The sequence below is a fragment of the Camelus bactrianus genome, chromosome 11 (assembly GCF_048773025.1).
Source record: "Camelus bactrianus isolate YW-2024 breed Bactrian camel chromosome 11, ASM4877302v1, whole genome shotgun sequence".
Taxonomy (NCBI): domain Eukaryota; kingdom Metazoa; phylum Chordata; class Mammalia; order Artiodactyla; family Camelidae; genus Camelus; species Camelus bactrianus.
The window spans coordinates 11544401-11666350 of record NC_133549.1 but is presented as its reverse complement, the minus strand read 5'-3'; the positions used below and the strand labels follow the sequence as shown (position 1 = coordinate 11666350).

The 121950-nt window shown below is 52.4% G+C and overlaps 1 protein-coding gene, 18 non-coding genes and 1 pseudogene across 19 annotated transcripts; 1 reads left to right on the top strand and 19 right to left on the bottom strand.

Moving 5' to 3' along the window:
- Positions 1-583: 583 nt before the first annotated feature.
- LOC141579287 (5S ribosomal RNA) lies at positions 584-702 on the bottom strand. Its single transcript, XR_012510443.1, has one exon. It is a non-coding gene; the product is annotated as a 5S ribosomal RNA (ribosomal RNA).
- Positions 703-2893: 2191 nt separating this feature from the next.
- On the bottom strand, positions 2894-3012 carry LOC141579286 (5S ribosomal RNA). Its single transcript, XR_012510442.1, has one exon. It is a non-coding gene; the product is annotated as a 5S ribosomal RNA (ribosomal RNA).
- Positions 3013-5198: 2186 nt separating this feature from the next.
- Positions 5199-5317, bottom strand: LOC141579285 (5S ribosomal RNA). The gene has a single exon (XR_012510441.1). It is a non-coding gene; the product is annotated as a 5S ribosomal RNA (ribosomal RNA).
- Positions 5318-7499: 2182 nt separating this feature from the next.
- On the bottom strand, positions 7500-7618 carry LOC141579283 (5S ribosomal RNA). The gene has a single exon (XR_012510439.1). It is a non-coding gene; the product is annotated as a 5S ribosomal RNA (ribosomal RNA).
- A 2198-nt stretch (positions 7619-9816) lies between these two features.
- Positions 9817-9935, bottom strand: LOC141579282 (5S ribosomal RNA). The gene has a single exon (XR_012510438.1). It is a non-coding gene; the product is annotated as a 5S ribosomal RNA (ribosomal RNA).
- Positions 9936-12133: 2198 nt separating this feature from the next.
- Positions 12134-12252, bottom strand: LOC141579281 (5S ribosomal RNA). The gene has a single exon (XR_012510437.1). It is a non-coding gene; the product is annotated as a 5S ribosomal RNA (ribosomal RNA).
- Positions 12253-14438: 2186 nt separating this feature from the next.
- LOC141579280 (5S ribosomal RNA) lies at positions 14439-14557 on the bottom strand. Its single transcript, XR_012510436.1, has one exon. It is a non-coding gene; the product is annotated as a 5S ribosomal RNA (ribosomal RNA).
- A 2182-nt stretch (positions 14558-16739) lies between these two features.
- LOC141579279 (5S ribosomal RNA) lies at positions 16740-16858 on the bottom strand. The gene has a single exon (XR_012510435.1). It is a non-coding gene; the product is annotated as a 5S ribosomal RNA (ribosomal RNA).
- A 2185-nt stretch (positions 16859-19043) lies between these two features.
- Positions 19044-19162, bottom strand: LOC141579278 (5S ribosomal RNA). The gene has a single exon (XR_012510434.1). It is a non-coding gene; the product is annotated as a 5S ribosomal RNA (ribosomal RNA).
- A 2194-nt stretch (positions 19163-21356) lies between these two features.
- LOC141579276 (5S ribosomal RNA) lies at positions 21357-21475 on the bottom strand. Its single transcript, XR_012510432.1, has one exon. It is a non-coding gene; the product is annotated as a 5S ribosomal RNA (ribosomal RNA).
- Positions 21476-23656: 2181 nt separating this feature from the next.
- Positions 23657-23775, bottom strand: LOC141579273 (5S ribosomal RNA). Its single transcript, XR_012510429.1, has one exon. It is a non-coding gene; the product is annotated as a 5S ribosomal RNA (ribosomal RNA).
- Positions 23776-25966: 2191 nt separating this feature from the next.
- Positions 25967-26085, bottom strand: LOC141579270 (5S ribosomal RNA). Its single transcript, XR_012510427.1, has one exon. It is a non-coding gene; the product is annotated as a 5S ribosomal RNA (ribosomal RNA).
- A 2181-nt stretch (positions 26086-28266) lies between these two features.
- Positions 28267-28385, bottom strand: LOC141579269 (5S ribosomal RNA). Its single transcript, XR_012510426.1, has one exon. It is a non-coding gene; the product is annotated as a 5S ribosomal RNA (ribosomal RNA).
- Positions 28386-30577: 2192 nt separating this feature from the next.
- On the bottom strand, positions 30578-30696 carry LOC141579303 (5S ribosomal RNA). The gene has a single exon (XR_012510457.1). It is a non-coding gene; the product is annotated as a 5S ribosomal RNA (ribosomal RNA).
- Positions 30697-32893: 2197 nt separating this feature from the next.
- Positions 32894-33012, bottom strand: LOC141579299 (5S ribosomal RNA). Its single transcript, XR_012510454.1, has one exon. It is a non-coding gene; the product is annotated as a 5S ribosomal RNA (ribosomal RNA).
- Positions 33013-35194: 2182 nt separating this feature from the next.
- Positions 35195-35313, bottom strand: LOC141579295 (5S ribosomal RNA). Its single transcript, XR_012510451.1, has one exon. It is a non-coding gene; the product is annotated as a 5S ribosomal RNA (ribosomal RNA).
- A 2197-nt stretch (positions 35314-37510) lies between these two features.
- LOC141579284 (5S ribosomal RNA) lies at positions 37511-37629 on the bottom strand. The gene has a single exon (XR_012510440.1). It is a non-coding gene; the product is annotated as a 5S ribosomal RNA (ribosomal RNA).
- A 2172-nt stretch (positions 37630-39801) lies between these two features.
- On the bottom strand, positions 39802-39920 carry LOC141579268 (5S ribosomal RNA). Its single transcript, XR_012510425.1, has one exon. It is a non-coding gene; the product is annotated as a 5S ribosomal RNA (ribosomal RNA).
- Positions 39921-55325: 15405 nt separating this feature from the next.
- LOC141579235 (uncharacterized) lies at positions 55326-60899 on the bottom strand (annotated as a pseudogene).
- Positions 60900-99643: 38744 nt separating this feature from the next.
- On the top strand, positions 99644-112559 carry LOC105075134 (disintegrin and metalloproteinase domain-containing protein 21-like). The gene is made up of 3 exons (XM_074374454.1): positions 99644-100061; positions 100551-101849; positions 112525-112559. Exons 1-3 carry the CDS (start codon positions 99644-99646, stop codon positions 112557-112559), a joined length of 1752 nt encoding a protein of 583 aa, XP_074230555.1.
- The last annotated feature ends 9391 nt before the right edge of the window (positions 112560-121950 follow it).

Sequence of the window (121950 nt, the reverse complement as noted above, 5' to 3'; positions counted from 1 at the left end):
GCCAACGCACGAAGTGGCTCTGGCGGGGCCCAGGTTCCAAGGGACACGGAGGGGCGACCGGTGGGCGTGGCCCTGCCGGGCGAAGGACGGGAACGTCCTTTCCTTCCCTGGGGAGAGCAGGCCAAGGCTGGTGGAGAGAAGGCGGTCTCGGCGGGCGGGCGCTGGCGTCGACTTGGGGCGGGCAGCCGGCGGCTGGGCGCCGTTGGACGTCGAGAGGGCTCGCGGGCCGCGGGCGGCAGGAGGACGAGGACGAGGACGGACCGAGGGAGCCCAGGCCTGCGGCGGAGTCGCGGTCGGGCCGTCGCCCCTCCCGCCTCACAGTCCCCCCAGGGGAGGGCCGGGGGGCTGTGGGGGCTGTGGGGGGCCGGGGCTGCGAGGTCCAAGGGGCAGGGAAGCCGCTGCCTGTGCGCCCGCCTGCCTGCCTGCCGCGCGGTCGGGGCAGGCCGTGGGCTGCGCGGGCGTGGCGTGGGGGTGGGGGGGAGGGTCAGGAGGTGCTCGGGCCTGCGGGGAGCCGCCTTGGGGACAGGGGCGGCGGCTAAAGGAGAGGGAGGCAGGAGGCCAAAAAAAAAAAAAAAAAAAAAAAAGCCTACAGCACCCGGTATTCCCAGGCGGTCTCCCATCCAAGTACTAACCAGGCCCGACCCTGCTTAGCTTCCGAGATCAGACGAGATCGGGCGCGTTCAGGGTGGTATGGCCGTAGACAGCGGCAGGAGCCGCGCGGCGCCTCAAGAGCCCGCGCTGCGCCTTCCCTGCCGCCGCCTCGGCCGGCCCGGGCCGGGCCGAGCCGAGCCGAGCCGAGCCAAGCCAAGCCAAGCCAAGCCACCGCGCCCTGCACTCAGCGCACACAGCGCAGAGCGCAGAGCGCACCGCGCGCCTGCCGCCCGCCTCCCAGCGCCTCCCGCCCACCCCGGGACTCTCCAGGCCCGTCCCAGCTCGGATCCACGCATCAGGCTCGCTGGCAGGGGCAAGTGGCCCCGGAGGCGTCCGGACCCGGGCCTCCGGGCCTCCGGGCCTCCGGGCCGCCGGCCGGCCGGCCCTTGAGCCCCACCCACCCACCTCCGGGCCTAGGCGTAGCCCAGCGCGGACCTTGGCCGCCCCTCCTGCCTCCACCAACTTGCCCAAACCCACCCAGTACCTCCGTCGCGGCGGGAGGGAAGGCATCAGCCCGGGCCCGACGCCCCACCCCGCCCCACCCTTCACCCCACACCGGGCCGGTGGGCGTTAGCGGGCCTCCCTGCCCAGCCCCCGTGGCGAAAGAAGACAGCCCCTTGCAGAGAGGGCTGAGAAAGACGGGACGGACCGAAGGACGGACGATCGGACGGACAGGAGCGCGCGCCGGCCCACGCAGACGCGCACGCACGCACGCACACGCGCACACACACACACACACACACACAGACACACACACACACACACACACACACACACACACACACACAGACACACACACACACACTGAAAACACACATCTAGACACACACCCCTCCACCCCCACCCCCAACCCAGACAAACGGAGGGGAAGAGAGGGAGCATAAGCCAGCTGCTCCAGGAGAGCCAGAGTGAGAGCAAACGTGAGAGGCTATGGTGAGAGGGAGAAAGAGAGGAAGGAGACACAGTGGTGGAGAGACAGGCGGCGCCGGGGGTGCGTTCTGGGAGGGGGTGGGGGGTGAGGGGGTGACAGAGGCAGAGGCAGAGGCAGAGACAGAGACAGAGAAAGAGACCAGAGACAGACTGACAGAGAGACAAGAGTTTGACAGAGAGAGGGAGAGAGGGAGACGGAGGGGGCAACGCTGGACCCAGAAGCAGACAGACACACCCGGGACAGATGCTCTTGTCACAGACCTTGCCGAGCCGCAGATGAGCCTCTGCTGAAGACGGAGCTTCCCCTAGGCAGGGTGGTGGTGCTTGGGCGGCACCCCGGGCAGGAGGCAGGTAGGTGCCTTGGGGCTGGCAGTCCCCCGCGGGGCCCCAGGACTCCCAGACGACGTCTCAGGAGTCCCGTTCTGCGCGCTGCTCGGGTTCCTTCCCCGGGAGCCGCGGGCCGGGGGCCCGGCACAGACAGACGAGACGGTCCCGCCGGCGGTGGGTGTGCGCAGGTCAGCGTGTCGGCGGCAGTGTGCGTGTCCCGGTGGGTGGGTTTTCGTGTCGTCGTCCTGCTTTCCGTCGTCTCTCTGTCTCTCTGGCCGTCGGTTCCGACTCCGGGCCTCTCTGGGCCGGGCGCGCCCGGACTTGCTTGAGTGCGCCTGGGTGGCTGTTGCTGGAGAGCAGCGGCGACGGGCGTGTGCCGAGGGGGGCGTCGTGGAACTGGAGGGCCAACGCACGAAGTGGCTCTGGCGGGGCCCAGGTTCCAAGGGACACGGAGGGGCGACCGGTGGGCGTGGCCCTGCCGGGCGAAGGACGGGAACGTCCTTTCCTTCCCTGGGGAGAGCAGGCCAAGGCTGGTGGAGAGAAGGCGGTCTCGGCGGGCGGGCGCTGGCGTCGACTTGGGGCGGGCAGCCGGCGGCTGGGCGCCGTTGGACGTCGAGAGGGCTCGCGGGCCGCGGGCGGCAGGAGGACGAGGACGAGGACGGACCGAGGGAGCCCAGGCCTGCGGCGGAGTCGCGGTCGGGCCGTCGCCCCTCCCGCCTCACAGTCCCCCCAGGGGAGGGCCGGGGGGCTGTGGGGGCTGTGGGGGGCCGGGGCTGCGAGGTCCAAGGGGCAGGGAAGCCGCTGCCTGTGCGCCCGCCTGCCTGCCTGCCGCGCGGTCGGGGCAGGCCGTGGGCTGCGCGGGCGTGGCGTGGGGGTGGGGGGGAGGGTCAGGAGGTGCTCGGGCCTGCGGGGAGCCGCCTTGGGGACAGGGGCGGCGTCTAAAGGAGAGGGAGGCAGGAGGCCAAAAAAAAAAAAAAAAAAAAAAAGCCTACAGCACCCGGTATTCCCAGGCGGTCTCCCATCCAAGTACTAACCAGGCCCGACCCTGCTTAGCTTCCGAGATCAGACGAGATCGGGCGCGTTCAGGGTGGTATGGCCGTAGACAGCGGCAGGAGCCGCGCGGCGCCTCAAGAGCCCGCGCTGCGCCTTCCCTGCCGCCGCCTCGGCCGGCCCGGGCCGGGCCGAGCCGAGCCGAGCCGAGCCAAGCCAAGCCAAGCCAAGCCACCGCGCCCTGCACTCAGCGCACACAGCGCAGAGCGCAGAGCGCACCGCGCGCCTGCCGCCCGCCTCCCAGCGCCTCCCGCCCACCCCGGGACTCTCCAGGCCCGTCCCAGCTCGGATCCACGCATCAGGCTCGCTGGCAGGGGCAAGTGGCCCCGGAGGCGTCCGGACCCGGGCCTCCGGGCCTCCGGGCCGCCGGCCGGCCGGCCCTTGAGCCCCACCCACCCACCTCCGGGCCTAGGCGTAGCCCAGCGCGGACCTTGGCCGCCCCTCCTGCCTCCACCAACTTGCCCAAACCCACCCAGTACCTCCGTCGCGGCGGGAGGGAAGGCATCAGCCCGGGCCCGACGCCCCACCCCGCCCCACCCTTCACCCCACACCGGGCCGGTGGGCGTTAGCGGGCCTCCCTGCCCAGCCCCCGTGGCGAAAGAAGACAGCCCCTTGCAGAGAGGGCTGAGAAAGACGGGACGGACCGAAGGACGGACGATCGGACGGACAGGAGCGCGCGCCGGCCCACGCAGACGCGCACGCACGCACGCACACGCGCACACACACACACACACACACACACAGACACACACACACACACACACACACACACACACACACACACAGACACACACACACACACTGAAAACACACATCTAGACACACACCCCTCCACCCCCACCCCCAACCCAGACAAACGGAGGGGAAGAGAGGGAGCATAAGCCAGCTGCTCCAGGAGAGCCAGAGTGAGAGCAAACGTGAGAGGCTATGGTGAGAGGGAGAAAGAGAGGAAGGAGACACAGTGGTGGAGAGACAGGCGGCGCCGGGGGTGCGTTCTGGGAGGGGGTGGGGGGTGAGGGGGTGACAGAGGCAGAGGCAGAGGCAGAGACAGAGACAGAGAAAGAGACCAGAGACAGACTGACAGAGAGACAAGAGTTTGACAGAGAGAGGGAGAGAGGGAGACGGAGGGGGCAACGCTGGACCCAGAAGCAGACAGACACACCCGGGACAGATGCTCTTGTCACAGACCTTGCCGAGCCGCAGATGAGCCTCTGCTGAAGACGGAGCTTCCCCTAGGCAGGGTGGTGGTGCTTGGGCGGCACCCCGGGCAGGAGGCAGGTAGGTGCCTTGGGGCTGGCAGTCCCCCGCGGGGCCCCAGGACTCCCAGACGACGTCTCAGGAGTCCCGTTCTGCGCGCTGCTCGGGTTCCTTCCCCGGGAGCCGCGGGCCGGGGGCCCGGCACAGACAGACGAGACGGTCCCGCCGGCGGTGGGTGTGCGCAGGTCAGCGTGTCGGCGGCAGTGTGCGTGTCCCGGTGGGTGGGTTTTCGTGTCGTCGTCCTGCTTTCCGTCGTCTCTCTGTCTCTCTGGCCGTCGGTTCCGACTCCGGGCCTCTCTGGGCCGGGCGCGCCCGGACTTGCTTGAGTGCGCCTGGGTGGCTGTTGCTGGAGAGCAGCGGCGACGGGCGTGTGCCGAGGGGGGCGTCGTGGAACTGGAGGGCCAACGCACGAAGTGGCTCTGGCGGGGCCCAGGTTCCAAGGGACACGGAGGGGCGACCGGTGGGCGTGGCCCTGCCGGGCGAAGGACGGGAACGTCCTTTCCTTCCCTGGGGAGAGCAGGCCAAGGCTGGTGGAGAGAAGGCGGTCTCGGCGGGCGGGCGCTGGCGTCGACTTGGGGCGGGCAGCCGGCGGCTGGGCGCCGTTGGACGTCGAGAGGGCTCGCGGGCCGCGGGCGGCAGGAGGACGAGGACGAGGACGGACCGAGGGAGCCCAGGCCTGCGGCGGAGTCGCGGTCGGGCCGTCGCCCCTCCCGCCTCACAGTCCCCCCAGGGGAGGGCCGGGGGGCTGTGGGGGCTGTGGGGGGCCGGGGCTGCGAGGTCCAAGGGGCAGGGAAGCCGCTGCCTGTGCGCCCGCCTGCCTGCCTGCCGCGCGGTCGGGGCAGGCCGTGGGCTGCGCGGGCGTGGCGTGGGGGTGGGGGGGAGGGTCAGGAGGTGCTCGGGCCTGCGGGGAGCCGCCTTGGGGACAGGGGCGGCGGCTAAAGGAGAGGGAGGCAGGAGGCCAAAAAAAAAAAAAAAAAAAAAAAAGCCTACAGCACCCGGTATTCCCAGGCGGTCTCCCATCCAAGTACTAACCAGGCCCGACCCTGCTTAGCTTCCGAGATCAGACGAGATCGGGCGCGTTCAGGGTGGTATGGCCGTAGACAGCGGCAGGAGCCGCGCGGCGCCTCAAGAGCCCGCGCTGCGCCTTCCCTGCCGCCGCCTCGGCCGGCCCGGGCCGGGCCGAGCCGAGCCGAGCCGAGCCAAGCCAAGCCAAGCCAAGCCACCGCGCCCTGCACTCAGCGCACACAGCGCAGAGCGCAGAGCGCACCGCGCGCCTGCCGCCCGCCTCCCAGCGCCTCCCGCCCACCCCGGGACTCTCCAGGCCCGTCCCAGCTCGGATCCACGCATCAGGCTCGCTGGCAGGGGCAAGTGGCCCCGGAGGCGTCCGGACCCGGGCCTCCGGGCCTCCGGGCCGCCGGCCGGCCGGCCCTTGAGCCCCACCCACCCACCTCCGGGCCTAGGCGTAGCCCAGCGCGGACCTTGGCCGCCCCTCCTGCCTCCACCAACTTGCCCAAACCCACCCAGTACCTCCGTCGCGGCGGGAGGGAAGGCATCAGCCCGGGCCCGACGCCCCACCCCGCCCCACCCTTCACCCCACACCGGGCCGGTGGGCGTTAGCGGGCCTCCCTGCCCAGCCCCCGTGGCGAAAGAAGACAGCCCCTTGCAGAGAGGGCTGAGAAAGACGGGACGGACCGAAGGACGGACGATCGGACGGACAGGAGCGCGCGCCGGCCCACGCAGACGCGCACGCACGCACGCACACGCGCACACACACACACACACACACACACAGACACACACACACACACACACACACACACACACACACAGACACACACACACACACTGAAAACACACATCTAGACACACACCCCTCCACCCCCACCCCCAACCCAGACAAACGGAGGGGAAGAGAGGGAGCATAAGCCAGCTGCTCCAGGAGAGCCAGAGTGAGAGCAAACGTGAGAGGCTATGGTGAGAGGGAGAAAGAGAGGAAGGAGACACAGTGGTGGAGAGACAGGCGGCGCCGGGGGTGCGTTCTGGGAGGGGGTGGGGGGTGAGGGGGTGACAGAGGCAGAGGCAGAGGCAGAGACAGAGACAGAGAAAGAGACCAGAGACAGACTGACAGAGAGACAAGAGTTTGACAGAGAGAGGGAGAGAGGGAGACGGAGGGGGCAACGCTGGACCCAGAAGCAGACAGACACACCCGGGACAGATGCTCTTGTCACAGACCTTGCCGAGCCGCAGATGAGCCTCTGCTGAAGACGGAGCTTCCCCTAGGCAGGGTGGTGGTGCTTGGGCGGCACCCCGGGCAGGAGGCAGGTAGGTGCCTTGGGGCTGGCAGTCCCCCGCGGGGCCCCAGGACTCCCAGACGACGTCTCAGGAGTCCCGTTCTGCGCGCTGCTCGGGTTCCTTCCCCGGGAGCCGCGGGCCGGGGGCCCGGCACAGACAGACGAGACGGTCCCGCCGGCGGTGGGTGTGCGCAGGTCAGCGTGTCGGCGGCAGTGTGCGTGTCCCGGTGGGTGGGTTTTCGTGTCGTCGTCCTGCTTTCCGTCGTCTCTCTGTCTCTCTGGCCGTCGGTTCCGACTCCGGGCCTCTCTGGGCCGGGCGCGCCCGGACTTGCTTGAGTGCGCCTGGGTGGCTGTTGCTGGAGAGCAGCGGCGACGGGCGTGTGCCGAGGGGGGCGTCGTGGAACTGGAGGGCCAACGCACGAAGTGGCTCTGGCGGGGCCCAGGTTCCAAGGGACACGGAGGGGCGACCGGTGGGCGTGGCCCTGCCGGGCGAAGGACGGGAACGTCCTTTCCTTCCCTGGGGAGAGCAGGCCAAGGCTGGTGGAGAGAAGGCGGTCTCGGCGGGCGGGCGCTGGCGTCGACTTGGGGCGGGCAGCCGGCGGCTGGGCGCCGTTGGACGTCGAGAGGGCTCGCGGGCCGCGGGCGGCAGGAGGACGAGGACGAGGACGGACCGAGGGAGCCCAGGCCTGCGGCGGAGTCGCGGTCGGGCCGTCGCCCCTCCCGCCTCACAGTCCCCCCAGGGGAGGGCCGGGGGGCTGTGGGGGCTGTGGGGGGCCGGGGCTGCGAGGTCCAAGGGGCAGGGAAGCCGCTGCCTGTGCGCCCGCCTGCCTGCCTGCCGCGCGGTCGGGGCAGGCCGTGGGCTGCGCGGGCGTGGCGTGGGGGTGGGGGGGAGGGTCAGGAGGTGCTCGGGCCTGCGGGGAGCCGCCTTGGGGACAGGGGCGGCGGCTAAAGGAGAGGGAGGCAGGAGGCCAAAAAAAAAAAAAAAAAAAAAAAAGCCTACAGCACCCGGTATTCCCAGGCGGTCTCCCATCCAAGTACTAACCAGGCCCGACCCTGCTTAGCTTCCGAGATCAGACGAGATCGGGCGCGTTCAGGGTGGTATGGCCGTAGACAGCGGCAGGAGCCGCGCGGCGCCTCAAGAGCCCGCGCTGCGCCTTCCCTGCCGCCGCCTCGGCCGGCCCGGGCCGGGCCGAGCCGAGCCGAGCCGAGCCAAGCCAAGCCAAGCCAAGCCACCGCGCCCTGCACTCAGCGCACACAGCGCAGAGCGCAGAGCGCACCGCGCGCCTGCCGCCCGCCTCCCAGCGCCTCCCGCCCACCCCGGGACTCTCCAGGCCCGTCCCAGCTCGGATCCACGCATCAGGCTCGCTGGCAGGGGCAAGTGGCCCCGGAGGCGTCCGGACCCGGGCCTCCGGGCCTCCGGGCCTCCGGGCCGCCGGCCGGCCGGCCCTTGAGCCCCACCCACCCACCTCCGGGCCTAGGCGTAGCCCAGCGCGGACCTTGGCCGCCCCTCCTGCCTCCACCAACTTGCCCAAACCCACCCAGTACCTCCGTCGCGGCGGGAGGGAAGGCATCAGCCCGGGCCCGACGCCCCACCCCGCCCCACCCTTCACCCCACACCGGGCCGGTGGGCGTTAGCGGGCCTCCCTGCCCAGCCCCCGTGGCGAAAGAAGACAGCCCCTTGCAGAGAGGGCTGAGAAAGACGGGACGGACCGAAGGACGGACGATCGGACGGACAGGAGCGCGCGCCGGCCCACGCAGACGCGCACGCACGCACGCACACGCGCACACACACACACACACACACACAGACACACACACACACACACACACACACACACACACACACACACACACAGACACACACACACACACTGAAAACACACATCTAGACACACACCCCTCCACCCCCACCCCCAACCCAGACAAACGGAGGGGAAGAGAGGGAGCATAAGCCAGCTGCTCCAGGAGAGCCAGAGTGAGAGCAAACGTGAGAGGCTATGGTGAGAGGGAGAAAGAGAGGAAGGAGACACAGTGGTGGAGAGACAGGCGGCGCCGGGGGTGCGTTCTGGGAGGGGGTGGGGGGTGAGGGGGTGACAGAGGCAGAGGCAGAGGCAGAGACAGAGACAGAGAAAGAGACCAGAGACAGACTGACAGAGAGACAAGAGTTTGACAGAGAGAGGGAGAGAGGGAGACGGAGGGGGCAACGCTGGACCCAGAAGCAGACAGACACACCCGGGACAGATGCTCTTGTCACAGACCTTGCCGAGCCGCAGATGAGCCTCTGCTGAAGACGGAGCTTCCCCTAGGCAGGGTGGTGGTGCTTGGGCGGCACCCCGGGCAGGAGGCAGGTAGGTGCCTTGGGGCTGGCAGTCCCCCGCGGGGCCCCAGGACTCCCAGACGACGTCTCAGGAGTCCCGTTCTGCGCGCTGCTCGGGTTCCTTCCCCGGGAGCCGCGGGCCGGGGGCCCGGCACAGACAGACGAGACGGTCCCGCCGGCGGTGGGTGTGCGCAGGTCAGCGTGTCGGCGGCAGTGTGCGTGTCCCGGTGGGTGGGTTTTCGTGTCGTCGTCCTGCTTTCCGTCGTCTCTCTGTCTCTCTGGCCGTCGGTTCCGACTCCGGGCCTCTCTGGGCCGGGCGCGCCCGGACTTGCTTGAGTGCGCCTGGGTGGCTGTTGCTGGAGAGCAGCGGCGACGGGCGTGTGCCGAGGGGGGCGTCGTGGAACTGGAGGGCCAACGCACGAAGTGGCTCTGGCGGGGCCCAGGTTCCAAGGGACACGGAGGGGCGACCGGTGGGCGTGGCCCTGCCGGGCGAAGGACGGGAACGTCCTTTCCTTCCCTGGGGAGAGCAGGCCAAGGCTGGTGGAGAGAAGGCGGTCTCGGCGGGCGGGCGCTGGCGTCGACTTGGGGCGGGCAGCCGGCGGCTGGGCGCCGTTGGACGTCGAGAGGGCTCGCGGGCCGCGGGCGGCAGGAGGACGAGGACGAGGACGGACCGAGGGAGCCCAGGCCTGCGGCGGAGTCGCGGTCGGGCCGTCGCCCCTCCCGCCTCACAGTCCCCCCAGGGGAGGGCCGGGGGGCTGTGGGGGCTGTGGGGGGCCGGGGCTGCGAGGTCCAAGGGGCAGGGAAGCCGCTGCCTGTGCGCCCGCCTGCCTGCCTGCCGCGCGGTCGGGGCAGGCCGTGGGCTGCGCGGGCGTGGCGTGGGGGTGGGGGGGAGGGTCAGGAGGTGCTCGGGCCTGCGGGGAGCCGCCTTGGGGACAGGGGCGGCGGCTAAAGGAGAGGGAGGCAGGAGGCCAAAAAAAAAAAAAAAAAAAAAAAAGCCTACAGCACCCGGTATTCCCAGGCGGTCTCCCATCCAAGTACTAACCAGGCCCGACCCTGCTTAGCTTCCGAGATCAGACGAGATCGGGCGCGTTCAGGGTGGTATGGCCGTAGACAGCGGCAGGAGCCGCGCGGCGCCTCAAGAGCCCGCGCTGCGCCTTCCCTGCCGCCGCCTCGGCCGGCCCGGGCCGGGCCGAGCCGAGCCGAGCCGAGCCAAGCCAAGCCAAGCCAAGCCACCGCGCCCTGCACTCAGCGCACACAGCGCAGAGCGCAGAGCGCACCGCGCGCCTGCCGCCCGCCTCCCAGCGCCTCCCGCCCACCCCGGGACTCTCCAGGCCCGTCCCAGCTCGGATCCACGCATCAGGCTCGCTGGCAGGGGCAAGTGGCCCCGGAGGCGTCCGGACCCGGGCCTCCGGGCCTCCGGGCCTCCGGGCCGCCGGCCGGCCGGCCCTTGAGCCCCACCCACCCACCTCCGGGCCTAGGCGTAGCCCAGCGCGGACCTTGGCCGCCCCTCCTGCCTCCACCAACTTGCCCAAACCCACCCAGTACCTCCGTCGCGGCGGGAGGGAAGGCATCAGCCCGGGCCCGACGCCCCACCCCGCCCCACCCTTCACCCCACACCGGGCCGGTGGGCGTTAGCGGGCCTCCCTGCCCAGCCCCCGTGGCGAAAGAAGACAGCCCCTTGCAGAGAGGGCTGAGAAAGACGGGACGGACCGAAGGACGGACGATCGGACGGACAGGAGCGCGCGCCGGCCCACGCAGACGCGCACGCACGCACGCACACGCGCACACACACACACACACACACACAGACACACACACACACACACACACACACACACACACACACACACACACAGACACACACACACACACTGAAAACACACATCTAGACACACACCCCTCCACCCCCACCCCCAACCCAGACAAACGGAGGGGAAGAGAGGGAGCATAAGCCAGCTGCTCCAGGAGAGCCAGAGTGAGAGCAAACGTGAGAGGCTATGGTGAGAGGGAGAAAGAGAGGAAGGAGACACAGTGGTGGAGAGACAGGCGGCGCCGGGGGTGCGTTCTGGGAGGGGGTGGGGGGTGAGGGGGTGACAGAGGCAGAGGCAGAGGCAGAGACAGAGACAGAGAAAGAGACCAGAGACAGACTGACAGAGAGACAAGAGTTTGACAGAGAGAGGGAGAGAGGGAGACGGAGGGGGCAACGCTGGACCCAGAAGCAGACAGACACACCCGGGACAGATGCTCTTGTCACAGACCTTGCCGAGCCGCAGATGAGCCTCTGCTGAAGACGGAGCTTCCCCTAGGCAGGGTGGTGGTGCTTGGGCGGCACCCCGGGCAGGAGGCAGGTAGGTGCCTTGGGGCTGGCAGTCCCCCGCGGGGCCCCAGGACTCCCAGACGACGTCTCAGGAGTCCCGTTCTGCGCGCTGCTCGGGTTCCTTCCCCGGGAGCCGCGGGCCGGGGGCCCGGCACAGACAGACGAGACGGTCCCGCCGGCGGTGGGTGTGCGCAGGTCAGCGTGTCGGCGGCAGTGTGCGTGTCCCGGTGGGTGGGTTTTCGTGTCGTCGTCCTGCTTTCCGTCGTCTCTCTGTCTCTCTGGCCGTCGGTTCCGACTCCGGGCCTCTCTGGGCCGGGCGCGCCCGGACTTGCTTGAGTGCGCCTGGGTGGCTGTTGCTGGAGAGCAGCGGCGACGGGCGTGTGCCGAGGGGGGCGTCGTGGAACTGGAGGGCCAACGCACGAAGTGGCTCTGGCGGGGCCCAGGTTCCAAGGGACACGGAGGGGCGACCGGTGGGCGTGGCCCTGCCGGGCGAAGGACGGGAACGTCCTTTCCTTCCCTGGGGAGAGCAGGCCAAGGCTGGTGGAGAGAAGGCGGTCTCGGCGGGCGGGCGCTGGCGTCGACTTGGGGCGGGCAGCCGGCGGCTGGGCGCCGTTGGACGTCGAGAGGGCTCGCGGGCCGCGGGCGGCAGGAGGACGAGGACGAGGACGGACCGAGGGAGCCCAGGCCTGCGGCGGAGTCGCGGTCGGGCCGTCGCCCCTCCCGCCTCACAGTCCCCCCAGGGGAGGGCCGGGGGGCTGTGGGGGCTGTGGGGGGCCGGGGCTGCGAGGTCCAAGGGGCAGGGAAGCCGCTGCCTGTGCGCCCGCCTGCCTGCCTGCCGCGCGGTCGGGGCAGGCCGTGGGCTGCGCGGGCGTGGCGTGGGGGTGGGGGGGAGGGTCAGGAGGTGCTCGGGCCTGCGGGGAGCCGCCTTGGGGACAGGGGCGGCGTCTAAAGGAGAGGGAGGCAGGAGGCCAAAAAAAAAAAAAAAAAAAAAAAAGCCTACAGCACCCGGTATTCCCAGGCGGTCTCCCATCCAAGTACTAACCAGGCCCGACCCTGCTTAGCTTCCGAGATCAGACGAGATCGGGCGCGTTCAGGGTGGTATGGCCGTAGACAGCGGCAGGAGCCGCGCGGCGCCTCAAGAGCCCGCGCTGCGCCTTCCCTGCCGCCGCCTCGGCCGGCCCGGGCCGGGCCGAGCCGAGCCGAGCCGAGCCAAGCCAAGCCAAGCCAAGCCACCGCGCCCTGCACTCAGCGCACACAGCGCAGAGCGCAGAGCGCACCGCGCGCCTGCCGCCCGCCTCCCAGCGCCTCCCGCCCACCCCGGGACTCTCCAGGCCCGTCCCAGCTCGGATCCACGCATCAGGCTCGCTGGCAGGGGCAAGTGGCCCCGGAGGCGTCCGGACCCGGGCCTCCGGGCCTCCGGGCCGCCGGCCGGCCGGCCCTTGAGCCCCACCCACCCACCTCCGGGCCTAGGCGTAGCCCAGCGCGGACCTTGGCCGCCCCTCCTGCCTCCACCAACTTGCCCAAACCCACCCAGTACCTCCGTCGCGGCGGGAGGGAAGGCATCAGCCCGGGCCCGACGCCCCACCCCGCCCCACCCTTCACCCCACACCGGGCCGGTGGGCGTTAGCGGGCCTCCCTGCCCAGCCCCCGTGGCGAAAGAAGACAGCCCCTTGCAGAGAGGGCTGAGAAAGACGGGACGGACCGAAGGACGGACGATCGGACGGACAGGAGCGCGCGCCGGCCCACGCAGACGCGCACGCACGCACGCACACGCGCACACACACACACACACACACACACAGACACACACACACACACACACACACACACACACACACACACAGACACACACACACACACTGAAAACACACATCTAGACACACACCCCTCCACCCCCACCCCCAACCCAGACAAACGGAGGGGAAGAGAGGGAGCATAAGCCAGCTGCTCCAGGAGAGCCAGAGTGAGAGCAAACGTGAGAGGCTATGGTGAGAGGGAGAAAGAGAGGAAGGAGACACAGTGGTGGAGAGACAGGCGGCGCCGGGGGTGCGTTCTGGGAGGGGGTGGGGGGTGAGGGGGTGACAGAGGCAGAGGCAGAGGCAGAGACAGAGACAGAGAAAGAGACCAGAGACAGACTGACAGAGAGACAAGAGTTTGACAGAGAGAGGGAGAGAGGGAGACGGAGGGGGCAACGCTGGACCCAGAAGCAGACAGACACACCCGGGACAGATGCTCTTGTCACAGACCTTGCCGAGCCGCAGATGAGCCTCTGCTGAAGACGGAGCTTCCCCTAGGCAGGGTGGTGGTGCTTGGGCGGCACCCCGGGCAGGAGGCAGGTAGGTGCCTTGGGGCTGGCAGTCCCCCGCGGGGCCCCAGGACTCCCAGACGACGTCTCAGGAGTCCCGTTCTGCGCGCTGCTCGGGTTCCTTCCCCGGGAGCCGCGGGCCGGGGGCCCGGCACAGACAGACGAGACGGTCCCGCCGGCGGTGGGTGTGCGCAGGTCAGCGTGTCGGCGGCAGTGTGCGTGTCCCGGTGGGTGGGTTTTCGTGTCGTCGTCCTGCTTTCCGTCGTCTCTCTGTCTCTCTGGCCGTCGGTTCCGACTCCGGGCCTCTCTGGGCCGGGCGCGCCCGGACTTGCTTGAGTGCGCCTGGGTGGCTGTTGCTGGAGAGCAGCGGCGACGGGCGTGTGCCGAGGGGGGCGTCGTGGAACTGGAGGGCCAACGCACGAAGTGGCTCTGGCGGGGCCCAGGTTCCAAGGGACACGGAGGGGCGACCGGTGGGCGTGGCCCTGCCGGGCGAAGGACGGGAACGTCCTTTCCTTCCCTGGGGAGAGCAGGCCAAGGCTGGTGGAGAGAAGGCGGTCTCGGCGGGCGGGCGCTGGCGTCGACTTGGGGCGGGCAGCCGGCGGCTGGGCGCCGTTGGACGTCGAGAGGGCTCGCGGGCCGCGGGCGGCAGGAGGACGAGGACGAGGACGGACCGAGGGAGCCCAGGCCTGCGGCGGAGTCGCGGTCGGGCCGTCGCCCCTCCCGCCTCACAGTCCCCCCAGGGGAGGGCCGGGGGGCTGTGGGGGCTGTGGGGGGCCGGGGCTGCGAGGTCCAAGGGGCAGGGAAGCCGCTGCCTGTGCGCCCGCCTGCCTGCCTGCCGCGCGGTCGGGGCAGGCCGTGGGCTGCGCGGGCGTGGCGTGGGGGTGGGGGGGAGGGTCAGGAGGTGCTCGGGCCTGCGGGGAGCCGCCTTGGGGACAGGGGCGGCGGCTAAAGGAGAGGGAGGCAGGAGGCCAAAAAAAAAAAAAAAAAAAAAAAAGCCTACAGCACCCGGTATTCCCAGGCGGTCTCCCATCCAAGTACTAACCAGGCCCGACCCTGCTTAGCTTCCGAGATCAGACGAGATCGGGCGCGTTCAGGGTGGTATGGCCGTAGACAGCGGCAGGAGCCGCGCGGCGCCTCAAGAGCCCGCGCTGCGCCTTCCCTGCCGCCGCCTCGGCCGGCCCGGGCCGGGCCGAGCCGAGCCGAGCCGAGCCAAGCCAAGCCAAGCCAAGCCACCGCGCCCTGCACTCAGCGCACACAGCGCAGAGCGCAGAGCGCACCGCGCGCCTGCCGCCCGCCTCCCAGCGCCTCCCGCCCACCCCGGGACTCTCCAGGCCCGTCCCAGCTCGGATCCACGCATCAGGCTCGCTGGCAGGGGCAAGTGGCCCCGGAGGCGTCCGGACCCGGGCCTCCGGGCCTCCGGGCCGCCGGCCGGCCGGCCCTTGAGCCCCACCCACCCACCTCCGGGCCTAGGCGTAGCCCAGCGCGGACCTTGGCCGCCCCTCCTGCCTCCACCAACTTGCCCAAACCCACCCAGTACCTCCGTCGCGGCGGGAGGGAAGGCATCAGCCCGGGCCCGACGCCCCACCCCGCCCCACCCTTCACCCCACACCGGGCCGGTGGGCGTTAGCGGGCCTCCCTGCCCAGCCCCCGTGGCGAAAGAAGACAGCCCCTTGCAGAGAGGGCTGAGAAAGACGGGACGGACCGAAGGACGGACGATCGGACGGACAGGAGCGCGCGCCGGCCCACGCAGACGCGCACGCACGCACGCACACGCGCACACACACACACACACACACACACAGACACACACACACACACACACACACACACACACACACAGACACACACACACACACTGAAAACACACATCTAGACACACACCCCTCCACCCCCACCCCCAACCCAGACAAACGGAGGGGAAGAGAGGGAGCATAAGCCAGCTGCTCCAGGAGAGCCAGAGTGAGAGCAAACGTGAGAGGCTATGGTGAGAGGGAGAAAGAGAGGAAGGAGACACAGTGGTGGAGAGACAGGCGGCGCCGGGGGTGCGTTCTGGGAGGGGGTGGGGGGTGAGGGGGTGACAGAGGCAGAGGCAGAGGCAGAGACAGAGACAGAGAAAGAGACCAGAGACAGACTGACAGAGAGACAAGAGTTTGACAGAGAGAGGGAGAGAGGGAGACGGAGGGGGCAACGCTGGACCCAGAAGCAGACAGACACACCCGGGACAGATGCTCTTGTCACAGACCTTGCCGAGCCGCAGATGAGCCTCTGCTGAAGACGGAGCTTCCCCTAGGCAGGGTGGTGGTGCTTGGGCGGCACCCCGGGCAGGAGGCAGGTAGGTGCCTTGGGGCTGGCAGTCCCCCGCGGGGCCCCAGGACTCCCAGACGACGTCTCAGGAGTCCCGTTCTGCGCGCTGCTCGGGTTCCTTCCCCGGGAGCCGCGGGCCGGGGGCCCGGCACAGACAGACGAGACGGTCCCGCCGGCGGTGGGTGTGCGCAGGTCAGCGTGTCGGCGGCAGTGTGCGTGTCCCGGTGGGTGGGTTTTCGTGTCGTCGTCCTGCTTTCCGTCGTCTCTCTGTCTCTCTGGCCGTCGGTTCCGACTCCGGGCCTCTCTGGGCCGGGCGCGCCCGGACTTGCTTGAGTGCGCCTGGCTGGCTGTTGCTGGAGAGCAGCGGCGACGGGCGTGTGCCGAGGGGGGCGTCGTGGAACTGGAGGGCCAACGCACGAAGTGGCTCTGGCGGGGCCCAGGTTCCAAGGGACACGGAGGGGCGACCGGTGGGCGTGGCCCTGCCGGGCGAAGGACGGGAACGTCCTTTCCTTCCCTGGGGAGAGCAGGCCAAGGCTGGTGGAGAGAAGGCGGTCTCGGCGGGCGGGCGCTGGCGTCGACTTGGGGCGGGCAGCCGGCGGCTGGGCGCCGTTGGACGTCGAGAGGGCTCGCGGGCCGCGGGCGGCAGGAGGACGAGGACGAGGACGGACCGAGGGAGCCCAGGCCTGCGGCGGAGTCGCGGTCGGGCCGTCGCCCCTCCCGCCTCACAGTCCCCCCAGGGGAGGGCCGGGGGGCTGTGGGGGCTGTGGGGGGCCGGGGCTGCGAGGTCCAAGGGGCAGGGAAGCCGCTGCCTGTGCGCCCGCCTGCCTGCCTGCCGCGCGGTCGGGGCAGGCCGTGGGCTGCGCGGGCGTGGCGTGGGGGTGGGGGGGAGGGTCAGGAGGTGCTCGGGCCTGCGGGGAGCCGCCTTGGGGACAGGGGCGGCGGCTAAAGGAGAGGGAGGCAGGAGGCCAAAAAAAAAAAAAAAAAAAAAAAAGCCTACAGCACCCGGTATTCCCAGGCGGTCTCCCATCCAAGTACTAACCAGGCCCGACCCTGCTTAGCTTCCGAGATCAGACGAGATCGGGCGCGTTCAGGGTGGTATGGCCGTAGACAGCGGCAGGAGCCGCGCGGCGCCTCAAGAGCCCGCGCTGCGCCTTCCCTGCCGCCGCCTCGGCCGGCCCGGGCCGGGCCGAGCCGAGCCGAGCCGAGCCAAGCCAAGCCAAGCCAAGCCACCGCGCCCTGCACTCAGCGCACACAGCGCAGAGCGCAGAGCGCACCGCGCGCCTGCCGCCCGCCTCCCAGCGCCTCCCGCCCACCCCGGGACTCTCCAGGCCCGTCCCAGCTCGGATCCACGCATCAGGCTCGCTGGCAGGGGCAAGTGGCCCCGGAGGCGTCCGGACCCGGGCCTCCGGGCCTCCGGGCCGCCGGCCGGCCGGCCCTTGAGCCCCACCCACCCACCTCCGGGCCTAGGCGTAGCCCAGCGCGGACCTTGGCCGCCCCTCCTGCCTCCACCAACTTGCCCAAACCCACCCAGTACCTCCGTCGCGGCGGGAGGGAAGGCATCAGCCCGGGCCCGACGCCCCACCCCGCCCCACCCTTCACCCCACACCGGGCCGGTGGGCGTTAGCGGGCCTCCCTGCCCAGCCCCCGTGGCGAAAGAAGACAGCCCCTTGCAGAGAGGGCTGAGAAAGACGGGACGGACCGAAGGACGGACGATCGGACGGACAGGAGCGCGCGCCGGCCCACGCAGACGCGCACGCACGCACGCACACGCGCACACACACACACACACACACACACAGACACACACACACACACACACACACACACACACACACACACAGACACACACACACACACTGAAAACACACATCTAGACACACACCCCTCCACCCCCACCCCCAACCCAGACAAACGGAGGGGAAGAGAGGGAGCATAAGCCAGCTGCTCCAGGAGAGCCAGAGTGAGAGCAAACGTGAGAGGCTATGGTGAGAGGGAGAAAGAGAGGAAGGAGACACAGTGGTGGAGAGACAGGCGGCGCCGGGGGTGCGTTCTGGGAGGGGGTGGGGGGTGAGGGGGTGACAGAGGCAGAGGCAGAGGCAGAGACAGAGACAGAGAAAGAGACCAGAGACAGACTGACAGAGAGACAAGAGTTTGACAGAGAGAGGGAGAGAGGGAGACGGAGGGGGCAACGCTGGACCCAGAAGCAGACAGACACACCCGGGACAGATGCTCTTGTCACAGACCTTGCCGAGCCGCAGATGAGCCTCTGCTGAAGACGGAGCTTCCCCTAGGCAGGGTGGTGGTGCTTGGGCGGCACCCCGGGCAGGAGGCAGGTAGGTGCCTTGGGGCTGGCAGTCCCCCGCGGGGCCCCAGGACTCCCAGACGACGTCTCAGGAGTCCCGTTCTGCGCGCTGCTCGGGTTCCTTCCCCGGGAGCCGCGGGCCGGGGGCCCGGCACAGACAGACGAGACGGTCCCGCCGGCGGTGGGTGTGCGCAGGTCAGCGTGTCGGCGGCAGTGTGCGTGTCCCGGTGGGTGGGTTTTCGTGTCGTCGTCCTGCTTTCCGTCGTCTCTCTGTCTCTCTGGCCGTCGGTTCCGACTCCGGGCCTCTCTGGGCCGGGCGCGCCCGGACTTGCTTGAGTGCGCCTGGCTGGCTGTTGCTGGAGAGCAGCGGCGACGGGCGTGTGCCGAGGGGGGCGTCGTGGAACTGGAGGGCCAACGCACGAAGTGGCTCTGGCGGGGCCCAGGTTCCAAGGGACACGGAGGGGCGACCGGTGGGCGTGGCCCTGCCGGGCGAAGGACGGGAACGTCCTTTCCTTCCCTGGGGAGAGCAGGCCAAGGCTGGTGGAGAGAAGGCGGTCTCGGCGGGCGGGCGCTGGCGTCGACTTGGGGCGGGCAGCCGGCGGCTGGGCGCCGTTGGACGTCGAGAGGGCTCGCGGGCCGCGGGCGGCAGGAGGACGAGGACGAGGACGGACCGAGGGAGCCCAGGCCTGCGGCGGAGTCGCGGTCGGGCCGTCGCCCCTCCCGCCTCACAGTCCCCCCAGGGGAGGGCCGGGGGGCTGTGGGGGCTGTGGGGGGCCGGGGCTGCGAGGTCCAAGGGGCAGGGAAGCCGCTGCCTGTGCGCCCGCCTGCCTGCCTGCCGCGCGGTCGGGGCAGGCCGTGGGCTGCGCGGGCGTGGCGTGGGGGTGGGGGGGAGGGTCAGGAGGTGCTCGGGCCTGCGGGGAGCCGCCTTGGGGACAGGGGCGGCGGCTAAAGGAGAGGGAGGCAGGAGGCCAAAAAAAAAAAAAAAAAAAAAAAGCCTACAGCACCCGGTATTCCCAGGCGGTCTCCCATCCAAGTACTAACCAGGCCCGACCCTGCTTAGCTTCCGAGATCAGACGAGATCGGGCGCGTTCAGGGTGGTATGGCCGTAGACAGCGGCAGGAGCCGCGCGGCGCCTCAAGAGCCCGCGCTGCGCCTTCCCTGCCGCCGCCTCGGCCGGCCCGGGCCGGGCCGAGCCGAGCCGAGCCGAGCCAAGCCAAGCCAAGCCAAGCCACCGCGCCCTGCACTCAGCGCACACAGCGCAGAGCGCAGAGCGCACCGCGCGCCTGCCGCCCGCCTCCCAGCGCCTCCCGCCCACCCCGGGACTCTCCAGGCCCGTCCCAGCTCGGATCCACGCATCAGGCTCGCTGGCAGGGGCAAGTGGCCCCGGAGGCGTCCGGACCCGGGCCTCCGGGCCTCCGGGCCTCCGGGCCGCCGGCCGGCCGGCCCTTGAGCCCCACCCACCCACCTCCGGGCCTAGGCGTAGCCCAGCGCGGACCTTGGCCGCCCCTCCTGCCTCCACCAACTTGCCCAAACCCACCCAGTACCTCCGTCGCGGCGGGAGGGAAGGCATCAGCCCGGGCCCGACGCCCCACCCCGCCCCACCCTTCACCCCACACCGGGCCGGTGGGCGTTAGCGGGCCTCCCTGCCCAGCCCCCGTGGCGAAAGAAGACAGCCCCTTGCAGAGAGGGCTGAGAAAGACGGGACGGACCGAAGGACGGACGATCGGACGGACAGGAGCGCGCGCCGGCCCACGCAGACGCGCACGCACGCACGCACACGCGCACACACACACACACACACACACACAGACACACACACACACACACACACACACACACACACACACACAGACACACACACACACACTGAAAACACACATCTAGACACACACCCCTCCACCCCCACCCCCAACCCAGACAAACGGAGGGGAAGAGAGGGAGCATAAGCCAGCTGCTCCAGGAGAGCCAGAGTGAGAGCAAACGTGAGAGGCTATGGTGAGAGGGAGAAAGAGAGGAAGGAGACACAGTGGTGGAGAGACAGGCGGCGCCGGGGGTGCGTTCTGGGAGGGGGTGGGGGGTGAGGGGGTGACAGAGGCAGAGGCAGAGGCAGAGACAGAGACAGAGAAAGAGACCAGAGACAGACTGACAGAGAGACAAGAGTTTGACAGAGAGAGGGAGAGAGGGAGACGGAGGGGGCAACGCTGGACCCAGAAGCAGACAGACACACCCGGGACAGATGCTCTTGTCACAGACCTTGCCGAGCCGCAGATGAGCCTCTGCTGAAGACGGAGCTTCCCCTAGGCAGGGTGGTGGTGCTTGGGCGGCACCCCGGGCAGGAGGCAGGTAGGTGCCTTGGGGCTGGCAGTCCCCCGCGGGGCCCCAGGACTCCCAGACGACGTCTCAGGAGTCCCGTTCTGCGCGCTGCTCGGGTTCCTTCCCCGGGAGCCGCGGGCCGGGGGCCCGGCACAGACAGACGAGACGGTCCCGCCGGCGGTGGGTGTGCGCAGGTCAGCGTGTCGGCGGCAGTGTGCGTGTCCCGGTGGGTGGGTTTTCGTGTCGTCGTCCTGCTTTCCGTCGTCTCTCTGTCTCTCTGGCCGTCGGTTCCGACTCCGGGCCTCTCTGGGCCGGGCGCGCCCGGACTTGCTTGAGTGCGCCTGGGTGGCTGTTGCTGGAGAGCAGCGGCGACGGGCGTGTGCCGAGGGGGGCGTCGTGGAACTGGAGGGCCAACGCACGAAGTGGCTCTGGCGGGGCCCAGGTTCCAAGGGACACGGAGGGGCGACCGGTGGGCGTGGCCCTGCCGGGCGAAGGACGGGAACGTCCTTTCCTTCCCTGGGGAGAGCAGGCCAAGGCTGGTGGAGAGAAGGCGGTCTCGGCGGGCGGGCGCTGGCGTCGACTTGGGGCGGGCAGCCGGCGGCTGGGCGCCGTTGGACGTCGAGAGGGCTCGCGGGCCGCGGGCGGCAGGAGGACGAGGACGAGGACGGACCGAGGGAGCCCAGGCCTGCGGCGGAGTCGCGGTCGGGCCGTCGCCCCTCCCGCCTCACAGTCCCCCCAGGGGAGGGCCGGGGGGCTGTGGGGGCTGTGGGGGGCCGGGGCTGCGAGGTCCAAGGGGCAGGGAAGCCGCTGCCTGTGCGCCCGCCTGCCTGCCTGCCGCGCGGTCGGGGCAGGCCGTGGGCTGCGCGGGCGTGGCGTGGGGGTGGGGGGGAGGGTCAGGAGGTGCTCGGGCCTGCGGGGAGCCGCCTTGGGGACAGGGGCGGCGGCTAAAGGAGAGGGAGGCAGGAGGCCAAAAAAAAAAAAAAAAAAAAAAAAGCCTACAGCACCCGGTATTCCCAGGCGGTCTCCCATCCAAGTACTAACCAGGCCCGACCCTGCTTAGCTTCCGAGATCAGACGAGATCGGGCGCGTTCAGGGTGGTATGGCCGTAGACAGCGGCAGGAGCCGCGCGGCGCCTCAAGAGCCCGCGCTGCGCCTTCCCTGCCGCCGCCTCGGCCGGCCCGGGCCGGGCCGAGCCGAGCCGAGCCGAGCCAAGCCAAGCCAAGCCAAGCCACCGCGCCCTGCACTCAGCGCACACAGCGCAGAGCGCAGAGCGCACCGCGCGCCTGCCGCCCGCCTCCCAGCGCCTCCCGCCCACCCCGGGACTCTCCAGGCCCGTCCCAGCTCGGATCCACGCATCAGGCTCGCTGGCAGGGGCAAGTGGCCCCGGAGGCGTCCGGACCCGGGCCTCCGGGCCTCCGGGCCGCCGGCCGGCCGGCCCTTGAGCCCCACCCACCCACCTCCGGGCCTAGGCGTAGCCCAGCGCGGACCTTGGCCGCCCCTCCTGCCTCCACCAACTTGCCCAAACCCACCCAGTACCTCCGTCGCGGCGGGAGGGAAGGCATCAGCCCGGGCCCGACGCCCCACCCCGCCCCACCCTTCACCCCACACCGGGCCGGTGGGCGTTAGCGGGCCTCCCTGCCCAGCCCCCGTGGCGAAAGAAGACAGCCCCTTGCAGAGAGGGCTGAGAAAGACGGGACGGACCGAAGGACGGACGATCGGACGGACAGGAGCGCGCGCCGGCCCACGCAGACGCGCACGCACGCACGCACACGCGCACACACACACACACACACACACACAGACACACACACACACACACACACACACACACACACACAGACACACACACACACACTGAAAACACACATCTAGACACACACCCCTCCACCCCCACCCCCAACCCAGACAAACGGAGGGGAAGAGAGGGAGCATAAGCCAGCTGCTCCAGGAGAGCCAGAGTGAGAGCAAACGTGAGAGGCTATGGTGAGAGGGAGAAAGAGAGGAAGGAGACACAGTGGTGGAGAGACAGGCGGCGCCGGGGGTGCGTTCTGGGAGGGGGTGGGGGGTGAGGGGGTGACAGAGGCAGAGGCAGAGGCAGAGACAGAGACAGAGAAAGAGACCAGAGACAGACTGACAGAGAGACAAGAGTTTGACAGAGAGAGGGAGAGAGGGAGACGGAGGGGGCAACGCTGGACCCAGAAGCAGACAGACACACCCGGGACAGATGCTCTTGTCACAGACCTTGCCGAGCCGCAGATGAGCCTCTGCTGAAGACGGAGCTTCCCCTAGGCAGGGTGGTGGTGCTTGGGCGGCACCCCGGGCAGGAGGCAGGTAGGTGCCTTGGGGCTGGCAGTCCCCCGCGGGGCCCCAGGACTCCCAGACGACGTCTCAGGAGTCCCGTTCTGCGCGCTGCTCGGGTTCCTTCCCCGGGAGCCGCGGGCCGGGGGCCCGGCACAGACAGACGAGACGGTCCCGCCGGCGGTGGGTGTGCGCAGGTCAGCGTGTCGGCGGCAGTGTGCGTGTCCCGGTGGGTGGGTTTTCGTGTCGTCGTCCTGCTTTCCGTCGTCTCTCTGTCTCTCTGGCCGTCGGTTCCGACTCCGGGCCTCTCTGGGCCGGGCGCGCCCGGACTTGCTTGAGTGCGCCTGGGTGGCTGTTGCTGGAGAGCAGCGGCGACGGGCGTGTGCCGAGGGGGGCGTCGTGGAACTGGAGGGCCAACGCACGAAGTGGCTCTGGCGGGGCCCAGGTTCCAAGGGACACGGAGGGGCGACCGGTGGGCGTGGCCCTGCCGGGCGAAGGACGGGAACGTCCTTTCCTTCCCTGGGGAGAGCAGGCCAAGGCTGGTGGAGAGAAGGCGGTCTCGGCGGGCGGGCGCTGGCGTCGACTTGGGGCGGGCAGCCGGCGGCTGGGCGCCGTTGGACGTCGAGAGGGCTCGCGGGCCGCGGGCGGCAGGAGGACGAGGACGAGGACGGACCGAGGGAGCCCAGGCCTGCGGCGGAGTCGCGGTCGGGCCGTCGCCCCTCCCGCCTCACAGTCCCCCCAGGGGAGGGCCGGGGGGCTGTGGGGGCTGTGGGGGGCCGGGGCTGCGAGGTCCAAGGGGCAGGGAAGCCGCTGCCTGTGCGCCCGCCTGCCTGCCTGCCGCGCGGTCGGGGCAGGCCGTGGGCTGCGCGGGCGTGGCGTGGGGGTGGGGGGGAGGGTCAGGAGGTGCTCGGGCCTGCGGGGAGCCGCCTTGGGGACAGGGGCGGCGGCTAAAGGAGAGGGAGGCAGGAGGCCAAAAAAAAAAAAAAAAAAAAAAAGCCTACAGCACCCGGTATTCCCAGGCGGTCTCCCATCCAAGTACTAACCAGGCCCGACCCTGCTTAGCTTCCGAGATCAGACGAGATCGGGCGCGTTCAGGGTGGTATGGCCGTAGACAGCGGCAGGAGCCGCGCGGCGCCTCAAGAGCCCGCGCTGCGCCTTCCCTGCCGCCGCCTCGGCCGGCCCGGGCCGGGCCGAGCCGAGCCGAGCCGAGCCAAGCCAAGCCAAGCCAAGCCACCGCGCCCTGCACTCAGCGCACACAGCGCAGAGCGCAGAGCGCACCGCGCGCCTGCCGCCCGCCTCCCAGCGCCTCCCGCCCACCCCGGGACTCTCCAGGCCCGTCCCAGCTCGGATCCACGCATCAGGCTCGCTGGCAGGGGCAAGTGGCCCCGGAGGCGTCCGGACCCGGGCCTCCGGGCCTCCGGGCCTCCGGGCCGCCGGCCGGCCGGCCCTTGAGCCCCACCCACCCACCTCCGGGCCTAGGCGTAGCCCAGCGCGGACCTTGGCCGCCCCTCCTGCCTCCACCAACTTGCCCAAACCCACCCAGTACCTCCGTCGCGGCGGGAGGGAAGGCATCAGCCCGGGCCCGACGCCCCACCCCGCCCCACCCTTCACCCCACACCGGGCCGGTGGGCGTTAGCGGGCCTCCCTGCCCAGCCCCCGTGGCGAAAGAAGACAGCCCCTTGCAGAGAGGGCTGAGAAAGACGGGACGGACCGAAGGACGGACGATCGGACGGACAGGAGCGCGCGCCGGCCCACGCAGACGCGCACGCACGCACGCACACGCGCGCACACACACACACACACACACAGACACACACACACACACACACACACACACACACACACACACAGACACACACACACACACTGAAAACACACATCTAGACACACACCCCTCCACCCCCACCCCCAACCCAGACAAACGGAGGGGAAGAGAGGGAGCATAAGCCAGCTGCTCCAGGAGAGCCAGAGTGAGAGCAAACGTGAGAGGCTATGGTGAGAGGGAGAAAGAGAGGAAGGAGACACAGTGGTGGAGAGACAGGCGGCGCCGGGGGTGCGTTCTGGGAGGGGGTGGGGGGTGAGGGGGTGACAGAGGCAGAGGCAGAGGCAGAGACAGAGACAGAGAAAGAGACCAGAGACAGACTGACAGAGAGACAAGAGTTTGACAGAGAGAGGGAGAGAGGGAGACGGAGGGGGCAACGCTGGACCCAGAAGCAGACAGACACACCCGGGACAGATGCTCTTGTCACAGACCTTGCCGAGCCGCAGATGAGCCTCTGCTGAAGACGGAGCTTCCCCTAGGCAGGGTGGTGGTGCTTGGGCGGCACCCCGGGCAGGAGGCAGGTAGGTGCCTTGGGGCTGGCAGTCCCCCGCGGGGCCCCAGGACTCCCAGACGACGTCTCAGGAGTCCCGTTCTGCGCGCTGCTCGGGTTCCTTCCCCGGGAGCCGCGGGCCGGGGGCCCGGCACAGACAGACGAGACGGTCCCGCCGGCGGTGGGTGTGCGCAGGTCAGCGTGTCGGCGGCAGTGTGCGTGTCCCCGTGGGTGGGTTTTCGTGTCGTCGTCCTGCTTTCCGTCGTCTCTCTGTCTCTCTGGCCGTCGGTTCCGACTCCGGGCCTCTCTGGGCCGGGCGCGCCCGGACTTGCTTGAGTGCGCCTGGGTGGCTGTTGCTGGAGAGCAGCGGCGACGGGCGTGTGCCGAGGGGGGCGTCGTGGAACTGGAGGGCCAACGCACGAAGTGGCTCTGGCGGGGCCCAGGTTCCAAGGGACACGGAGGGGCGACCGGTGGGCGTGGCCCTGCCGGGCGAAGGACGGGAACGTCCTTTCCTTCCCTGGGGAGAGCAGGCCAAGGCTGGTGGAGAGAAGGCGGTCTCGGCGGGCGGGCGCTGGCGTCGACTTGGGGCGGGCAGCCGGCGGCTGGGCGCCGTTGGACGTCGAGAGGGCTCGCGGGCCGCGGGCGGCAGGAGGACGAGGACGAGGACGGACCGAGGGAGCCCAGGCCTGCGGCGGAGTCGCGGTCGGGCCGTCGCCCCTCCCGCCTCACAGTCCCCCCAGGGGAGGGCCGGGGGGCTGTGGGGGCTGTGGGGGCCCGGGGCTGCGAGGTCCAAGGGGCAGGGAAGCCGCTGCCTGTGCGCCCGCCTGCCTGCCTGCCGCGCGGTCGGGGCAGGCCGTGGGCTGCGCGGGCGTGGCGTGGGGGTGGGGGGGAGGGTCAGGAGGTGCTCGGGCCTGCGGGGAGCCGCCTTGGGGACAGGGGCGGCGGCTAAAGGAGAGGGAGGCAGGAGGCCAAAAAAAAAAAAAAAAAAAAAAAGCCTACAGCACCCGGTATTCCCAGGCGGTCTCCCATCCAAGTACTAACCAGGCCCGACCCTGCTTAGCTTCCGAGATCAGACGAGATCGGGCGCGTTCAGGGTGGTATGGCCGTAGACAGCGGCAGGAGCCGCGCGGCGCCTCAAGAGCCCGCGCTGCGCCTTCCCTGCCGCCGCCTCGGCCGGCCCGGGCCGGGCCGAGCCGAGCCGAGCCGAGCCAAGCCAAGCCAAGCCAAGCCACCGCGCCCTGCACTCAGCGCACACAGCGCAGAGCGCAGAGCGCACCGCGCGCCTGCCGCCCGCCTCCCAGCGCCTCCCGCCCACCCCGGGACTCTCCAGGCCCGTCCCAGCTCGGATCCACGCATCAGGCTCGCTGGCAGGGGCAAGTGGCCCCGGAGGCGTCCGGACCCGGGCCTCCGGGCCTCCGGGCCGCCGGCCGGCCGGCCCTTGAGCCCCACCCACCCACCTCCGGGCCTAGGCGTAGCCCAGCGCGGACCTTGGCCGCCCCTCCTGCCTCCACCAACTTGCCCAAACCCACCCAGTACCTCCGTCGCGGCGGGAGGGAAGGCATCAGCCCGGGCCCGACGCCCCACCCCGCCCCACCCTTCACCCCACACCGGGCCGGTGGGCGTTAGCGGGCCTCCCTGCCCAGCCCCCGTGGCGAAAGAAGACAGCCCCTTGCAGAGAGGGCTGAGAAAGACGGGACGGACCGAAGGACGGACGATCGGACGGACAGGAGCGCGCGCCGGCCCACGCAGACGCGCACGCACGCACGCACACGCGCACACACACACACACACACACACACAGACACACACACACACACACACACACACACACACACACAGACACACACACACACACTGAAAACACACATCTAGACACACACCCCTCCACCCCCACCCCCAACCCAGACAAACGGAGGGGAAGAGAGGGAGCATAAGCCAGCTGCTCCAGGAGAGCCAGAGTGAGAGCAAACGTGAGAGGCTATGGTGAGAGGGAGAAAGAGAGGAAGGAGACACAGTGGTGGAGAGACAGGCGGCGCCGGGGGTGCGTTCTGGGAGGGGGTGGGGGGTGAGGGGGTGACAGAGGCAGAGGCAGAGGCAGAGACAGAGACAGAGAAAGAGACCAGAGACAGACTGACAGAGAGACAAGAGTTTGACAGAGAGAGGGAGAGAGGGAGACGGAGGGGGCAACGCTGGACCCAGAAGCAGACAGACACACCCGGGACAGATGCTCTTGTCACAGACCTTGCCGAGCCGCAGATGAGCCTCTGCTGAAGACGGAGCTTCCCCTAGGCAGGGTGGTGGTGCTTGGGCGGCACCCCGGGCAGGAGGCAGGTAGGTGCCTTGGGGCTGGCAGTCCCCCGCGGGGCCCCAGGACTCCCAGACGACGTCTCAGGAGTCCCGTTCTGCGCGCTGCTCGGGTTCCTTCCCCGGGAGCCGCGGGCCGGGGGCCCGGCACAGACAGACGAGACGGTCCCGCCGGCGGTGGGTGTGCGCAGGTCAGCGTGTCGGCGGCAGTGTGCGTGTCCCGGTGGGTGGGTTTTCGTGTCGTCGTCCTGCTTTCCGTCGTCTCTCTGTCTCTCTGGCCGTCGGTTCCGACTCCGGGCCTCTCTGGGCCGGGCGCGCCCGGACTTGCTTGAGTGCGCCTGGGTGGCTGTTGCTGGAGAGCAGCGGCGACGGGCGTGTGCCGAGGGGGGCGTCGTGGAACTGGAGGGCCAACGCACGAAGTGGCTCTGGCGGGGCCCAGGTTCCAAGGGACACGGAGGGGCGACCGGTGGGCGTGGCCCTGCCGGGCGAAGGACGGGAACGTCCTTTCCTTCCCTGGGGAGAGCAGGCCAAGGCTGGTGGAGAGAAGGCGGTCTCGGCGGGCGGGCGCTGGCGTCGACTTGGGGCGGGCAGCCGGCGGCTGGGCGCCGTTGGACGTCGAGAGGGCTCGCGGGCCGCGGGCGGCAGGAGGACGAGGACGAGGACGGACCGAGGGAGCCCAGGCCTGCGGCGGAGTCGCGGTCGGGCCGTCGCCCCTCCCGCCTCACAGTCCCCCCAGGGGAGGGCCGGGGGGCTGTGGGGGCTGTGGGGGGCCGGGGCTGCGAGGTCCAAGGGGCAGGGAAGCCGCTGCCTGTGCGCCCGCCTGCCTGCCTGCCGCGCGGTCGGGGCAGGCCGTGGGCTGCGCGGGCGTGGCGTGGGGGTGGGGGGGAGGGTCAGGAGGTGCTCGGGCCTGCGGGGAGCCGCCTTGGGGACAGGGGCGGCGGCTAAAGGAGAGGGAGGCAGGAGGCCAAAAAAAAAAAAAAAAAAAAAAAGCCTACAGCACCCGGTATTCCCAGGCGGTCTCCCATCCAAGTACTAACCAGGCCCGACCCTGCTTAGCTTCCGAGATCAGACGAGATCGGGCGCGTTCAGGGTGGTATGGCCGTAGACAGCGGCAGGAGCCGCGCGGCGCCTCAAGAGCCCGCGCTGCGCCTTCCCTGCCGCCGCCTCGGCCGGCCCGGGCCGGGCCGAGCCGAGCCGAGCCGAGCCAAGCCAAGCCAAGCCAAGCCACCGCGCCCTGCACTCAGCGCACACAGCGCAGAGCGCAGAGCGCACCGCGCGCCTGCCGCCCGCCTCCCAGCGCCTCCCGCCCACCCCGGGACTCTCCAGGCCCGTCCCAGCTCGGATCCACGCATCAGGCTCGCTGGCAGGGGCAAGTGGCCCCGGAGGCGTCCGGACCCGGGCCTCCGGGCCTCCGGGCCTCCGGGCCGCCGGCCGGCCGGCCCTTGAGCCCCACCCACCCACCTCCGGGCCTAGGCGTAGCCCAGCGCGGACCTTGGCCGCCCCTCCTGCCTCCACCAACTTGCCCAAACCCACCCAGTACCTCCGTCGCGGCGGGAGGGAAGGCATCAGCCCGGGCCCGACGCCCCACCCCGCCCCACCCTTCACCCCACACCGGGCCGGTGGGCGTTAGCGGGCCTCCCTGCCCAGCCCCCGTGGCGAAAGAAGACAGCCCCTTGCAGAGAGGGCTGAGAAAGACGGGACGGACCGAAGGACGGACGATCGGACGGACAGGAGCGCGCGCCGGCCCACGCAGACGCGCACGCACGCACGCACACGCGCGCACACACACACACACACACACAGACACACACACACACACACACACACACACACACACACACACAGACACACACACACACACTGAAAACACACATCTAGACACACACCCCTCCACCCCCACCCCCAACCCAGACAAACGGAGGGGAAGAGAGGGAGCATAAGCCAGCTGCTCCAGGAGAGCCAGAGTGAGAGCAAACGTGAGAGGCTATGGTGAGAGGGAGAAAGAGAGGAAGGAGACACAGTGGTGGAGAGACAGGCGGCGCCGGGGGTGCGTTCTGGGAGGGGGTGGGGGGTGAGGGGGTGACAGAGGCAGAGGCAGAGGCAGAGACAGAGACAGAGAAAGAGACCAGAGACAGACTGACAGAGAGACAAGAGTTTGACAGAGAGAGGGAGAGAGGGAGACGGAGGGGGCAACGCTGGACCCAGAAGCAGACAGACACACCCGGGACAGATGCTCTTGTCACAGACCTTGCCGAGCCGCAGATGAGCCTCTGCTGAAGACGGAGCTTCCCCTAGGCAGGGTGGTGGTGCTTGGGCGGCACCCCGGGCAGGAGGCAGGTAGGTGCCTTGGGGCTGGCAGTCCCCCGCGGGGCCCCAGGACTCCCAGACGACGTCTCAGGAGTCCCGTTCTGCGCGCTGCTCGGGTTCCTTCCCCGGGAGCCGCGGGCCGGGGGCCCGGCACAGACAGACGAGACGGTCCCGCCGGCGGTGGGTGTGCGCAGGTCAGCGTGTCGGCGGCAGTGTGCGTGTCCCCGTGGGTGGGTTTTCGTGTCGTCGTCCTGCTTTCCGTCGTCTCTCTGTCTCTCTGGCCGTCGGTTCCGACTCCGGGCCTCTCTGGGCCGGGCGCGCCCGGACTTGCTTGAGTGCGCCTGGGTGGCTGTTGCTGGAGAGCAGCGGCGACGGGCGTGTGCCGAGGGGGGCGTCGTGGAACTGGAGGGCCAACGCACGAAGTGGCTCTGGCGGGGCCCAGGTTCCAAGGGACACGGAGGGGCGACCGGTGGGCGTGGCCCTGCCGGGCGAAGGACGGGAACGTCCTTTCCTTCCCTGGGGAGAGCAGGCCAAGGCTGGTGGAGAGAAGGCGGTCTCGGCGGGCGGGCGCTGGCGTCGACTTGGGGCGGGCAGCCGGCGGCTGGGCGCCGTTGGACGTCGAGAGGGCTCGCGGGCCGCGGGCGGCAGGAGGACGAGGACGAGGACGGACCGAGGGAGCCCAGGCCTGCGGCGGAGTCGCGGTCGGGCCGTCGCCCCTCCCGCCTCACAGTCCCCCCAGGGGAGGGCCGGGGGGCTGTGGGGGCTGTGGGGGCCCGGGGCTGCGAGGTCCAAGGGGCAGGGAAGCCGCTGCCTGTGCGCCCGCCTGCCTGCCTGCCGCGCGGTCGGGGCAGGCCGTGGGCTGCGCGGGCGTGGCGTGGGGGTGGGGGGGAGGGTCAGGAGGTGCTCGGGCCTGCGGGGAGCCGCCTTGGGGACAGGGGCGGCGGCTAAAGGAGAGGGAGGCAGGAGGCCAAAAAAAAAAAAAAAAAAAAAAAAGCCTACAGCACCCGGTATTCCCAGGCGGTCTCCCATCCAAGTACTAACCAGGCCCGACCCTGCTTAGCTTCCGAGATCAGACGAGATCGGGCGCGTTCAGGGTGGTATGGCCGTAGACAGCGGCAGGAGCCGCGCGGCGCCTCAAGAGCCCGCGCTGCGCCTTCCCTGCCGCCGCCTCGGCCGGCCCGGGCCGGGCCGAGCCGAGCCGAGCCGAGCCAAGCCAAGCCAAGCCAAGCCACCGCGCCCTGCACTCAGCGCACACAGCGCAGAGCGCAGAGCGCACCGCGCGCCTGCCGCCCGCCTCCCAGCGCCTCCCGCCCACCCCGGGACTCTCCAGGCCCGTCCCAGCTCGGATCCACGCATCAGGCTCGCTGGCAGGGGCAAGTGGCCCCGGAGGCGTCCGGACCCGGGCCTCCGGGCCTCCGGGCCTCCGGGCCGCCGGCCGGCCGGCCCTTGAGCCCCACCCACCCACCTCCGGGCCTAGGCGTAGCCCAGCGCGGACCTTGGCCGCCCCTCCTGCCTCCACCAACTTGCCCAAACCCACCCAGTACCTCCGTCGCGGCGGGAGGGAAGGCATCAGCCCGGGCCCGACGCCCCACCCCGCCCCACCCTTCACCCCACACCGGGCCGGTGGGCGTTAGCGGGCCTCCCTGCCCAGCCCCCGTGGCGAAAGAAGACAGCCCCTTGCAGAGAGGGCTGAGAAAGACGGGACGGACCGAAGGACGGACGATCGGACGGACAGGAGCGCGCGCCGGCCCACGCAGACGCGCACGCACGCACGCACACGCGCACACACACACACACACACACACAGACACACACACACACACACACACACACACACACACACACACACACAGACACACACACACACACTGAAAACACACATCTAGACACACACCCCTCCACCCCCACCCCCAACCCAGACAAACGGAGGGGAAGAGAGGGAGCATAAGCCAGCTGCTCCAGGAGAGCCAGAGTGAGAGCAAACGTGAGAGGCTATGGTGAGAGGGAGAAAGAGAGGAAGGAGACACAGTGGTGGAGAGACAGGCGGCGCCGGGGGTGCGTTCTGGGAGGGGGTGGGGGGTGAGGGGGTGACAGAGGCAGAGGCAGAGGCAGAGACAGAGACAGAGAAAGAGACCAGAGACAGACTGACAGAGAGACAAGAGTTTGACAGAGAGAGGGAGAGAGGGAGACGGAGGGGGCAACGCTGGACCCAGAAGCAGACAGACACACCCGGGACAGATGCTCTTGTCACAGACCTTGCCGAGCCGCAGATGAGCCTCTGCTGAAGACGGAGCTTCCCCTAGGCAGGGTGGTGGTGCTTGGGCGGCACCCCGGGCAGGAGGCAGGTAGGTGCCTTGGGGCTGGCAGTCCCCCGCGGGGCCCCAGGACTCCCAGACGACGTCTCAGGAGTCCCGTTCTGCGCGCTGCTCGGGTTCCTTCCCCGGGAGCCGCGGGCCGGGGGCCCGGCACAGACAGACGAGACGGTCCCGCCGGCGGTGGGTGTGCGCAGGTCAGCGTGTCGGCGGCAGTGTGCGTGTCCCGGTGGGTGGGTTTTCGTGTCGTCGTCCTGCTTTCCGTCGTCTCTCTGTCTCTCTGGCCGTCGGTTCCGACTCCGGGCCTCTCTGGGCCGGGCGCGCCCGGACTTGCTTGAGTGCGCCTGGGTGGCTGTTGCTGGAGAGCAGCGGCGACGGGCGTGTGCCGAGGGGGGCGTCGTGGAACTGGAGGGCCAACGCACGAAGTGGCTCTGGCGGGGCCCAGGTTCCAAGGGACACGGAGGGGCGACCGGTGGGCGTGGCCCTGCCGGGCGAAGGACGGGAACGTCCTTTCCTTCCCTGGGGAGAGCAGGCCAAGGCTGGTGGAGAGAAGGCGGTCTCGGCGGGCGGGCGCTGGCGTCGACTTGGGGCGGGCAGCCGGCGGCTGGGCGCCGTTGGACGTCGAGAGGGCTCGCGGGCCGCGGGCGGCAGGAGGACGAGGACGAGGACGGACCGAGGGAGCCCAGGCCTGCGGCGGAGTCGCGGTCGGGCCGTCGCCCCTCCCGCCTCACAGTCCCCCCAGGGGAGGGCCGGGGGGCTGTGGGGGCTGTGGGGGGCCGGGGCTGCGAGGTCCAAGGGGCAGGGAAGCCGCTGCCTGTGCGCCCGCCTGCCTGCCTGCCGCGCGGTCGGGGCAGGCCGTGGGCTGCGCGGGCGTGGCGTGGGGGTGGGGGGGAGGGTCAGGAGGTGCTCGGGCCTGCGGGGAGCCGCCTTGGGGACAGGGGCGGCGGCTAAAGGAGAGGGAGGCAGGAGGCCAAAAAAAAAAAAAAAAAAAAAAAAAGCCTACAGCACCCGGTATTCCCAGGCGGTCTCCCATCCAAGTACTAACCAGGCCCGACCCTGCTTAGCTTCCGAGATCAGACGAGATCGGGCGCGTTCAGGGTGGTATGGCCGTAGACAGCGGCAGGAGCCGCGCGGCGCCTCAAGAGCCCGCGCTGCGCCTTCCCTGCCGCCGCCTCGGCCGGCCCGGGCCGGGCCGAGCCGAGCCGAGCCGAGCCAAGCCAAGCCAAGCCAAGCCACCGCGCCCTGCACTCAGCGCACACAGCGCAGAGCGCAGAGCGCACCGCGCGCCTGCCGCCCGCCTCCCAGCGCCTCCCGCCCACCCCGGGACTCTCCAGGCCCGTCCCAGCTCGGATCCACGCATCAGGCTCGCTGGCAGGGGCAAGTGGCCCCGGAGGCGTCCGGACCCGGGCCTCCGGGCCTCCGGGCCGCCGGCCGGCCGGCCCTTGAGCCCCACCCACCCACCTCCGGGCCTAGGCGTAGCCCAGCGCGGACCTTGGCCGCCCCTCCTGCCTCCACCAACTTGCCCAAACCCACCCAGTACCTCCGTCGCGGCGGGAGGGAAGGCATCAGCCCGGGCCCGACGCCCCACCCCGCCCCACCCTTCACCCCACACCGGGCCGGTGGGCGTTAGCGGGCCTCCCTGCCCAGCCCCCGTGGCGAAAGAAGACAGCCCCTTGCAGAGAGGGCTGAGAAAGACGGGACGGACCGAAGGACGGACGATCGGACGGACAGGAGCGCGCGCCGGCCCACGCAGACGCGCACGCACGCACGCACACGCGCACACACACACACACACACACACACAGACACACACACACACACACACACACACACACACACACAGACACACACACACACACTGAAAACACACATCTAGACACACACCCCTCCACCCCCACCCCCAACCCAGACAAACGGAGGGGAAGAGAGGGAGCATAAGCCAGCTGCTCCAGGAGAGCCAGAGTGAGAGCAAACGTGAGAGGCTATGGTGAGAGGGAGAAAGAGAGGAAGGAGACACAGTGGTGGAGAGACAGGCGGCGCCGGGGGTGCGTTCTGGGAGGGGGTGGGGGGTGAGGGGGTGACAGAGGCAGAGGCAGAGGCAGAGACAGAGACAGAGAAAGAGACCAGAGACAGACTGACAGAGAGACAAGAGTTTGACAGAGAGAGGGAGAGAGGGAGACGGAGGGGGCAACGCTGGACCCAGAAGCAGACAGACACACCCGGGACAGATGCTCTTGTCACAGACCTTGCCGAGCCGCAGATGAGCCTCTGCTGAAGACGGAGCTTCCCCTAGGCAGGGTGGTGGTGCTTGGGCGGCACCCCGGGCAGGAGGCAGGTAGGTGCCTTGGGGCTGGCAGTCCCCCGCGGGGCCCCAGGACTCCCAGACGACGTCTCAGGAGTCCCGTTCTGCGCGCTGCTCGGGTTCCTTCCCCGGGAGCCGCGGGCCGGGGGCCCGGCACAGACAGACGAGACGGTCCCGCCGGCGGTGGGTGTGCGCAGGTCAGCGTGTCGGCGGCAGTGTGCGTGTCCCCGTGGGTGGGTTTTCGTGTCGTCGTCCTGCTTTCCGTCGTCTCTCTGTCTCTCTGGCCGTCGGTTCCGACTCCGGGCCTCTCTGGGCCGGGCGCGCCCGGACTTGCTTGAGTGCGCCTGGGTGGCTGTTGCTGGAGAGCAGCGGCGACGGGCGTGTGCCGAGGGGGGCGTCGTGGAACTGGAGGGCCAACGCACGAAGTGGCTCTGGCGGGGCCCAGGTTCCAAGGGACACGGAGGGGCGACCGGTGGGCGTGGCCCTGCCGGGCGAAGGACGGGAACGTCCTTTCCTTCCCTGGGGAGAGCAGGCCAAGGCTGGTGGAGAGAAGGCGGTCTCGGCGGGCGGGCGCTGGCGTCGACTTGGGGCGGGCAGCCGGCGGCTGGGCGCCGTTGGACGTCGAGAGGGCTCGCGGGCCGCGGGCGGCAGGAGGACGAGGACGAGGACGGACCGAGGGAGCCCAGGCCTGCGGCGGAGTCGCGGTCGGGCCGTCGCCCCTCCCGCCTCACAGTCCCCCCAGGGGAGGGCCGGGGGGCTGTGGGGGCTGTGGGGGGCCGGGGCTGCGAGGTCCAAGGGGCAGGGAAGCCGCTGCCTGTGCGCCCGCCTGCCTGCCTGCCGCGCGGTCGGGGCAGGCCGTGGGCTGCGCGGGCGTGGCGTGGGGGTGGGGGGGAGGGTCAGGAGGTGCTCGGGCCTGCGGGGAGCCGCCTTGGGGACAGGGGCGGCGGCTAAAGGAGAGGGAGGCAGGAGGCCAAAAAAAAAAAAAAAAAAAAAAAAGCCTACAGCACCCGGTATTCCCAGGCGGTCTCCCATCCAAGTACTAACCAGGCCCGACCCTGCTTAGCTTCCGAGATCAGACGAGATCGGGCGCGTTCAGGGTGGTATGGCCGTAGACAGCGGCAGGAGCCGCGCGGCGCCTCAAGAGCCCGCGCTGCGCCTTCCCTGCCGCCGCCTCGGCCGGCCCGGGCCGGGCCGGGCCGAGCCGAGCCGAGCCGAGCCAAGCCAAGCCAAGCCAAGCCACCGCGCCCTGCACTCAGCGCACACAGCGCAGAGCGCAGAGCGCACCGCGCGCCTGCCGCCCGCCTCCCAGCGCCTCCCGCCCACCCCGGGACTCTCCAGGCCCGTCCCAGCTCGGATCCACGCATCAGGCTCGCTGGCAGGGGCAAGTGGCCCCGGAGGCGTCCGGACCCGGGCCTCCGGGCCTCCGGGCCTCCGGGCCGCCGGCCGGCCGGCCCTTGAGCCCCACCCACCCACCTCCGGGCCTAGGCGTAGCCCAGCGCGGACCTTGGCCGCCCCTCCTGCCTCCACCAACTTGCCCAAACCCACCCAGTACCTCCGTCGCGGCGGGAGGGAAGGCATCAGCCCGGGCCCGACGCCCCACCCCGCCCCACCCTTCACCCCACACCGGGCCGGTGGGCGTTAGCGGGCCTCCCTGCCCAGCCCCCGTGGCGAAAGAAGACAGCCCCTTGCAGAGAGGGCTGAGAAAGACGGGACGGACCGAAGGACGGACGATCGGACGGACAGGAGCGCGCGCCGGCCCACGCAGACGCGCACGCACGCACGCACACGCGCACACACACACACACACACACACAGACACACACACACACACACACACACACACACACACACACACAGACACACACACACACACTGAAAACACACATCTAGACACACACCCCTCCACCCCCACCCCCAACCCAGACAAACGGAGGGGAAGAGAGGGAGCATAAGCCAGCTGCTCCAGGAGAGCCAGAGTGAGAGCAAACGTGAGAGGCTATGGTGAGAGGGAGAAAGAGAGGAAGGAGACACAGTGGTGGAGAGACAGGCGGCGCCGGGGGTGCGTTCTGGGAGGGGGTGGGGGGTGAGGGGGTGACAGAGGCAGAGGCAGAGGCAGAGACAGAGACAGAGAAAGAGACCAGAGACAGACTGACAGAGAGACAAGAGTTTGACAGAGAGAGGGAGAGAGGGAGACGGAGGGGGCAACGCTGGACCCAGAAGCAGACAGACACACCCGGGACAGATGCTCTTGTCACAGACCTTGCCGAGCCGCAGATGAGCCTCTGCTGAAGACGGAGCTTCCCCTAGGCAGGGTGGTGGTGCTTGGGCGGCACCCCGGGCAGGAGGCAGGTAGGTGCCTTGGGGCTGGCAGTCCCCCGCGGGGCCCCAGGACTCCCAGACGACGTCTCAGGAGTCCCGTTCTGCGCGCTGCTCGGGTTCCTTCCCCGGGAGCCGCGGGCCGGGGGCCCGGCACAGACAGACGAGACGGTCCCGCCGGCGGTGGGTGTGCGCAGGTCAGCGTGTCGGCGGCAGTGTGCGTGTCCCCGTGGGTGGGTTTTCGTGTCGTCGTCCTGCTTTCCGTCGTCTCTCTGTCTCTCTGGCCGTCGGTTCCGACTCCGGGCCTCTCTGGGCCGGGCGCGCCCGGACTTGCTTGAGTGCGCCTGGGTGGCTGTTGCTGGAGAGCAGCGGCGACGGGCGTGTGCCGAGGGGGGCGTCGTGGAACTGGAGGGCCAACGCACGAAGTGGCTCTGGCGGGGCCCAGGTTCCAAGGGACACGGAGGGGCGACCGGTGGGCGTGGCCCTGCCGGGCGAAGGACGGGAACGTCCTTTCCTTCCCTGGGGAGAGCAGGCCAAGGCTGGTGGAGAGAAGGCGGTCTCGGCGGGCGGGCGCTGGCGTCGACTTGGGGCGGGCAGCCGGCGGCTGGGCGCCGTTGGACGTCGAGAGGGCTCGCGGGCCGCGGGCGGCAGGAGGACGAGGACGAGGACGGACCGAGGGAGCCCAGGCCTGCGGCGGAGTCGCGGTCGGGCCGTCGCCCCTCCCGCCTCACAGTCCCCCCAGGGGAGGGCCGGGGGGCTGTGGGGGCTGTGGGGGCCCGGGGCTGCGAGGTCCAAGGGGCAGGGAAGCCGCTGCCTGTGCGCCCGCCTGCCTGCCTGCCGCGCGGTCGGGGCAGGCCGTGGGCTGCGCGGGCGTGGCGTGGGGGTGGGGGGGAGGGTCAGGAGGTGCTCGGGCCTGCGGGGAGCCGCCTTGGGGACAGGGGCGGCGGCTAAAGGAGAGGGAGGCAGGAGGCCAAAAAAAAAAAAAAAAAAAAAAAAGCCTACAGCACCCGGTATTCCCAGGCGGTCTCCCATCCAAGTACTAACCAGGCCCGACCCTGCTTAGCTTCCGAGATCAGACGAGATCGGGCGCGTTCAGGGTGGTATGGCCGTAGACAGCGGCAGGAGCCGCGCGGCGCCTCAAGAGCCCGCGCTGCGCCTTCCCTGCCGCCGCCTCGGCCGGCCCGGGCCGGGCCGAGCCGAGCCGAGCCGAGCCAAGCCAAGCCAAGCCAAGCCACCGCGCCCTGCACTCAGCGCACACAGCGCAGAGCGCAGAGCGCACCGCGCGCCTGCCGCCCGCCTCCCAGCGCCTCCCGCCCACCCCGGGACTCTCCAGGCCCGTCCCAGCTCGGATCCACGCATCAGGCTCGCTGGCAGGGGCAAGTGGCCCCGGAGGCGTCCGGACCCGGGCCTCCGGGCCTCCGGGCCGCCGGCCGGCCGGCCCTTGAGCCCCACCCACCCACCTCCGGGCCTAGGCGTAGCCCAGCGCGGACCTTGGCCGCCCCTCCTGCCTCCACCAACTTGCCCAAACCCACCCAGTACCTCCGTCGCGGCGGGAGGGAAGGCATCAGCCCGGGCCCGACGCCCCACCCCGCCCCACCCTTCACCCCACACCGGGCCGGTGGACGTTAGCGGGCCTCCCTGCCCAGCCCCCGTGGCGAAAGAAGACAGCCCCTTGCAGAGAGGGCTGAGAAAGACGGGACGGACCGAAGGACGGACGATCGGACGGACAGGAGCGCGCGCCGGCCCACGCAGACGCGCACGCACGCACGCACACGCGCACACACACACACACACACACACAGACACACACACACACACACACACACACACACACACACACACACACACACTGAAAACACACATCTAGACACACACCCCTCCACCCCCACCCCCAACCCAGACAAACGGAGGGGAAGAGAGGGAGCATAAGCCAGCTGCTCCAGGAGAGCCAGAGTGAGAGCAAACGTGAGAGGCTATGGTGAGAGGGAGAAAGAGAGGAAGGAGACACAGTGGTGGAGAGACAGGCGGCGCCGGGGGTGCGTTCTGGGAGGGGGTGGGGGGTGAGGGGGTGACAGAGGCAGAGGCAGAGGCAGAGACAGAGACAGAGAAAGAGACCAGAGACAGACTGACAGAGAGACAAGAGTTTGACAGAGAGAGGGAGAGAGGGAGACGGAGGGGGCAACGCTGGACCCAGAAGCAGACAGACACACCCGGGACAGATGCTCTTGTCACAGACCTTGCCGAGCCGCAGATGAGCCTCTGCTGAAGACGGAGCTTCCCCTAGGCAGGGTGGTGGTGCTTGGGCGGCACCCCGGGCAGGAGGCAGGTAGGTGCCTTGGGGCTGGCAGTCCCCCGCGGGGCCCCAGGACTCCCAGACGACGTCTCAGGAGTCCCGTTCTGCGCGCTGCTCGGGTTCCTTCCCCGGGAGCCGCGGGCCGGGGGCCCGGCACAGACAGACGAGACGGTCCCGCCGGCGGTGGGTGTGCGCAGGTCAGCGTGTCGGCGGCAGTGTGCGTGTCCCCGTGGGTGGGTTTTCGTGTCGTCGTCCTGCTTTCCGTCGTCTCTCTGTCTCTCTGGCCGTCGGTTCCGACTCCGGGCCTCTCTGGGCCGGGCGCGCCCGGACTTGCTTGAGTGCGCCTGGGTGGCTGTTGCTGGAGAGCAGCGGCGACGGGCGTGTGCCGAGGGGGGCGTCGTGGAACTGGAGGGCCAACGCACGAAGTGGCTCTGGCGGGGCCCAGGTTCCAAGGGACACGGAGGGGCGACCGGTGGGCGTGGCCCTGCCGGGCGAAGGACGGGAACGTCCTTTCCTTCCCTGGGGAGAGCAGGCCAAGGCTGGTGGAGAGAAGGCGGTCTCGGCGGGCGGGCGCTGGCGTCGACTTGGGGCGGGCAGCCGGCGGCTGGGCGCCGTTGGACGTCGAGAGGGCTCGCGGGCCGCGGGCGGCAGGAGGACGAGGACGAGGACGGACCGAGGGAGCCCAGGCCTGCGGCGGAGTCGCGGTCGGGCCGTCGCCCCTCCCGCCTCACAGTCCCCCCAGGGGAGGGCCGGGGGGCTGTGGGGGCTGTGGGGGGCCGGGGCTGCGAGGTCCAAGGGGCAGGGAAGCCGCTGCCTGTGCGCCCGCCTGCCTGCCTGCCGCGCGGTCGGGGCAGGCCGTGGGCTGCGCGGGCGTGGCGTGGGGGTGGGGGGGAGGGTCAGGAGGTGCTCGGGCCTGCGGGGAGCCGCCTTGGGGACAGGGGCGGCGGCTAAAGGAGAGGGAGGCAGGAGGCCAAAAAAAAAAAAAAAAAAAAAAGCCTACAGCACCCGGTATTCCCAGGCGGTCTCCCATCCAAGTACTAACCAGGCCCGACCCTGCTTAGCTTCCGAGATCAGACGAGATCGGGCGCGTTCAGGGTGGTATGGCCGTAGACAGCGGCAGGAGCCGCGCGGCGCCTCAAGAGCCCGCGCTGCGCCTTCCCTGCCGCCGCCTCGGCCGGCCCGGGCCGGGCCGAGCCGAGCCGAGCCGAGCCAAGCCAAGCCAAGCCAAGCCACCGCGCCCTGCACTCAGCGCACACAGCGCAGAGCGCAGAGCGCACCGCGCGCCTGCCGCCCGCCTCCCAGCGCCTCCCGCCCACCCCGGGACTCTCCAGGCCCGTCCCAGCTCGGATCCACGCATCAGGCTCGCTGGCAGGGGCAAGTGGCCCCGGAGGCGTCCGGACCCGGGCCTCCGGGCCTCCGGGCCGCCGGCCGGCCGGCCCCTGAGCCCCACCCACCCACCTCCGGGCCTAGGCGTAGCCCAGCGCGGACCTTGGCCGCCCCTCCTGCCTCCACCAACTTGCCCAAACCCACCCAGTACCTCCGTCGCGGCGGGAGGGAAGGCATCAGCCCGGGCCCGTCGCCACACCCCGCCCACCCTGTATAGCAGGTATTTTAGTTGTGTATCTGTAGGCATCCCTGCCCATCCCAATTGGCTTAGTGTGAGAGTTCTTTGCATTGAGATCTGAGAAATATTGTAGAATATATTTAAATGTATACAAAATAAGGCAGTGTTATGTTTCATGGAATATAGTAAACTCACATCGAACAGTTTAGCTGACTCTTATGGGTGTTTCAGGAGTGGGGGAAGATAATTTTTGTGTCAAAGATTGTCAGTTTTTAAGCCCTGCGTCCCTATTGCTATGCACGTGTATAGTCTTAGTTTTGTGTGGGTTCTTAGTCCCTCCTTGAATATGTATTTTGCTTTTATTTGTAAATCTTATTTTCACTATTGTAAGTAATTAACTTGAGTTACCAATATGTTTATTTTTGCCTGGCGTTTCTTAAATATTGTGTGCATAAATATGGGCTGGTGATTCGTGTTAAGATTCTGAAAAGAATTTAGTTCAGATTAATAGGGATAGTGCTATAGACAAGGGGGGGTTTGCCACACAGGTAAAAGGTGACTGCATGAGTGCCGACAGTGGGCGTATCGTCTCTTTTATGAGGGGAGTTTGTGCTGCACACAGGGAGAAGTGGGCTGCATGATCAGTTCGTCCACAGGTACCTGATCGGTTGTGAGATCTGTCAGGGACTTCTCTAAACTATAGGCTTTACCACTGTAATAAGGGCCGGATGTGAGGCCTGTTCCCCTGAGGTGATGTGTTTTGATAGGGTAGACACACATTAAGGGATGTTTTGTATTTTGCAGAAATGCCTTTACACAATGGGTCCTGCAGTGGGGCATGGGAGGTAAGGTGTCATTGTTCTCCAGGCACACAGAGATCTCACGGGTGTGGGTTTATGACTCCAGAGAGTGCCAGCTGGCTCCACACCAGGAATTTAATGTGGTAACGGGGAATTTGGGTAGTTAGCAACTGTCTACTGAGTGACCTCCCTAAGCCCAACTGTGTTAGGCACCAGATGGCTATGGAATGAACATGATGGTCTCCTCCCTGAGGACACAGTGAGTGAACATCTTGATGTCCTCAAGCCCCTTCCCCTGCATCACCACCCTACCTCATCTGGGTCTCAAGCTCTGACGTTGACTGCAGTGGCACCTTCATCCCCTACCTCCAGCTCCTCTGGACATCTCCATGCTGAACTTTTCCAGGTCAGTGTGCCCTAAATTGAGCTCAGCACTTGCCCCATGACTGCCTTCTCACTGTGAAGTCCCCTCGTGAAGGAGGCCACCAGCAGCGGGATCCTTCAGCCCCGAGGCTCAGCTCTTCCCACTCCTTTAATGCTTGCCAGCTGGTGATCCCCTCTATGGTCTCCCAGCATCCTCTCCCTCCCTCTTCTGCCTTGGGCTGCACATCCACCCACTCTTCACAATCCCCCACCAGTCAGGTCCAGGTGACTTGGGGACACAGAAGGGACACAGGTTGGTGTTGCTGGGAATGAAGAGCAGGTCCCAGAGCAGAGGACAGATGAGGGCCCCCAATCCACCAGAGAACAGGCTACAGTGGTGGCCAGATGCCCATAAAGGGTGAGGCTGGCATCACACTGCAGCCCTGCCCTCTGTTCCTCCAGGGTTTCCTGTTTCCTGCCTTGCCCTGGGAGGCTGCCCCCCTCACTCTGTTAGTGGGATGCCCATTCATTCATTCACTCCCTCATTCATCATGTGCTTGGGTCCTGCTCAGTGCCAGGACCTGGCTAGATGACAGCTCATCCTTAGAGACCCAGCTCAGACCTCACCTCCTCTATGAAGCCCTTCTAGATTCTCACCACCTCCTGCAGCCCATCTGGCCTCCTCTGGGACCCCCAGGGCTGTGACCTCACTCTGATTATCTCTCCAATCTGTGAGCTCTGTGAGTGCTGTGGGCTCAATATGGAAAGGGACTCAGGAAAATGTGACGAAAAGGAGCTAAGAAAAATGTTACTAGTTCTCTATTACAGACAAGGACGCTGAGGCACAGAGAGGGCAGTGGCCACCCAAGGCCACAGAGCAGGGTCTCAGTGAGCCCTCCTGTGGCCGTTACTAGTTCTCTGTTACAGATGAGGACACTGAGGCACAGAGAGGGAGCAGGGCCCTGCTATAACCTTGGCCCCATGGCCTGTGTCCTTTATGGCCTGCTCCATGCTGCCAGCAGAGGTGTGGGCTAGAATGGACGTTGAAAGCAGTCTGATTCCCAGTGGCCCATCAGATGCAGAGTCACCCTCAGGAAACACCCCTCAACACATACTCCACATCCCCAGGGATGGCGACCTCATTGCTATTCCTGGAAGCTGGCTGGGCCTCCCTGTGGGTTGGCCTGGGACAGCCCAGGGGAGGGTTGGGGCAGCCACAGGGCTCCTGAGGCTCCTGTCCCTAGCTGAGCAGCTCGCATCCCCCGACTGTCCCTGGCAGAGGCCTGATGACAGGAAGTGTCAGCTGTGCAGCCAGACATGCTGTGGAGATAAGGATTTGGGGGGCACCGTGCAAGTACATGCAGATATTCAGGTATTTGTTCAACAAACATTGATTGAGGCCTTGCAGTGTGGCCAGCCCCTGGGTGCCCATCAGTGAATACAACCAACCCTTTGAGCTTTCTGGGAAAGCAGTGCTCGGAGAAACTGCTCCCCATGAACTGTGGGTTCCAGTTGAGGGTGAAGGGAGGTCGGAGACACCCAGAGTGGGCACTGACCATGAACCCGGACCCTAGAGCTAGATGGCCTGGTCTCTGGAATCTGGGGCAGTCACCTCACCTTTCTGTGCCTCAGTTTCCTCATCAGCAGAAAGGGGTGATAACAGCAGTCCCTGCCACATAGATTTCCATGAGGTGTCAGTGAGCCCCTCCTTCTAAGGCATGTAGGACAGTGTCTGGCTGTGAATCAGGCTGCCGGTCACCTCACAACAGTCTGTCCCACTTTAAAGATGAGAAAAGCTGAAGGGGTTTGAGACCAGCCTGGGCTCACCTCTTCCTCATGCTCTGCTGATGTCCCCTGTGTCCAGTTCTCTTGCGTTCACATCATCACTCTGTCCCCTGTATCCACCCAGCAAAGTAGGTGCTAAGAATCTCTGAGCAAATTAAAGCATGAATAGAGACACACCCTCTCCTCACCTTGGGCTCTCGGGACTGTGGGCAGAGGCAGAGCATGTCAATCACCACACTTCCACTCAACATGGAGTAGGTGTGGGCCCAAGGGCCAGAGGGTGCTGGAATAGCTCTGGGTGGGGGATGCCAGGCGGGCAGGGGGAGGCACAGAGAGGCCCCTGGAAGACAGTGTCCAGGCAGCTGAGGTGTGAGGAATGAGGATGCCCAGGAGGGACAGAGGACAGAGTCCTACCTGGGCACCACCCCCCTGCTGGACTCTGAGTGGGGGTGAGGATCCGGACAAGCCCGGCCCCTGCTGGGACTCCTCCTTGTCCAGCAAAGAGGTGAGGAAAAGATAAGGAGAACAGTGCAGCTGACCTCACCGTGCTCCCTGTGTGCAGGTGCTGCTTCCAGGATCCTGGAGGTTCCTCAGAATCTTGTGAAGTGGCTGCTGGTTCCAGCCTCGTGTGGACAGGAGAACTGAGGGGGGGAAGACAGAGTGACTTAGGACAGAGCTAGGATTTGGCCCAGAGAGTGTGCTGGGCCCCTTGCTGAGAGCAGCCTCTGGGCATCATGGATTTAGGAAGATCCCTGACCTCCCTCTTAAGGCTCCTGGCATGTTAGGCAGGGAAGGTCCCAGTGCCCATACCCAGGCCTCTCTGGGGGACGCTGACAAGTGGGATCATGGTGGTCCTGGGAAAGGAGAGAGAGTGTGGGCTGGGCATCAGGTCTGCATCAGACCTCAGTACTGCCTCTAATGCTGTGTGACCTGGAAACTTTCCCCAACCTCTCTGTGCCTGGATTTCCAACCCTAACTCAGAGGACTGCTGTGCTTGGCACACAGTAGGCCCTCAATCAGAGGAAAAAGCCAGTCCTCCCTCAATAACCTCTCCTCTTACATGCCCAAAGCTAAGCCCATGTGCCACATATCACCAGAGCTGATCCTTGACAAGCAGAGAAAATGCAATCCAGCAGCTCCTCCCTTCTGCTGAGGCCTTTCCCTCCTCAGTGACAGTGGCTCAGAGCAGGTTTCAGCATCCCAGAAGTCTGAACTGGGCTTTGTGACCTGGCGGAGTCCCTGTTCCACACAACTTGGTTTCCAGGTCCTTCCAACAAGGAACAAGAGCACCTACTCTGTGTTTTAGCTGCAAGGTCCTCCCTTTACAAATTGCCCCATCACTTCCGGGCTGGAAGATGTGCATTCCAGACCATGTGACCATCTGAACAATGACTTCAGGGAAACATCCCTGCCCACACTGCGCTCCTGAGAGCCCACCTCCTAGAAGAGGGGATAGTGACCCACAGCTATGCACAGTTTTATCACAACACAGCCCCCACCCACCCACTATTGGAAACACATGTGAGAAGAAGCGATTCCTGAGTGCCTGGACCCCAGTCATCCAGAAAGCAGAGGTCGGGGTAACAGACAGAAGAGGAGAAAGTATTTTCAGATCATATATCTGATAAGGGGTTACCCAAAACATATAAAATACTCCTACAACTCAACAGCAAAACACAAGCAATCTGATTTTAAAAATGGGCAGAGGAACTGAACAGACATTTTTCCAAAGAAGACACACAGATGGACAACAGGTACATGAAAAAGTGCTCAGCATCACTCAATATCAGGAAAATGCAAATCAAAACCAAGGTGAGATGTCATCACACACCTGTCAGAATGGCTGTCATCAAAATACAAGTGATAACAAGTGTTGGTGAGGGTGTGGAGAAAAGGGAGACTTGTGCGCTGTTGGTGGGAATGTAAACTGGTGCCGTCACTGTGGAAAACAATATGGAGATGCCTCAAAAACTTAAAAATAGAACTCCCATGTATCTAGCTATTCCACTCCTGGGAGTATACCCAAAGGAAATGAAGTCACTATGTCAAAGAGACAGCTGCACCCCCATGTTCACTGCAGCATTATGTACAATAACCAAGGTATGGAAACAACCTACGTGCCCATTGACAGATGAATGGATAAAGAAAATGTGATATGTACATATATAATAGAATCTTATTCAGACATTAAAAAAAGTAAATCCTGCCATTTGTGACAACATGAATGGACCTTGAGGGCATTGTGCTAGGTGAAACAAATCAGACAGAGAAAGACAAATGCCTATGATCTCATTTATATGTGGAATCCAAAAAAGTAAACTGAACCCATGGAAACAGAGAACAGATTGCTGGTTGCCAGAGGTGGGAGTAGGGGTGGGTGAAATTGGTGAAGATAATCAAAAGGCACAAACTTCCAATTATAAGATAAACGAGCCCTGGGGACATAATGTGCAGCACTGTGACTGTAGTTAACACAATGCATTGTGCATTTGAAAGTTGCTAAGAGTGTATATCTTAAAAATTCTCATCACAGAAAAGTAATGTGTAACTACGTGCAGTGACAGATGTCAAATAAACTTACTGCGGTGATCATTTCACAGTATGTACATATATCAAATCATTATGCTGCACACCTAAAACTAACAACATTATGTGACAATTGTATCTCAATAATACACATCTCAGGAAGCAAGGGTGCGTCTACTCTCTGGACCTTCACAGGAAGTGTGTGCAGACCCTGCCCTGGAGGACAGTGGTCTTAGCAGCAATAATGGCCTCCCAGGTGCAGGCTTAGCCCAGACATCTCCTGTGCTCTGCTGTCGCCCCATTTACTCCCCTCCCCACCCTCAGAGGGAGAGGCTTCAATGTTCCCATTTTACACATGAGAAAACTAAGGCTCATTTGCTTTGAATAATTGACCAAGAGGAGGGGGAAGGTTTGAACCCGTGTTCTGATTTCAAAGACACATCTCACGCTGATTTTTAGAAGGCAGGGGTCCAGGCACTGGGGACCATCCATCTTGCACACTTGTAGTCATGCTCCAGGGCCGCCATCCCTGAGGTGGCTGGGTGAACACATTTAATCCACTTATTCTGCACCCACTCAGCCCTTGTCTGCCACTCTGCTGTCACTGCCTGACACCAGCTGAGGTTTTATAGGTGAATCATCGCCCCCTGCCTGCCTGCCCACCCTGCCATATGGGGCAGGCCTCTCCTAGCCTGGTCATTCTAAATCCTTAGCTTACACAGCTGCACAACTGCATCAAAAGAGCCCAACTCCTTGTGTGGGGGCGCTGACAAGGTGAAGGGAGGGGAGTTTGTGGTATCCTCTTATACTGAAGGTGGCACATGAAAGGGACATGTTCATGTCCATAATGGGACTCAATTTGAAGCTAAGAACTTGGTCCCAGAGAGGAGTAAAACCTGAGAGCCTACAAGGCTGCTGAGAAAGGGGCTTGACTATTGGATTGCAAATGTGTAATTTAATTTAAAAAATCAGCCCCCTGGATAACAGTTTGCACCTAAGGCCAGTATTGGCCTCCTGACCCCTGGGCACCCCTCAATTCCAGAATGTAATCATCTGAGCATGGGGGGCCTTAACTTGGGGTGCTATCCTCTCACATGTGGGCAGGTGCACCCATGGAAGGCAGTCCCCGTGGGTAGGGTGCTCCTCACACCCAGCCAAGGAGGCCCAGGTCATAAGGAAGGAAGGACAGTCTGTGGGGTCACATGTGTGCCCTTGCAGGGGTGTTGTATAGAAAAGGGCCTACTCCTGCTTCCTCCTCCCCACCCTCACCTCCTGGAGAAGTGCTGGACGGAGCAGGACTCCTGAGCCCCTTTGTTTCATGACCATCCTGGCTGGGGTGGGGTGGGGCTGCCCACTCTGATGTCACAAATCAGATAGTGGACCCCGCAGCTCACCAGCGAGCCCCTCTAGTCTGTTTCCTTCTCTGTAAACTGGGACCCAGTCACCCTCACCATCAGACATGGGGGCAGCCTGTGTAAGTTACAACACAAAGCACTGGGCTGTTTCAGGTGCCCTGGGGTGTTCAGCCCCTGCTAGGCCAGGCAGGTGGGAGAGGAGAGAGGTGTGTGTAGCAGTGTGACAGCAGAGCTGAGACCCAGCTGAGTGTGTGCTCTCTAATATCCAGGAACTGGGAGCTGCCACTAGCAAATCCATTCACTGAGGCCATGTTTACTCTCCCTTGTCAGTTACAATCCCCTGTTTGAACAGAGGCCTCTGGAGTCTATTAGCCACATCATTGCCTGTCACCACACTGCTGCAGTTCCAGGGTCTACATTTAGCCAGATTGAAGGAATAGTCAGATTTCTTTTTAAACCAGTGACAGAAAACCAAAGTGGCTTAAAGAAGCAAAGAAGGCAGGAAAGTATGACTTACCCACTAACTGAGACGTCCACGGGGCGACAGCTTCAGGCAGGGCTGTACCTGGAGCTCAGTGTCATCAGCAGAAGTCATCCTTCCCCTACTCTGGGCTCTGCCACTGGTGTCATCTTCACATGGCTCTGCCTTTTGAGAGCAAGACAGCCACCAACTGCCACAGGCTGATATCATGGCCCCTCAGTTCCCAACAGAAATAGAACTTCTCTTCCCCCAGGATTCCAAGACCAAGGCCTGACTGCAGAGCCTGCCTGGGCTGGTGCCCAGCCCTGAGCCAGTCACAATGGCCAGAGATGATGGAACATGCTGATTGGCCAGATTAAGGCCATGTGACCATCCTCTCCAGGAAACTTGTGAGCTGCTCACCTATTCCCAGGGTGGGAGATAGTGTGATGTCTCTCAGAGGATCCCGCTATTAGCACAATCTGCAGGTAACATGATGAGCTGGGATGAGTCCCTCTGCTTGGTGACAAATGACTGAGGTCACTCAGTGGTTCCCTGCCCCAGGGAGGGAGGCATGTCCACACAGGATTGGGGCTTCAGGGCCAGAATGTAGCAGAAAAGCCTCCCAGTCTCCCAAAAGGTGGGAACGTGAGCAGTGACACTGGAAAGGCACTCCTCTCTGTGGCCCTTGGCTTTCTCCTTGTTGCAATGGAGAGTGAAGTGCTGCCCCTCACAGCCCACCTCCCTGCTGGGAGGCCAATGCAACAGTGGAGAGTGCTTGGAAAAGCCCACTTATTCTGAGGAACTGTCATTGCTTCTGGTGGTATTATTATTTTCATGCCAGTTGTGAGGTGGGCCCTGAGGGGTCCCTGAACTAGGGGGACAGACACCCACAGAAACTGGACCCAGTATTACTGTTCACTCAACAATGATTACTGAGCACCTACTGTGTGCCAGATTCCCAAGGTAAAACAATGGTGCTGACAGCACAGGCCCCTGCCCTCCCGGGGTGGTAGACACCACAGGGGTACAGAGTGACCAGCACATGGACTTCTGAGGACCCCCAGGTCAGGGAGGCAGACCCTCCTGAGGGTCACACTTCCTTACCTTTTCCTGCTCTGAAACCACTGTGCTGGCACCTCTGGTCCCCTGCCAACCAGACCTTTCTCCCAGCTTGTCTCAGGACTATTTCATCTAGAGCAAGAAATGGGATGTTTAGGGAAGAGCGATGAAACGCATCTCCCAGGGGAAAATCTTTCTGGTTACAAGATTGAGTATATGTACACCCTGCTGTTCTAAGTTGTCTTGAAAAGGGAACGCTTCCCACATCTGCAACATTCTTCTGTGTCTCCTTTTTCTACCTATCTCTCAGCAGCAGCAGCAACAACAATGTAAATTAGGGAATGGCACAGTGCTGGTCTGAGGTCTCAGATTTTACTGCCACTCTCCACCCCCAGGACTGACTCCTTGTTACTGTTTAAAAATTAAACTTGTGGAGCTGGCAGGGGATGAGAGGCAGAGACTGAAGAGGAGATGCATGAAGCAGGGGCTCCCAGCTCTGACTTCACCCTGTCCTTGTTACTGTTTAAAAATTAAACTTGTGGAGCTGGCAGGGGATGAGAGGCAGAGACTGAAGAGGAGATGCATGAAGCAGGGGCTCCCAGCTCTGACTTCACCCTGTCCTTGTTACTGTTTAAAAATTAAACTTGTGGAGCTGGCAGGGGATGAGAGGCAGAGACTGAAGAGGAGATGCATGAAGCAGGGGCTCCCAGCTCTGACTTCACCCTGGAATCCTCTTCACCTAAACCCACCAGGACTTGGGGGATTTTTGCTCTCAACCCAGACCTCTGCCCAGCTACCAAAACTGGGGTGAGAAGGATGCTTGCTGCTTCTTGAGAAATCCCCCCAACTCTCACCCTGATACTCTCTTGCTGCTGCCCAGGGGGGAGCATTTTGCTGGGACTCCTTGGATCCTATAACGGGAGGAAGTGTAAGATATTGAAAACAATGACAGGCTCGCTCTAAAATCGGGGAAGACTTCACGAGGCATCGAGATCAATTGAGCCAGGGTGCTCCCTTGGTTTCCCAATGCTGCAAATCCACACACTCCTTGCTTTTTTTTTTTTTTTAACACCTGACCTCTCTTTTAGGTCTCCCCATCACCCGGCTTTGGCTCCAGGGTTGCAAAAGCAAAGAACAACGAGCACAGTCAGACATACCAGTGTCTGAACGACAAAGGAGAGAAGCAGGAGGCAGGAGCAGGCGGTGGGGAGGGAACCATGAGGGTGGGAAATAGGTAGGTCCCCTCACAAATCCCCCTCCCACCCCACGTCGCATCGCTGCTGCGGCCTGGGAGCGAGGACCCTGGGAGCAGGTGAAGGATGGAGCTGGCTCTGGGCAGCAGGCTCAGTCAGAGAACGGAAGTCAAGGGAGGCGAGGGTAGGAGGATGGTCTCTCTGCGCGGACCTGCGGCAGTGTAGACACCGGGGTCGGGCGCTGCAGAGCTCGGCTAGCAACCCGTGCTCGCCGGCTCCAGCCCCTTGAGGGCCCCGCAGGTGAGTGGGAGCTGGGGGCAAACAGATCCGAAAGTCAGCACACCAGCCCAGCAGAACGGAAAAAGAAAAAAAAAAAAAAACACTTTTCCTGTTTTATTTTATTTTATTTTATTTTATTTTATTTTATTTTATTTTATTTTATTTTATTTTTATTTTATTTTCGTGCAGCCCCCAGTGAGGTGGGAGGAAAGGGGTGAGGCTGAGCTCCCCAGAGGTGACAGAGGGGCAAAGTGAGGCAGGGTGACCAGGGAGTCCACAGAGCTGGGGACACTCTGACAGGCGACCGCTCAGAGCCGGCGAGCTGCGTGGGGCACTGCGCGCCATCAGCACGCACTCCGCTCCGTTTTATCATCTCAGGCTGTTTGGTGACTCGCAGACCCTGCATCAGCTCGGCTCTTCAGCCGACCCACCCCTTGGTGGTGGCCCCCGCCGCCACTCACATGCTCGGTCAGTAGCCCCGGCACCACAGGGAGGGGGCTGCTGTGAGTGGCTGCAGCGCTGACCCTGGCGCGCCCGGATGGATGGAATCGGCTCCCGGAGAGGCTCCTCCGCCAGAGCCCTTGCCTCCCGCGGTTTCTGGAGTGTAAGGAGCAAGTAGGATTTTTTTTTTAATTGCATGGAGGTTATTTTGTAGGGGTAAGTTTTTAAAAAATTTGCTTGTGTGCTGTTCAGCAGTGAGGCAACTCCTAGGCAGGTGTCCAGGCCAGTGGCTGAGCTCCCCGATGGAGGTGGGCACGAACCAAGCACTGTTTGAGGGGGCGGGTGAAAGCCAGCAGGGCGAGCCAGTGAGGGCTGGTGTGAAAGCCCCCTAAGAAAGTTAAACTACATTTTCATTTTTCTTTTATCAGAGTTTTCTCTTATTATTGTTATTTTTGTGTATCTGCATAAATATTAAGTATGTATATATATGTGTATATGCACATATACATATATACTTAATATTTAAGACATTTTTGGCACCACAATTTTCAGAGTCAAAGTTATCTTCTGATTGATGTATGCCTTTGTAATAGTCTTTATTATTCCATTAACTATAGGAATTGACTAAATGATTACTACTAATGTATTATTAAGGGAAAAACTGGCCCATTTTTATTCAGCATAATGTTTTATGGTTTTGTCAAGACAAAATTCAGCAACAACTCTTACTGCAGGCATATAAGCAAGAATGAATCTATTGCAGTTGATTTATCTTGTTGATTATTACTTGTTTCCAAACTGTACCTTCAGCATTTCCAGGAACACTTTGGAATCCTAAGTCTGTTACTGAGTCCTCGCTGCATGACAAGCCAATAAATCAGGAGATGAAGTACTGGGGTAAGAAACAGCAACTTTATTTGGAAAGCCGGCAGACCAAGAAGATGGCAGACTAATGTCCTGGAGAACCATCTTACTCATGTCAGAATTCAGGCTCCTTTTAAACTAAAAAGGGGAGGGTGTGTGGTTGGTTGTTGCAAATTTCTTGGTGTAGGAATTCTTTGTTCTTGCAACTGTCCACGTGGGTCAGGTCATGGTGACCCTGTAAAACCTCTAACAAAACAAATGTTATTTTCTATTCTGCAACTTGTCATCTTTATAGATGTGCAAGAGTGTTAATATCCTTGAAGGTCAGAGCCTTGAGAATAGGCTCTCCTGTATATTTCAGGCTATAGACAATATTCTTTTACAAAAGGTGCAGAGCCAGCAAGACAGCCTAGAAAACAGGACACAGGGTTAAAGCCAAAGAAACAGATCTAATATGGAGTCAGATTTGTTCTTTTCTTTTACAACAGGACTAGTGCTCAGAGCCTGAATGCCTCCTGGATACACTTAGAAGACTCATTCCATGTGGAGACACATTTCTATCTACTGGAAATATAGTTATTGGTTCAGGAGAAAGAACGAGTCCCTAGTCACCTAGGGATGCATTGCCAAGAACTCAGCTGCTAGCTGTTTCCCTCTGTATCTTTTCTCTCAGACAGTGTGTGCTCTAAGCAGCAAGTCTAAGAAAACAGAAGGAAACTATGAGGCTTGAATCTTATCTACAATTCTCAGACCAAACAGTCATGAATCTCTAAACCTTTACCTGGGAGTGAGCTACCAGCCCACCTGAAAACGCAGAGTGATCTAAGAGAAAAGGGGAGAAATCTTGTTTCCTAGGGGCCAAACTAAGAAGGCTTTGGCTACTGCAGCTCATAAGGAAAATGTCACTGTCCCAAACTTACTTACTAGAAAATAAAAATCAGAGTTTTTAAAGGTAATTAACCCACATTATTCCAAGTTATTATTCAGTTTCTTCCCTGACCTCAAATGCTAGGAGAACCTCCAGGGCACTGACCCTCTCCCTTAACATCTGTGCCAACATATCTTCTTTTATATGCCAAGTTTAATCAAATTAAGTGATTTCAACATATAGTTATGAAGACCAACAATTTTCATATCTCTCTGACCTTTTATCACATCTGCTGATCAAGATCCCAATCCTGGATGACTCCAAATGCCTGCTTCTTCCATGGCTGAATATAACTAGGATCTTAAACTTGGTCAGATTCACAAATCTCCCAACATCTTTCAAACATCTCCATACTCTATCTAGATGATTACGTCTTCTTTCATGCCTCCCAAATATTTCAGACTGTCTCCATATCTTTCCATTTTTAAATATTCTCAGCACCTCCCTCACTTTCCACAAAAAGAATCGCCTCTACTACACAGATGAATCAAATAATTCGAGGAAATTCTCACTGTCACAAAATCTATAAATATTACTGAATTCACACCCATTGTTTACTCCTAAACCCATAGTAAGAATTGAAGAATCTTTCCTGGCCAAGCCCAGGTTCTCCAATTGTATTCTTTTCTTTCCTGCATCCTTGGAAACTTCATGTAGTTGATTGTAATTTAAGTATTATTTACCTCAGTATGAAAGGATGAACACTTTATAAACCTCAAAATATCTTCCTTGAATGTTTGATATTATCCAAAACACCACTCCTCATGTGGAGCCACACTGAACCCACAGCCTGAGATTGTAGATTAATCTCATTTATATCAAGATTGATTCTCTTGCTGCAAATCCTCTGCAGTTCTTCCCAGACCTGACCACAATCCACAAAACAGTGAAGTCTCTGGCCAAAGACATCAAGATGGATTTTGGAGGCTTTTAGAGTATTAGCAAGATTAAAGGAATCACCCTCATTTTCTCTGCATGTATCTAAATGGTTAACCTCAGGAGAAGGAAAAGCTTCTGTTAAAGAAGGTTCTCCTTGAGTAGATGTATCTTGATTCCCATCCAAGTTAAACCTGATGTGTCCTTGGGATTATCAAACTGGTGAAGTTACCAGTTCTATAAAAAAAGAGAGTCCACAGAAAGCTCTATGTCTGTTTCTAGACAGAGAATGAAGCTCTGTGGTCAGGAGTGTGGTGACTGCATACTCAATAAAGGCACAAACTCAGTTTTCCTATTCTTTTTGTTTCTGGTCATTACTGGAGGAAAATGTACACAGGAGGATCCAAATTTTATTGTGTAAGTGAATTTTTAATCTAAAGATGATTGTTTAATTTGAATATAGGCCTTGGTGACAGGCCATCTGAGAGCAGTTTTGGTTATTGTGTACATGGAATTTCTGTGGATTTATAATTTGTATGTAGTAGTCAAGGGTATTTTTCTTTCAGGCTTACTTGACTTAGCATGACCATCTCCAGATCCATCTCTGTTGCTACAAATGACATTATTTTATTCTTTTCTTATGGCCAAGTAGTATTCCATTATATAAATATACCACAGCTTCTTTATCCAGTCATCTGTCAATGGACATTTAGGTTGTTTCCAGGTCTTGGCTATTGTATACAGTGCTGCTATAAACATTGGGGTGCATGTATTTTTTTGAATTAGAATTCCTCCAGAATTATGCCCACAAGTGGAACCAAAAAAAAAAAAAGGGGGGGGGGGGAAGACACTAATGAACTTATCTACAAAACAGAAACAGAATCATAGATATAGTAAATGAGTCTATGGTTACTGGGGGAAAGGGAGTGGGAAGGGATAAACTGGTAGTTCGAGAACTGCTGATATTAACTACTACATATAAAATAGATTAAAAAAAAAACCACATTTCTTCTGTATAGCACAGGGAACTATATTCAATATCTTGTAGTAACCTATAATGGAAGAGAATATGGAAATGAATATAGGTATGTATATGTATGATTGAAACTGTATGCTGTACACCAGAAATTGACATATAACTGACTATACTTCAATAAAAAAAGAGCATTAATCCTTAAGCAACCACACAAAGTACAACACAGAATTATAGTTTTTTAATTTCATAATTGAGATTTTTATTGGTTGTTATAAGAATCAGTACACAGACATTTCAATTTGTACATAATTCTTAACATATGTACAAAAATCTAAAAAAATCATGTAGTTATGATTCTTTGCTAAACAATTATTCCAGTGACTTTCCAGCTTAAACTTTGGAGGCAAGTTTTCCTTAACAGGATATCAAGTACCAATATTGTTAAATGTTGATATGCTGTTATATCATAAGTCCCACCAATTCACAATTTAATATCCTATACACTATATACTCAAATTTTCAATTGTTCACAGCACATTAACAAAGTTACTAGGAAAACTGGACTATCACGACCAAAGATGTTACAGAGTGCACAAGATCAAGGAGCAGTTTGCTTTAGGAAACGATTCTACTAAAAACAACATGGGAAGAGAAGTAATTTAAAGCGTTCAAGACATTTCATGCACAACTGACTTTAAACTGCAATTTAAGTATGCTCTGTGTATTATAGGATATAAAAACTACCCCCATCTATGGAATGTTAAGCTGACACCCAAGACAATCAAAGCCTCCCATATTCAATATCCCACTTTTTTCTGGTTGTATCAAAAAATAAACAATCAACAAATGATTTCACCTCTTTAAAAAAAAGCATTTACACTTAAAAAGTGGGATGAAGTGGGATTCCTTCTTTCTTAAAAATGTTTCTAGAGCTACTAAAAAAAAAAACATGCATTTACAAAATAGTTGATAAAAATATTCCCCTGGTTTGTACAAGAAGGGAGACAGGGACCACTGCTAAGACCGTGTCTTAGGGTGATGGCTATTAATCAGACTTGGCTTCTTTCTCTCCCGCTTTATCAGAGGCTGGGCTCTCATTTTTAGTTTCTCCATTTTCTGCAGGTAAATCTTATTCAGTCTCTTGGTTATCCTCTTCGGCCTGTTTTCCCTTTACTTCCCTTTTCTCTTTCGTTTGCTCTTTTTTGCCTGAAGATTTATCCTCTTTTGCCGCCTTTTTTGGCTTCCTTTCCACTTTTGCAGGAGCAGGTTTAGCCAACAACCTCGCCGATCTCCTCTTGGGCTCCACCTTCGCCGCCCCTCGGCGGAGCTGACCTTCCTCTTAGGATCGTGGCGGCGACGCGGGCGCAAGCCGGGTGCCTGCGGGCCGCGGCCGCCTAGAGCCTTCGCGGAGCTGCGCAGCCTGGCCGCTGCCCTCCCCGCCGCCCGAGCCGCTGGGACCCGCGGCCGGGGAGGTGGGAGAACCCGATGGAGCCGGATTAGGAGCCCGCCCCCTTCTGCCCCCGTTTCCCCGGGGCCGCGGGCTCCCGCTCCGGCCAGCCGGGCCGCGCCCCCGCCTCCAACCCTGGCTCCACCCCGCCCGCCGTCTCGCGGGGCCCCAGACCTATGCGAGGGGGCGGGCCCCCCAAGGAGTTATGGTTAATAAAACAAATAGTGGAGATAAAATAAAATTTAAAAAAATATACAAAAGAATGTAAGAAAAAAAGGAAAAGGGGAACAAAATACAGGTTAAAAAACTAGTCAAGGGAAACTTGCCTTGTCAATATGCAGTAGACTTTTCTGCAGTTAGTTCAAGGGGTTAGGAAATACAGGAAATAGATGAGTAGAGATACAGTGAGAAATTAGATGTGTTCTCTGTAGATTCTATTCAAGACAGTAGGGAGTTGAGAGTTAGTCAAGTGGTCATTTAAAGAGGGAACCTAGGAGGAATCTACCGGAAACTGAAGCATTAGGAGTGCAGGGGAAGGTATGTATGTGGATGTCCTGGTGGAAATGAACAAAGGTAATAGTGCTCATTGCAGAGACAAAATCAGTCCTTGACTATGTTTGTGTGGTTCTGAGGGGTTATGTGAAAGTTGAAGTCCTGAATAATGGTGTAACAATTAAGACTGGAGACTACAGGAGTAGTTTTCTATTTGGGGAGGCAGTCACTGGCTTCAATTTGATATACATTTAATTTTAGGTTCCTATTTCACATGCAAGTATAGATACCTCAGAAATGAAATCTAGACGTGAGGTTTTAGGCATTATTATTATAGAGGTAACCATGGGAGACTGAATAACTGCATGAGTTTTCAAAGACTGTATAGTAAAAGGAGAGAGGAGAGACCAAGATGGAGTCTTCAGGTGTGTAACTAGTATTGTTTGAGGAGAACCTTGCAAAGGACGCTGGGAAGTACTGATTAAAGGCAGTCAGGAGTTTGTGATATCAGAGAATCCTAGGAAATGAAAGTTCCTGAGGGAGGTCATAGTCTAATTCTGCTCTAGTTCCAAGTAAAATACTGAGAAACATTCATAGGATTTAATTATGGGGAGATAACTATAAGATTATCAAGATTTATAAATATGCAGGTAGGTCAGTTTTAACAGGGAGATTAATTTTAGTAAGCCAAATTGTGGGAGGGGAGTTTGGAGATTGTAACTAACCATGCACTCTTCTTTCAGTTTACTTTGGAAGCAGGAAATACATTCAGCAGGAACTAGAGATAAACTGATTCAGGGAACATTTTTTTGTTTCAAGAATGCAGGGAGTGAAAGAGCTTAAGGGGAACAGATTAGAAGGAACTGGGGACTTTGTCGATAAGGAACCCTCAGTTTATAATTAATAATAAAAAGTTCTCCAGAGAGTAGAGAGAAGGGAATATATTTGATAAACTGGACTTACCCAGGGTAGAACTGACTTTCAGTTTAAACAGGAAAGATGTTAACAATAGGTAGGAAAGCAGGAATATTGTGGATTCATGACAATGAATTGAAGCATTTCTCCTGATTATTTAATTTGTACAGTAGTTGAACCCACTTTGAAAGTGAGGGAAAAGGTGAGAATTTCTGAGATTCAGAAGACAACGGGGAATGTCTGAGGTATTTACAAAGCATGGGGGATGATTTAATTATCAAGTCTTAGTAGGATGCCAAATTTGTATAAAACCCACTGGGAGACATGACAGATGAAGCCATAAGAGGGGGAGATATTTGTTGTCATCTGTGATCGGGGTCTTGATCATCAGGACCTTGAAAGGTCAGAGGGACCTGAAAATTGTTCATGTGGGTAAAGCTAATCGATAAAACTCCGAAGTGAGGCTGCTTTGGGAGACTGGATCAGTGCAGTTGAGGATTCCTGACCTGGGCATGGGAGGCATTGTGTGAAGAGCCAGAAAGAGAAAGCTGATGATAACAGGGAGGGTCTCCAATCGCTGATCTGAGAGGTGACACGTCCTGGCAAAATGCAAGCCTAGGGTCCACCCTTCACACCTGCGTGCTTAGGAGTTTGAGATTCAGAAACAGGCTGACCAAGTTTAAAAACTAGCTCTGTCATTTTCTACCCACATGATTTTCTCATATAGCAAAGTTTCTGAACTTGGCTTATGTCACTTGAAAAAAAATAAAAGACTGGTTTATAAATAGCAGGTTGTAGTGAAGATTAAATAAGCAAATGCAGATAAATCTCAAGTACAAGGTCTCAATGAATACTACCAGGGGTATTTTCTCTTTTCAGGTTCTCAGGATCACAGGGTTTTAATTCATTTCTGTTCTGGACATGTTGTCAGTATTTGTCTATGCAGTAGTTAATGATTAATATTAATTTAGGTAGTGCTGGACATTTTACAAATACTTTCCCATACATAAATTATGAAATGAAGAATGTTTCTGCCAATGATAATTATGTGAACAGAACTCCAGCTACTATAACACTAAGCTATCTGAAGGATTCAACTAAACTCCCCCTAAATTAAACTTCACTCTGTATTTGATGAGCAGGTCTGCTCTGTGGGGATTGTGGTACCCAAAAGTGGTCTTATGATGTATGTACTCCTGTTTCTTTCCTGTACAAGGAGGTTTAGTGCCTAATTTGTGTGATGAGAGTCACTGACCTTCCAACAAGACTTGAGTCCTTGGATAGTTACACCCTCCATTAAATAGATCCAAAGAATTGGGGCTACACCTCCAAAGGTGAACTGGGATATAACCTCATTTCTGGGCTTTGGTGCACCGCCATCACCTTGTGATCCATATATTTCCAGGTGGATTTTGCATCAGTTGGTTGTTTCCAGGCAGCTGCTGCCACAAGGTTGATCAGATGGCTGGGTGGTGGGGGGGCAAGAAAAAATTCAATGGATTAACATTCTTTAATTGTAATTGAGATTCACAAGGCAGACATTAGCAAAATGAGAAATCCTGAGATTTGTCATAATAGAAATTACCATTGTTGTCACCCATCATTACTGTAATGATTACCATTGTTTATACTTACTTATAAAGACAATATAATTTATCTATCCACAGAGTATATGATTGATTGAAGACTATGAAAAAGGGGGTTTTGGCAAGTAGAATTTTCTAAATCTGCCTGGGAACCTGGGAAACTCTCCCCCTAACCTGGAGGCCCTTATACAGAAGCTCTGCAGCTACCAAACTGGAAAGCCAGACCACAACCTGTACAGCAGTCTGCCCCACAGGTCAGGACCAGGTCAGTGACTGACTGTCTCCTCATTTTAGTCCTTTCAATTTAGAACCAAATGGGGCAAAGCCAGGTATGTTCCCTTAAGCAACTATATAGGCTGCCCTTCTGCCTGTCAGCCTGCCTGCAGCTTCCCCACGTTGCAACCTCTGAGCAGGACCTGCCTTCCTTTTTTTCCACCAGAAGCTTTCCCATTCCTATATCTGCCCTGAGTGTCAGCCTAATGCAATTGGTGGTGGCTGACTCCCTCATTCTACAGAGTAAGTTCTGAATAAATAGTGTTTGTTCTCATTTGGGAGGTCTTTCTTCATATCTACAGAGGTTAGTAGAGTGGGAGTCAAATGAAACAGGATACTGTGTGTTCCCCATGTATTTTTTCAAAAGCATTTATTTATTAATCACTATTTTAAATTTAATTTTTATGGTGCTTTAGATTAAATCACACAACATTTGTAGGGTAGATATAGTTTATTAATTATTTAAATGAAGGACCTGGGGATTGAACCCAGGACCTTGTGCATGCTAAGCGCACGACCTACCACTGAGCTATCCCCACCTCACTAGTCATTATTTTTAAGTTGAGATATAATTCACATACCATAACATCCACCCTTTAAAAAGTGTACAATATAGTGATTTATAGTCTATTTACAAGTTTGTAAAACCATCATCACTATCTGATTCAGAACATTTCATTACCTCACAAAGAAATCTGGTACTCATTTCCCATTGCACCCTCCCGCACGCTGGGTGACTACCTGTGTGGAATTTCTCTCTATGGATTCTCCTATTCTATGTATTTCATGTAGATGGATGTGTACAACTGTGCCCATTTTTATCTGGCTTCTCACACTTAGTGTCATGTTTTTGAGGCTCATCCATGTTTTATCCTGTGATTGGTTCCTCTGTTTCACTTGAGAATTTGTCATTTTCATTCTTTTACACACACACACACACACACACAACTTTGCTACCAATTTTGTGGAAAATAAAATAACAGAGTATAAAAATGGCCATATAATCATTTTATTCAAACAGTTCCAGGGTACTAAGAACTGTCTTCCTGCAGAGGCCCAACTTGCCCCCCCCAGCTCAGAGCTGCCAGCAGCACAGTGAACACCAGCCCAGCCAGGCTGCCCTTTCTCACAAACCACCCCCCACCCCCTGACCAGGACTCCACAAGTGGGTGCCACCTCCCAAAGGCCGAAAGTGCTCCTGTGCTGAGGGGATTGGTGGCAGTAGCAAATGGAGAGGGAGAAGGAGGGAGAGAGAAGTGGCAGAAGGCCCCAGCAGCTGACATCCCAGTCAGCCCCCCACCGACTGCTGAGCAGGCTCCACTCTGCTCGGCCTCTGAGATCAGCAGACACTAGGTGCCCTCGGGGTGGCGTGGCCAAAGGCGAAGGTAGCGCAGGCCAGGCCCCTCCATAACCCACTCTTTCCAGCCCTGCCGGGCCACAGTCCACTCAGCAGTGCACTTTGGAGCCCTGGAGTCCCCAGGCTCCTGTGGGCAGGCTCTTCTTAACACATTCCTCAGCCCTCAGGGCCAGGCTGTGAGGCTGAAGCTTGAGTTCTCAGGAGGCTGTGATGCTCAGTGTGCGTGGCCAGGGGCATCAGGGCCTGCAGCAGCTGGGAGGGACTGGGGGAAAGCCCAGTCCTCTGTGTTTCAGTGCTGCCCTGACCCACCCTGCCTTCTCCCGCTCCCTCCTGTGCTGCTCCACTGAGGCGCCCCACAAACACAGCCAGCGGGGATTTCAAGAACAGCATTCAGCGGGCGCAGCAGGGGCTGCAGCATCTCATAGCTGCCAGTGCCAGGCACCTGCCCGCGCCGGCCTCTGGAAGCTCACCCTGAGCAGCGTCACTATCAAGTTCACAGAGGGCTGGGATCACGGCCTCGACAGGCACCAGCCACTTGTTCCCGGTCATGCAGAGAGCTGAGAACTGAGGTCTGTGACCTCTACAGCTATCTCCTAAGGACAGATCATCTACCGAGGGGACATGTTAATCCCAGGTAGTTACAATCATTTTGATTTAGTACAAAGAGAGGGAAGCATGTCCTGGTGGGGGAGCAGGTGGAAACTGCCTCCGTCTGTTTCTGTTTCCCCTCTTCCTCTGCCCAGAGGCCCAGCCACTGAGCAGTCTCCTCCCCACATCCTGCACTCTCATCACCCCCTGTCTTGGCTCAAACACACAGAAGGAGCCCTGCCTTTCAAGTGATAATTAAGTTTCTCAATACTGAGGGGTAGGTACAGTCATGGAATGCCTTCAAAGTGTAAAGAAATTAAATTAAAGACAAAGTAACCCAGACGGTTAAGGTTCTGCATGAGGTGAGGGTGAGATAAGATCCTTTGGGCTCCTGGTCCTGGAAGCAGGGAGGGAGGAGGAAGAAGAAATCGATCTTGGTGAACTTGACCTACACGTGACCTGTGTTTAATTCTTTCACCTATTCAGTTATTTATTTTTTCTGAGCTTTTTTTTTTCTGTATTTGGCCCATTATTTTCACAGAGCTCAAAGGCTGGAGAGATAATCAAAGCATGATCACAGCACTGGGGGTCCCAGATGAGGCCAGAGGCAGCCAGAAGATGGGACAGACATCAAGAAGGGCTTCATGGAGGAGGTGACATCTGAGCAGGGTCTCCAGGGATGAGTTATCTTTTAGCCAAAGACTGGCACTGAACGGGAAACAACACAAGATGAATGAATGAGTAAATATGAGTGAATGAATGAATGGCCATCCCCCTAACACAGTACAAGGAGTGGCAGTCACTAAGGGCAAAGCTTGGAACAAAGCACACTGGGGGATTCATGGGGAGGGGCTGCAGCATAATGCCGGCCTCACTCCCTCTATGGGTGTCTTGCAACCACAATGTGTTGTGTTCCGCCTGCTCAGAGAGCTCTTGTCTGTCCTTGGCACTGGGATGCCATTCCCAGCAACACCTGATTATGTGGCCTTGATGATTGCATGTGAAATCCTACTCATCTCAAGTGAGTTTAGTGAAGGGGGGTTGGTGTGCAGCCCAAGGTTGAAAAGGGGGCAGAGAGGATGACAGGGAGTCCTGCAGTGGTGGAATCAACGTGTAGGGTGCATGGCAGTGGTGCGGTGGAGGAGAAGCCCTGTCTTAGAGCTTGAGGATGGAGTCACTAGGGGGTTCCCTCACCAACAGGGACCTCAAGGTAAAGAGGCAACAGATGAACTCAGTTTGGGACACACTGACTTTGAGAAACTTGAAGGACTTTCAGGCTGAGAGGTCCAGAAGGAGCCAGACATACAAAATGAAAGTGTGACAGAGGGTCAGGGTCAGAGCTTATGACTCAGAGATTGGGGTGGAGGTGGAGGGAAGGGGCATGCGGACATCCAGGAGGTTTATCGACTGGAGTCATCAGTCTGGAACCCATCACATTCACTCCACGGCCTTCCAGTCCCTAGCAGTGGGCTGGTCTCAGGGAGGCCACTCAACAGACTCATGCTGACTTGTCCCAAATTCACCTCGGTTTCCACTTTGAATCACTGGAACTGAATTCGCTGAATTTACCACATTGGTGACCAGGTCAGGTCACTAATGAGTGAGGAAAATGAAATGAAGGATTACAGATAAAACAAAATACAGACTCAAGGCAAGACCAAGTATTCGTTCAGACAAAACAAGACTCAACACGCAGCCCACAGTGACCTCAGGACCTTTGCACTTGCTGTTCTCTCAGCCTGGAACACCCTGCCCTCTGTATGCTGGCTCCCTAAGCACCTTTAGATGTTTGGTCAAATAGTCTTCTTGTCTTAATTTGTGTATGATACTTATCACCTCCTGATTTTTGTACATTTTGTTTAATCTTCCCTCCTTTAACTGAATTTTTATTTAATCAAAGATCCTGAACCTTTGAGCTACATGATAATGGGGATCTCCCTTCACCTGTTTTAACCACTGCTGTCCTCTGGTGTCTGGACTGGGCTTGGCACGTGGTGGGGCCTCAGGGAGTGTGTGCTGGGTGAGTAAACACTGAATGTGTAGTGAGGACAACTGGGTGTCATAGAGCATTATCCCCGATCGAGAAGCAAGGGGTCAGAAGGACACTATGTTGAAGGTCTTAGTGTCTTGTTCTTCTGGAAATGTCTCACTGCTACAGTGAAGATGCAAAATTAGACCTGGGGTAGGCAGCTGCTGCCCTGGTGTGGGAACAACCCTAAATATGACATGCTGCCACTTCCCAGAGCTGAGATCACATGGATGGTGTCAAGTCCAAGTGTCTCAGGGGCCTTTCACATCCTCTCAATATCTCCTCCGTCTCTCTAAGAAACTACAGGCTTAGCACACCTCCAGCCAATACTGTCCACTTGGAAGCAGGGCTGAACATGACAAGGCCCCGGGTCTCTGTGAGTGGACTGGACAGCTCCTATGGGTCCCCGTGGGGTCTGTTGTTAGAACTTCTTCCCATCTGGTCTGTGGTCTCCAGACATGAACCCCACAAAGCCGAGCCCTGCCTGTGCTCCCTGTCCGCCCCCTTCACTTTGCTTCAACATCACAGAGATTCTCTTGTCTGTTAGACAAGGATCAAGTCCTGGTGAAGCCCTCAGGGCACTTTGTAACATGGCCCCTAATGAACTGCTGTACTGCCTGTTGTCCAATAACCAAAAAAAAAAAAAATGTCTTTAAAGGATTTTGTCTAGTGTCTAGGTGATAATAGCGAGGACAAGTCTCATACTATTTCCTCCTTCATGGAAGGTTTTGGAATAATCTTTTTTAATGTGCTTCCCCTTCTGGATTGTGAGCTCCCAGGGCACACTAGGCTGTGCTGGCTCCCAGCATCTGTTGCCAGATTACAGCATTAATCCCAGAATGTTTGTGGTGGTTTATCTAAAAAAGGCATCCACCTGCAACTGCTCCCCTTCCTATACACACACAAGACACCACACCCCAAGGAGACAAGGGGTCTGCTTCTCCAGGCTCCTGCATCTGGGCTGGCTTGTGACTACTCAGACTGACAGGGAATTGCACAAGTGACTTTCAGCCAGTGCTGAGTCTGCCTTTTAAGAGGACTAGCAGCTTCCACTGTTTTCTTTTTTTAATCTGGGAACTCTTGCTCTTATGCTGCTGTCCCTAGAAACCCAGCCTCTGCTGTGAGAAGACTAAACCACACGCAGAGGTCATGGACACGCTCAGCTTGACTGTCCAGGTGAGCTTTCAGCCAGCCAGCAGTGCCACCAGCCAGCCATGTGAGGAAGCCCGGTGGAGCCTTCAGATAATGCCACCCCGGGTGCCATCCAATTGCAGCAGCATCAGAAACTCCAAGCAAGAACCACTGAGCTGAGCCCAGGCAACCCACAGACCTAGGAGAGATAATAATAAAGAATTGTTTCAACCACTGAGTTTTGTGATAGTTTGTTATACCGCAAAAATAAACCCTGTAATATGATCCTGTACTAATCTCTTAAAAGCATAATGTAATCTTAAAATAGACTGTAAATTCTGTTAAAAAAATAAAATTCAACTGGGTAGATTTTAATAATCTTAAATAATAACAACTTATGATTTGAGAAGTACCCAGTCTAGCAGAGAGAAAGGAGGTCTGAGGATCTGCACAAAGTGAAGGGCTTTTATAGGTAGAAGGGAGCAGGAATGAGGAAGTTACACCAGGCCAAAACTGGGTTGGTTATTGCAAGATAACTTTCCTTTAGGGGACGTTAGGGGTCTATCATGCAGATTACTCAACTAGGGCTGATTGGGAATTCCTGAATGCCATTTCTGAGGGAGCAAAAACTGTTTAAGCCTCAGTTTGATGACATGAGATTTAGCATAAGCTACTACTCCATTTGGGGCCTGTTGTCTTGTTTTGAACAGTCCCTCGAGGGCAGCAGCAAGATTTGTCATTGTTGGGTCCTTGTGTAAAGCACAGTGACTGTCAGATTCATTCCAAAATGCTGATTGAACACCCACTATGTGCTGGGGACAGGGATTCAGCTACGATACTTCAAGTCCTTGACATTCCAGAGGCACAGAGACACACCCAGCAAGGAAAGCACAGAAAAGAACATTTCAGGTAGTAATAAGAGTTGTTTATCAGTGCATCTCACTTGCACGTGGGTCCCGCACCTGTCCCCTTCCCCGAGGCTGCAGCTTGGCAGCCTCATTCCCTCTCTGGGGAAGGGACTGTAAGTGTCACGGCGAGTAGTCCTTGCAGTCCTTCACTGGCTTTGCAGTGGCAGGCTGAGAGTTCTTCCAAGTCTGAGGTTCACAGAAATCCGAAGGTGTGCGCCGTTGTCCTGCGTGGCCAGTGGGGGCCAAAGCAGCCGCGTAGTGTGATAGAGGCCTGGTGAGAGTCCCATGGGACATTATTATTTACAGCTCGGGTGGAGGAGAAGGAAGAGGAAAGGACCGAGAAGATGGAGAGGGAGCAACTGGAGAGGAGGGTGGAAAACAGGAACTGGAGGTGCCCTGGAAATAGAGGGCATCATGTTTCTGGAAGGAGGGAGTTCAACTTGATCCGCCTCTGTAAGGGGAGGGGGACAAAAGGTCATTTTTAGGGCCATGTGACTGAGATCCTTGTATACTAAGCTAAGGAATTTTCATACACTTGGGAGTTTAATAATTTGCTTTTTTTGTTTAAAAAAAGCTTTCCCCCCATTTTTAAAAAGCAGTGTATGCCTATTAAATAATATCTGGAAAAATGCAGAAATATTTAAAAAGAGATAATCTGTGGTTCCACCAACCTAGCATTTTGATCTCTTCCTATGTTTTTTTATAGCATGTATATTTTTTAATGAAAATATTTTTCTTTTTTTTAATGGAGGTACTAAGGATTGAACCCAGGACCTTGTGCATGCTAAACATGCACTCTACCACTGAGCTATACCCTCCCCTTATAGTGTATTCTTAACCTACTTAGGGTTATAATGTGTGTGTATAAAATATGATTTTAATTAAAAAGCATACATTTTGTACATTGCATCTATTGCAAGGATCATTTTTTTCTTGAGATATAGTTCATAAAATCCACCCTTTTAAATTGTAAATTTCAATGGTCCTTTTTATTCACAAAGTTGTGCACCCATCACCACTATCCAATTCCATAACATTTTCGTCACCTCCGAAAGAAACTCTCCATTGGATCTCCCTTCCCCTTCTTCTCCCAACCCTTGGCAACCACTAATCTACTTTGTGTCTATGGATTTTCCTATTCTGGGCATTTCATGTAAATGGAATCATATAATGTGACTTTTTGTTGTCTGCCGTCTTTCACTTAGCTTACTGTTCAAGGTTAATTTATGTTGTATTATATATCCACTTCACTCCTTTTTATGGCTGAATAATATTCCATCATATAAATATGCCACTTTTGTTTATTCATAACCCTCAGTTGATGGACATTTAGGGTGTTTCTACATTTTGACTATTATGAATAATTCTGCTGTAAACATCATGTACAAGTTTTTGTGTGGACATACGTTTTCTGTTTTCTTAGGTATATACCTAGGAGTAGAACTGCTGGGTCATGTGGTGACTGTGTAACTTTTTGAAGAACTGCAAATTGTTTTCCAAAGTGGCCTGAGCAAGCAGGATATGATGATTCTGATTTCTCCATATCCTTGCTATCACTTACTGGTTTTTTTTGGCCTTAGCCATTCTATTGCTTGTGAAATGATACCTTGTGGTTTTGCTTTGCATTTCCCTGATGTCTGATTATTTTGAGCATCTTTCTCCTGTGCTTATTGGCACCTTGTATATCTTTGGAGAAATGTCCACTTAATTCCCTTACCCATTATAAATTGAATTAAAAATTACAAAAAAAAGAGGTGTTTTTTTTTACTGTTTATTAAGCCTCTACCATGGGCTCTGCGCTCACTTAGGTTGTAGGTACTGGAAAAAATAAAACAGACAAAAACAAAAACCAATAAACCCATCAAACAAACAGACAGACAAACGAAACCCTGCTGCTCCTGTGGAGCTGACCCTGCGGAAGGAGGACAGACAATAAACACAACACAGCGTGTTAGAGCAAGTGGTGCTCTGGAGAAAAGAGCAGGGCACAGGGAATCTGGGGTTCAGGGTGAAGCTGTAGTGGGCAGAGAGAGGGGACAGTGCGGGGAGAGGAGATCCGAGGGGCTGGGACACAGTCAGGTCTTTTTCTGTGAGTGAGTAGGGGGAACAATGGCCAAGTTTTGAACAGAGGAACAGGCCCTTAATGCTATGAAGGAAGGAAGTGGGTAATGGCTGGGGAGATGTGGGTGGTGGAGGCTGTCAGTGTAGACTGTATAGACGGAGAAGTGTCTCTGTGGAGGTGACACTTAAGCTGAGCCCTTGGATGGACCATGTTTCTAGCTTCAGTAAACTTCATGCCTTAACATCTGCGTGCATGCATATGCCAGGCACAGCTTGCTCTGGACAACCACACGACATGCCCAAGTCACTTTGCTTTGGTCCCCACTCCCTCTTACCCTCTCCTACTCCCTGACATGCTTTTCAAATACAAACTAAATAATTCTGAGCTCACCCCCCTATAATACCTCCTCTGTGGCTTTCACATTATCCTGCTACCCTACTCACCCTGAGTCAGGTACCACTCAGGGTCAGCCTCTGTGCTCTAGAGTCCTGAAGTTATGCAGACCAGTCAATCCTAAACCTCCTTACCCAATCTCACCTTTTCCTTCTCAAGGAAATCACAATAAACATGTCTGTCCAAATTTCTCCTCTCCCCCTGCCTCCTACCAACCCCAGTGCTACCCTAGGTGGCCCCCTGTGGTGTGTCATGCCCCCTTTTCTTGGGAACTGTAAGTAACCAACTATCTTTTCAAGGGCAATCATCTCCTGATCTGTTGGCCTTACTGTATCTCAAATTTTTTATTACTGCCCTAAAATTTAAACCAGCCCTAAATGAAAAGACACTCTGTAGACATGAATAAATAAACTATGAAAATCTTACAATCTTCTCAACAAGTTTAATATTTTATCATATATTAAAGTTTCTTATCTCCATATATTTGCAGGTTCCATAGGGAGGAGGGAACGTAAGAAATTATATGGACAAGACCAGACACCCAGAGAGTCTCCTTGAACTGAGAGCTCAGGCCACGGCTTAACCAAGTCTCCCATTCTAGCCTTATACTACAATTTTTTTAAATTAATCTTTTAAATGCATCAGTTTTGTAGGGAACTTGGCAGTTCCAAACTGATCTTTCTAGCAATAACCAAGTTACCCCATACATGAGACAGCCTGTTCCCTGAATTACCCAGTTAGAATCTGCTGGTAAGCAGGGAAAGAGTCAGCATAGTACATTTCAAAACAAGCAGGAAAATATAAGATCACATGCCCGGGAGATAAACTGACTTAGTTGGGAGCATCAATCTTCACACATTCAATTTCCAGAGAGGTGCCTGGAGAGGAGAGCAGATCGGAGGTGAGCTTGGCTGTCACCCCATGGAAGGGAGAGCTGAAAATGTCAGACAGCTGTGGTTCTTGGGGCAGCCTGACCCATGGGAATTAAATGGCAGAGTCCCCTCAAAATCTGCAGTACTGGCTGAGGTTCAGCTGCTGTAACAAGAAGGCCGCATGCAAGAACAACAAGTAGAAGTTTGCACCTGTCTCCCATTTGGTCTGGAAACAGTGCAGGGCTGATCTGGCAGGGCTGCTCTAGGAAGCTCCTCTCTCTGATGCTCTGTCAGCCCAGGGGAGTGGCCCTCATCCAGGGTGGACTTGAACTAGGATGAAGTTCTAGCTTCAGAGATTATGTTCCCAAAAGCAGGACAGAAGGAGGAGAAAGAAGGATCTGCCTCTCTCTCTTAGAAAATATCTCAGAAACTTCACAAATTGCTTCCTGCCCATCCCGGGGGAAGAGCTGATTCACACAAACCACCAGGCTGCAAAGGAGGCTGGGAAATCTGCAGTCTTGGGCAGCTATGTGCCCAGTTAAAAGTTGGGCATTTAGTTGCTCCTAGAGGGAAGGGGACAAGGCTATTGGGAGCCAACTGGATGTCTGTGCCACACTCCTTTAAAAATTCTCTCCACCATCTACCCATTGCCTATGCAGAGTTCATGTTTGATGAGAGTTTGTCCATCAGACAATTTGCATTTATTCATAGTTCAGGAATCAGCTGAAAATCGGGGCCGCGGGTGCTTTTCATTAGAATTGCTGGCAAATTACTGATGGAAGAATATTACTAATTGCGAGGCTCTCTCTCAGGCAGGGAAGTATAAGAACAATAGCAAAGCACCACATGAGAGCAACAGGGTATCAGGCAGAGGTTTCAGACCTTAGGAGGAAACTGAACACAGGCACATATCTGTGTTATACACACCTGTATCCAACCCACCAAATAAGGTTGCAGACAAGAAAACAACTACAAATAAAGACATCTAAACATGTAGAATGCTCCTCCTTAGAACTCCTCATTAGTCAGAATCTCCATAAACATTTGGTTCAAATTTGAAAGTAACATTTTATTTGGATATCTAATTAGCAAGGAGTCAGAAAAATTGTAAAAGTCAAGGCAGTGAGGATGCAGTGAGACCAGCACTTTTAGGTGCTACTCTTGGGAAAATGCAGATGGTTAACATTTTTTTCCAGAGCATCATTTGGCAATATGCATTTACAAACTGTAAAATGCTTGTGATAGTAGACTTAGCAATTCTAGTTCTAAAAATATATATGAATAAAATAATCATAGGTGCTGACAAAGATTTATGTATTAAATGTTCACAAAATTAATGAAAAGACATTCCATGCTTACAGATTGGATGAATAGCAGTAAAATATCCATCCCCCCCAATGCAACCTCTATATCATATGTATCAATGTAGTACCTATGGAAATTTCAGTGGCATTTTTTCCAAAAAAAAGGGGGAAAAACATTCCTAAAAATTGTATGGAACTTCAAAAGAACCCAAATAGCTAAAGCGATCCTGAGAAAGAACAAAATTGAAGGTATCATACTTTTTTTATTTCAAACTATACTATAAAACTTTAGTAATCAAAACAGTATTTTACTGGGATCAAAACAGATACATAGACCAATGGAGCAGAATTGAGAGCTCAGAAATGAACCCATGAATATACATTCAACTAACATTTGACAAGGGAGCCAAGAATACTCAGTGAGGAAAGAATAGTCTCTTCAATGAAAGGTGTCGAAAAAACTGGGCAGCCACATGCAGAGAATGAAATGGACCCCCATCCTATGACACTCACAAAAAACAACTCAAAACATATTAAAGACTTAAATTTAAGACCTGAAATCATAAAACTCCTATGAGTAAATATAAGCAATAGCCTCTTTCACACTGATCCTGGCAACAATTTTTTGGATTTGACACCAAAAGCAAAGGCAACGAAAACAAAAATAAACAAATGTATCTATATCAAATGAAAAGGCTCTGCACAGCAATGAAAATCAGTAGCAATATGAAAAAACAACTACACAACGGGAGAAAACATCTGCAATGTCTGATAAAGGGTTAATATTCAAAACATACAAAGAACCCACACAGTAACAAACCACAGCAGCAGCAACAAGAAGAAGAATCTGATTGAAAAGTGGGCAGAGGAACTGAACAGACACTTTTCCAGAGAAGACGTACACCCGGGCAACGGGACTTGGAAAGGTGCTCAGCATTGCTAATCTTCAGGGAAACTTAAATCAAAACCTCAGTGAGTTACCACCTCACCTGTTAGAAAGGCTGCCATCAAGATGACAAGAGAGGACGAGCGTTGGCGAGGATGTGGAGAAGAGGGAATCCTTGTGCACTGTTGATGGGAAGGTAAATTGGTGCAGTCACTTTGCAAAACAGTAGAACTACCATATGACCAGCAAGCCCACTTCTGGGTATATGTGCAAAGAAGATGAAAACAGGACATTGCAGAGGCATCTGCACTCCCATGTTCCTTGCAGCATTAGTCACAATAGTCGAGTCATAGAAACAATCTAAGTGTCTGTAAACAGATGAACGGTTAAAGAAGATGTGAAAGACACACACACACACACACACACACACACACACACAGGAATATTATTCAGCCCACAGAAAGGACAAAATCCTTTGATCTTCATCAGCATGGAATGATCTTGAGGGCACTAGGCTACAAGAAATAAGCAAACAGATAAGGACAAAAGATGCATGGCATCACATATGTTGAATCTTAAGAAAACATCAAGTTCATAGAAACTGAGAGTAAAAAAGCCATTTCCAAAGGCTGGAGATTGGGGAAAGTAGGCAGAGTTTGGTAATAGGGAGCAAAATTTCAGTTATAGGGATAAATAGGTTGAGGATTTAATGCACAACCTGGTGACTATAGTTCATAATACTATTTTGTGCAATTAAAATGTGCTAAGAGAGTAGAACTCAAAGGTTCTAAAACAAGAGGTGATAAGTGTGCTCATTAAGTAGGCTGGAGGAATCCTTTCACATTGTGATCATGTATCAAGTCATCTCCATGTACACTTTAGTCTCCCAATTTTATTTGTCAGTTATACCTCAATAAAGTTAAAAAAAATTAAATAAGTCTTTAAAAATGAAAAACAACAATACCAAAATCATAGGGCTAATGGGAGAAATGGGACAGGGCTCAGCACTCAAATGCTGTCACCGACATGTTAAAAACCAACATAGGTTCTGCTATGAATTCAATGCTCCTGTCCCCTGAAGATTCGTGTTGAAGCCTAGTCCCCAGCGTGCTGGTGTTTGGATGTGGGGCCTCGGGAGGTAATTAGGTCAGGAGGGTGGGGCCCTCATGGATGGGATTAGTCCCCTTACTCACAGACACCAGAGAGCTTGTTTCCTTTCCTTGCTCTCCATCCAGAGAGGATAAAACCAGGAAACAGCTCTCCCCAGACCCTGCAGGTGCTGCTGTCCTGGTCTTGGACGCCCCAGTCATGTAGGAGGAAGAGCTTATGGCAGCACTGACAATGTATTAATGTCTTTCCTGCAGACGGTGAAGAATGAGCAGGTATGGTCTCAAATGCTGAAATCCCTGTGGATTGGGACCTGTACGTGAAGGAGCTGCGCCCACGCTCACTTCCATGTTCATTTGAGAAAGTTTCCCACAGTGAATTCAGTTTTCAAATTATATGATCTGAATAAAGCTGTAGGATTTTGTGTAGTTAAGTATACAATAGTTATTGATATAATGCTAACATAGGATTAGGTTCAAGCAGTGTGGAGAACAATATTTTGAACGGTCAACATCTATCAAAGCAAGTTTGATAATTCTGTAGGCACTACTGTCCCTGCTTTCTGATCTTAGTCTAAAGAAAAGTTATGTCCATGAATATCTGAAATGGTTAAAAAAATGGCTTTGAACTTTTCTAGTAGCTGTGGCCTTTACTGCTTTCACGTCTTGAACTCACTTTTGACTAAAGAACTCTAAAATAAAATGCACACGGGGAAATGTCAATAAATCTACTAATTAAAAATAATATCCCCCGATTCTTTATGTAAATTTTTGATGCAATAGCACTTTTTAAGGTATAGTTAAGTTACAATAATATATTAGTTTCAGGTATAAAACAGTGATTAAACATCTCATAGATTATACGCCACTTAATGTTATTATAAACATTGTCCATATTCCCTGTGCTGTACAATATACCTTTGTAGCTCCTCTATTTCATACACAGGAATTTGCTCTCTTAATGCTCTACCCCTGCCTTGCCTCTCTCCCCATCCCTCTCCCCACTGGTAACCACTAATCAGTTCTCTGTATCTGTGAATCTGCTTCTGTTTTGTTATATTCATTCATTTGATTTTTTAGATTTGACATGAGTGATAATATGCAATATTTGTCTTTCTCTGACTTATTTCACTGTGAATGCTTTAGCATTCATAAAAGTGGTTTTTATCCTAATTATGTCAATAATATATTGTAGAAATTTATTAAGTACCCACATCTCTATTACCCATAAGAATTACCCACATCTCTATACCCAAGACAGAGCTATTGTTAACATTTTTATATATTTGCATTCCTAATAAACTTGTATGTAAATATTGCTGATTACACTATGTACACACACACACACACACACACACACATATATTGTGTTATCTTTCATTTTTTTTTTTTGATTGTTTGGGTTTTTTTTTCGAGGGGGGCGGTGTTGGGGATTAGGTTTATTTATTTATTTATCTGATGGAGGTACTGAGGATTGAACTTAGGACCTCGTACATGCTAAGCATGAGCTCTACCACTGAGCCATAACCTCCCCCACTATCTTTCATTTTATTTCTTTCACATATAACACCTAATATTGAGACTCATGTAGTGAAAGGGCATAAGCTTGGGCATCTGATTTGCCGACACAATTTCCCTTTCTGATCCGCTGTAAGGATTTAAATTAGATTAGTAAGTTAAGGGCTCATCATATGGAACATGCAATGTAAATAGTAGCTGCTATGACGCATTTACTAACCTGTATTTAAAAATCTTCATAAACATCATGATAATGGCAGCATTAATATTGTATCAGGAATGCATGTGCTGTATTTTAACCATTTTCTTACTATTTAGACACTAAATATAGGGCTCTTCAGAACTTTTCCATCTTTAAGCCTACCTGAATGCTTCTTGTATGTAAAAACAAGTTCCCATATTATTTGCCCCCACCCTTTTGAGGAGTAAAATTCTAGAAGTGGAATCACGAGAGGTTTATTGACATATCTTTAAAAATTGCTTTCTAGAAATCTACCAACTTATGTATGTTTGCTGTTCACTGGCTTTGATTTAATTGCTATATTTTGAAAGTTTTTTTAAAATCTAAAGGTAGAAAAGATTGCTTTACTCTTTTCTTGTAAGATCAATGTTTTATGTTTTTCTATTTTTATTTCATCATATAAATGTCCTTTGTGTGTTTTAGATCTGTTTTACTCTGTTTAAATCAATTTGTACTAATGTTTTAATGTTAAAAAGATTAACCTATAAAAATACTAACCTGCTGAAGTTTAAAAGAATTTTATATATTTCCTTTAATTTGCTTCTATCATTTTTGTGTTTAAAATCTTCAACTAGAAATCATGTATACATATTTCTGTTTTATTATGCTTTTTATTAAACACTACTTAATTTTATATCAAATTCATTTTCAAGTATGTTATTCAGGAAAGATGTAAATACTTTTCTTTTTTAAGAAATGTAACTACCCAGTTTCATCACCACTCATTGAATGGCTGGTCTGTAATGGCTTATGCTGACGATAAAGCCTTTATCAGGCACGTTGTCATCTTAAAACCTACATTTACACTAATCAGGCGGATTTTGTTTTGTACTAGAACCATAATCTCAATGAGGCATTATGACTTAGCTAAATCTTAGTCAGATTCTCAACAACATACTGAGATTTTCATTGGAAGGCTGTTATAATTAAACTTGAGAAAGGTTGATATTGCTAAAACACATGGTGTTCTCCAGACTCATGGCATTTTCTTTCTTGTTTGTCTTTAATGGTCCTTAGTAAATTTGATTTTTTCCTACTTACTCAGTCTGTATGTTCCTTAAAGGTTGTTTATTTTAAATTTTAGTTGCTTTTATGGATGAGATTTTTAAATGTGTATTTTCTAAATGATTCCTAGGAAGTAGAAAAGAACTGTGTTGTGTATTTTTTGTGATTCTTGTCCTTTGAACTGTGATACTTTTAAAGGTTTAAAGTGCCTTTTCATTGAAAATTGAGAAATCTAATAATTTCTTAAAATGTCCGTTAGCATTCAACTCTTCATATAATGTTAGCATTTTAATCAAATATTATTTTGATGCCAGAAGTAATAGGTAAAATTGGCGTGTGTTTTTGTTTTGTGTCATTTATGTCAAGTTCTGATATCAGGGTTAAAGTATCTTCACAAAGTATGAATTTCCTCCTATTCTCAGTGCTCTGGAAATATCTGTGACTTCTGTAGTCAGCTTGTTAACTTGCATAGCCCATACCTGGCTGTCAGAAGTAATTATCAAATTATTTTATATCCTTCCTTCTTCATTTTACATTTTTGTTTCAGCTGCTTTATATGTGTCTTGAGAATTCATATCTTACCAGAAAGTAGTTAATTTCTCTAGTATTGTCAAGTATTTTCAGTATATAAAGTGGTTTTACATAATTTTTCTTAGGTTGGTTTGAAATAATAAGAAATATATAAATACCTGCCCTTGGTTCCTGACACTGCACTGGGTTCTTAAGTCCCTTGGAAGTTCCAAAGTGTTTGGAGTGTCTGCTGTTTTAAATCTTGTTGTATGTTTTTAAAAGTGTTAGATTTATTTTTCTGGCAAGAAATTATCACTTGTATATCAATTGGACTCATTCAAGGGTTATTTAAAAGTTTTTTTTAGTACAGTTCTAGAGTGTCCTTTATACTAGGGTCACTTTTAATATGTGCTTTCTCTGGGGTCTCAACTGAATGTCCCATATATTCAAGAAGGTTTGTCTACTATAGTTGGTGAGGACCCCCAGCACCATATGGACTTCGGAAATTATTCAACTTACATGTAATTTTTCTTTTCTCAAAAGTTTTCCTGCCCAGGTTTGTTAAATCTCACGCTGTTCATGCTCAGATTGGGATTCAACAGCAAAGACTCCAAGGGAATACTAGGCAGCAACTTTCTGTCTGGGGTCCTCCCTCCTTTTTGATGTCCTGCCCCACAAATGAGAGCCTCCTGGGCGTCCCCAGCACATCTGGGTTCTCAGCTCAGATGTTTCCTCAGATGTATCTGGGCTTCCTCTCTAATGAACCTGCTGCAGTGTCAAAGCTGCCTTGAGGCAGAAAGCCAGAGTGGTGGTTGGGCTCGCTCTGCTGACCTTCGCACTGGGAACCTGGTCCTGCACTGCCTGTTGTCCAGGCTCTGAAAATACTTCCTTGTATTTTGTTCAGCTTTCTAATTGCTGGTGATAGGTGAGGAAGCCCAGACATTGTCCTTCGTGTAATTGGAAGGGGAAGTCACATTTAATTTTTAGACAGAATTATATTTTGGGGGCCTCTCGCTCCCTTGCCTTCCAAGACAGCCCGCACTCTGTCTATGGAGTGTGTATCTACTTTTATTTTAAACTAAGCACCCAGCCCCACGCCTTGCAGCCCCTCTGGCCTTCTGAGACAATCTGCACTCTGTCTACAGAGTGTACATCTCTCTGAATATATCAACTTTTACTAAAAAATTGTACTTTTTGAGTCAGTAATTTAAAATTGGTTAACCACACGTGTTTGAGGGTTTTTTGTTTGTTTGTTTGTTTTTTGCTCTTGAGTTTGCTAAAAGAAATTAATATCAGGAGAGACATTAAAGTAGTTGATTTTTCCCCAGCTGAATTTTATGCCAACAAACCTTGGGAAAACACTGAAGAGCTTCTGAATTTGAATCCTTCAGGAACTACCAGTTCACTGAGGGAACACTTGCTCCTTGTTTCATAAGAGCCGCTGGTCTAATGAGTCACACTACATTTTCCCACAGTTTATATTGTGGAGTATATGTTTTCCCTGAATCACAATCTTCATCTTTTTTTTCATTCATTAGCAATTGGTTCTCCTCTGAAATGTGCGTTTTACTATCTCTGGACTGACTTGAAATAACTACCTGTGTGACACTGGGAAACTCACTTAACTTCTCATCGCTAGTCAGTGTGTCTTCACTAAGAGGACTTTAAGTTCCCTTCCATTAATTCAGCAAATACTAGTTAATAGAATCGTAAGCACTGGGGACACGGTAAATGAGACAAAAAGGGACCCTGCCCTCGAGTTGCCTGGTGGAGTATACAGACTCCTACAAATAAAAATCAAGTCAAAAGCATAACTTTGAGGAGCACTATGAAGAAAACAACCAGGGTCATGTGGAGTAGGGATGGAGAGGGGCCAGTATTAGATGGGGTGGTCCAAGCAGCTTCTGTAAGGAGTTAGCATCTAAGTCAGCATCCAGATGAGCAAAAGCCACCAGCCACTTGAAGCACTAGGTCAAAGACATCCCAGGCAGCAGGAAGGGCATGTACAAAGGCCCTGAGGTTGGCACATACCTGGGTGGTGAAAGAACATGATGATTCTACTGTCATGAGTGAGGGGCATACATGATGGAGGGAGGAGGGGGAAAGGGGAGGAGTCAGGAGCTAGCGTCACCTAAAAATTAATGTCCCCTCACCTGCAATTGTATTTCTATGTTCCTTAAAAGAATATTTTACCAGATTCTTGACTTGAATATGTAGGTTTTCACTTATCAATTTTCATCTGTCTTTCAGCATATCCCACAACCTGGCTTCTGCACTTAGCACTCCAGTGTTAGGCAGCAACTGGCCTAAATTTATGACTGACCTCTGTCTCCCCACCCCTGTAGCTCTTTTCCGTTCTCCTCCACCCTTCTGCAGCATGTGCTGCTACTGACACATCCTCATGGCCACGACGCTCTCTCCTTCCTTTGGGGATGCTCATTACTGCCTTCCGGCTTCTCTGCTGCGTCCTGGCCCATGTGTGTCTCTCCCCAGCACTCACAGTGGGTTCACAGCAGGCTCTCTCACTTGCCCTCCTCTTTGGAGCCCCTGCCTCTCAGTTCAACTGTATTTTCTGGGCACCAACTCCCAGGTAGTTGTCTCCAACCCTGACTTCTGCTGCCCCCATGTCTGGGCTCTGTAGGATCTCCACCTGAATGATCACCATAGATGAGAATATTATTTCTCTCTCTTCTCGCCAGCTATGCCCCCCTACCCTGCCCCGTGGATTCCCTCTGTCTCCTGGACACCTAGGCCCAACAGTTCAGAATCATTGATGATCCATCTCTCTGTACTCAGGGAGTTATATGGTCACGTTGACTCTGGATCTAGTGGAGGGGGCTGAGCAATGTTGGGCAGATGGGGAAGGGAGACGGCAGGTAGACCCCAGGTCAGGCTGTGATGGGTGGGAGGATAAAGGGCAGTGCTGGGAGATAGGACAGGTTACAGAGGGTTTCTGAAGGCAGAAGAGATTGGAAAGGATCTTGAAACACAGATGAAGGAGAGACCTGATATAGAGGTTACAGTTTAAAGAGAGAGAAAAGATCATTGCTAAGTTTCTCAGGATTCAGCAACGCCCCGTCTCACTCATAACATCAAATGCCCTTTCAGCTAAAATACTCCAGTTACAAACCCTTTCAAAGTGTATCTTGCACGCTTGCGAGCAGTGGACTAACACCGGCCAAGGCTGTGCACTGCAGCACTATTTGTAATATTAAAGCTTGTTGACTATGAGTGTTCATCCCAGCGTGAACTGGTAAAGTGCATTATAGCACGTCATCCACTCAGAGGACTGTTGTGCAGGAAACTATGTCCCGATAGAGGCTAATTTCCAAGATACTGTCAAGTGAATAAAAGCAAGATATAACAAAGCCCCATACCTAGTGTACTACCATTTGTGTTTTTAATTGGGGTGAGGTGAAGGAGAAATATATATCACATTTCCTTGTATGAACATATGGACACTGTGGAAGGACACCTGGGGAACCAAGCACAGTGGCTCCCTGTGGAGGGCAGGGCATCCTGGGCGAGGAGGAGAGGTGGTGATAGGCACAAATTAATGCAAAGTATTTTGTATTTTCAGGATCTTGAACCATGTACATGGATTATAGCCTCTTTAAAACATCAAGAAATTGAATTAAAAAAATTTAAAGATGAAAATGCACAGTACTATTTCTACCAACTGAATGAAAGTCAAGTTTGTTTTACCAGGGAGATTATTTGGCTCCTGAAAATTGTCTATTCACAAGTCTTTTCTGGTGGTTCTGACTCATTTTCCTTTACTTTTGCAGGAGACCAAAAAACCAGGAGAATCACCATTGTGTATTTCCTCAACCTCCTGCGTGGTTCCCCTTATGTGCTGTGTGGATTTTGGTGCTACGTTCATCATTCTTATTTGCAAGAAAGAGGATATAGGAGAAACAGAGCTGTGTTAGTTTGCTAGGGTTGCCAAGACAAAACTCCACAGACTGGGAGGCTTACACAAAAAAATTCATTTCCTTACTGTCCTGGAGGCTGAAGTCCAAGGTCAAGGTGTCGGTGGGTTTGGTTTCTTCTGAGGCCTCCCTCCTCTGCTTGCCGTTGGCCGTAGTCTTGCTGTGGACTTTCCTCCATGAGTTGAGAGTGCAAGTCTGCGTCCTAATCTTCTCTTCTGACAGCGTGTTGGATTATGGCCCACCCACATGACCTCACTTTTACCTAATCATCTCTTTTAAAGCCCTATTTCCAACTACCGTCACATTCTGAAGTCTTAGGGGTCTGGATTTCATCACAGGAATTTATAGGGGTGCAATTCAGTCCATAAGAGCAGCTACTCCCTCTTGGTCAAAGCAGAGACTCTGTTCTCAGAGGAGAGAGAGTCCTCCCACCTGGTCTAGAACTTCTTGATCGAGCCAGGTCACAACCTTGACTCTGATTTCCTGCATTTTACCTCATGTCTCTGTGACAGAGTGTAGGTCAGGGAGTGACTAAGGAATTAAGTCAGAACATTTTTACTAAACATTCCAGCCTTTGTGAGGCCAGGTATTCACAGAAGAGGGAAGGAAGCTCTCTTCTTCTTTTCTCACTAAGCACTTGGGCTTGGAAGGCGCACGGCTCACTGAGGAGCCACATCCGTGGCTCCAATGTGCTGAGACACGCCACAAACACGAGGGCAAGAGACAGTAGGAAGTCAGAGGTCACAACCCAGTTGTGAAGTAGGGGCATCACCAGGTTAGCTCAGTCAAATCGATGTCGCAGGTGCTGGAGTTGAGGAGGACATCAGCCCTGGGACACTGTGGGACACCGTGCAGGAAAATCACCTCAATCCTGAGTCAGACTTCTGTATCTCGCATTTTTTTCTATTTAATTTTATTTCCTCTGCTGAGCTATAAACTTGGTGAAGGTGGTACTGTTATGTTTCACCTCTTAGTCTCCAGGAAAATTCAGAGTCTGGAATGCAGGAGACCCTCGATAAATATGTTACTTTAATTAGTGGTCTGTGAGAGAATGACTTGATTTACATTGAAGGCTGTTCTCCAACATGAGAAGGAGAGTATCCTTGGCTCATCCGAACAGGTGGACGTGTTCTCAGTCCACGCAGGTGTCCAGGAAAAGCTGGTGCTGAACTGGAGACAGGAAGATGGCACTGTGCCTGCTCAGGTCACTGCACACTTTTCCAGGCCCTCCAGGGAGTCTTGGCGCTGTTTGTGCCAACATGATTTCCTCCCTACTGGCCCAGGGTCACCTGAGACCATGTCTTCCAATAGCCGTGGCATGACATTTGCCCACTGGGACATCCGGACTCAATGGGACCTGGGTTGGCACAAATGGCAGAATGGCAAGGTAGTGGTGCTGAGACAGTACTGAGGGTCTGCATGTATCACAGAGGAGGCTCCTGCATGCGGGGTATGGACAGAGATCCTGCCTTCCCTGCACGGAGCCCAGGCCCATGAGCCAACTGACCCATCTTCTGAAACCTGGTGGTGGTTCTGTGGAGACAGGACAGTGTCCATTTACCATGGACGAGGGCACTTTCTCTATGTCCCTTAGGACCCTCCTTCCCTGGTTTGCGTATGAGTTCCCAAGTTCACCCCTACTCTCCTCCTGTTTGGTATTTTACCTTCTTCTTGTTTTCGCCTCTCAGAACAATTTGTTTTTTTGTGTGCAAACCTAGGACCCTGACTCTGAAACACCCAGGACAGTCTGATACGGGTACCCTGAAATTTGCTTACAGGAGTCTGTATGCTGCGCTGCCATCTTTCTAAGTTTATTACTATCTTCAATGGTAGCAGTAAATCATCATAATCATCACTACCATCGTCTTTAGTCAGTTTTGCAACATTTATTAATATGGATGATCCTTGTGGTTGTTTTTACATAACAGTAAGTAGATGTGCTCTACACCAAAGGCTGTCTGATTCACTGGAGATCAGTATAGATGGTTTCCCAACGTACAAAACATAGACATACAGGTGCTCCTGGGCTCCCACCGTACTGCTCAAGGACCTTCTATCGGACAAGCCTGTGAAATACTCCAAGACCCCTTGAGAGGCAGGAACCTGACTGGGTGGAGATTGTGCTTCCCTGAAGGATGCTCTTGACCAATGGAGCCTCAAGGAAAATCTGCATCGCCATCAAATCCCCATCAGCCTGTGAAGGTTTGGAGCTCAGGGTGGGCATTCTTGGCCCACTAATTTCACAGAACTTCTTCTAAGTCTACTCAGGGCTGAGGGACTTTTCTTATTTTCCTGGAAAGATGGAATATGGTACAAGCTTCCTCAGAACTTTCATTTCAGCTCAGGAGTCCAGGAACCAGCATGGCCAACATTCTAGATGAAAGAAGTCATCCTGGGCCCCTCTGAGCCTCTGCCTTTACTCCAAATACCCTCAGGGGTCCAGGACAGAGTGGTCTGGACTGTTGAGTAGGAAATAAATACACAAATAAATCTCAACTTCCTTAAGTCCCCCAGCGAGCCCGAGGACCAGTCCACCTGGACCACTGTGCCCCTACTGGATGAGTAACAATAAAGATGATGCCCTCCGACAGCCACTGCCAAGTGTGCAAACTGAAGTGTCTGGGCCCTGCGGGACAGACAAGAGAATAAGACATGTGGTTGGACAGTGAGTGTTGATATAATGGTTAAGACTCAACGTACCCATCGGTCTGGACTTCCGTGACCTAGGTGTGGATCTGCAGTCCTGCCATCCTTGCAGATAGCCCGGCCCTATGAGCAAGTTGGCCAAGTTTCTGAAATGTGGAAAAACTAAAAGAATAAAAGCCATATGATCATCTCAATGGATGCATAAGAAGCTTTTGGCAAAATTTAATATCCATTTATGATTAAAAACTCTTCATAAAATAGGCCTAGAGGGAACATACTTCAACATCATAAAGGCCGTACATGGCAAATCCACAGCTAACATCAGACTCAATGGTGAAAAGCTGAAAGCATTTCCTCTAAGATCAGGAAGAAGACAAGGATGCTCACTCTCACCACTTTTACTCAAAATAGTTTTGGAAGTCCTAGCCACAGCAATCAGAGAGGAAAAAGAAATAAAAGGAATCCAGGTTGAAAAAGAAGAAGTAAAACTGTCACTATTTGCAAATGATGTGATAATATACATAGAAAATTCTAAAGATGCCACCAAAAAACTACTAGAGCTCATCAGTGATGTAGGTTTGACTGAATGTGTCACTTCCTAGGTTAATAATCAGAGACACCACCTTGTTATCAACACCTCCAGTCCTTCAAGGTTGCTCATGCAGTGACTCCCTCCTGCCCCGGTTACCCTGCTATGTGGGTACCTCCACTGCACTGTCTCACTTCCTTTCCATTCTCCTCAACATCTCCTCATTCTCCCTGCCCCGTGTAATTCACAATGGCTCACTGAACCTTCTTTCTTTGTCTAACAAAAACCACTGTTCTTATGGTGAGCTCTATCTATATGCAGTCGACAACGTCATCAGTCCTGTGATACAAGTGGTACATCATGATTAATAGGAAGCCAATCAAAATAAATCTAATCAACGTATGTCTTTTTTTTTTAACCAAATCTTTTCCATTTAATTAGATAAATCAAGTAAACACAATTATGGAACATAGATATGTCCTTTATTTCTGTTATTCTTTTAACAGCCTCAAAAGTAACTTCCTCAGCTTTGCACAGAAGCGTCACTGTTTGTGGATTCTACTTTTTCTCAGTACTGCACAAAATGTGAAACAAAAAGATCTGTGCTCGTTTTTATCTAAGATGACTTGTAATGTATCCACATTCTCTCAGACTACAGGCACAAGTGTGACTCTATGTCCTTTTACTGTGGTCTCTCTCTGCACAGTGCACACGGGTGCTTCAGCATCACCCCATGTTCTAGTGTATTCTCAGTGGTGTCCTTCCTGCCCATGAACAGTTGTAGCTGTTCTTCTTGTGAGGGGAAGCAAAGTCTGTAATGACCTATGTTGCCATCTTGCTGACGTCACCCCACAATATTTTTTATTTCACTTTTGATATCTTCTTTTACTCAGTGGTTTCTAAGGAGTATGATTTTTGCTTTTCACACATTTGTGCATTTTCCTATTTTCCTATGTCATTAATTTTTTGTTTTACACCATTTTGGTCGGAAATGATACTTGGTTTGATTTCAGTCTTCTTAAATTTGCTAAGTCTTGTTTTCTGACTTAATGTATGATCTATCTAGAGAATGTTTCTTGTGTGCTTGAGAAGAATGTGTATTCTGTTGCTTTTGGGCGGAATGTTCTGTATATATCTGTTAGGTCTATTTTTTCAAAGATGTAGTGCAAGTCAATGTTTCTTTATTGAATTTTTGTCTTTAAAGACACATAGACTGAGAGTGAAGGGATGGGAAGAGATACTTCAAACAAATAGGGGAAAAAGGGGGTAAGCTACACCTACAACAGTCAGAAGGACATTAATCTAACAAAGGTCAAAAGAGGCAAAGAAGGTCATTATGTAATGTTAGAGGAGTCAATCCATCCAGAAAACATAACCATTATAAATATTTATGCATCCAACATCAGAGTACCCACATATACACAACAAAAACAAGCCAAAAGGCACAATAAACAGCAATACAATAATAGTTGAGAATTTTAGCACCTCATGTTCCACAAGGGACAGATCATCCAGACAAAACTTCAATAAAGAATCAGTTGATGTGAAAAACACTTAAGGCCAAATGGTCCTAACAGTTATATACAGACTATTCTGTCCAAAAAAAAGCTGAATATACATTCCTCTCAAGAGGAGACCACATGATAGGCCATATACCAAATCTCAACAAATTCAAGAAGACTGAAATTATATCAAGTATCTTCTCTGACCATAATATAAATCTAGAAATCAATAGTATGAGGAAAATTGGAAAACTATTGAACACATAGAAATTGATCAACACTCTCCTGACCAACTAATCTACCAAAGAATGACTGTAAGAGGAAATAAGAAAGTGTCTTGAGACAAATTAAAATGGAAACATCATACTAAAACCCATGGGATGCTGCAAAACCAATTGCAAGATGGAAGTTTATTGCAATAAATGCCTGACTTAAAAAACTTGAAAGATCCCAAATAAACAACCCTACTCTTCTCCTCAAGGACTTGGAAAAAGACCAAACTGAACCAAAGTTAGCAGAAGGAAGAACATAATAAAGATTACAGCAGAGATCAATATGATAGACAAAACAACAGAAGAGATTAGCAATACTAAGAGCTGGCTCCTTAAAAAAATAAACAAAATTCCAAACCTTTAGCTAGATTACCCAAGAAAAGGAGAGAGGACCAAAATCAACAAAATTATAAATAAGAGAGAAGACATTACAACTCTACCACAGAAATAATAAGGATAATAAGTTACTATGAACAACTACATGCTGACAAACAGGACAACCTAGATAAATGGGAAAATTCTTAGAAACATACAACGTACCAAGAGCAACTTGGGAAGAAACAGAAAATCTAAATGGACCATTTACTAGTATGGAGATTAAATCAGTAAGCAAAACTCTTGAAATGAAGAAAAGCTCACAATCAGATAGCTTCACTGGTAAATTTTACCAAATATTTAATGAATTAATGCCAATCCTCAAAGTCTTTTAAAAGAATGGATAAGGAAGGAAAACTCTCAAACTCATTTTCTAAGGCCAGCATTACGTTGATACCACAATCAGAAATGGACACTGCCAGAGAAGAAGATTATAGGCCCTCATAACCTATATAACCCTGATGAATGTAGATTTAAAATTTCTGAATAAACACAAGCAAAGCAAACAAATGTCATCACATTAACAGTACAAAAAAATTTAATCATCAACAGACAAAAAAAAAAAAAACAAAAAACAAAAAACAACCACTGAACAACTTAGGTGTAAAATGAATGCAATTCAACATAATAAAGGCCAAATATGTCAAGGCCACAGTTAAAAACATTCTCAGTAGTGGAGGTCTGAAACTTTCCCCCTAATGTCAGAACAAGACAAGGCAGCCCACTCTCACATTCACTCAGCATAGTAGTGGAAGCCTTAGCTGGAGCAATCAGGTGAGGAAGAGACACGAAAGGCATCAAAACTGGAAAATGAGAAGTACAAATGTCTTTATTTTTAGATAACGTGATTTTAAACATAGGAAGTCCTAAAAACTTCACCAGAAACCTGTTAGAACTAATCAACATAATCAGTAAAGTTGTAGAATAAAAACTTAAAGTACAAAAGTCAGTCAGCTTTCTATAGACTGAAAATTATCTGAAAAGGAAATAAAATAATTCTATTTATAACAGCATCAAAACCAATAAAATAGTAAGGAAAAAATTTATCCAAGGAGATGAAAGATCTCTACAATACACTGATGAAAGAAACTGAAAAAGATAGACATAAATGTAAAGTTATCCCTTGTCCATGGATTGGAAGGATTAATATTGTTAAAACATCCATACTACCCAAAGCCATCTATTGATTTAATGCTATTTATATAAAATCCAGCAGCATTTTTTAAAGGTAGGGAAAAAAAACAATACAAAAATGTATAAGGAACCACAAAGTACCTTGTATATGCAATGCTGGAGGCATCACACTCCCTGATATCAAACAGTATTATAAAGCTATAATAATCTAAATAGAATGGTACTGCCATAAAAATAGACACATACACCAGTGGAATAGAACTGAGAGTCCAGATACAAACCCATGCATATAAGGTCAACCAGTATTTGACAAGGTGGTCAGGAATACTCAATGGAGCAAAGAGTCTTGACAATAAATGGTGCTTGAAAATTGCAATAATCACATGCAAAAGAATAAAACTAGACCCCCATCTAACATAACTCATGGAAATTAAATAGAAATGAAATAAAGGCAAATGTAAGTCTGGAAGTCATAAAATTCCTAGAAGAAAACAGTAAAAATCTTTTTAACGTAGGTCTTAAAATTATTTTTGATGATACCTTAAGTGTACACAACAATATAATAAGTGGAGCAATTAACAAGGGGAAATACATCAAACTAAAAATCTTCTACAGAGCAAGACACACAATCAACAAAATGAAAAGACAGCCAACATAATGCGAAAAAAACCCCTGCAAATCTTATAGCTAATAAGGGGTTGATATCCAAAATATGTACCATACAACTCAAAAGCACAGAAACAAATAAGTCAATTAAAAGCTGTGCAAAAGACCCGAAAGACATTTTTCCAGAGAAAATATATGAATTTCCAACAAACACATGAAAATGTGCTCAACATCACTAAACACTGGAAACATTAAAATTAAAGGCACAATGAGATACTACCTCAGGACCGTTAGAATGGAATTCATCAAAAAGACAACAGGCTGACCATCAAATGCCAGCTAAGGTGTCGAGAAAAGGGAGACTTTGTGTGCTTTTGGTTGGCTTATACGTTGGTTCAGCTTCTATGGAAAACATTAGAGAGGTTCTCCAACATTTAATAGGACTACTGCATGACCTAGCATTTCCACCTGTGGGAACTGTAACCGAAAGAAACAAAAATACTATGTTGAAGAGACATCTGCACCCCCATGTTCTTAGCAGCACTATTTACAATAGCCAAGAATGGAAACAACCTGTGTCTACAGACAGATGAGTGGACATAAATGTTGTGATATAGTTAGACAACAGAATATTATTTGGCCATAAAAAGGAAATTCTGCCATGGGTGACAATATGGATTGACCTTGAGAGCATCAGGCTAAGTGAGAAAAGTCATACAGAGCAAGACAAATACTGTACGATTTGGTTTATATGTAAAAAAACAAAAACAAACTCATAGAAAAAGATCAGATTTTTGGTTACCAGAGGTGGGTGGTGGGAAGAGGGTGAATTTTTTTTAAACATCTTTTATTGATTTATAATCATTTTACAATGTTGTGCCAAATTCCAGTGTAGAGCACAATTTTTCAGTTATACATCAACATATATATATTCATTGTCACATTTTTTTCCTCTGTGAGCTACCATAAGATCTTTTGTATATTCCCCTGTGCTATACAGTATAATCTTGTTTATCTATTCTACAATTTTGAAATCCCAGTCTATCTCTTCCCACCCCCTGCCCCCTTGGCAACCACAAGTTTGTATTCTATGTCTGTGAGTCTATTTCTGTTTTGTATTTATGCTTTGTTTGTTTTTTGTTTGTTTGTTTTTTAGATTTCACGTATGAGCTATCTCATATGGTATTTTTCTTTCTCTTTCTGGCTTACTTCACTTAGAATGCCATTCTCCAGGAGCATCCATGTTGCTGCAAATGGCGTTATGTTGTCGGTTTTTATGGCTGAGTAGTATTCCATTGTATAAATATACCACATCTTCTTTATCCAGTCATCTGTTGATGGACATTTAGGCTGTTTCCATGTCTTGGCTATTGTAAATAGTGCTGCTATGAACATTGGGGTGCAGGTGTCATCCTGAAGTAGGGTTCCTTCTGGATATATGCCCAGGAGTGGGATTCCTGGGTCATATGGTAAGTCTATTCCTAGTCTTTTGAGGAATCTCCATACTCTTTTCCACAGTGGCTGAACCAAACTGCATTCCTACCAGCAGTGAAGAAGGGTTCCCTTTTCTCCACAGCCTCTCCAGCATTTGTCATTTGTGGACTTTTGAATGATGGCCATTCTGACTGGTGTGAGGTGATAGCTCATTGTAGTTTTGATTTGCATTTCTCTGATAATTAGTGATATTGAGCATTTTTTCACATGTCTATTTATCATTTGTATGCCTTCCTTGGAGAATTGCTTGTTTAGGTCTTCTGCCCATTTTTGTATTGGGTTGTTTATTTTTTTCTTATTGAGTCGTGTGAGCTTCTTACGTATTCTGGAGATCAGGCCTTTGTCGGTTTCATTTGGTTGCAGTATTTTTGTTCACAGTAGTCATATGCTTTGCCTTGTTTGGGGAGTTTGTCAGAACAGAAATGGCTTAGGAAATGTGAGATTTAGTGGGAGGTAGGAGGTTTTGATTAAGCAGGCTATTTACCTGATACACGTGTGTATGTAATTGTAATGGTTCTATGTCCTGTGAGCAGTGACAGAATAACACATTATGGTTAATTATGTCTGTAAATAATATTTAGTTTAACCTGACCTACAAGTGGCTTGATTGTGTTAAGGCCTCTGATGGCCATAGCTGAGTCATAGCATCATTCCAAATTAAATATATATATACACCAACAGCATTAACAAAGTTATATGTGAGCATAGAGTGATTAGTCATGGGTCCATGACTAGAGATCTTGTTGGCATCAGAGTCCACAAGATATCTTATGATATTAGAAATAGTATCGATGTGGTAGAACATGTTAGAAATATGCATTGGGAGTTTCAGCACCTCAGGGGATAAGGTTTTAATTAGCATGGAGATAACAGGGACCACTGTGAGCTGCTTACTGCAGGTGTAATTTCTGAGAACACAGGAGAATGACAGTAGAAATGAGAGGGTTTATCAGTACTGAAAGCGTATGCAGCCGCATTTTGGGGCTGTGGGCCTGACAGCTCATTCAGTGGCCCTTCCTGTGGAACATATGGTGTCCTGTGGTGGCATGGAGACTTCAAAATTCTTAAGGATGGTTCCATTTTCATGATTCCAGGAATAAGGGTGTTTGAACCTCTATCATTTATTCTGTCAGAGTACCTCTGTGGTCAGACACATTTCTCATGTTTGTGGTGGGGTGATGATGCAGGGTGAACGTTATCACAGACATTGAGCTAACGATAGGGGCAAACTTTCTCAGCAGAGAGGTATAAGTTGACCATCTCCAAATTGTGGGTAGGATATTCAAATTCATAGAGAGGACAGTGTTAGGAGGAGTGTTTTAATGATGGGCTGTTTATCAGTCTGGAGTGTAGAGGTTGTGAACTGCTCTTAAAAACAGGATTGTAGTGAAAATATTCATTATAATGAAACTGACATATTCTGCTAGGAAGAAGAGGGCAAATGGGCCTGCTACAGTTTCTGCCTTGAAGACAAATACAAGTTTTTATTCTCCTTCTGTTACATAGAACAGGGCTCCATGTCAAATTGTGGGTGGGGTAAAGTCGAGAATATTACACACAGGTGATCTTGTGTGACAATTCTTGCTAGAAGTGTACGTGACCCACATATCAGTAGGACCAAGAAGAGAATTGTTCGTCCTACTTCAACTAGATGGTTTGTGCTCATCCCCGTAGAGCTCTGAGGAGAGTGTTTTTTGATCTAAGGCTCGTCCAAATCTGAGGATGGAACAAACAGCTTCGGCTTGATACAGTTACTGTAAGTAGTGCGCCCAGCTTCCTAGTCACCAGTAGATGAGGGCACAGAAGGGGAGCGAGAAGCGGTGCACAGGGGACTCACTCTCCCCCTTGGGGAGGATGACAAGCCACACATCTCTTTCGGGGAGGACTGGGGCCGCTCGTGCTGCTGGGGGAGATCCAGGGCCCTCTGCCCTCCTCTGGAAGGTCAGGGGCTCTCAGCTTCACTCGGGGGCATTGAGGCCTCTCCATTGCCCTTAGGGAGGTTAGGTGGCTGTCCATCATGCTCAGCAAGTGTAGGGTTAATCTCTCCCTTATGGGAGTGCTTTCTGTCCTCTGGTAGATTAGGGTCCTCCTGTTTCTCTTGGGAGTACAGGCTGCTCTCTAAACCCAGGAAGAAGCTGTGGGCTTTCCATCTCCCTCAGAGTAAAGTGGGGCACTGTGTCCCCTTGTGGTAGGGTGGGTGTCAATGCATCCCCCTCAGTGCGGTCCCTCTCTCTCTCCCTAGGGCCATGAGTACCTGGGTCTCTGCCTCTGTTTCTGTCTTTTTCAATGGTTTCTAGTCTTCAGTGTGCAAGAATTTCACATTCGTGTTTACAATGATTCCTAGGTATTTTGTTCCTTTGGATGTAATTGCAGATAGGGCTGTTTCCTTTTTTCCTTTTTTAAAAAATATATTTTGATGGTTCATGATTAGTGTTTCAAATTGCAACTGATTTCTGTTTACGGATTGTGTAAATTTCCTGAATTCATTCATTCAAAAAATACCACACTTCCTAAAACACCTAGTCATTCAAAACAAACAGGACAGTGGCTCCTCAAATAATCTTTCCTCAGTGCCATTAATTTGTGTGGAGCTTGGATGAACTCGATCTGGGTGAAGCTTAACCTCCACGTTAATTGTGATGGATTATCTATGTTCCAGCATGAACAGGATCTCAAAGATCAGGCTCTGCATGACAGACTCAAGGTTAGGTTAACCGTCTTCTATGTTTCCTTATATACTTTTGTATCATTTTACATGTAAAATTTGTAGCTTCATAAGCAGTGTTACCTCAGGAAGCCCGATGACTCCAGGCTGGTCTCCTTCCTCAGACTCTCTGCGGCTATTTGAGATACTCTGGATTTGTTCCCCACAAACCCTAGGATGCTTGGTTCGCTTTCTGTGAAGAATCCATCATAGGTTTGGTAGAGATTGCATTCATTGTATTTGGGCAGAATGGTCATTTTAACCATTGTAATTCTTCCTTCCATGAGAACATGATCTCTGACCTTCTGTTTCTTTTTCAGATATTCATCAATGTGTTCAAGTTTCATAGTGCAAGTGTTTCATCTGTTTTACATTGATTTCTCAGTCATTTCTGCCTTTGGATGTAATTGTAGATAAGGTTGTTTGCTTTCTTTATTTTTGTTGATGGTTTCATTAGTATTTGAAATGCGGTTGACTTACGTGTATTCATTGTGTAACTTTACAGAATTCCGTTATTATTTCTTATACTTTTTTTGGTGGAATAATAAGGAAAATTAGAAATTAAAAAATACCACACTTTTTTTTTTTACCACACCCAGGTCACCCAAAACACAGAATAAACTGACTCCTAATTAATCTATCCACAGTGCTTCTAACCTCTCAGTGAATCTTGAGTGACGTGGATCTGGGTGAAGCTTAGCCTCTCTATGGAATTTTGATGTTTTCTTTGTGTTTCTGACATGGTATTGATACAGTGTTTAGAGAAGTATCTTACATTCCAGTCATTACAACTCTACCTATATAAAAATAAGTCTTGTACCTTGATGAAATATATTCCTTGATATAAATTTTGACCTTATTGGAAATGAAATTGTTTTCATAAATTCTTTGACAGAAGATTGTGTATGTATACAAATTTCACGGCTTTTTGAGAAGTGATAAGTTGTACTAGAATTTTGCCACATTTGTTGAGCAGGGGGAATCATTTGTTTTTAATTCCTAACAGTTTTCACCTATAAGAGGATGTGATCTGTGTGCTGGGAACAGACCCAGTTTTCGCTTCGCGGTACGCACGTGGACGCCTTTTACACCTTTCTGCAAAACTCTGGTTGGTAATTCCGCTGCACAACTGAGTCATAGTAGTCAAGACCAGCTTTCTATGTAGAATCCATGAGGAGCTCGGGAGCCTTTCACACTGAGCATGAGGTTTGCTGCTGCTTTGTAGGCTGCTCTTTTCCATCTTGAACCAGACCAGGGTCACACAGGACTCCAGGAGCTGCTCTGGACCATTGTGTTCCCGGCCCCTCCCTTCCCTGATATACTCTGTGGTTTTGTTCCCCACAAACTCTAGGTTGCTTGGCTCTCCTTTTTGAAATATGTGCTTTCAAATATTTTAGGCCTACTTTGTACTTGTCTTTGATTTTCATAACAAAGTCTTTCCCAGAATCGAAATATTCAATTTGATAAAGTCACTATTATTTCTTGTTATTCTTTGTGGATGTGTGTGTGTGTGTTCTGTGTTAAAACTCAAAGCTCAGGTTCTAAATGAACCAACCTGAGGTTATGTGGCTTTTCTTCTATGTTTCCTTTTATGCTTGGTAGAGTTTTGCCTGTAAAATTGGTCTCTAAAAATGTTAAAATTAATTTCATAGAAGACAAAGTTTGCATCTTCATCCATTGCATTCCATACCGTCTCCAACAAGTCATTCCTCAGGTATTTTGGAGAAGACATGGAATAATAATTGAGTTTACTGCAGATAAAATATCCAAGTGTTAATGGACTGAGCAGGTGTGCTAGCAGGGAACATGTTCTCCAGTGAAGCGGGAGCCATGTTTCACCTGCACTATTCCAAGTGACCACAGGGGGCCTCAGAGCTCTCCTGTCAGACCTGATTTGCAAGTGGGTTCCCTGTGAGTCCTGCTCCTGAGTGCAGCTGAAAGCAGTTCTGTAGGTTTGGCAACCTACAATCTCAGCATCTAGGCTGAACGGAGCTCGATCTCCTTAAGATATGCTGGGGATTCAGCTTCAGGACAGCACAGGGCTGTGTCTGCACGGACAGAAACTTGGTTTTCATAGGACCTGCTTGGAAAAGATCCACTTGGAGCAACAGGTGAGGAGAAGATTGTAAAATTAGAAGAATCTTACACTGTGTGACAGGCTTCTGAGTGGTGCAGGGTTTTCTTCTGAAAAAGGACTTTCACAGAGTAAAAAGAGTTAATTGGATGAATTCTAGTTTTTTTTTTTTTTTTTTTGTGGATTGCCTTTTTTGTGCTGTGGGTTTAACCTCAGAGATCAGGTTCTATAAGGCAAACCTGAGTTTATGTTGATTTTCCTCTATGTTTCCTTCTATATACTTATGGCGATTGCATGTAAAATTTGTAGCCTCCTCGTGGAGTGTGATATCAGAAAGCCCCATGCCCCCACTTTGGTCTCCTTCCTCAGAGGGTGCTGTGGCTATTCGAGATGCTCTGGCTTTGCTCCACACAGTACCTAGGATGACTGGCTCTATTTCGCTGGTGAATCCATTGTAGGTTTGGTAGGGACACATTCACTGCATTTGGGCAGAATGGACATTGTAACCATTGTAATTCTTCCTTTCCACGAGGATGTGATCTCTGAACCTCTGTTGCCATCTTTTTAAATTATCCAACAATATGTTCAAATTTTCAATGTGCAAGTCTTTCACCTTCTTGGTCACTTTGATCCTTGTTAATTTGTTCCTAATTTCTTTCCCCCTTTCCTTCTATCTTAATTTTATCCTTGATGTTTCCTTATTAGTGTTTAGACATGCAATTAATGTATGTGTGTTGATTGTGTAACATTACAGAATTGATTTATAATTTCTTCTACAATTTTGGTGGAATACTGTGGAAATTTGAAATTCAAAAAATAGCACAGTTTTCACTTCACCCAGTTTATCCACAACATGAAACACACTAGCTCCTCAGATAACTTATCCAAAGTGCCTCTGTCTGTGGAGTTTAGGAGAACTGGATCTGGGTGAGGCTTGTCCTCTGTGTGGAATTTTGATGTTAGTGTTCCAAAAATCTGACATGGTATCCACAGAGCACTTGGGAAAGGATTTTACATTCCATTCATATCAATCATGTAGTAAATTTTACCAACTTAAAAATAGTTTTGTACATTGGTGAACAATATTCCTGAATAGAAATATTGACATTATTGGAAATGAAATTGTTTTGATAAATTCTTTGACAGATAATTGATTGTGTATGTATGTAAATTAGGTGTATTTTCCTGAAACAGTATTTTGTCCTATAATTTTGCCACATTAGTTGAGCAGGGGAAATAATAATTTTAATTACTAATAATTTCACATATAGAAGGATGTACTTTGTGTTCTGTGAATAGACACAATTTTCATCCCTCAGGTTGCATGTGGGTGCCTCTTATGTCTTTCATTACGACTCTGCGTGGGAATTCCAGTCCACCATTGAGGCACAGGAGTCCAGACCAGGTTTCTGTCTTTTTCTATTTAGAAATCATCAGTACATCTGAGGCTTTTACACTGAGCATGAGGTTTGCTGTTGCTTTGTAGGCTCTCTTTTTCATGTTGAACTAGATCAGAGTCACACAGACTTCTAGGTATTGAACTGGACCGTTGTGTTTCTGTCCCCTTCCTTCCCAGTTCTTGGTGTAATTTTGCATAGAATCTGAGTATCTTCTTTGTTAAGGGGTCAAAGCAGATGTTTCCCTATTTGGAATAAGGTCATTTGCTTTAAAGTTCTTTGAATATTGTGTGAGAATCCTTTTTGAGAGATGTGTTCCCAAATATTTCAGTCCTAGTTTGTACTTGTTTTGGATTTTCTGAGTAATGTCTTTAACAAACTCAAAACATTCAATTTGATTAACTCAATAGTATTCCTTATTTTTCTTTGTAGCTTGCCTTTTTGTGTTCTGTGTTGAAACTCAAGGCTCAGGTTCTACATGAATCAACCCCTGGTTACATTAATTTCCTTCTACATTTCCTGTTAGGCTTTGTACAGTGTTGCATGTGAAGTTGGTATCTAAAACTTTTGAGTGAATTTGGTATAAGGCAAAGTTTGCATCTTCATGCATTGCTTTCCATACCATCTCCAGTGAATGGTTCCTTAACTATGTTTGAGAAGATATGGGATAGTTGACTTTATTTCAGTTTGAATTTCCAAGGGTGTACAGATTCAGAAGGCATTCAGGTGGAGAGCATGTTCTCCAGTGAAGTGTGAGCCATGTTTCACCTGCCTTATTCCAACTGACCGCACGGGGGCGATAAGCCTTCCTCTGAGCAGGACACATTTCCTCCCTCAGGCCTGAAACACATTAAAACCCTACTGCAGTCTTCATTGGGGATTGTATGAGACTACTTCTGATTTGCTGGAGAGGTAGTTCTGCCCTGCTCTCAGCAGACACCTCAGTAATGGATGGGATGAATTTTTCACATGCCTTTCCTGTGCTGCTTGCAGGCTAGCTTGTTCTCTGAGCTTTGCTGTTCTGTTCTGCTCTATTGATTCACAGAGTCTCTTCTATGGATTTAGCTGACTGACTTCAGAAGCTCTGATAATTAATTGGAATTTTTATGAGAATAGGCAATTAGAAGGGATTCTGTGCCTTTTGTGCATGGGACAATGCTTTGTCTGGACTGCAGTGTCTTGGGCACAGTAACACATGCCTGCATTCTTGGCCTTCATGCTGTGCAGTGAAGAACACATCCTTCATGGCTGTGTCCCCGGAGATGATGACTGAGGACTGGCGGTCAGGCTATACTTAATGTTCCCCTTAGCTCTAATCACATCAACCCACTCCAGCCCCATCCCTAGGTGAACAGAGATCCACTTCAGGAAATATTCTGAAGTCAAGAAGATGTCAGTGGACCAGGTGAGGCTGAGCCTCCTCAAGGAGACTGCCTCTCCCTCATGACTTTGTACAACATGGTCCTCAGCCTGGGTACCCAGGAAGAGAGAAAAACCCTGAGTCACACAGACACATGGCCTATCCCATCATCCCATTTGTGAGAGAAAATCTGATTCTATTCAAAGGGGTTAAGATAGGCAGTTAAGGTAGACCTTTCATTGTGATGTATAAGCAGACACAATGGATTCTGAGGGGGCAATCAGCACAAGTTTCTCATACTGTACCTATGAAACTGGGCCTTAAAAAAATGTTTCATGCTGAGAATAACACTTTAACAGAAGAGATAGTATTAAAAAGCAAGTTAGAGTCCATATCATCTGTGAGGCACCAAAGGAGATTGTGAAAGAGAATTTTATGGTAAAATGAAAATGAGCCCAAATAGTGGATGGGAGAAGAAGAAAGAAATGAGAAGTAAACAAATGAAAGCCATGTGTGTTTGCATAATTAAATGGTGAATAAAGGGGAGAGTTCCGGTCAAGATGGCGGAGTGGTAGGACCACAAGATTGCCACTCTTTATGACTACAGTGAAACCACAAATGAATGTGAAACCACCATCAAAAAAAGAACGGACCCTAGCCAAAAAGATCTTCTGAAACTGGAAACAGAAAGAGGGAACCACAACAGGATGGTAGGAGGGGCATGCTCACGATTTAATTGGGCCCCATGCCCCTCTGTTGGGTGAACCACAAACTGAAGATTTGCTAATTTGCAATGGCCTTCCAGATGAGTGAGAGCTCTAAGCCTCACATCAGGCTCCCCAGCTTGGGTCCCAGCATTGGGAAGAGAAGGAGACCCCAGGATCTTTGCTTTTGAAGTCCAGTGGGGCTTGGCTCTGAGACCCCTATGGGACTGGGGGAAATGGAGTCTCCATTCACTTGGGAAGCACACATGGAAACTCACCTGCACCAGGTCCAAGGGCAGAGGCAGTGATTTCATAGGAACTTGGATCAGGCCAGCCTGCTGGATTTGGAGGGGTTCCTGGGGACATAGGGGATGGCTGCAACTCACTCAGGTACATAAAATCTGGTGGCGTACATTCCAGGAGTATTCATCTACAGGAGCTTTCCTGGAGGCTGACACTTTGACTGGATCATTAGCACCAAGACTTAGTCCCACCCAACAGCCTGTAGGGAAGCCTCAGGCCAAATAACATACAGGGTGAGAATACAGCCCCACTCATCAGCAGACTTCCCAAGCCACAAAGGCCTCTAAACACAGCCCTACCCACCAGAGCTCCAGGACCAAGCTGTATCCAGCAGTGGGCAGGCACTGGCTCCTCCTGCCAGGAAACCTGCATAAACTTCTAATCCAGCCTCATCCACCAGGGGCATAGAGTAGAAATAAGAAAACAATAATCCCAAAGCCCATGGAAAGAATCCACAAACACATAGAAAGAGAGACAAGAGAGACGGTATGAGGTGACAAAGGAATATCTCCCAGGCCAAGGCACAAGATAAAATCCCAGAAGAGGAAATAAGTGATGAGGAGACAGACAATGGATCTGAGAAAGAGTTCAAAGTCATGACGGCCAAGATGTTCAGAGAACTCAAGAGGAGCATAGATGCACAGAGTGAAGTTTTTAGCAAAGAGCTGGAAAATATAAAGAATACGCAAACAGTTGAAGAATAAACTCACTGAAATGAACAATACATTAGAAGGAACCAAGACTGGACTAAATGAGGCAGAAGAACAGATCAGTGAGCTAGAAGACAGATTAGTGGAAATCACGACTGCAGAACAGAAAAAAGAAAAAAGCATGAAAAGGAATGAGGATAGTTTAAGAGAACTCTGGGACAACTCGAAGTGCTCTAATATTCGCATTATAGGGTCCCAGGAAGAGAAGAGAGAAAGGACCTGAGAAAATTTTTGAAGAGATAATAACCAAAAAATTCCCCAACTTGGGAAAGGGAAGAGTCACCCATGTCCTGGGAGTGCAGACGGTACCACACAGAACCAACCCTAAGAAGAACACACCAAGGCACACAGTCATCAAATTGACAACAATTAAGGATAAGTAGAAAATATAAAAATTAACAAGAGAAAAGCAACGAATAACATACAAGGGAACTCCCGTAAGGTTATCAGCTGATTTTTCAGCAGAAACTCTACAGGCCAGAAGGGAGCGGCACAATATATTTAAAGTGATGCAAGGGGGAAACTTACAAGCAAGAATATCTATCCAGCAGGGCTCTCCTTCAGACTTGATGGAGAAATCAAAAGCTTCACAGATAAACAAAAGCTAAAAGATTTCAGCACCAGCATACCAGCTTTACAACAAATGTTAAAGGACCTTCTCTAGTCATCAAACCATAAGAAAAGAGAACAAAAAGAAGAAAGAGAAAAAAAGGAAGAGAGACCTACAAAAGATTGCTTTGGCTGTTTGAAGTCTTCTGTGGTTTCTTATAAATTTTGGAATCGTTCTAGTTCTGTGAGGAATGTTGGGAGTATTTTGATGGAGTTGCGCTGGATCTGTGGGTTGTTTTGGGGGGGTGCGGCCATTTTGATAGTGTTGATTCTTCCAACCAAAGAGCACGAGAAATCTTTCCATTTCTTTGTGTTACTTTCATTTTCAAAGTATAGGTAACCTCCTTGGTTAAGTTTATTTCTAGGTGTTTTGCTGTTTTTGACATATAAAACTCTGGTTTTTGAAGTGAAAAAAAAAGTGAATGAAGGGCCACAAATTGAAAAATATCCTTCTTTCCCATGGGTGAGTTGTATTCCATTATATATATGTGTGTGTATAATATATATATATATATATTATACACACACACAATGCATATATATATATATACATATATATGCACACACACATAATGCATATATATATATCCATTATCTATTGAACTATTGATGTACACTTAGGATGCTTCCATATCTTGGCAGTTGTAAATAATTTTACTGTTAATAGCAAGGTGTATGTAACTTTTGAGTTAATTCTTATTTTGTGGTTGGCTTTATTCATTTGATAACTATGTAAGTTTAAAAATCTAAAGCTTAAACATTCTTAGAAACAATGAACAGTACATATTTGTCAATTTAAAAATATATGTGTACTAAAGAAAAAATTGATCATTCAAGCTATGAAAGACAGAGAAGAAAATTAAAAAAACGTATTAGTAAATGAAAGAAGCCAGTCTGAAAAGGCTCTCAACTACACAATTCCAACCAAATGACATTCTGGAAAAGGCACAGCTGCAGGAAGAATAAAAAGTTCATGGTTTCCAGGGGTTTGGGGAGAGGGAGGGAGGGAGGAATGAACAGATGGGAGCACAAGGGAGTTTTAGGTCAATGAAATTATTCTATACGATACAATTGTTGTGTCTACATGGCATTATGCATTTGTTAAAACCCACAGAATATACAAAATCAAGAGTGAACCCTAATGTAAACTATGGACTTTGGTTGAAAATAACGTGTTCATGTTAGTTCATCAATTGTACAAAATTTGCCACACTGATGAGGGATGTTGAGGGTAGGGGAGTTATATGTGTGGGAGGGGAGGGCTATGTACAAACTCTCCGTGTTTTCTCATCAATTCTGCTGTGAACCTGAAACTGCTCTAAAAAATAAAGTCTATTTAAAAAATGGTGAACAAAGGGAAAAGAATACGTCATGTTGTACAGGGTGTAAATAATAAAGGTGGAAATAACATTCAAAATATCAATGGGAATTTGAGAGAATAAAATTGTGGGCCTGTACAGGGAAGCTCCCGTATAGAAGAAAGGGGAAAGGAAAACATCGTTAGATTTTTAGACATCAGTTATTCTCCTCCTAAACTCTGTGGAGATTCTAATTTGGAAGCCTGCATCTCACACTGTTGGAGGTGAAGATCGGCACAATGTGTTAGATCCACCAGGGACGAGCAGGCCTGTGAGAAAGGGAAGGATACTGACCAACAGGAAGAAAGCAAGGAGTAAACAGACTACCGTGAAGGTACGTCCTTGGTGACTTTCAGCTTAAATGCTGGGGTTACGTTTGTAAAATGAAAGGAAAATATTCCTAGTTTGGAGGACAGTAAGTTACCTTCTCCTGGTCATGATGTGGCACAAAAAAGTACAAAATTTGCTTAACTATGAGAAGTATTTGGACTCTCACTTTGGGCACCAACAGACAGGTCCTTGTGTCTTCAACTGAGAAGGGACCAGCGCGTGCACAGGAGGAACCCACCACACTCCAGGAAAGAAACACAGAAAATGCTTAGAGGGAACAAGCCTGGGGCCATAGGCAGTCAGGAACAGAGTCTGTCCTGAACAGTTGGAGCAAGGAAAATCAAATCTTGTCATTTAGGGGCAACAGATGGTGGACACTGAAGGGTTTTACAGAGCATTGGGGAAGCATTAATTTACATTACATACTGGCCCAGTCACCTCCCATTTCCATGCCAGCATTCACAGACACAGCCTTCCCACTTTTCCAGTTCAGCCCTGGCTGAGTTAATATCCAGACCCCACCCACTGCCACACCTGTTGACTGTTACCTAACTATGGTAGGAGACCCACCCAGGGGTAAGTGCTGGCAGGCCCAGGCGGGCTTTGTTCATTGTCAGTGTCCCCTTGACCGGAGGTGGCCACAACAGATGGGTCAGACCTGGCTTCTCTGGGATCCTCTTTTCACCTGTTCTCATTGACAGATGTCCCTCAACAGGGGCACAAAGCTGGCAGAGAGCCAGGTCACTCGGAGGACAGCCCTCTTGCTGCTTGGATTCTGGGCCATGCTGGCTCCAGTCCAGTGTTCTCAAGGCCATCCCTCATGGCGCTACATCTCCTCGGAGGTGGTGATACCCAGGAAGGAGCTCCACCACGGCAAGGGCGTTCAGATGCCAGGATGGCTCTCCTACAGCCTGTACTTCGGGGGCCAGAGGCACGTTATGCACATGAAGAGCAAGAACATCTTTTGGCCTGGACAGCTGCTGCTGCTGACTCAGGACGAGCAAGGCGCCTTGCAGATGGACTTCCCCTTCATCCCTTCAGACTGTTACCACCTCGGCTACGTGGAGGGGATTCCTTTCTCCATGGTCACTGTGGACACGTGCTATGGGGGTCTTGAAGGTATTATGAAGCTGGATGACCTTGCCTATGAAATAAAACCCCTCAGGTATTCTAAAACATTTGAACATGTGGTTTCTCAGATAGTGGCAGACGCCGATACAATGGGACCTGTGCATAGCCTGAAAGACAGGCAGAATGGGGACCCCCTGTTCCCTGAAGCTGGTATCAGTGAAGCCCGCCACCATTATTTGAATTCTAGGTACTTTGCCCCGCATATAGGAGTTATCAGAGGATTTGCTCAATTTTCCAATACAATGTATCGTGTATTCCAAAATGTAACACGGTGTGTAAACTACATGTTACATATGGCTAACTTAATGGACTCCATGTATGCAGGTCTTAACATAAGGTACTTTGTCACTGCAGTCCTAGTATATAATGTGAGAGATCCAACAACTATGAATGATTATCGTGTGTATGAAAGCCCATATGCTGTGTATCACAGAACTAACCTTAGACCAACTGTCAGACCCGTTTCATCCTTCATAGTGATTAAACATGGACCCGCGTCCTTTGACCCACCACTGTATCGTACATGCAATATGCATGACATACTCTTTGTTGGTTACCTAGGCAGACATCACTTAATGGTAAGTATCTTAGCAGCCCGGTACACTGGGAGAAGTTTTGGTCTGTATTTTGATTCTGAAGATTGCACTTGCATGAGAAGGACCGTCTGCATTATGTCACCCTACGCTGCTTTGACAGACGCCTTCAGTGACTGCTCCATCATACACTGGCGGAACATAGTGAAAACTCAAGGCCATTGTATATTTGACACGGTTTGGAAGACATTTAATGCAAGCCTGATAAATGTACGTTGTGGAAACTCTGTAGTGGAGGGTTCAGAGAGATGTGACTGTGGCTCCTTAAAGCAGTGTTATAGCAACACATGCTGTAACACTGACTGTTCCCTTAAGAGAGGATCTGTTTGTGATAAAGAAATGTGCTGTACAAACTGTACGTACGCTACGCCTGGAACGCTGTGCAGACCAATCCAAAATATATGTGACCTCCCCGAGTACTGCCCTGGGGGTACTTACCTATGCCCCCAGAACTTTTATCTGCAAGATGGAACCCCCTGTACCGAGGAGGGCTACTGCTATCATGGAAACTGCACTGACCGCACCATGCACTGCCAAGAGATCTTTGGAAGACACGCTGTGAATGCCGACGACAGCTGCTATACAATAAATACAAAGGCCACTCGATTTGGACACTGTTCAAGAAGAGCTCCTCTAATGACTTTTAACCCTTGTCAGAATGCAGACATAAAGTGTGGAAGGCTGCAGTGCGGCAACGTCACACACCTTCCCCGGCTGCCAGACCACGCCTCGTTCCATCAGTCAAAGATCTCACAGGTGTGGTGCTGGGGATTAGACACACACATAGCAACAGGGATAAATGATGTTGGTCATGTGAGAAACGGTACCCCCTGTGCCCCTGGAAAGTTCTGTGAGAATAACTTCTGCAATGCTTCTATAGCTGCGATAACATATGACTGTAACCCTGAGAAATGCAGTTTTAGAGGAATTTGCAACAACAGAAGGAATTGCCATTGCCATGTAGGCTGGGACCCTCCATATTGTGCAGATAAAGGTGCTGGAGGGAGCCAAGACAGCGGATCCCCACCAAGAATGATGCGGTCAGTAAAACAAAGCCAAGAATCAGTGGTATATTTGAGAGTGGTCTTCGGTCGCATCTATGCCTTCATAGCTGCTCTCCTCTTGGGCGTAGCCACAAATGTAAAAGTTATCAAGACCTCCACAGTTCATGAAGCGACAACAGGTGCAAAATAAATTATAAACCAGCCTGCCAACCCCTGTACAGCCAGAGGCAATATAGAAGTAAGATCTCTGATAAAATCTGTAATGGGATGGCAAAGATGATTTTCACATTCCAGAACCCTCCAAGAGACACTGGAGGACTTCCACACATCAGGGGTGGTGAGGAGGCATTGACGTTCTCACCTCAGGACTCTTTGATAGGTCGCTGATCACCCCTGTGAAATAAATCTTGAAAAATCATCTGTTTCTGTCCTCTGATATTTCATAAACTCTCAGAGGGAGTATCAAGCCTGAGACTTTGGCCAGCAGAGGAGATGGGGGTCGGCAGCTGGGTCCTGACCTGAGTTTGCCGCTCCCACTATTAACAAAAGTTGCCATGGGCGGCTTTAGGCACAGACTCATGACATGTCTCTAAATTAGTGCTCCTGAACACTGGGGTTTTCCTCTTCCTCTAGGTGATCTCTCCTTCTCTAAACCCAGAATGGGTCCAGGGAAATAGAGGGAGGGCTGCTCCCAAGCAGCTTCGTCTGTCCCCTTCCGGTGGGCTGTGGGCTGTGGGCTGTGGGGTGAGAGAGATGTGGGCTCAACTCGCATCTAGTGTAAACTAGGACACCCGGGAGACCTAATTTCCCAAAGTGGGGCACTGGGATCAGGAGGTGGAATGTTGCGTTCGACGAAATTCCATCAGAAAACTAAGTAGATGTGCTTATCGAGGACTCCAGCATCCAGGGGAACTCTGTGAATGTGACTTTCTCCCTCCCCGCACCTACATTTCAACGCACTTTCAGTGAACTTGAACTGAGGAATTAGTGGTGAGTAACAGACAGCAGTCTTCAGCTCACCCTGCCGGGGTGCAAAACCAGTCTCCTTCTGTATCCAATCAATGTTGAGTGAACTATTATTTTACAATGTGAAGCAAAATTAGTACAATAAAATGTGTAAGTAGTAAGAAAGCATTTTTATTATAAATTAACCTTTAAAATTATGTAGACCATTCCCCATGCCATACAGGTACGTAGCAGGGAATTCAAAGGACAGAAACTCCCAGCAAACTAAGAACGTAGCACTTCCCGCATTATCCACAGAAACTCCCTTTTGGTCTGTTGTAACATTTGTTTTCAGGGTTTCCTTAAATGTGTACACTTAAAGCGGTCCTGCCTCTATGGACGCTGTTTTGAAACCCTAACCTCTTGTCTCCAAATTCATCGTACTGTCCTATTGTTAGAGCAGGCAGGTAGCTAGATAGGAGCAGAGAAGTGGGGAGATGTGCAAATGGCAGAAAACCACACATCTTGTAAACCGTGGGGGTCCTGGGACAGACCAAGAAAAATAGGATCCTCTGGACAGATTGAAAAATAAAATGCCTTCTGGGTTGATAAGCGTCCTGGAGGCAGAAGGGTGGGACAGGACAGGAATCCCCGCCATCCGATTGTAACCTTTCGATCATTAGGATTTCCATACAAGTGTAACTTTTTGTTTATGATACCCCCATCCAAGTGTAACATTTTGTTCACTATGACCTCATCCAACTTGCCAGTCAAGGCGAATAAGGAGGAAAACTGCCTCCTCCCCACCTGGGAAGGTGGAGCCGGGATGCAGGTCAGGAAGGATGGCCCCAAACCCCTCCCCACTGAGGAATATTCTTCCCGTTCCTTTTCACACTCATATACTGACCTTGCCAAGGAAACTCAGAGCAGCCACCCACCTGGGTCTGCCTGCTCTTTCCTCGACAGTGTGCCATCTGTCCTTGAATCCTTGCTTTGCTTTCTTAACCCTGTGTCTTGTCTTGAATTCTTCCTGCAGCAAGACAAGAACCTCTCAACCCCCAACACTATCTTTGAACTGCCTACCAACTTCCAGCTTTCAGTCTGCATTTAAGGTACTCCAGTCCATTTGTTCGAGCAGCCGGATAGCTCGATGTAAGCAGAGAAAGGGGAACGTGTACCAAATGGCAGGAATCCTTACGTTTTGTGAACAACGGGCGTCCTGCGACAAAGAAAGAAAAGTAGGAGCTTCCGGACTGATAAAATACCACACGCTTCGGGTTGACAAATCCCCTGGAGGCAGACAAAGAAAGGTGGGAGAAGGCTGGAACTGTGTGCATCTGAATGTAACGTTTTGCTCATTATGCTCTTGCTACAATAAAACTGGCCCTGCAGATGAGAAGTACCCATCATGCACTGATATCATGACATTGCAGTCAAGACTAAAGAAGGACAAAAATTCCTCCTGCCTTGGGAGGGTGGAGCTGGAATGAAAATCAAGAACTACAACCACAACCTCTCCCTTCCCAGTGAACATCCTGCCCATTCACTTTTAAACACCGTATCAACAGCTTGCCAAACACTCAGCGCAGCTACTCACCCAGGACAGCCCATCTCCCTTGGAGAGAAGACTGTCGCTGAGTAATAAGCCCCCACTTTACTTTCTTGACGTCCAGGTCTCATCTCTGAATTCTCCCCATGACGAGCCACAAACCTACTCTGACAACCCGGTGCTGTGCTGCTGTCAGCGTATTCCATTCTTGACGGGTGGCTATTAATGAGAAATTTCAATGAGAGGCCAGATGAATTAAACACCCACCTAATCTCACACCCTCTGCTGTGAATTGTTTGTTGACGCAGCGTCACCCTCCTCGCACCTTTTACTGGCCTCCTTCCTGCAGCCAAACTGCAGGCTTCCCCACGTGGCCTGGGGGGGTCTCTGTACAAGGGGTCAGTGCTCCTCTCCCTGGGGCTCGTCTGCATTCCAAGTTCAGTGCTTGATGCGCACCCGCTCTTGATCTCTTTGAATCTCTTTCTGTTGTCCCTTTGTCTTCCCTTTCTGACTTCTGGTTCTCCTATCATGGCTCCTATGGCTCCTATGGCTCATAGTTTCTGACTGAAGTCCTGAGGTGGTGCCTAAAATCTATGGGGGTTCTGGGTAATGTGACTGTCCTGCGGAGAGGAGCGACCCCAGTGGTCCCTAAGAAGCACGGCCCGGCCAGATCCCTGTGCTCCCCCCAGGGGCTGAGGCGCTTCAGCCCGGGTTCCCGCGTGTGTGCGGGAAGCTCTCCTTCAGGGCGCAGGCTCCCAGGGGCTCAGGCGGGAGTCCGGGCCTTTTCTCCTCAGGAGGCAGTGCTTTCAGCGTTTGACCTAACCTTCCCGCACTACGGGGCGCTGTGCTTAGGTCTGCTTTTCTTTCTCTTCCCTTTGAACCTCATTTATTTAACATTCATTTGTTTAAAATTTAATTGCGATATCATTGATGTGTAACATCGCATGTGTCAGTGTGCAAAGGGGTGATTTCATACATTGACACCTTGTAATGTGATGCCCACCAGAGCGTTACCCAGCACCTCCAGCAGCTCCTACAATTACCATTTCATTTTGTGGTGATAAACTTAAACTCTAGTTCCTTGGAAAGGTTGAAGTTTGTAATACAGCAGTGTCGACTATACTTGCGCGCCGTGCGTTAGATCTCCAGCACTAACTTACTCCGCTGCTGGTTGTACGCTGCGCCCTAAGAACGTATGTCCTCAATTCCCCCACCCCCTGACCCCTGTTAGTCACCAGTCTACTCTGCTTTGACATTTTCTCTTTTTAAGATTCCTCATGTCACTGACGTCGGACACTGCTGTCTTCCTCCTCACATCTGGGGCGAGTCTTGTCATGCCTTGTCTTCTCGATGGCAGCCAACCAAGTGTGAGCTGACATCTGCCCTCCTCCCTCCCTCCCTCCCTCCCTCCCTCCTTGCCTGCCTTTCTTTCTTCCTTCCTCCCTTTATGGATTTAAGTTGCAGCTTTCTGATGACTAGTTACATGGAGCAGCTTTTTATGCACTCGTCGGCCTTATGGATGACTTCTTTGGAATGTGCCCATTCAGTTTCTCTGCCCTTTTCATAGTTTATTTTTTTGTTCTTGAGTTGAATGAGCCTTTTATAGAACTTTGATATTAATGCCTTGTCTGAATCACAGTTTACAAATAGTTTCTCCTGTTCCACAGGCTAACTTTTCATATTTTTATTGTTCCTTTGGCATTGGCGAAGCTTTTGAGTTTGATATAGCTTCATGTGATCCTTTGGGCTTTAGTTGCCTTTGCTTTTGGTGTCGTATCTAAACAAATATTGGCAAGGCCACTGTCCAGGAGTTCCTTCCCTAGATTGTGTTCTAGGATTTTTATGGGGTCAGGTCTTACGTTCAAGTCTTTAATACATTTGAGTTAATTTTTTTGTGAGTTATGTAAGTAGGGGTCCGATTAATTTTATCTGCACATAGTTATCTGGTTAGCTCAACCCCCCGTGTTGAAGAAACTATTCCTTCCCCGTGGATGGTTCTGGGTTCCCCTGATAAATGTCGCTTGACTGTATTCATGAGGGCTTGTTTCTGGGCTCTCTCTTCTGACCCATTGGTCTGTACTTCAGTGTCTATGTCAGCACCATACAGTGTTAGTTCCTGTAGCTTGGTCATACAGATTGAAGCCAGTAAGGCAAAGCCTCTGGCTTTCTTCTTTGTCATGATTACATTGACTATTTGGGGTTTTTTTTTGTTTTTTTGTTTTTTTGTTTTTTTTTTTGGTTCTGTACAAATCTGAGGGGAATTTGTTCAATTTCTGTTTTTAAGAAAAGCTATTGGAAATTTGGCAAGGGTTGCATTGCATGTCTCAATTACTGTGTAGTATGAACATCTTAATAATGTGAATTCTTCCAGTCCATGTGCACAGAAGGTCGTCTCACTTATTTGTGTCTTCAATTTCTTTCATGGATGTCTATTAGTATTTTAGTGTTCAGATCTTTCATGTACTTATGTTTATCACACACCTAGGAGCTTCCAGAGCTCAAGGCCCAGCAGCCTCTGAGCCCTGTGACTGGGTCCTCAGGGAGCAGACAGGACAGGCCATCCTCTCCTTAGTCCCCTTCCTTCCCAGGACATGTGAGTTCTGGGCACTTGTCAGGGGAAGCAGAGGTGGGAAGGCATCCCATGTGGGAAGAGGACACAGAGCAGCTTGTGTACATGGATATCCACACTAGGAACATGGGTTGGTGGGACGTGGGTACTGGGAGGTGCAGATGTTGGTCCTGAGTAACTTGGATGTGCAACGAGTTTCCAGTCTACATGGGCAGGCCAGCTTCAAAGAATCTCAGTGTTTCTAGACACAAAGCAAAGTCCTAATATCCCATGTGTCCACTGCCCATCAAAAGACAGATCTTCTCTGGTGCCAGGTGCTGCTTCTGGGGCCCTCCTGACTGGACATCTGGCAGCCAGAGTCACGGCATCATGACTGTGTGTCAGCTAGTGTCAGGAGTGGGGAAGCAGAGCAAATGGTCCCTGGAAGTGTGGGAGCACTGCCAGGGCCCCCTGTACAAGCCCTAGGCTGATCACTCATTGGTCGGACACCTGCATGGGCTGGGCATCCCCAATGGACTGGACTGGTCCCTGGACCACTGTACTTTCTACCACGCAGGAGCTTGATGTACTGTGTGCAGGCCTACAACCGTGACCTATCGATGGGCAAGATCAGTGGGAGCCCCGCTGCCTGCCATGTGGCTTCCAACCCACCATGGTTCCCCTAATCCTGCCATGAACTCCCCAATCCAGTCATGGGCCCACAGTTCTGCCATGGACACATGTATCCCATTAGCCCCCAAGAGGGCTATAAAGAGATAAAGAGGGGTAAGAACTTAGCCTTGAAGTAGGGATGGGGTGGGCTCTAACGACATCAGGTGTAGGCAAGTACAAAAAAAATCCTAAAGTTGGCCAGAGGTGGGGAATTTTCTCCCATGTGGCCAGCAGCCCCCCTAAGGAGCGTCCCCGTGCAGAGGAATCTCTGACTAAATGTGAGCTCACTCCCAGGCCAGCTGCCCTGAAGTTTATTCATCCCCGCCAGGGAAACCACCTGGATATGTGCAAGGATCATAGAGGCTGGAGAAAAGGGCTTGGACCCACACTAGTGACAGCACGCATGCTGAGTTGGTGCCCGCAGGCCACACGGGACAGTCCTGGTCTGGGCGCTCTTCTGGACCTGAGTTACCTTCCTTTCCTGGCCCTTATGGCCTTTTCTCTTGTGTCCTCATTTTTGCCTGGGGAGAACTTCCAAAAGCACAGGGAGGAACATTCTCTTCCTTAGTAGGAGGCCCCCCAGCAACTCACATGGAAGGTCCAGCAGAGGCCCACTCGGAGCGGGCCACCTGCGTAGCCCTGGCCCCTCCCTCCCTCCCACCAGCCCAGCCCCACTGCCACTGACCAGGCAGGGACTATGGCCTCAGGTATACCTGCAGTTGCTTTAGCTCCAAGGAGGAGGCATTTGTACAGACCTCAACCCTGGCACACGTGGGAAGTGCTAGCCGGCGGGGTCGGGCAGCCTGGGTCAGTCAGTCCTCCCCAGTCAGGGGCTTACAGTTGTGGAAAACAGGCCCCACTGTGCTGTCCAGGTCCTAGGAACGGGTGTGGGGTTCTGAGGGTCAGGGCAGATGTGGGCCTGCAGCTCTGGCTTGTTTTCTAATCATTTCAACTGGTCCATGAGCGGTAGACAATTTCAAGAAAACCCTTTTCTCACAAGAGAAATCCAGGAGTCAGGAAAAGAAGGGGTTCAACGGAGAGAGGCCCCAGACCCCGGCACCTAGAAGCCTCTGGAAGAACCGGTGGAGGGGCCACGCAGAGTGGGGCCCAGGGTCACAGGTGTGCCCGGGAGCTGTCACTTGTTAGTTCAGGGTCGGCTCTGAGCGCCAGGTGGAGCCCAGGGTATCCTGCAGTAAGGACTACTTGCATGGTTCTTGTGCACTGAGCCCTGCCGGGGGGCTGCCCACGTGAGCCCCGTGTGTTGAGAGGGGCATGCTGGCACAGAGTTGCTTAGTGATTCGCTTCTGGACTGTGCTGGGATGTGATGAGAACCAGGAGATGTTGTGGGACCCTGAACCGCACCCAGAGCCCATCCAGAGTGACGAAGTCAGATGATGGCTGCTGTGCTGGGTGAGGGTGGCCCCCTAGGGTATTTCCTGTTTCTTTGGCCTGTCAGCAGAGGCCTCCCCAGGACAGAGCAGACAGCCTGCCTCAGGTAAGTGGGAGCTCCTGGTGACCCTGAAAGGAATGAGGGACCAAGCAGGAGGGAAGCAGGGGCCCAGACAGAGACATGGGGTTCATGGTGTGAAGGGGTCTTTCTGGGTCTGAGCTGGGAGTGGATGACCACAGAGGCTCCCCCAGGACAGAGCAGACAGCCTGCCTCGGGCAGATGGGAGCTCCTGGTGGCTCTGCAGGGGACAGGGGAGGGAGGGACCTTGCAGGATGGGAGTGACTGGGCCTCTAGGCAGTGCCGTGGGGCACGAGACCTGAGGGGGTCTTTCTGGGTCTGAGCTGGGAGTGGATGAACAAGAGATGAGTGTGTCCCAGAAAAGCTGCCCTGATGAACTAGGCTGAGCTGGCTTCAGGGAGACAGGCCTCTTGGGTGGCCTCCAAAACCGAATTATAAGATGAATCCTGCTAAAGGAAGGTTTTGTAATGCATATCCTGGTGGAGGGAAGTTTTTGCAAAGGGAAACCACCTAAGAGGAGGCTCTGTGAGCTGGTGTCCTGGTTGGAGGGAGGGTGGCATGGAAAGTGCTGGGCGCTGGCAGCCACTTGGTGGGGCCCTGGCTGGGGGGAGGGTGGCATGGAAAGGGCTGGGCGCTGGCAGCCACTTGGTGGGGCGGAGGCAGAGAACATCCTCCTCCCCTGCCTCTGTGACGCCATGCCTGTGCTTCTGGGCAGTTACTTGGCTACTCAGATGATCAGCTTCCCAGACTGTTCCTGGAGTGAAGGCAACAGGTGTTTACTAGTAATTTATTCAGACAGGGTAGAAAGGGGTCTTGTGGAAACCTTGCAGAATGCCATCTTTAGGGGAATCTCAGGTCCCATTTCCCACAGGTCTCATTTCAAGGCCAAAAGAGCAGATCTAAGCTGGCTTGCAACATAGCACAGGGATGGGCTCCTTTTGGTGGATCCTCCGGTTTTCTGAATCTCAGAGTGGGGAGGCTCTAGTGGGCAGTGGAAATTAGAAAGATGGACATAGCAAATGTTGGTGAAGCTTTGGAACAACTGGGACTCTCTATTCCTGGTGGAAATGGTACCAACATGTTGGAAATTTGTCAAGTAGTTCCTTAAAACAAAAATGCAACATGACCTAGTAACTCTTTAGGATTTTTTTTTTTTGCCAAATGAAATGAAAAATATGTGCACAAAGGCTTACACATGAATATTTACAACAGTTTTACTCAAAGTAGCCAAAATTTTCTTGCTGAAACTTAGTTGGGGGAGGGAGATGCTGCTGGTGGACCTCTTGGTCTTGCCAGGGAACTTGCTGAGGCCTCCTCCCCGGGAATTTAGGAGCATGGTTAGGGATCCCTGGACATTATGCTGGCTGCTTAGAAGTTAGACACCTGCCTGGGCTGGGCATCCCCAACAGGCTCGCCTGGCCCCTGGACCACTGCACCATCTACCACAGCGATAGCCTGGCGCACTGGGTGCCATTCCATGATCATGACAGGTGTAAATGGGCAGGATCTGGGGAGTTTTCCTGCCTGCTGTGTGGCCTCCAGCCCACCATGGAACCTCCAGTCCGGCCATGGACACCCCTATCCCATTAGCCCCCAGGAGGCCTGCGGGGAGGGGTGAGAACTTGGCCATGAAGAAGACAGGGCGGGCTCTACCTGCAGCAGGTGCAGGAAATCACCAAAGCTGCCCAGGTGTCTGTCCCACCCAGGGTGGCCCGGGGTGGTGGTTTCAAGGCCTGAGGGCTCCAAGTAGTGGGGTCCACCTCTGCCTGCAGCTGGGCTCCTCTGGGGAGCTGCTGCGGAGAGAGAGTCTCTTCTGATGATTCTGCAACTGTCCTGCCCACTCAGAGGCACCCTCTGAGCCCCACAACAGCCATTAGATGCTATTTCTCACCTGACAGACTTGCCCTGAGAGTGGGTTTTCACACTGTGTCAGAGCCCAGCGTGGCCACCCTGCATGACCTGTGTGTCCCTGGAGTCTCAGGAGGCCACAGCATTGGGACACCTTTAGCACCATGAATCCCAGGGCATTTCACAAAGGCCACAGACTGGTCTGAGGAGAAGAAGCCAACCCCTTGCTTAACCTCACGGCTAGGATGCCACGTATGCAGGAGGGGCTTGGACTGAGCTAAACCACAAACAGATCTCCTACTCTTCCGCTGGCAAAGGGGCCCTGCCGATCTTAAGGCCCTGAGACCTCTCCCTCTTTTGACCTCAACTGCAGGGTTGGGAAGCCCAAGACCACCCCAGGCTCTGTTTTCTTGGAGGCTCCCAGGGCTCCCCAAAGCATTATACTCAGGGTCAGCGCTTGTTATGCTGGAAGAGCAAGAACCAGGCGGTGTTGGCTGTTGGGGTACTTGCTGCCCTGGAGGGGAGGAAATCTTTTTCTCTGCTCTCTTTTGGTCTGTATCACAGATCAGCAAATTAAAATGGCAAATGACCGATTAACAGGAGCAAAAGGTTTATCACGTCTGCGTACAGAGCCATTCACACAAATGAAGTGGAGACCTAGTGAAACAGTTAGACTTGAGGGCTTCCATGCCATTTTAACAAAGGGAGATAAGTTTCTCGAAAAGTGACAAGAGAAAGGAAAACAGGTTTCAGCTAGTAGGGACAGTAAGTCGTGGGAATGTAAATATATGGGGGACAAGGCAAGACAAAGCTTACTTAGTGAGGATGGTTTTGCAGACTGCAGTCGGTGAGGTCTCAGACAGTAAGACTCGTTTTCCCTTCCTTGGACAGGAGAGAGGGAGGCGTGCTCTCAAAGGGATCAGGCAGCTGGGGAGAGGAGAGGTCTTCTTTTTGCTGCTTCTCCATCACCTTCAGCTCAGAATGATGCTTATGCCAAAATGGTACACTTGGGGTGACAAATTTTGATCCCCCCTCACCTGTACACAAAGTCTTGCTAACAGCTGGAGATGGTGCTTGTGTGCCGGCCTCCCCCAGACTAGACATAACTCTTCCCCTGCAGAGGAGAGGGTCCAGAATATTGGGGTGATGGCCAGCATGCTGCATGGTTATCACGGGGCCCAGTTCTGCCCACCTCACTTGCTTTTGCTCAGGGAATCCACCCTATGGCCCACCCTCTGGGATGGGCGCTATTACCAATCCCATTTTCCAGGTGGGAAACCAAGGCATGGACGTGGGGGTAACTGGTCCTAGAGTGGCTCATTGGTGGTGGAGCTCAGATGAAAACCCAGCTCTTCACCACTTCTCCACAGACGATGATGTGTGTGTTTCCTGGGGCTGCATAGCAAACACCACAGACTGGGTGGATAAACAGCAGACATTTATTGTCTCAAGGAATCTGGGGCCTGGAGGTCTGAGTTCAAGGTGTCGGCAGGGTTGGTTTCTCCTGCAGCCTCCCTCCCTGGTGTGTAGAGGCCCCCTTTTCTCTTCCTACTGTGTCCTCTCTCAAAGAGAACCAGAGCCAGACAGTGATTAAAGCAGCAACAGCAGATTTATTCAGGAGCTATTGCAGTGGGGGGTGGGGGTGGGGGGAGGAGAGGCCTCTGTGTAGGGCTGGTCTCCACCCAGGATCAGCTGACAGGATGGCCTGACAGCCTCTCACCGCTTCTGCTGTGCAGGCCTGTCCTGCTCAGCAATCCAGTGTGGCCGCCTCCTGCTGGGAGCCCAGGATACTGAAATCAGGCCACTTCTTGCCTGTCCTTGCAGGAGACCGGCTGCACTACAAGAAACTCCTGGCTTAGCCTTGGTTTCTGACCATCACATGACCAGAGCAATGGGTACTATTTTTTGTCTTGCATGTTGAAATGTTTAACGGCAGAAAGATTTTGTTCAGTTTCCTGATGTGGTTAAAGTGCAGAGCCTAATGTTGGTTTATTCCCCAAGGAATGTAAGCCCTAGTTCTCCTGCCCAAAGTTAATGGACAGATGTGTGTGACCTGTGCCTCCTTGGAGAGCAGCCCTAAGCTAGTTCAAATTGACCAAATTCTGTCTACATGGTAAATGTACATTTCTTCATATTCTGTGTACACTGAGTACATTTAGACCTGACGGTGTTCTGCAAACACTAGGACATGGGGACCTGAGTGAAGACTCAGGCCGGTCTGTGAACTTTAGGAGACATGTGGAGACCTGGATAAAGGCCTGTCCTCAGTCCTGGAAGTTTCAGGGTGCCTTGTAAACTTGGGTAGATACTCAGCCTGGCCTTTGTTTTGAAAGCATCAGGGTGTCCCTGCTGACTTGGTTAGAGACCCTGCCTTTTCTCAGTCTTGGGAGCTTAAGGGGCTACTTGAGGATATGGGTAGTGACCTGGTTTGACCTCAGTCCTTGGAGCTTCTAGGAGAACACTGGGATGTGGGTGGAGACCCAGCCTGGCTTCAGTTCCAGGAGCTTGGTGGTACATGGTGACCTGGATATTGCCCCCCGCCCAATCTCAGCACTGGGAGCTTCATTTGGCATGTGGGGTCCTGTGTAGGGACAGAGCGTGGCTTCAGTCCTAGAAGCTTCAAGAGGGATGTGGGGATCTGTGTAGAGACAGGTTTAGCTGAACTACCATATTCCCTTAGCACAATGGCTTGTAAATGACATCAAACAGTGTGTAGTCTTTTAAGACAGGATTTTTTCACTTAGCCATATGCGTTTAAGGTTCATTCACAACAGTCATGGACATTTCAGAAAGGAAATTAAGAAAGTGTTCCATTTAAAATAGCACCTAAAAGAATTAAATACTCCGGAATAAAGTTAACCAAGGACAGGAAAGACATGTACACAGAGAACTACAAAACATAAAAAAAGAAGCCCTAAATAAATATTAAGACATCCATGTCCTTAGACCAGACAACTTTTTTGTATTGTAAGGTGGCAAGATTCCCTCAGAAGGCATTGACATATTCAGTGCAGACTGGGAAGCAAAGGGTTTGGGAACTAGATAGAGGAGGTCATTGCACAGCATGGTAACGCTGAATGCCACTCACTTGTTCTAATGAAAATAGTTAATTTCATGATGTGTGACGTCTCATCCATTTTTCAAAAAGATTCATTTATGACTCTTTGTGGTTTGAATGCTTATCCTTCCATTGCCAGATAGTGTTCCTGTGAGTGTGTGTGTGTGTGGACAAGAGGTGGCTCATTCATCCACCTGGGAGAGAAAACCCTGCTTGCTTCCAGTTTCAGCAATTATGAATGAAGCTTGTACAATCATTCGTGTGCAGCTTTGTGTAGACATAAATTTTCAATTCAGTCAGATAGATTACTAGAAGCATGATTGCTGGATCATAGGCTAAAACTACATTTAGCTTTATACAAAACAGACAAACTGTCCACATTCCACATTCACCCTACACTGGTGTCCTGTCCAAATTAAAGAATCACTTTGATTGTTGGTTGTGTCAAAATCTAGATAGTGACTTAGAACCCAAACTAGTTTTTATTCCTGCCAAACTGAGCAGGTGGACCAACCACAGGAGATAGATGAATGAGGAACAATGTCACTCTATCTCCCCTTCCAGTAATTTTACTGGCCCCAGGAACCCTTATGGAAGCTCAAGGACTGTTCCTTTCTTAGGCACAGTATTGGGACAGAATACATTCCTTTGCATGAAAAGAGGCATGGTGCTAGACTTTTCCTCAGGGACATACCACGGCAGTATTGCTATCAAACCCTGTGGGTTGATTCCCTATGCAGCATCCTCAGACCCCTCAAGGAGGTCACAAGTGGTTCTGGCACTAACTCTTGGCACAAATACTTGCCAGAGCATGTGTTTCAGCTGGTTCTCGGGCCACCTGTGTACAACTTGAAGTAGCTCAGCTGCTCCACCTGTTAGGCTGCCTAACACCACAAGTTAAATATAAACAGACCAGAAGTCTGAACTAACTTGGCCAAGTGACAAAGCCAAACCCTATCCATTTATCTATCAGCTATCTATCTATCTATCTATCTATCTATCTATCTATCTATCTATCTATCTATTTATCTACCTACCTATCATCTATGTATTATCTTCTATCATCTATCTATCTAGAGAAAACCAGACTGCTGGTCTTCTATATCAGAAATTCACAACCTGTTTTGCTCTTACAAACTGGCAGGAGTACACAGGAATTGAGGTGTGCAGATGTCAATTGATTAGTGACAAAGGACTAAATTGCCCCAGACCTGGGGAATTTCAGTTTCCACTTTGATCTTGTCTGTGAACAACATTGGCCTTTTAGTCTCATCCAGTGACAAGGGGTATAAAGGGTTCCAAACTAGATAGTCAGAACAATGTGGGTTCTGATACTTGGGTCCTTCTGTCACCAGATAATGCACCTTAAATGCCAGCCAGTTATAAACTTGGGATTCTTCCTGCATAAAGTAGTGCCACTTAAGGGACTCAGAAAAGACAACTCCATAGAAACCAACCTCTGTACCATCACTTCAAGTTCTCAACATTTAGAATCTTATTCCTGTTTGGCAGATTATAATTTGGAAAAATGGTCCTAAATTCATCTATGGTAACAGAAAAAAATACTTCAATATATCTACGTAAACACTGGAAGCACTGCACTTAAAATTTCATTGTTTAGATTCTGCTGTTCTTCAAAATCATGCTTCCCTAATACATAACTGCCCAGCAAGGGTGAGCTTGTGCCACTGTTATGTATTAGTCAGTGTTCAATGGAGATAGATAAAAAGCAGATACATGCATATAAAAACACAGGTAGGCATATACTTTACAGATAATAAAAAGATGCATATATACATAGATGATAGATATATAGATCAATAGATACATAAACATACATAAGTAGAAAAACATACATAGATAATAGATTTTTACATATATACTATAGATGATACATACATGTATATATAATGTATCTACATACACATATGACAGACACATAGATATATATGTTTGATAGATGAGGATAGATAGATAGATAGATAGATAGATAGAAATTGGTTCATTTAATAATGGAGGCCAAAGTCCTAAAACGTGTCATCTGCAAACTTGAAAGCTTGTGGTGCGTTTTCGGTTTCAGGGGAGAACCAGGGGAGACAACTGTGTAAGTCCTGGTCTGGATTTGAAGGCCCAAGAACCAGCAGTACTAATACCTGAGAGCAGGAGAACATAATGTTCCACTTCAAAGAGAAAGAATGGATTTGTCACTTCTCTCCTGTTTTTCCTTCAACCTCTCAATCAAGTGGACAATTTCCACACACACTGCTGTTGGAGAGAATCATTTCTAAGCTGATCCAATGCTCCCTTCTCCTGGAAACACCCTCACAGACATGCCCAGAAATAATGTTTTACCAGTAATCAGGGCCTCCTTGTGCCCAATTAATTCGACACAGAAAATTAACAATCGTAACTGTCAAAGAATACTGCTTCTATGTGAATCAGGCAAGACAAGTAGTGTCTACTTTACAAGTTTGGAAAGAGATGAGAATCCCCATCAGATAAATAAAAGTCAGACATTTTATTGGAATGACCTATTCCTAGCGCCAAGAGACTGATTTAAGAGAACGTGGGGAATGCATGTAGATTTCTTCTTTTCTGCTTATTTATTTTCATCACAGTATAAACATTTGTCTCATTTTTGGACCTCCAACTCTGAGTGACTAATGTAATTCTTCCCTCCACAGACTTCAACTAAATTTTTAATAGGTGAAATATCCTGGGAAGTATTATATGGGGGAAATAAAGGGGTTCAGAGGATGCTATCCCACAATAAGCTGCTCTGGCACATTGTTTATTTTCAGCTGAAGGTGCTTGAGAACAAACTGACACAGGGAAATCACTGTGACTAAAAATAAAGCATAATTTTCCCCCTTGGCAATGAAATTTACAAGTATAAAAGAAGATCATGTTGCAAAGATGCCTCCACACCAGGAAGACAAACACACCTGCCAAGAAGTCTGCTTTTAAGTGATGACTGATACCCACCACTTTGGGATAATGACAAATCTTAGCACACTCTCAACTACTGGAAGCCTCCAGGAACACAGTCAGCAGCTTGGGTAACTGCACAGGCTTGAGAGTTTACCAAGAGCTAGGGCAAGTTGAAAAATAAGCTTTGTTTCTCCTCCACCAGGCCACTCCTTCAAGTGACCTACTGCATAAGATGATCTACGGCACAAATCAACACAGAGAGTCAAGGAAAATAAAGAAACAGAGGACTGTGTACCAAAGAAAAGACAAATCAGGATAAAAGTCCAGACATAGCTCCAAAAAAATGGAGATCAGAGATTTACGTTCCAAATGAGAGTCATAAAGATGCTCACTGAGGTCAGGAGAAAAATGTATGAACAAAGTGAGGATTTCAAAAAAGAGAGAAAATAGAAGAAAGTACCAAAGAGAAACTACAGAGCTATAGAATACCGTAACAGTACTGAAAAATTCAATAGAGAGGTTTAAGGGCACATTAGATGAAACAGAAGAAAGAATCAATGAACTCAAAGTCAAGGCAACGAACTGTATTCAATCAATGGTGGAAAAAAAAATGAAATAGTAAATATTGCTAGAGGGATATATGAGACATCATCAAGTGGAGTAATATGCAGATTATACAGGTTTTAGAAGAAAAGAAGGGGAAGAGGGCAGAAGGATATTTTTTAATAGCTGAACACATTTCTAACACGGAGAAAGAATGTACTACCTAGATCCAGGAAGCCAAGGGAGTTTGAAATAATATGACTCTAAAGAGACCTTCACCAAAGCAAATTATAATTAAATTATCAAAATTTAAAGCAAGCAGAAAACTGCAAAAGCAAGAAGGGAAATGTGATTTGTTATGTACAAAGGAAACCCCATAAGACAATCAGACTATTTAGCAGAAACTTTGAGGGTTTGAAGGGAATGGCATGATATATTCAAAGTGATGAAAGAAAAAGAAAACCCTCCCAACCAACAATACTCTACCCAGCAAAGTAGTCCTTCAGATTTGAAGGCAAGGTAAGAGGTTTGGAGACAAGCAAAAGCTGAAAGACGTCATCAACACTAGAGCAACCCTGCAAGAACTCTTAGAGAAAATGTTCATGCCAAAGTAAAAGGGTGCTAATTAGTAACAGGAAAACGTATGAATGTATACACCTCATCAACAAAGGAAAATGTATAGTAAAATTCAGATTTCTCTACTGTTGTAATGGTGATGAGTAAATCACTTATAAATCTAGCATGGGGGTTGTAGACTAAAGTGGTAAAATGAACAATAACTGCATAAATTACAAAGGACTACACAAGATGAAAAGATGTCAGTTGTGAAATCAGAAACATAAAATGTTAGAGAGAGAATAAAAATGAATAGCTCTAGAATGCATTCAAATTTAAGAAGTTATCATGTTAAGGTAGACTGTTAGTTGTTTTATAACAGCCACACTGTAACCACAGAGCAAAAACCTGTAATCGATACACGGAAAGAAGATAAAGAGTAAAGAATCAAACATACAACTACATAAAAATCTTCAAATCCCAAAAGAAGAGAGTAAAAGAAGATAGCAACAGAGGCGGTATGAAAGAGCCAGAAAATAATGAACAAGACAGCAGTGCAAATTTGTAGTTATCCCTGACTCCTTTAATTTGCATGGGCTAAATTCACATCAAAGGATATTTCATGGTACACAGACATAGAAAACAAACTAGAGCTAACAAAGTGGAAAGGAGAGGGGGAAAGAGATAAACTAGGAGTTTGGAATTAACAAATACACACTACTATATAGAAAATAAATTTAACAAAACAAGCAAATGCTGTATAGCACAGGAAACTATATTCAGTATCTTTTTAAAAACCATTATCCATAACGGAAGAGATTTTTAATATATATACATTATACACAAATATATATACATATTCTGAATCACTTTGTTGTACACTTCAAACTAACATCACATTGTAAATCAACTATACTTCAGTTGAAAAAAAGAAATAAACTCTGTGAAAAAAAAGATACTGAGTAGCAGAATAAATGGAAGTCTTGGCGATACCCTACCAATAAAAGTTTGAGTTGAGTTCTAAGGATGCACACAAGTTAAAAGTCAAGTAATGGAAAAAGATACTCCACGCAAATGGAAAACACAAGAAAACAGGAAAAGTTATCTTTGTAGCAGACAAAAAAAAAAAAAAAAAAAAGCTTTAAGCCTAAACCTGAAACGAAAGACAAAGGAGGTTAGCACATAATGAAAAAGGGTCAACCCAAGAATAGGATATAACATTTGTAAGTACTTATGCACCTAACATAGGGGCACATAAATATTAAGCAAATATTAACAGACCTCTAATGGGAAATGGGCAACAGTGTAATAACAGTAGGAAACTTTAATATCACACCTTGAAGAATAGATTATCCAGACAGAAAAACCAATAAAGAAATAATGCTCTTAAACTACACATGAGACCAGCGACTTTCCAGATCCTTACAGAACATTCCACCTGAAAACAGGAGAATGCACATTCTTCTCAGGCACACATGGAACATTCTCCAGGATGAATAATTGTATGTAAGTTTACAAAATGAGCCTCAATAAATTTAAGAAGATTGAAATTTCATTAAGCATTTTTTTCTGACCCTAGATATAAAACTAGAAATCAATTATGAAAATAAAATTAGAAAACTGACAAATATTTGAGATTACAACACATGCTACTAAAGAGTCAGTGGGTCAAAGAAGACAGAAAAGAGAGAGAAAAAAATATGACCCTGATGGCTTCCTAGGCTGAATGCCCAGTCTCACCCCTACCCCAACTCATTCCAGTCCCCACCTCACCCAAGACCCCCAGAGTCCAGGAGCTAATGCAATCCCTATCAAATTACCAACAACATTTTTTCACAGAAATAGAACAAATCATATTAAAATTTATATGGAGTCACAAAAGACCCAGAATTGCCAAAGCATTACTGATGTACAAAAAAGTGAAGCTGGAGGAATTACCCTCTCAGACTTCAGACAATACTACAGAGCTACAGTAATCAAAACAGCATGGCATTGGTACAAAAACAGGCATATGACTCAATGGAACAGCATAGAGAGCCCAGAAATGAACCCATAAACTTTTGGTCAACTAATCTTTGACAAAGGAGGCAAGAATACACAATGGAATAAAGACAGTCTCTTCAGCAAATGGTGTTGGGAAAACTGGACAGCAGCATGAAAATCAGTGAAGGTAGAACACTCCCTCATACCACACACAAAAATAAACTCAAAATGGATTAAAGAATTAAACATAAGACAAGACACAATAAACTTCCTATTAGAAAGCATAGGCAAAACATTGTCTGACATACACCTCAGTAATGTTGCCCTAAGGTAGTCTACCCAGGCAACAGAAATAAAAGCAAAAATAAACAAATGGGATTGAATTAAACTTACAAGGTTTTGCACAGCAAAGGAAAACATCAGCAAAACAAAATGACAACCTATGGAATGGGAGGAAATATTTGCAAAAGATGAGACTGACAACCGCTCATACAACTTAATAAGGAAAAAACAAACAACCCAATCCAAAAACTGAGCAGAAGACATAAACAAGCAATTCCCCAATAAAGACATGCAAATGGCCAATAGGCAGATGATAAAATGCTCAATATCGCTACTTATCAGAGAAATGCAAATGAAAACTACAATCATGTATCACCTCACACCAGTTAGAATGACCGTCATTCAAAAGGCCACAAATGATAAATACTGGAGAGGATATGGAGAAGAAGGAACCCTCATAGACTGTGGGTGGGAATGCAGTTTGCTGCAGCCACTGTGGAAAACAGTACGGAGATTCCTCAAAAGACTAAAAATAGCCTTAACATATGATCCAGCAATCCCATTCCTGGGCATATATCCAGAGGGAACCTTAATTTAAAAAGACAACTGCACCCCAATGTTCATAGCAGCACTACTTACAATAGCCAAAACATGGAAACAACATAAATGTCCATAGACAGGGGATTTGATAAAGCAGTTGTGGTATATTTATACCATGGAACATTACTCAGCCATAAAAAGAATAAAATAATGCCATTTGCAGCAGCATGGATGAACCTGGGGAATGTCATTCTAAGTGAAGAAAGCCAGAAAGAGAAAGAAAAATACAATATGATACCACTCATATGAGGAATCTAAAAAAAAAAAGGCAAATGGACTTATTTATGAAACAGAAACAAACTCGCAGACATGGAAAACAAACCTATTGTTACCAGGATAAAAGGGGATGGGAAGGGATAAATCAGGAGTTTGAGATTTACAAATACTGACTGGTATATATAAAATAGACAAACAAGTTTATACTGTACAGCACAGGGAACTATATACAATATCTTGTAGTAGCTTATGGTGAAAAAAGAATATCAAAATGAATATATGTATATTCATGTGTGATTAAACATTGTGCTGTACACCAGAAATTGACAAAACATTGCAAACTGACAATACTCCTATAAAAAAAAGTAAAAATTAAAAATCTAGAGGCAAATAAATATGAACGTTCAGTATTCCAAAATATGGGACTTAGCAAAAACATTTCTTAGAGGGAAATTCATGACAGTAAGTATTTATTTTAAGAAACAGGTCAAAATTGTAGAATAGATAAATGAGATTATACTGTATAGCACAGGGAAATACGTACAAGATCTTATGGTAGCTCACAGAGAAAAAAATGTGACAAGGAATATATATATGTTCATGTATAACTGAAAAATTGTGTTCTATACTGGAATTTGACACAACATTGTAAAATGATTATGAATCAATAAAAAGTGTTAAAAAAAAGAAACAGGAAAGATCTCCAATAAACAAAGTAATTTTACACATCAAAGCCTAGGAAGAGGAGAGAAAACTAAGAACAAGGTTAATAGAAGACAGGAAATAACAAAGATTTCAGTTGATAGAAATGAAATACACACTAAAAAGACAACAGAAAAGCTCAAAATGAAAACAGACAAATCTTCAAGTAGACTCACCAAGAGAGAAGGCTCAAAATAAATAAAATTAGACACAAAAGAAGAGATGCTACAACATATACCACAGATATACAAGAGATCGTGAGACACCACTATGCACAATTATTCTCCAACAGAGTGGATAACTGCTCCCTCCCACCAAAATGGATAAGTTTTTTGACTCTTGGATCAACCGAGATTGAATCATTAAAAAAAGGAAAATCC

Bases quoted from the DNA above. Each gene is read 5' to 3' on its own strand.
- LOC105075134 (XM_074374454.1), top strand. From the start codon at position 99,644: ATGTCCCTCAACAGGGGCACAAAGCTGGCAGAGAGCCAGGTCACTCGG. The intron at 100,062-100,550 runs GTATTATGAAGC...CATCCTTCATAG, and splicing joins GTGCTATGGGGGTCTTGAAG to TGATTAAACATGGACCCGCG. The intron at 101,850-112,524 runs GTGCAAAATAAA...CTGTCCTTGCAG, and splicing joins AGTTCATGAAGCGACAACAG to GAGACCGGCTGCACTACAAG.